General features: G+C 36.2%; 1 protein-coding gene across 1 annotated transcript; it reads left to right on the top strand.

Annotated features, from left to right (window-relative positions):
• Positions 1–61,129: 61,129 nt before the first annotated feature.
• Positions 61,130–106,751, top strand: LOC134671343 (B-cell lymphoma/leukemia 11A). Its single transcript, XM_063529169.1, has 5 exons — positions 61,130–61,860; positions 88,501–88,674; positions 88,944–89,147; positions 89,323–89,508; positions 103,240–106,751. The coding sequence occupies exons 1-5, from the start codon at positions 61,824–61,826 to the stop codon at positions 105,234–105,236; spliced, it is 2,598 nt and encodes an 865-aa protein (XP_063385239.1). The 5' UTR covers positions 61,130–61,823; the 3' UTR covers positions 105,237–106,751.
• Positions 106,752–144,179: the final 37,428 nt, after the last annotated feature.

Genomic DNA, 144,179 nt, shown 5'->3' with positions numbered 1-144,179 from the left:
CGTGATCGCCCGTCATGTCATAGACAAGTAAGCGCCGGAAGCTCCGGCCCGGACACGGCCCGGTCTAACGTGAATCATCCCTAATTATCACCCAAAATGATCTAAGATACTCCCGGTGACGCTATATTAAGATAGTCAAGTCCAAGTAAATGGGACAGTGGTAGAAAGAAGAAGAAAATCAACGTAAATGGAGTGTAAGCTGTTGTAACATGTCACATTATTTACAACTGAATTTTTGCACGTATTATTTTGAAAGTAACCTCCTATAATTATGTAGCCATTGATGCTCTATCCTCGTAAAGCCCACGTTCCTACCCCTAGTACTAATTCTTTCAAAGAAATTTAACCCATTTTCAATCGGAACAGAGTTGCATTTTTGTTTAGTTTGATTTCATAAAAAAAAATGAACCATAATTACTTCCCTATGAATTAAAAAAAATTCTATGGTGCACCTTAGTGCTTTATAAAGCGAAATCTGTCGGAGGTTAGTCTACGACCTGGCTCATTTCGCGTTGGGTCACCAGTGTGGTCAAACTCGGCTGATGATACTCTTTGCTTTGACTGATGATTGCGAATTTGTAGCACGATGTTATCACCCTAAACGTTCAATTTTAATACGATAATTTCTCATTAGACTTTTTTTCAAGAAAGGATAAAGGATGACTCACGTTAGACCGGGCCGTGTCCGGGCCGGAGCTTCCGGCGCATCGTTTTCTATGGAAAGCATTGCGTGTTCGCCTGTCATGACATAGAAAAGTAAGCGCCGGAAACTCCGGCCCGGCCATGACCCGGTCTAACGTGAGTCATCCTTAACTCAGGCGAGAGTTGTCCGTGTCCGGCGCGATGCGCCCGGCACTTCAGTTTACTATAAAAAGCATTATGTGATCACCGATCTCAAATCAAATCATAAACCAAATCAAATCATGGGATTAGTTGTCAAGCGGACCCCAGGCTCTCATGGGCCGTGGCGAAATGCCGGGATAACGCGAGGAAGAAGATGTGATCACCGATCTCCCGTCAGAGAAAATGAAGTGTCGAAAGTCTCGGCTCGGACCTGAACCGTTCTATCGTGACTTATCCTTTATCAAATAAATGGTTTATAGGTTAAGTAACGTTAATGGGAGTAATAATTTAATTTCACCTAGGTTTCCTGTAAGAAAATTTTCCTCTGTGAAATTGTAAATAAATAAGTTATCCAATATTTTCTTCACAATTTCTCCTTCTTGTCCAATATTTTCTGTCAATGATTACTGGATACAGGCAATATCAGTTGCCACAATTGCCTGCCTGCTTACAGAATAATTAATATTTTTATGACAATAAATGTAATCATATAAGTTGCTTAGCAATTTGTTTACCTGCGTTTATGTATTTTGAATTATATTTGTTTTTACACACAGTCGCACATGCCAATATCCTAATCATATTTTAATTTAATAGTATGTATTTACATGTAATACAAATGACCATCTTAGCTTTAAATCAATAAACATTATAAACATATCAAACTCGTACGAAAATACGACTATGATTTCTATTAGGCATTTCCTCATTACAGCCGTGATACATGGCAGTGGGACAATGGCGCAGCGGCCCGTGAACCAACGCGTATTGATGATCCAACGACGATTAGTTTCCATCTGTTGTCGTCCCCCAGGAAATTTAATCAAATCTGACTGTGCTAACTTAATATTTTTCACATTTGATAGAAGTTTTTATTTTATTTGAACGAGACTAAATGACGGGAAAGGTTCTCTTAACAGTGGCGCAGCAATGGTGGTGGCGCTGGTAGTAGCTCTTTCTGATTATACGAGTAAATATAGGGAAAAAAAGTAAAGCATTTGACCACAATATCTTGTAATGATAATTGATGACGAGATCGAAGATAGAGCATCCTTACTAGACATAACTATTTACTAAAAGGCGCCTACTTACATTCCAATTTTTTAAATCCATATTGCAATGTAGTGTCGGGAAATAATTTTCAGGAAGTAAATTTTACACCTTGACTGTCATTTGCCATGAACATAAAATGACATTAAATATATTATTGTAATACAAAGAAACCCTCTCGCGCATGAGAGGAGGCCTGTGCTCAGCAGTGGGACGTATATAGGCTGAAATGATGATGATGATGAATACCTTTGTATGCGAGTAGAACTTTTGCGAGTGTAAACTCTAGTTACTCTTTCAACTTAGCAGACTAGTATCTCCAGAGTTCACTCCATCATAAAAAGTTGTTAAAATAATGTGTAGAAATAAGAAAAGTTTCATATATTATTTTTCATTCATAGTTATTTAAAAATCATCACACTACAGTTACGCTTACAAAAGAAACATGCAGCTGATGCAGCAATTCATCATCATCATCATCTCAGCCATAAGACGTCCACTGCTGAACATAGGCCTCCCCCTTATGGGGGGTGAATGCCATAATCGCCACGCTTGGCAAGCGGGTTGGCGATCGCAGTCGAGTACACCAAATTTGAGGGACGCTGCAGCAATTAGGTAGGTATATTTAGGTACCTAGTTAAAGCTGTAAACTATTAAAGCCGGACGTAAGTAGACTGTAAAGTAAACAAAGAACTGCAGATTTATCGTATTTTTTATTAATACATACTTATTGGTTTTTATGTTTTTTGCCCTACCTCGCCCGCATCACATACTTTCGGGTCAGACTCAAAAGAAAGGTAAACCGCCCACAAATAATTCGGCTACCGTACAGCGTTTAACGTGATTAATATTTTTTATCTACTTTAATTTATTATTCCTCCTATTAAAAATTACTCCCTAATCTTTAAGGATATGGTAATAAAGTCGAAAATCGAAGGACAGCGATTGTCCGACCCGCAAAAGTAAAATTTGTTTAGATTTCAAAAGTCCTTTCAATGCGGTAAACGAACCGCGAAGAATTCTTAATTCTTGTAACAACAAAGTCGTATGTGCCTTAAGTCTCCGAAACCACGTGTGACTTTATGCTCCTCAAATTCTAGAGGTCCAAACCTAGCACCCGTGTTTGTCTAGCGGACACAGCCGCGAAATAAAATTCTTTAGCGAATCTCGGGCAAATAATGGCATTAAATTTTGGCTACCTCCGAATAACAGTGTTAAATTTCGTGCAACCATCTCGAAAATGATGGATCTGCTGGCGGTTTCTTTGTATTTTTTTGACGCTGTCAAAAAAATCCAGTAGCTCTTATAATATTTGGCTATATCAAATTTATGCAAATATTAGTTTTGTTCAATTTCAAAAATTACGCTAAGCATTGGTTCAAAGCACGTTTCCTTTTGTCCACAAACGATGCCGCACCCATCATGCCACGAGGTTTGGTGCGGTAATGGTGGACAAAAACTTTCATTTTTCGCAGACACTTCTATTTTATTAGTCTATTTTACTCTGCAAATGAGACGATGTGTTCAGTGTGGTACCTGCTGGAAGTGTTACATTTTTCTGCTACCTATCGCATTATTTAACCTTACAATGTAGATTGCAATTCATTTAAGACATCCGGTACAGTTTTTATCAAGAAAGACTGCATGTTTTTCTAAATAAGACATTTTAACGCATTGTTATCAATTATCATTTCATCTATTTGGTTTTCCCGCTACAGTATTTTTAACTTTTGTTTGTAATAGCTAGCCTATAGATAGCAAAATACATATACATACTATAAATATTAAAGTGTTCCATTCAATCCATCCCCTCTAATAGCCACTGTTATTCAAAGTATCATCCTATTTTAGTTTTTCTCATAATCTTTAACAATCCCATTTCTTATATTGGTTTTTCAATTACCATATTTATGAACAACTTTTGGATCATTACACCAGATTGTTGCTTGAAGTATGGACTCTTGATTTTTCTCACAATATTCACGCCGCAATATCGTAAGGTTATCGTAAAATATCGTTAGACCAAAAATCGGCTTAGTAGCATTTCAGAAATATTGAAATAGTGGCGTAATTGAAAATCTGGTGGAATAATTTCGTACTTAGCCTGTAATATCCAGCTAGCTACAGCTGTAAGCATTCGGCCCACTCCCCGCTAAAAAGCGACTGTTATTCAAATCGTCAGGGTCAGTGGGGTCCCGGGTAATGACGCTCGTGCACACGACGTTGGCCGTTCGATATATTATGACACATTAGCGGCCTGCGTTGTCAGCGCAATTTACAATTAGCCACGGGACCAGGTAGGGGTGGGAGTGTCGATACTTGTGAGTCGATCTAAATAGAAAAACACTCCTTACCTTCAGTAGAACAACAATTATTTATTGGTCGACGAACGCTGTAATTTATTCGAGAACAAGATTGACAATTTGAAACAAGCACAACTGGCAAAAGAAATAATCCTTGCATATTAAAACGAAGAATTTGTTTTCCAAAATGGACCAAAATAGAATAAAGTCATCGAATAGTTGAGCATAATAGTTAAAAGACCTCTCTTGGAATGGTGAAAAGTTAAGATTGTAGGTATGTAGCACTGTTAGCATCGCTATTGATAATGCGGCAAAAATAATTTTTTATTGTTCAGTTGAACAAGTTTCAGTTAGGATGCAGTTGATCTCTGTGTCAGCCCTTATAAGGTGTAGGTATATTCAAAACAGAACTGTGATATCGATGGTATCTAAGCCATATTTCCGACTAATTTTCATACATAGCCCCATAACAGCGCATCTCTATCCCGCGTGTGGCATCCAAAGGGATCATTATGTAATCTCAACTCCGCGACCGTTCTGGGAACCGCTGTACGGCGCAGATCGTGGTCTTTTTACGGAATTAACAAGGTAAATGTAGGAAATCGATATGGTGATCCACAGGAAGGTGAAATACGTACGGAATATGGGGGCAGAAGGTGATAACATCGATGAGTTAGACTGCTTCGTGAACCAAGTTTGATCACGACCACTAAAAATGTACACAATAATAAAAACTTATGAGGTGTTTTTGAATTTGACCAGACATAAGCATATAGGTACAGTAACATATTTTTTTATTTGGTTGCAATAAATCTACTTATAATGTACATAGAAATATTAATAATTATAATATTATTTTACCCTTAACCAACACTAAGTCAGACAGTTAGAAGTGAACTAATGGCGCCCATCTTACTTATTTCTCATTCAGTCCAAGGACAGAAGGAAGTCCAAGGAAGATAGTTAATAATAATATCTTAGATTTCAGATGAAGATAATATACGAGTATGTGACATTCAGATAACAACCGCAGTGGTACTGCTGCGGCGGCGCTGACGTAGGCGCAGTCACTGTCATTTTCGTTATAAAATCAGTGGTGGTTGTAGCTAATTTACTGCCGCGATTAGATCGTTCAATCTTAGTCAGTATAGTCACTAGCCGAACTGCACGCTTGTTTGCCGCCATCGTGCAAATCCACATTTCAGTTGACTGAACTGTCGCAGGACCGGTATTTTTATCAGTAAATTAATTACCGGTCGCACATCGGTTACCGGTTGCGGTATCTGTATCATTAGCTCACATTGGTGTCGCCTTTTCATTCCGCTGGCCTTTATCTTATCTAAAGAGGACGTGCGGGCGGTATATAGGGTGCTTTATTGTTAGCAACTGTAACAAAAAGCTACAAGCTAATTTCGACTTTATTGCAAGCACTTAAAATTCATTTAGTTAAATGTAGGGCGATAACTTCTTCAACTGTTTTCTTTAGTTATGCGTTAGATTTTAAATCGTAAAGTGTAAACATTAAGGTTGCTTTTAGGTTGTCAGCTATAGGTTTTTCCTGTAGTTTTTCTACGTGAACGGTGTTGAACGACAATGGGACACTTGTTCGTTGATAGGTATGTAAATAAGTAGATGGATGACTGGTCACCGAACACTCTGTTTGCAGTCAAAGATAACGAAAATGTTGCGTTTTTAATAGGACCTTTTTAAAGGACTCACCTCAATAATTCTCAGTCTTTCTATTTTTTTACTGCTTACATTAGTAGACTTTTTTTTACTTTGTTTTCATTTTACTCAATTATGAGTTATGTGTTATTTTTTTTAAATCATTTATTTACATACAATATATATACAGTGGTACTACTAAACGAAATTAATAACTAGCTTAAATCTAAAATAGGCCCCTGAGGCATTGTACCAAGGATGCTGGCAGCATTTCCCCGCTGTATCGCAATGTTGATACGTTGTGCGAGGTAGCCGCCAGCTCTTCGGTCACCAGTTACGTCGACCAGATGCTTCGCGATTTCTGCGAACAACTTATGCGCGCTGGAACTCCATGGACCTAGAGTTTCAACTCCAAGTTATGTGTTATTTTATATTGCCGAATGCGACATTGCTTCTTTGCTAATGAAATCAAGTAGGTATATGTAAATGTATCAAGTTTTATTCATATGTATTTATAAGCTACTTTTACATAAGTATTTACCGTTTGTACAGGAGATAACCGTTAAGTTTGACATTTGGCATAAATTGTAATTATGTTGATCAAAATTTCATCAAACCGAAAGCATAGCAAGTAAATAAAATAACTTGGAAACTTCAGGTCAATCAGAAGTATTCAGAAGTGTCAAAATGAATTGAGAGATTGCATTAAGAGTTAACCAAATCCAAAATAAATTGATTCACGGCCGAAGTCAAAAACTTCGAAGTGTGATGGACAGTCCTTGTTTAACCCAGAAAATTTTGGTGTCACTACGGTTTTATATTACAATTGTTTACATTTACAATATGAATTTAAAATATATGAAAATAAAACACATCTTCCTTAAACGGCAGATGATGACATCTCACCTTTTACCACTGAACCGCAGAATTATGCGTATTCTGATTCAATTGAACAAGTTGGTGTATTTGTCGAAAATAATCGACTTTCCAATATAAGGTAGGTACGTAATTTATAAATTTTATAATGTTTCGTAGTAATACAAGAATCTCTAAACTATTTGTATCGGTACTATTCGTCTTGGTTAAAACGTCTGCGTCCAAATACAATAATTTATCCAGAAATTCTGCAAATACAAGTTTTTATATTTCTTATCTTCACAAAATATCTTTCATGCATAGAGTCTTGAGAGGTACCTAGCTTAGTTCAGTTTCGTTAAATAACTACCTTTTTATAATAACGCGACTTGGATGATTATTTTTTTCGTTAAATAACTGCCTTTTTATTTAATAACGTATTTTGTATGATTATTTTACTTCTAACAACCATTACTAGCAAAATAAAACGATGATCGAATCGCCGCTACGCGTTCGTCGCTAAGCGATCACAAATAAACGTTCGGGGTGGATACCGTGGGTCCCGTCGGTACCATGCGCTGACCGTCGTGTGCCCTAGCGACCTTTCACCCTATTGGGACGAGGCCACCATGGAGTCGACCTGCTTCTGTTATTCTACTATTATTTAATGCTCTTGTCACTTACTGTCATTATAGCAGAACGTCTAGACGACGAAGTATGTCTTATTACTTCTTTTGCTGTGCCACATTTAGAACAGATGGAGATGGAACGACTACGAATTTTATTCTTCTTCTTTGTCGTCACACTCTTGTCAGAGTGGTTGTGGTCATCTTATCAGGGCCGACGACTTTTATTATACGACGAAATATCAGTTAGGTACACATTACGCATTTCTAAGATTTATATAAGTAAGTATTTTGTATCAAAGATTTAGTACCTATGAGGTAAAAACATTAGAGCGCGTTTGTTCTAGCAAATATTAACTGCTAAGGAAAATGATTAGTACAGGTTTGGAAATGTCAAAAAAAACATTGTACATCTTTAAAAGTAAGTACTAATGATATTGGCCTCAAAGTAATAAACAAGGAAACAGATTTCTAACATCAAACAAACCTAAATTATGAATCATTTGGCTGACAATAATAATCAAAAAGACGACAAGATCCACTCCACAGCTTTTCCGACGACAATCGCCGTTCAATATGAACTGTCGCAGATTACCATTGATAGATGGTTCCAGGAGCAAAAAATCATGAATAATAATTACTCAGTTTTATGGCAAAATCACGGTTGACTGCTAATGGTCCACCTCTGCCTTCTTTATACAGAAGAGCGTATCTGCCTTGCCTCGCTTAGTAAATAGGGGCCCTTTTGTGCAATAAGGGCAGTACTGACCGTGGGGGTTTTATTGCATTTTTTCGATAAACGATTAACATTCTGGCCTACGATTTCCGACAGACAAAGGGACACATAAATTACGTATGATAAATACAATTTTTCCGCTGCCCGTGCCGAATTAATGTTGATATTGTTTTGGGAAAGTTTTTCTGTTGTATGGTGCAATATCGAGCATAGCTAATCGTTGTAGCAGTAAAGTGATACTACTAGTATCGTGATAAGATTGATTTTACATTTAAATACAGAAGCAAATAGCTGACTAGCCAGTAAGTATAAGTACTTCTGTTTGGTTAAAACTAAACTCATTTTCATGCTCAAATTATTCTTTATTCAGAATGTATAGTAAGAATGTTCTTATTTTAACGCCGAATTACATCATAATTTAACCAGACTTCGGTAAACATCGTCACATTAAGATCATTTCAATGAGAAACGTTAAATCGTACACACATTGCGCAATCAAAGTTTATTACTACAAAAGACTTTGCAATCGCAACAATTCAATACAAAACAGGCGTAAGTCCTTTTATTGTAATTTTTATTTTTTAAATATAAAATAAGACTCATTTTGTGTGTACAAACAAGTAATAAAAATATCTTATGTTTTATTTATGGTCGCTTAAGATGTTTCGGTTTCAAAATGTGGAAATAAACATAAAGGCAGTATAAATGCCGTGATATGGTGACAAACACGAGAATGGCTCAAGATAAATACGTTATCTGTGCTGTAATCAGAACGGACACAGGTCTTCGGGTTTATACTGTATTTGAATAAACATAATTAATGTTTCTCGGCGTAATGGGGTAAGTCGAAATTTAAAATTTTAGAGAAGATTAGGTTTTTAATATCGTTACCATTAGTAGGTGATATATATGCTTCAGTTTTAGGAACAGTCCTCCTTTAGTAGTGTTAATAAATTTAGGTAGATATACTTGGGCGTTGACGCTTGTTTAATGTACTTGTAAATACTATGTACATCCTCGTATAAAAGGGTCGAAAGTGCGTAGTGGAGGAGTTTCAAACAACGTAAAGGTGACTGACGAGCCTTCCAACAGTCCAAATAGCGTGGCTGCAATCCAAAATCGGTCCGTGAATGCCAAAAACGTACAATGTTTAATATTAGGATGCCGTTCATTTGGATGAATCCATTGTAACGGCATCCATTTGGAAGGCTCGTCAGTCGCCTGCTTAAGACTTCAACAAGGAGCAGCATTCGCTTGATTGTCACCATCGAATATAAAACTGCATGTTCCGATACAATGTAGACATTTTCAAGCCGACCTTCTCTCAGAACTTTTTGCTCCAAAAAACCGTTACAGCAAAATCCCACAATTCCTACTTACCACCTTTTCCCCCTAACTTTCTAATGCCCAAGCAAACTGTGGCGTTTACCTGCTTGATAACAGTGACAATCGTCGACTGTCTCATCTCGCGAGATAACGAATAAGGCTCCATTAACATGGTCAAAGGAAACGCCGGTGTTGACACGGTGTGTTTGATTTATCCCGTTTCCTGTGTTTTGTATTTAATTAATATGTTTTTTGCATGTTTATGACGGAGTTAGAAAAACCTAGCTAAGCCGCTAGTATGTATTATGATTGGATGAATATTAATGTAGGCCATGCTCATCTCTGTCGATGAACTGAAAATGATGATGATAGCCACTGGTGGTCCAGTAGATAATCTGACACCAAGATATGTCTGCAGCGATTTTTATAGTCAGTATTTTTGATTTTGGTGCACAGTGTCAGTATTTTTTTAAACGTCAAAGTTATTTCAGAAATCAGAAATTTATTTGCTGAAAACATGGTCATTACAAAGGTATTTACAACAGAGGTATTGAGTTTCACATGCTTTGTCAGTGAAGACATGCAACTATAAACACTTATTCTAGTATAACTAAACTTTTTTTACGAAACCATAATCAATACATTTAGTTACATAAGTAGTTTTATTTCTCTTCAGGAATTCGGTAACAGGGTAGAAGCATTCTTTTAGCAACCATTGCGAAAGTTTTCTTTTCAGTTCGCTTATAGACAAGTTTTTGAGACTATCCGGAAGAGCATTAAATAATCTGATGGCCATCGGATAGCAACAACTGTTCTTAAATAATTTCGTTTATATGACGAATATATGACGAATAAATAACACTTGCATTGTGTGAGCTATCAAAATCGCTGCAGACTTTTCTTGGTCTAATTCTACAGACTTTTTGATAAAGGAGTTCAATCATCCCTTTCTTTCCAATCAGTCTGTTGCAGTGTTAATGTTTAAGCTAACGGCCCAATTCGAACTTTAAAATACAATACATCAGTTAATAGATCTAGAAACGATATGGATTAGATATGTCAGTGTCAAATGTGACGATTCTTCAAACAGTAACGTCACATTTGACACTGACCTATCTAATCCACATCGTTTCTTGATCTATTAATTGATGTATCTTAAAGTTCAAATCGGGCACTAAGATTTAGGACTTGTTATATATATTGAGTCATTTTGTGTGAAAAATAATAGTTATTTGTTTTACAAGGGGGCAAAGTTGTTGTTTAACTGCACGTGCTAATATTGATACCCGAGCAAGCGAAAGATTCCAAAATTGAACCACAAGCGTAGCGAGTGGCTCGAAAAATGGAATCTTGAACGTTGCGAGGGTTTCAAAGCACGAGGGTTAAACAAAATTTGCCCCCGAGTGAAACACAAAATTTTTCACCACACCAACCCGAAGCAAATATTAAATGTAAAATATCAAACAAAATCAAACCAAATAAAATCCAAATGAATGTTATTAAATATTTATCATCTAAAATCATCATTTAAAAGTCAATTCTACGAGCAAACATAAGAAAAAAACTCAATATTCGCATTTTATTACTTTGCCTCACATGTGAACAAAATGCAACTTTGCTATCAGTTTTCGAAGTGCAAAGTAAGTCTTTCCGAGCTGGTGTGGTGAAAATGTCTTTTCTTTTCTATCTCCGCACGCCAAGCAAGCTCAACATTGAAATAAAACTGAGATCTTTACCTATTAACTACCGTAACAATAAGAAAATTACGCGGAAGTGTTGGACATAGTGCACCGTAAGCCTGTCATGTGCCACGGCGCACCGGGGCATTGGTCTTGTAATTTGAGGGGCAGCAAAGCGTTAAGATCATTACGCATGATGATTGTCATTTGGACTTGTGTCAACTTTATCGGTCATCTTGGGATAATGTTGTAGAACACTGTTATAGTTCGTTTTTTTAGCATTAGAAAAAGACTGCGTGATCTTGATGTGTCTTTCAATTGAAAAACGCTTTTTAAAATCAGTAACTATTACTTATGAAAGCAAAATAATGTAAATAATCGTAAGTATATGATTCATAATCGTTACATATTTGCCGTGACTTATTTTTCAAAAGTCTATTTCTATAAAAAGATACGTCAAGATTGTCACCTTTTTTCTAACGCTAAAAAAACGAACTATAGTGGAGACGACGGGATTGAATGACTTCGTACGCTATAATCAGTCGAAATATTGGTTTAGTTACTTACTAATTTGCAGTTTGGGGTACAACTTTAAATGTAGGTAAACTCCCATTAATGTGAAAGGGGACGACCACCTAGAAAATGGTTTTCCATGCAAACGTATTCCCCATTTTCCTCTCTGGATATTAAAATTGTTGAAAATATTTTTAAACAATTTGATTTATTTTTATCATAGCTATGCCCGACCGTTTGATTTTTTAATTATTATAAGAGTTAGGAGCGAAAAACAGGTTTCATAGAAATGTTTAAAAGCAAAGTAGAAATCGAAAATCAAATTACGTCACGTCACGTTGAAATTACGTCAAATTGTCTAACATTATTTTGCATATCCGGGGAGGAAAGTGAGGACTACGTTTGTATGGAGAATTACAAATTCAAAGCAAATACAAAATTCTTGATTTCATAAAATACATAATTATAATTTGAGGGATGGTGTCTCCCACTAAGCTATATATTTGCCTGTGTCGAATCGATCGTCCCCTATACTCTTAATACTAGAACTAACCCCTTTTACTCTATAAGATAATTCCACCGCACTGCACAAATCGATGCAATGTATTGCAGTCACGACAGCCATTCATTGTCGTCACATAAGTGAGCAGACATGTGACGAACACTCGTGCTTACACAAGGAGTGGCTATTAGTAGGTCCGCCATGAACCTTTTATGACTATGTTTTAGTCACTGATATTTTGACTGCTATTTGACCTTAACTAGCCGTTTTCAAACAAAAAGCGTTGAGAAAAATTTACGGACTGATCAGGGAGACCGTCGGCACCTACCGCTAATTAATTAACCAAGAACCAGATGCATTCATGAGGCAAAGACCATAGTCTTGTTCTTTAAGGATATGGACGGGCTACCTAGATAAGAGATAACCAGATTCAAGGGCTACTGAAGTAATAACTGAATCGACACCCAAACAAAGGTGTTGGAGCGTTGTAGCAGCGGGAAGTTACCGATGTCACAGTAAATTTTCTTGATAAATTGGATGACGGATTGAGCCGTTCTAATCGCATCGCCGTCCAAATACCTGTTTATGTGCTTGATAGCAGATAGTTCGTCATAGTTTGGTTGGTGACCAACTAGCCAATCATCGGTTTATTATGGATGGTTTTGTCTACGGGATAAAATCTCTCTTTCTTCAATCGGTCCCTCATTGCTGAGGATCGTGACTCCGTTTGATTCGGTCAACTAGTTGTCTCCATCGGTCCCGTTCTGTAGCTTGGTGGAGTGCGTCGCTGAAAGGTATTTTTAGTTCCTACACTATTTGTGATAAGCGCTACGTGTTAAGATACCTGTCGCTTCTTAACACCGCGGGATAGCCTACCACCGTACAGAGAGCGCGGAACATAGACGTAACAAATTGGTCTTGAAAATCACATGAACCGCGGTACAGTACCGCAGATTATGAGAGAAAGGTGCTTGCACGGCATTCAGCTGTCACCTCTGGCTCATTTTCTTGTCAGTTTGGAGACCAAAAAGTAGTGCGAAAACTGATAGGACAGACATTGTATGTACTAATAGGTATAATATAATATGTAGGTTACTTATGAGACGATACGTACCTACTTTCGTAGTTTTTTTAGACTGCGTGTGTTATTTTAAACTTCGTTGAGCATATCAAAATAATCAAAGTAAAAACTAAGTAAGCGTAAGTTTGATCGGAATTTAATACCTACAGGCAAAACACAATAAAAGACGCATTCAATAAACGCATAGAATACTTACAACAACAACATAATACCTCATATGTTACTAAAATTTATTTTATTTAGGTAGATATGATACAAATTAAAATCCACATTCACACCACGCTTTCTCTTCCTTGTCAGGTGAGCTTAATCTTTAACTTATAAAATAAATAAAAAATGTTTGAAAAACACTTCGTAAGCGGCACGTGGTTATTTTTTACCGTTTACAAAGTAAAAGGGTTAAATTATAGATCGGAAGTACGGTTTACGAAAATCGGTCAACGAGTCAAAATAGGGTTAGAATTCATATACTTATGCTTCAGTAAAAAAAAACCAAGGAGTATTTTTTGTGAGAATGTACAGTTGGTTACCATCAATCTTTTTGTTGTACCTACACATTATATTTTAACCTCTTTTGGTTTGGTGTAGCACGAGGTAAGACATATTTTAAATTAAACTACCATAATGTCCGCATACTTTTATCGTTCGTTGTGTGTAGTTGTCATAATTATGCTTGACAAGATGGACCAAGAAGAAAACCGAGAAGTAACTAGTCACCATAGCGGATGGCGCTGGAGCTTTTATACGGCGTTGCATGAACAAGAGATTTCCTTTGGCAGGATTGGTCCTTAGGACCCAGGGATGGATTCAAGAAGTGGAGCCACCGAGATTTTTGATGTAAATTTTTAGGGGGGGGGGGGGGGGCTCTCAACTTGATCTTGATATCTGTATCATTTAAGCTACTAGGTCAAGTTTGGTATCGTTTCCGTATAAATCGGGGGTGCCGAATTCATTTCTGATATCATAATGACACCATTCCGAAGTAAAAACACATAAAATATGAAAAAAGTACTTTTTTTTAAATTCCTCTTCACGCTTAAACTGCTGAACCAATTTAGTTAAAATTAATTGGTACAGAGATAGTTTGAGTCCCAGGGAATAACATAGCATACTTTTAATCTCAATAATCATCCCTTAAGGGTGTGAAAAGGGAGGAGGAAATTTGTATGGGGATTCAATAACCGCTGAACCGATTTAGATAAAATTTGGTATAGAGATCGTTTGAGTCCCAGGGAAGAACATAGGATAGTTTTTATTCCAAAAAAAACCTTAAAAATAAAAATGAAAGGTAAGGTGTAGGATTGTATGGGAAATCAATAAACGCTGAACCGATTTCGATGAAATCTATGTCTACATCTTTGATTTAGATGAAAATGATACTAAACTTGACTCATAACCTAACCTTAAAGAATTATTAACCTCAAACGTCGCAGACGCTTAAATACAAATACAAAACCGCCTGGATCTGTCACTGAACGAACTGACTTTAACCTACATTATTTGATAGTGTAATGTTTCCATCTACTCTCAACTGGCTTATGGAGCCATTTGATTTTGTTTACTTTTACTTAAATACCTAAAGATACAGACTATAGCTACAGTAGTGGTGCTTATCATATTTACCTTCACCTCTGGGCGAAGGGCGGCCAGGGGCCGCAGCGGCGCTGTCTCCGCCCTGCGCGGACAGGGGGGCGATGGGAAAAATGGAACTCAACCGCAAATGTAACACGGTAGGTATTGTTTTTAGGGTTCCATGGTGGGGTTTTTGGTTGGTCAACTTCGTCTTCAAGCAACTAAGTATTAAATAAGTTTTTTAAAACTGTTTGTGCAATATGAACTGTAATAATTATAATTGCAACTTGTTTCCGCAATACAGTAACATCATAGATCGTTACGAGATTAGTATTTGTGTAGTACGTATTTCAAACCCTTACGTAGGTACATATCGGCCCGATTTGAACTTTAAGATACGTCAATTAATAGAAAAACGATATGGATTTGATATATCAGTGTCAAATGTGACGTATCTTCAAACAAAAACGTAACTTTTGACACTGACACATCTAATCCATATCGTTTTCAGACCTATTATTGATTAACGTATCTTAAAGTTCGGCAATCAGTGTTTTAAGGAAATTAATTAGAAAATAATTATACCTACAGTAAAATAGGTACCTGGGTACTATTTACCGCTTACCTACTTATTACAGCTTAAAAACCATCTAGTAAAATATAAATAAAATCAATACAACCGAATGCAAAAGTTTATGGGAATTAACTGAGGGTCAACCAAGTATAAATTATAAAACAACATGGCTCTACGTTGAAGTGGATATATTATAGTTCTAAAAACGCTACAGTATATTTAGGTCGTCGTTGCTAGTATATTACGTTATTGCGTGGTAAATAAAGCAAGAATGACTCAGTACCTGCCCTCATTTGCATCAAACGGTCTTCAAAAAACACAACAAAGAAGAAACTTAAAAGTCATAAGTCAGCATCGAACTGAGGTAGCCACCGGACCAGGGCGGGGCGGCGATGGCCGTACCAAGACGCGTGGCCCGTGGTCCCCTGCCCACGGTAAAATTCATACCCACGGAAAGAGTGCGACTAGTTCCATTTGATAGAAAATTTGTCAGGATAGGGCAGCATCGAGTTGACCAAGGTAGATATTGAACTAGGGCGAGACGTGGTATGCCCACGGTGAGACTCATTACCGTAGCAAGAGTGCGACGCGGATAAAACTCCTGCAGTCAGACCATGATTTGGACCGGGTTATTGATTGAAAGAGCCCTGTATCACTTGGCCGTCCTCACTTTATCCTTGACAAAAACTTTGCAAAGGTACCCCAACCTTTCATAGAATGCTAGCTAGAATATTCGTCACACAATTTTTTCCTTACGTCACATTTCATGATCGGGAAGGAGTTTAGCCAATGGTGTGACAAAAAGTGTGATGAATTATTGGGACAAATGTTCTGTCCAAAATGGTTATGACAATTGGATCTTCGGCCAATATGTGCCAAGCCATCCCGTGATCAAGAAGTTCAAGAAGACCGCCTACATGCTGAAAGTGTTCCAGCTGCATAGGTACTTAGGTTTGCACCGCAAAAAATGGAAAACATCCCACGCGCTAGCTTTTGTTTCAGCGATTCGAGCACATGCTCGAACAATAAAACTGAGGGCCTACCGTAAACCACGTTTAAGGTATTGCCTCTCTGTCGCACTTGTAAAATCGCTCATATCTTTGTCGTACGTTGTTTAACGACGATCGCAGCGTGTCGCACGGCACGTCCCGATAAATACAGCGGTGAAATGGCCCAGTCAGTCACGAAGGCCGGCCCGGCATGCAACCACACTATAGCCTTTGCTACTTAGGCCTAGTTCAGCAAAAGTTTGGTATGGGTAAAGGATGACTCACGCTAGACCGGGCCGCGGCGTCCGACATTTAAATTGGCAATTGAAGCCAAATTGCTAAGAAGAGCTTTCGACCGCAGTAGGTAGGTTTGTTTCGATTTTGTTTAAATCTAAACCCTCAATATCATGGATGATGATATTTTTGATTATCCCAATTATATTTTTACATTTAGGTATGTTGTTTGTCACTAACAATTTTTAACAAGCGGTTTTATATTTCTTGGAAAAAATATTCATAAAAGAAATTAGATCACGTCATTTTCCAAATTTCACAATATTTTGCTAAATACCGAAATTTGACTCCGTGTCAAACTTAATACCCATGCAACGCATAAAATTCCATTTTTAAATTTCATTGAACTGCATTCGTCTGCATTCCATTACTCAACCCCCGCACTGCATTCAACACCCATTGTCAATGCATTTAATAAAATAAACACAGAGATCCGCGTCGCGATAATTCATTCATTCATTCCGGCATTCATTTTTTTAATTCACAAGGACTTCGATTGGCTCTACGTCGGCGTGCTTTTGAAAATCGAACGACAAATTCGATTATACTTTTAAAATCTCCGATCTAAATCAACTGTTCTGTTGAAATTACAGTTTTATTCCTGATACAAAAAGGTCGTATTTGCAATATTTCCATTTCGTATGATATAAGGGGTTGTAAACTATGCAGTCGAAATTCCGCGGTCGATTGAGACAGATTGCATACTCTTGAAAGAAGTATGATGCATTATAAAACCAATCTTTTGATGAAAAAATGCGTAAGTTTATCGAAACGCAGGTGCACATAATTGCATGAAGTAATCAGAAATTGTTGAAAAAATCAATAATTGTCGAATTACGGTAGACAAAAAAGCTTTGTATACAAAACCGTTAAGATGCAATCCGTTAGTCGGTTCAATCAAAAATTTCATCAGGCCTTTTGAGTCGACTAATACGCTAATTCGACATATTGTGGGGGTCTGCTTGGGGTTGAAAAAACCGGGGCCAGCACAAAGGCAAGAAAGGGTCAGGCGTCTGTGTTTTGTACAAAAAATCGTAACCAGATGGCCGTAGCGTTTAGAAAAAACGGGTGCGTGCCCAAGTTTTGTGCAAGTAGAGTTAGCAGGGTTAAATTGGGCAGTTAGGGCCATTATAAAACGAACGGAAATTTCATATAAATTTATACCTTTGTGTCCTTCATTACATATTACTTCTTAGACTTTCTTCATACTATTAATGTCTTGGATTTAATTAGGTAGCATTTAATTAACCGTATTTAGTACACAATGCGGCTAATACGATTACAATAGTGTGCAAACTATTAGCTTAGCACTTTTGCATACATGTTTGTATGCAGGGGTGCTAAAGCTAATCGTTTTGCTGACTGTACATACCAATTCGTTTTGCGTAAACGTAGCTAATGGCTCCTCTACATGATGGGCCAACGCCGCCACTCCAAGGGACGCATTTATGCGTTAGAGGGAGCAAGTGATATTGCTATCTCATTCTACCGCATGGCTGCGTCCCTTGGAGTGGCCGGCGTTGGCCCATCGTGTAGAGGAGCCATAAGATGTTAGTATGGACAATCTGTATACTCGTACTAGTCGTACTGTATGAAATACTACGCCTCGGCTAGTCTGTGGCCATGAGTAAGCCCATTCATAATTAAAAACAAAAAAAAAATACCTATGGTTTACCTGAAACTAAAAATATATTTATTCTGTTTTATTTATTTTTTCTGTTGTAATTTGTATTTTTCTGCCAACCCTCCACCAAGATCCACGACGATTTATCCATGCACGTCTATAAATTTCTCTTTAATTAATGGCCCAAACGCGATATTCTGATATAACAGGATAAGCAACAGGTGGCCATTTAGCCGCATCACGGTCGCTTATGGACACAATGTCCATCAAACATTTGGCGTGTTTTGGTTCCAAATGAACCATTAGATGCATTTAACCTTGAAAATTTTTATTTATACCGGGTGTGGCCTGTAACATGAGCAAATAATTAAAACATAGATTGTACTCCTCAAACGGTGACACTTTTGTTCAACAACTTTTAAAAATTATGAAGTATTTAGACTCCCTATTTTTCATACAAAATAAATATAATCTTCAATGGACGCCATCGCGACGCCATTATCAATACCATGGTGTTTGACGTCGCTTGTCACGCCTTAAACATAACAAAATTCGCAATACATTGCGTCTTAGAATAAACTTTAAAGTGTATTAAAAATCAAACCACAAGTAATTTTTAAAAGTCGCTGAACAGATGCTGGTCAATATGAGGAGTACAGCCTACGGTTTAATTTTTTGCTCATATAACTGGCCACACCCGGTATATGAAAATTGTCCAAGATTATTTTAAGTATGTATTTGTACGGAGTGATTTTATCACAAGCTTTTATAATAAGATAAAATAAATTAATATTAGCTGACTGTGGTGAATACCCAACAGAAGTATGTGAATTTTTAGCTCATTCAAATAATGGGAATTGACCGAAGTGGGTCTACGTAATTTGGCTTGCAAGAATTAACCCAAACATGTTGTACTTACAAACATTGCAACTTTTTTATTATTTTTTTATTATGAATAGGCTTACTCATGGCCACAGACTAGCCGAGGCGTAGACGTGGCCTACGATGACCACGTCATAAATGATGATGATGATGATGATGGTGATGGTGGGGTGATGATGGAGGGACTTAAATAAACGCTTGTAAAAATAAGATTATTCTATGTTATCCTTTTCTGGTACCACCTGCAGCACTGTAACTTCTACCTAGCTTTACTTAGATTTAAGCCTATTTTAATGTTGTGTATATGTTTCGAATAAAAGCATCATTCATTCGTTCATAACTATCTATCCATCTTCCTCGCGTTATCCTGGCATTCTTCTGCCACGGCTGATAGGAGTCTGGGGTCCGGTTGGCTTGGTCGTTCATAACTATCGCACCAACCAAATTTCAATTTTTAACAAGCAGAAACGTCTGCTAACGATGCTACTGAGCTTAGAATAAATTTAAAAGTGGAAAAATTACAGAGGCCATGAGTTCAAGTCTCACCCAAAACAGTAATTTTTCCATTTTTAAATTTATTCTAAGCTTAGCCAAATTTCCCCAAACCTCAGAGACACAGGCGCTTTCTACGCCACAACCCTGCGCGAGCGCACGCAATAAATACACCACACTTTACGAGCCGCCGGGACGTGCGCTACGTGATACTGTAGCAATGCAGTCTAGAGGAAAGGCGGTTGTTGCTCTGTCTCTGTTTCTTCCTTGATAATGTTTTTCTGGTGTGAATAATATAAATATTAGTGTCAGATAAAAAATAAGTACTTAACGATTGCCCGATTACAATTTACTGTAGGCCTAATTAATAGCACATGATTGGCGTGATAGTATCTCGCCCGCGAGATAGACTTTTCGCCTTATTCTAACTGTATTAATTAAAGAGAAGCGGGTAGTCCATCTCGCGGCGATATAATGTCACGCCAATCATGTGCTAGGCCCGGCGGGTAAAATTCTCGCGACAGGATTTTAAAATCAGAAGTGTAATTTTATAACGAACGCCAAGAAAACCAAATGCATCAAGTTTACGCTACCTAACGTCAAGCAGGTAAATAACGGCAAGATTAAAATAAAAGGTGATACGCTGGAATTTGAGGACCGAACTGTTTTCCTGGGAGTCACTTTAGACTCCAAACTGCAATGGCATGCACATATAGGCACTCTAGCCGGAAAACTTAGTTCAGCAGCCTATGCAGTGAGGAGAATCAAACAGCTGACAAACGTAGAGACGGCCAGGCTGGTATACTATAGTTACTTCCATAGTGTTATGTCTTATGGAATTCTGTTGTGGGGAAAAGCGGCAGATATTCAGACAATATTTGTGCTGCAAAAACGAGCTGTACGTTCCATCTATGGACTGGGCGCTCGAGTATCCCTAAGAGAGAAATTCAAAAAAGTTAACATTCTTACCGTTGCATCTCAATACATACTAGAGAATATTATGTATGTTCGGAAAAACATCCACGAATTCAAGGTTAACAGTGATATCCATAACTATAACACTAGAAACAAACATAAACTTGCCGTGCCCGCCCACCGCCTCCGTAAGGTTAGTACGTCTTTCGTCGGGAACTGTACACGTTTTTATAACAAAGTCCCCACTGATGTAGTGAATTTACCACTTCACAAATTTAAGTCGCACATTAAGCACTCCTTGTTATGTAAGGCGTACTACACTGTAAATGATTTTATAAACGATAGAGATGCTTTTAAGCCGGTAGCTTGATTGGTTTCATTAGTATAATAAGAATTAAATAAATATTGTTTTTTTTTTACACTGAATTAAATATGCTAGTGTCCAGTAGAATTGACACATGAGACAATGATGTTCTCGCTTGATTATATTGTTTAATTTAATTTTAGTTTTGGACACTTGGAGACCTTATACATCTCTAAGTACATATTTATTTATTTGATTTTTATTTTTGATTGTACATACTTACCTATATTTTTAATGTTTCTGACACTTAGAGACCTTTACATCTCTAAGTCAACTTAGGCTAGTAATTATGTGAAGCTATATTACTGTCTTTTTATGTAACATATGAGCACAAAATGCCGTGTCTTACAGCTACATGTTATTACTATTTTAATATTAATATAGGCCGGTAGCTTGAACATGTCATGCTCGCTTAAAAGTCTTTGCTTACGGTGGCGTTGTTGATCGGGTCGCCACTTTCCCGAATGAAGGTTGAGGGAGGCGATGGCTGAGATACGCGTCATACTCGTGAACGGGTGCTGTTTGTGGAGACTGGTCTGTTAAGCTAACACGAGCTATTATACTTAGTAACTTTTATTAATTAATTACAGTGAGACGCCTCATTCTGTTCTCGTATGTTTCTTTTCTTTTAATGAATGTATTAATTATACAGGATATTGACTCTTGGAGACCCTATACATCTCTAAGGATAACTTGATAAACTATATAATCTTATAGTTCTGACACCTAGAGACATTTACACCTCTAAATATTATAGATTTTTTGTGTGTGTTTTTTTATCTGTATTTTGTATGTAATTCGACATTAAGAGACCATATACATCTCTTAGTAATTGTAATACGTTAGATTGAATTGTTAGTTTTAATTTATAAAATTGTTGATGTTATTATTTTTGCTTTTATGTAAATTCAATGTTGACGTGTAAAAGTGCCCTTGTGGCCTATTTGCTGAATAAATGTTGATATTTGATATTTGATATTTGATATAGCATTGAACCCTAAAACTACAGATCCACTGATTGTCACGTAATCAGGTCCAGGCGGTTCCTGTCTTAAGGCGTGTTTGCAGTGACGCGATCAATCTCCATCAGACGTCTTTATCAGTCGGTATCCGCTTGAGGAAGTTAGGTAGTGTCAGAGGTGGCTTCAAACAGTATTTTTTGGAAGTAAAATTATGTTTTGACAAAAATTTAATTTTTGATACAAGTTTTTTATCAAGTTAACCCAAACCCAATTAGGTTGCGTTGTTTTATCACAGAATTCATATTGCCACCTCCTGTGTCCATCATCAAATCAGCTCGACAGTGCCATAATATTAGGTATATTGTCGACCAAATTACATATGTAGGTATGTAAAGTTTCAGCTCAATCGAATAATGTGGGAAGTGGGTCTAATTTAGCTTGCAAGATTTGACCCAAACATACAGACATTACAAGTTAAATAAAAGCTCGTAAAATTGAATTAAGGCGAAGGTACCAATGGGTCAAGAAGTTGCTTCTAGTTTATGCAAAAATAATGTATCTATGCTTATACGAGTAGATACACCAGTTACCGTTTTGCAATTAAATTTTGTTGTGCTATTTAATTAAGACAAGTATTTTAAATTCTAATAGGGTTGTTTAATTCGCCATCAGATGGTGAAAAAATGAGTAGGAATTTTTAAATATGTGATCTGCTACATGTATATATGTATATATAACTTTTTATGGTTGTCATCGTGGCTGATCCATTTTGAAAAGTATTTAAGTAGTGGGGCCAATCGAAACTTAAATAATACATAAATATTATGGAAATTGTCACAAGAAATTTCTTAGCATCTTGATGGGTACAATTTTTCTATTCGGTGGCGAATGACGATGCACGGTGCCCCCTGGCCCAGGATAGCTATAGCTATAAATACCTACAATCTTATGTAACCTGCACGATACGTGAAGTATAAATGTTACCGCCACTTCTCGTCGCTCTCTCGTCAACCGTGAGAATATCTGCTCAATCGTCCATCATGCGTTATCACGCTTATCTGACGAAAGCCGAGAATTATTGTTTTCGGTAGCGAGACGTGACGAAAATTATTGCACTTTACAATTCGAGAAAAAAATGGAAAGCTGCACTTGCGGTACTGTATGTGAAACGTGATGAGAGTATTAAATATTGATGATATCAAATTTTTTTAAAACTGTATACGGTTGAACTCTTTCTTCTTCCTAGAGTTCTTGCCACAGATAACTTGGAGAAAAAACCGGGCAAGTGCGAGTCGGACTCGCGCACGAAGGGTTCCGTACCATAATGCAAAAAAAAAACAAAAAAAAGCAAAAAAAAACGGTCACCCATCCCACCACTCCCGACGTTGCTTAACTTTGGTCAAAAATCACGTTTGTTGTATGGGAGCCCCATTTAAATCTTTATTTTATTTTGTTTTTAGTATTTGTTGTTATAGCGGCAACAGAAATACATCATCTGTGAAAATTTCAACTGTCTAGCTATCACGGTTCGTGAGATACAGCCTGGTGACAGACAGACGGACGGACGGACGGACGGACGGACGGACGGACAGCGAAGTCTTAGTAATAGGGTCCCGTTTTACCCTTTGGGTACGGAACCCTAAAAATGGGCCCAAGCACTAGTTTTGCTACAATCTGACCAACCCAGAGGGGAAACTAGGCCTTATTGGTATTAGTCCGGTTTTCGCTCGATATTTTCCTTCAGCAAAAATATTTTAATATCTAAATATCAACTCAAGGCTGGTTTCCATAAGAAATGTGCGAGGATGCGTAGCGAGGGCCGTGTGACTCGAGCTGCGCTGAATGAAGATAGAAAGTGCAAAGTTAGGTTAGACGGACTCTAGCTGTACTGAAAGATGAGAGGATGCTTTCAAAGAGGAGTCTTAAGCGGTTTTAAGGCCAACCAGGGACATAAATATATTTTATTTGCTAGCTTTACATGTAACTACAGAGCATTGAGCTAGAGAAAGTTCAAATGGTTATGATTTCGTGTGTTAACCACAACGTTGACCCATAATAGTTTCATGAACTTACCCTGCTAGATGTGACAATGTAATTTAGATAATTAATGGATTATTATTATAAAGTTGTAAAGGAATACAAGCTTAACAACCAATACCTAGGTCGACAGGAAGGCTACTAAGAAAATCGAATTTCGTAGAAAGTCCATATTATCTATTGCTGAGTTTTGTTGGTTCCGATAGCCTCTAAGCGCCACTCGCACCATCCCACTAACCCGGGGTTAACCGATAAATCGTTAACCCAGTGTCAAATTGTACTAGTAACCATGGTAACTTCAGGTTTAACCGCCCCGTGGTAGTGAATGGTGCAAGTGGCCTTAAGATGACAAGGCTGACTTACCTACAGATTTATCAGTTTGAGAAAGAAAGGAAGTAGGAAAGAAGGAAGTAAAGAAAGGAAGGCAAATTGTTTCTTGCAGTCAAAATAGACTGTAGACAACGTGTGCTTCTCTTATTTAAAAAGCCGGATCAAAATATTTAAAAAAAACTTTTTGATACCTATTTCCCCGAAATTTGAGAAATCTTCTAATTTGTAAAACAATTGGAGGTCCTTTTATAATAAAATGACTTGTAAGGGGATTTCTGTTGGTGGTTACCAGCTTTCGTGAAATGGGTTCCTGCCGGCCTAGCCAAGGTGACAATCGCTATTATATCGCTTCGACAACGAAACGCTTAGTGTCGCTCTATCACTCTTCCATATGAGTGCGACAGTGACAGTTGCGTTTCGATCGCTACGGAGCGTAGGTAAGCGATTGGTAGTTTGGCTACGTGGCCTGGACTATTGGAAATAGAGGCTGGAATTAAGTCGTCCAACTTTTTGCACTGTGTAGTGTGATTCTGATCCAACATTTTTGTTAATCACGTGATATACAGTTCGCATCCAGCTCCACTACATCCCAGTATCTTAAAGCTCTCATATGAATCTCCGTATTTGCCATTCAACGCGCTGTCAACTATATATAGTAATAACTCTTTTTAATGCCCTATTTGATCGGAGACGTGTTCTCGACGCCTCACAAAAGGCTAACAGTACCACGAAGGCTATTCACAAGGCTATTTAGCTATGATTTATCCTTTGTTTAATTTAAATTTCGTGCTTAGAAGACTTGTCTTATGGTTCTGTGCGTTGTTGTTTATAATTACGTAATTTTTAATACAAATGTGAGAAAACGGTTTAGCGTATTTTTTCAATTTAACCTTGTTAAAGTTTTAGTTTTTAGGCTCCTAAAAGTTCGTACTTATTGGTAAAAAGTAAAAAACATTATTAAAGTTTTCGGTCTGGATTTATTTAAATGAGTTAGTTCTCTTTTTTAGCGCTGAATATTTTACAAACTATCAATAGTCCCGATATAATTTAACACTTGTTAATTGATTTGTCAAATTTAATGCAGGATATTCAATGAATTTCCCCCAAAAATATGTTTACCTATTTGTTAAAACTTTGGACATTTCTAAGAAAAAATGTGCTTAGAATTAACATTTAGGCTCAATATTGACTTAATTTACTTCAAATTTATGACCGCAACCTTCACACAGGGCCGCAAACACGCAGCTTTCAAAAACAAAAGCTTCCTTTATCACCGATCCGTTATGTCAAATAACGTTCCGTTTATTTTGGCACCAAGTGTTCCGTTACTGTGCACCTTGCGTCAACTAACCTGCGACCTACTATCCGGGGATGAAAAAACCTAGTTTAAAAAACCACCTCATCTTTGCAGTTACCAAATTAAATAAACGGTACAATTTCGAACTTTATATGAAAGATATAGAGGTGTTAAGGTTTTTGGTGGTAGGTAAATGTAGTGGTTACATAGTTTGCGGTGTAAACCACATGTGGGAAAGATTGTGGTGGCTTTTTGTGGCCGATTGGATCCTGGGGTCGCGGCGGATGTTTGAACGCTTTTTGCTATTAATTAAGATTATTTTTGTAATTCTCAAGTGCCTGGCGAAGTTTGGAGTGAAAATATGGTCACTAAAAAGATATGTAATAAAAAAAATTACAATATCTAGTTCGGTTCACGCAAGATTTACTGCCAGCGGCACGGCAAAAATTGCAGAGTGAGCTCGAGTCGATTTACTAGAGCCAGATTTTAAGAAGTGCGTTCTAGAGAAATATCAAATCTCTAACAATTTATTATCTGACCTTATATATATTTATTTATTTTTAGTAGAATAACATTATCTAAGTATAAAACTAGTCTACGTCCAAATATTTACAAATAAATAACTTTAATCTTTTATTAAAGTCAGCCCCATATTTACGATTCTCACCAAAGCCCACTGGTGCGACAGCGTCTCCCAGTGGACAAAAAAAAACCGTGGACCGCCCCAGCGACACAAGGCAGTAAAACGATATGAGTATGGGTCGTAGATACTTCGTTCTTTCTCAGCAGGGCAGAATACCGCTAGCCGCATCTGGATGTCGTTGCGCTCTCACCGTTACCCGTGACCTGGCGCAAAAAAAAACTTACGCGTAGGCGTGCTCCAGCTTTGTGTGGTAAATTAATATGCGATACTAGCTATTACGATCGCGTGTGCAAATGCTACGATTGCGGTAAACTACGGAGAACGTGTGAATTGTATGTTTTTTTCGATGGAAAGATATGTGTCGGATACGATCTGTTACTGTAAAAATATGTGTCACGTATAAAAACAAAGACGTTATTTATAGAACTTTATGTAGGTATATAAATTCGTCTGTTGAAATGTGTATTGTTTCCAGAATATAATTTTTTGAAATAAAGGAGTCTGTACATACGTCTATATATAATTTTCATCAAAACTCAAGATGTAGATTTTTTTTAAACGTCATATTAACAAATGAATAGATATAATTATAATAATATTGTGAAGCAATACCTTAAAATTCAACGCATAGTTATACTTCAAAACACACCCTGTAGGACGCACATTCGATAAAACAAATATCCGTTGGTTACAAGGGTCAAAACCCATATTGCGCAAAGTCGTCCATGTGAGCGTCTCAGGCGATATTTTTTGTCCACCTTCGTAGTTATTTTTAACCACTGTTTGGTCTGCGCAGGATGGAGCGACGCAGTGGGTCAAATGTTAGTAAACAGATTTCAACTGAAATATTTGTCATACTTTTATATTTTATAATTATAAAAACAGGACCGTTTCCTTTAGGTTTTACTAATTTGAAAACAAGTTTTCAACATAAATATGTGTATGAGGGTGTGTGTATTTGTGTGTAATAGGTCTGGAATGGTTTTATTTGGCTCCTCATTAGAACTGCGTAGGTAATAATAGATACTCTTGTGTAGTTCCAAAGAAGAGGCTGATATAATAACATAGAAAGATATAGGTATATGATATTAAGCGTTTTGATATAAAATTACCTACAGTTACTTACAAGTAGGTAAATAAATTTTTAATAAAATGAATAAATAAGTTTAAATTCACGAATATTTTTCAATACCTTGACTATACCTCCAAGGAAGTAAAAAATTATATTCATACTTCTTTCGGATATTCTACACATATTACAACATAGTCCATACTGCGCCTAACCTGTTAGTTTATTTTGAATCCAACCTTGACAAAATAATTGTTTTTGCTTATGACATTTTCAACATATCAAAACACTAAGCGTACTCGCTTACAATAATAATTTGACAACATATCGGGCCCCTAAACGTTCTACAAACCTTCACGCAACATATGTAGATACAAGTGAAACATAAATAACTGGCGATGCCCATCGGACAGCGTTCTGGCGGCCACGTGTGGATTGTTCGTTAATTCTTATTCTTACTAATGAATATAATATTCATTATAAGCGCTGGTGGCCTAGCGGTGAGAGCGTGCGACTTGCAATCTGGAGGTCGCGGGTTCAAACCCCGGCTCGTACCAATGAGTTTTTCGGAACTTATGTACGAAATATCATTTGATATTTACCAGTCGCTTTTCGGTGAAGGAAAACATCGTCAGGAAACCGGACTAATTCCATTAAGGCCTAGTTTACCCTCTGGGTTGGAAGGTCAGATGGCAGTCGCTTTCGTAAAAACTAGTGCCATCGTCAAATCTTGGGATTAGTTGTCAAGCGGACCCCAGGCTCTCATGAGCCGTGGCGAAATGCCAGGATAACGCGAGGAAAAAGAAGAAGACTAATGCATATAATATTAATATTAAGATTCTCGACGTAATTGATTCATTAAGTCACTGTCATTTTAGAAAAGTATCCGTGGAAGTTTTCAAACCTTAGAAATACTTGTGTTTTCAGGTCATACAGGTACAATTTGACTTTATGTAGGCAGGTATAAGTATAAGTTAATTTTAATTATTTTTTAAATTAATGTTGGAGCACGTGTCTACTTAATATGGTACCAAGAATTTTTCAAATTACGCCATAGACAAAATGTTTCTCTTGTATGTAGGTACCACTCTAAATATCTCGTCTGCAATTATGATCGTGCGTTTTATAACGCAGTTTTTTCATCATCATCTGCTCGATCAAATTAAATACGCCTTTTATACCTACAGGACGAATAAAAACTAATGTATGTCCATTTGACTAAGCCGGGCGTGATGTCACGTCCCATACAAAACTCTCAGAACAAACAGGTTGCAACATAAATCTCCAATATTACACGTGAGAATGACATTTTTTGTCAAAAACTGACCTACGTTTGGGACAGTGGCAAAAACTAAAGACACGATAAGAATCTGTTTAGACCCTTGACGGTGCTCGAGAGTTTTGTGAAATAACACAGATCTGTTGTTTAGAACTCTTGAAACGTCTTGTATTTTCTTAAAATGTACTTAATAAACATTTATGTTGTTAGTTAAGTTTGCTTGATAGAAAAACAAATCGAAATTACTACAATTTGCCAGTGGAACTATGGCAGTGTGCACATACTTAACTGGGCACCGTTTCTATGTAAAACTACATATTGCATACGGCCCGCCTGATGGTAAGCAGTCTCCGTAGCCTATGGATGGATTCATCGGACCGATTTAAAGTGTCTTGGGGTACATACCGCAATCGAAATTACTTCAATGCCCTAAAGAAATTATTCCGTACTCTTTCAGGATATCGTTATTAATATCAAATACCTACATATTGTATAAGGTGTAGGTAATACATTAGTATAAAATCAGATGAACAGAAAAAAAACATGATTTTAATTATCGAGTTCAATCACGAAAATTAATATTGACTCCTAACTCATCCATAAACCTTGGAAATTGAAAATTACCCCGATGCACCTTACTTAGGTATTTACTTGCATAAAAGCTATATTTGTGGATATTATAATAAGCTAACGCAGCTAACTACCATACATAATAAACAAAAAAAAAACTATGAAACTGCCGTTGCAGAAATAACATAGAAACCAATTTGTAATATTTCATACAAGAATCAAGATAACCAGAGACAAACACCAATTCAAGGCGGTCAGCGTCACGGGGATTTTTTGCGTTGGACTATAAACTTTGTTTTTAATATCATCTGTGCTCTATGGTTGATGGTATCGCGACACATGTTGGGCACACTAATGATTTTTAAGGTTACGGCGTGACAAAAAGTTTCGGCTATTTGTCTTTGGTATAATATGACCGCATCTAGTGTTCTTGTGTGTCGGTAATAATGGCATCAGTCAATAGGTAAATATAAAATTGTCTTAATTTGTAAATTATCTGATGATTTGATTTGTATTCTCACTTTGACATTGAAATATAAAATTGCTAATAATTTTGGTTAAAAATATTAGGTTTATAGAACTTTATTTTTTTCTCAAAGAAATTATACATTTCACTTAAGAGAAACTTAACTACAACAGAACTAAATATAAATAATCAGTAAGTATAGCGAGTGCATGCGTACTCACTTACAAAGCTCTTAACTACACTTAAAAATAAATAACAATTAAAAACAAAATGTTATTAAATTTACATTCCATTTTTCTTGCGCACAATGCGAAAGAAACTTAGTGTAATAAAATTTTACTACTTATAGATCTAACTATGAATAAGTTAACTAACCTATGTTTAATTAAACTCAGTTCTAAACAAAGACGATAAACCAGTAAACAGTGGGTAGAGAAGAATCTACAAATTGTTACCACAAAATATATCAGTTACTGTATATTGTATTTTAAGTATATTGTATTAAGGTCTACAATAGTTTATTAATATTAATTATTACTTACAAGAATTTACATTTCACATTTGAGATAAGTTAACAAACAATTCAGTTTTGCTTTTAATATTCGTCTATAAGTTATAACACACACCACACACACATACTCTCGCACTCTCATACTCTTGCTAATTGGAGTGACATAGGTAGTATTGATATAAATAATTAATATAAAGCATCTCTTTATAATGTGATCATCAAGTATTGTAGAGTAGCTTATTCTAGTTAGTTGTGTTGATTCCATATAAACGCTATTAAAAAATATAAATGTGCTAAAAATGAGAAAATATTCACCACAGTCTGACTTAAAATTAACCACATACGTGATACAAAACTTAAACGTTATCTCACAAAAACCGTTTCCGAAAAGGGACCAATAAGTCTGCAGCATGGAGTTGATTTATGCAAAACGCGTTGGTGTCCTAACGGTAAAGGTTTTTTTCTTAAAACTGTGGTTTTGTGACAAACTTATGATATGTAATCGGATAAAGCTGAAACGCAGTACATCTCTATAGTCTTTAAGTTTGAGAGACGGTGTTTAAAACTGCCTGTTTAAGTTGGTTGAAAGTTTTCAGTTTCGTATGCGTGACACTTATCGGGTCGTAAGGGTAGAATTGCGTTATTTTTTTGGATGCGATTCCGAAGAAATCATTTTGCAGGTATCTCTTGTAAGATTTTGGTTGAAAGTTTTTTGATGACAGAAATATTACAGGGTTTGACTTAGGTACATGCATCTATCGTGAAAATAATCTTTTAGGATCAAAGGGTAGAAACGGGACCCTATTATTATGACTCCACTATAAGTCTGTCTGTATCTCATGAACCAGAACTAGGCTGTATCTCATGAACCGTGATATCATATCATATTATCATATCTGTTGCCGTTATAACAACAAATACTAAAAAGTACGGAACCCTCGGTTGACGGATGCGACGCGCACTTGTCCGTTTTCTTTCGGTATGGTTTGGTTGTATTACACCAATCATTCAGATACCACCTAATTTTATTTTTTATTTTTAGGGTTCCGTACCCAAAGGGTAAAACGGGACCGGGGGAAGGGTAAGACTTCGCTGTCCGTCCGTCCGTCCGTCCGTCCGTCCGTCTGTCACCAGGCTGTATCTCACGAACCGTGATAGCTAGACAGTTGAAATTTTCACAGATGATGTATTTCTGTTGCCGCTATAACAACAAATACTAAAAACAGAATAAAATAAAGATTTAAATGGGGCTCCCATACAACAAACGTGATTTTTGACCAAAGTTAAGCAACGTCGGGAGTGGTCAGTACTTGGATGGGTGACCGTTTTCTTTTTGCTTTTTTTTGTTTTTTTTTTTGGTTTATGGTACGGAACCCTTCGTGCGCGAGTCCGACTCACACTTGCCCGGTTTTTTTAGATTGTTGTTTTCTTTAACTACCTACAAAATTTGATAAAACCTGTTACCTATTAACGATCTTAATATCTGGACAAAATCAAGACGTCGATCAAAATTGCGTAAAGGACCATAAATTACCAATCGCATCCAAAATCCATCCATCAACTCTTTCCCAGCCTTAAATTGAATGTTCCTAACGTACCTCAAAAACTAGTGGACAATGGGGGTCCATCGAGCTAAGGAGGTCTATCAAAAGGAGATTAGATCGATAGAGGCCAACAATGCCGGAGGCGTAGGAATAGACCGTAAAAAAAACTCAAAGAAACATGAAACGTGGAATCATTCGCATCGTTTCCTTTGAGATCATATAAAACCGTTTTTTCCTTGCAAAAAAGCATAAAAGGTGAAAAAAGTTTGGACAAAGGCCGCACAATGAGGTTTTTTAATGAGTTTTTATGGACGGACCTACACACATGGCCGCTACCTGTGCAATCCCGCGTCTTGTGAGATTTAAACTCCATCACTTTTATATTTTCGTACTTCCACTTATTACAAAAACGAAGAGATACATAATCAACTAGTTAAGCTTATTCTCAAAGCAGGAAGGATTATTATTAATGGTGTTTTGGTTGGTACATTTACGCATAACACAACATAGTCTCCTCTTCTCTCTCTCTCTCTTTCTAATATCTGGATATTAACTCTATATACATATTTTTTTAGCCTAAATGATATTTTGGAACATATTAATTTTACATCTATAGGTGATGTGAAAAAGTATGTGTCACACGGTATGAAAATTATTTCGTCGTGGGCGTTAACACCCTCATTTTGCTCAGGATTTAATTTTAATGTACGCCTTTAACAGAAATATATCATTTTGATCCCTTGTAACACAAACTACTATTCTATAATATCAAAATCCAGAGAGTAACAATAAAGCTACGTTTGTAATGATTCTTATAGGATGTCTAAATAGGCATAATACGGTAGAATAATGAATAACTAAGAAATAAGAAAGAGAACTAAACCTCATCTAGTAAGTAAATAGGAACCATTTCTTCATTGAAATCACAAATAACGCTCAACCTAAAATCCAAATAAAACACAATGACCGTTTGGTCACCGGATGTATACTTACAACAAAACTAAATCAAAATCAAATCTTGTCTATGACTTAAACATGAATAAGGTCCGTGAATGACCCATTGAAAATTTGGGGGCAGGGTGTGGCCGTAGAACTGTACAGTCATCAACGCAATGTTATGACATTTCATGTCCCTATTAGCATACTGGCCAGGACGGACCTTATGCTAATGCTGTTTTGTATGCAACCTTTCACTGCATGTGTTTTGTTTTATAATGATGATGCGATTCACGTTGTGGATGTTGTGATGATTGGGAAATTTGCAACGAGATTTGGGTTTAATGGAAAAAGATTGGACAGGGGCCTCTTCTGTAGGTTTTAATAGTAGTTGCAGTAAGCGTACCTGAGTAAAAAAATTGTACATTACTTATATGAGGTTGAATTACGCAGAGGTTTGTATGATTTTGATTACGAGTACCTACCCCAAATTTTTCCATATGCCGCCCTGTTGTAAGTACGGTTGCGATCGTGGCTCACAACTGGTCTCGCGGGAAGATCAGCGTCAGCTTTAGAGGGTTAGCATTATTCTGAGGAGGGACCATTTCGTGGTAAACTAAAAACGATTATAATTATGTACTTCATGTTTTAATATTTTTTGTAATAGTTTGTATGAAATTTAGTTTTCCATGAATAAATGAAATTATTATTATATGGTTAAATTCCTTTCACATATGCCTACATATTAATATGATGATATTACTATCAATGGGTAGACCTCGTACACGCTTACTTATTTATTTATTTAAAATTTGAATTAGGCAACAAGGCCCATGTTACAAAAGCCTTATTGACATAATAACATCTTATAAACTTAATACTAAACGTTATTAATTATTCGGTTAAGTTGTGTTCTAATGTATGGGGTAGATAAACAACTTATAGCCAGCACTCAATGAATGAAATATGTCCCGGTTGACAGTTCATATCATAAAGCGATACTATACTTAACACGTTCGCGGACGCTCAGTCACACCAGTTGGACACCTAAATTTTGTATGGAAATATTGGGACTGTTATAGCATTCCTGTCACTACAAATATATCTTTTAGGTTTGTATATGACGCGTAATGCTATGCAAGGCGAATGCTATGCAATCCGCGTCAATATGAAGTATATTTTTTATACGCTATGTGACAACAAATGCTATACAATTCGGATGCATAAGCATGTCTGTCACATGACGTAGTCAAGATGGGATTTTATATGACATCGCATGTTATAGCATTCATACATCGTGCTCGATGGACTTGATGGCTGAGACTTCTGACTTCCTAAGGGCGCGATTTTTGCTCTAAAGACTCATTTGCTGACCTCTTCAAACAATTTTCTTCTTCTGTTTTGTTCCCTCTTTGCTTATCATTGTAATATTGAGTCCATCTCATACATGCCCCATGCCAAGCACGTTCGCTCTTCATTCGACCTCAAATTATGTGATACTACCTACAAATTATGCGTTGGAGACCGGCTCTAATCTAAAGGCCCAGTCATGGGTCTCATAGCATGTTGTAGAGAGCCGAGTTGCAATGTTGAGCTCTCTTAAAATGAGAGGTTTGTTCTTCTAGCTGTCCAAGGTATACGCAGCATTTTACGCCAACACTACTTCTCAAAAGTGTCAATATGTACCGCATTACACATTTTCAGTTCCCTGTAACGCACCGCCGCGTTAAGTTCTGGACGTAAAGCGTCCACCACTTTTCCTGCCAAGCGATGATTCACCCAACTTTATATTCTTTTTCGGATGCATCTGCACCAAATACAAGGCATGAAATATACACAGAATGATACCACAAATGCGTGTCATAAGGTGCTTACCTTGTGGGAGGTGATCATCGAGCGCCAACAGGCTATAATTCACAATTATATGACCAAAACTATGACTAGTAACGTAATTATTTCAATAATAGGTATACACATTCATGCCTCACTTTTTCACATTAATCGTTATCAAAATTTTACTGTAGTGTAATTAACAGCAAGTAAACACGTTTGTTTATTAAAACACAATGAAAAACTTAAAGAAATTGTAAGAAAAACATTAATTACGATTTTATAAAAATACGTCAAAATCGCTATCGCGCACGAAATTGACCCAAATTACATGTGTCCACTCCCAGACGCACCTGCCGGGCTACTAAGGGAGCTGCCATACAAAGACGAATGCTATAGCATCCGCGTCACAGAAAGGGGGGCCAATTTGGAGATGTCACAGGATAATTTTTAACTTCGATAAAACTATGTAATATGGCAGTACGCATTATTTGACTCTGGTGACTGGTAGAGGAAAAGTTGATGAATAATATTATACTGTGGTTAAGCGGATTGATAAGCATTTCAACGAAGAAATTTAAAAAGAATAACGGATGCAATAGCAGGCGCGTCACCAGGAGGAGTACAAAAACGGATGCTATGCAATCCGCGTCCGCGAACGTGTTAACTACTTATTATGTACTTTGTGCGATGCATAGATTTAAATTTATTTAAAGAGCTTAATAGAAAAAATATATTTATAATTTGTCTATAAGACAATAATAGTGTTCGCTCAAATAGGCTGATATGAAAGCGAGCATCGCAACCGGCACGATGAAACAAACCTGCCCACTCACGAACGATAACGGGCACTGGTCAAGCGTGAGCGATGAATAAAACAGCCGATCGTCCAGTTTTACTGACTTCATCAGACATTACGATAAAGCTTATAACTTACTGTCAGTCATAGAATAACGGTTGACTGAAAAAAAATACGTATTATGGTATAAAAAAAAATTGTCTGTTATTTATAATTAAGAGGTCGAACTAAGTACCTAAATGTTTACATGAATTTATTACTCAATAATACCTAAACAGTATAATGAGTAACATCAAAAAGGTGACGTTTTCGTTTGATGAAACGTCACATTTGACACTGACATATCTAATCCATATCGTATCTAGAAGTAATTTTTGACGTATCCAAAGTTCGAATCGGGCCGAAATAACTAGTTTTGTATTAGATTGGTTTAATGACGGTATAGATTGTTCTATTGTGCCTAAATATGGTTCTCAGAAAACTGCGACGGAACCCTAAAGCCAGTATGAATGGCGTGATAGGTGTGATCTGAGCGCGTGCGTGGGCCGGCCTGTCATCAGTGACCGCGCAGAGCTGCGCACTGACAGAGGCGGAGGTTAAATGTAGCCGTGCTTGGGGTCATCAGTTAACTTGTGTTAAATAACAATTTGTTTATTGTTCAAGCTTTTTGACCTTATCTGACACCTTATTTGTTTGTTTAATCGGAAAAACATCTCGCATTCAACGGGAATATATTATATTGAGTTTTTATTTTTTATTGCCTGGTACTAGTTGAGTAGCGAGTAGCTAGTTGAGTAGTGATATAACAAATGATTTGCAAGAAGTGATTCCATGAGAGCTACGTTAACAAAGATTTCTACGGAGCATTAAAATGAAATAAAATCTTTACCACCAAAAAACAAATACTACCACCACCAAAAAAAGACCCACCAGAAAAATTACTACCTACCAGCCGCAAAATTGCATGGCCACTCGCAATGTGTTAATGCAAATTTGCAGCTCGCTACCTATCGAATTGATCTCACTAGGTCAGATTTTCGGACTAATAAGTCTTGTTAATTTATAAACAAGTTTTATATTTTCCGATGAATCTATAGAGGCTTCATATCAAATTATGAAAATAATAAGCTTTATTTTAAGAATATATTTATATGAAGTGCCTTATGATACCGCAGTAGACTAAAGGTCAACAGTATTACAAAATAACTTGCATCATATTTGTTCTCAATGCCGTGTCTGCGCCCTCTGTACGCCCGGCCGTATTTGCATTGAATGGTCGCGAGTGGACAAGCGGCCCGCGGCCTGTCATTACCGGACGCACAATCTGTCGCCCCTCCCCCGACACAAATTATTGTGTTCCACGCGCCGTATGAATCTTGAACATGTTCGGTGATGCGTGAGCGTGTTTGGCTTTTGTTTTTTAGTCGTTTTACTCGTAAATTGACAGTCTTAAAGAGTGAACAGACCATTTGACACTTAACTTCAAATCCTCTTCTTACAGATAGTGTCAGACCAAGAATAGACTGCAGCGGATTTGATAGCCCACGCAGTTAAAGTGTTATTTTTAACGTCAAACTTCTATGAAATTATGCCGTATAAATGACACTTACACTGCGTAGGCTATCAAATCCGCTGCAGACATTTTTTGGTCCGACTTTAGAATTGAAACGTATTGACCCAGATTTTCTCGGAAACGTTCGTATTATTATATGCTACTTCATTCAACCTCAGTACTTTTTGTACTGTCTATGTCTGACCGAAATAGCATAGGTAACACGTTCACTACCATCTGTTACATCTTACCGGGGTATGTTTTCAGTTGTTCAAGGTTATGCCCTTTTCCGTGGCAAAACCATCGAAGAACTTAATTTCGCAAAAAAGATGGTTGATAATGTTAACCTGGTCTTAATTTAGTCGAAAAAAATACTGCAGGACATCCAACATCACAAATCACTATATCTCCAAAGCACTATTTACTTAATGGTTGTCTTCTGTTTTTTTTTAATTCAACATACGATATATTTTAGTATTACATACCATGACAGCTGTATATCTACAGTTAAAATATTCTTCCCCACTAATTATCCTAAAAGAAAATGAATACGTACCTGATAACTTTATAAAAGTACGAATTCAATTGAATGTCTCTATTTTGGCGTACAATGGAAAGTGGTCACGATAAATTATTTCAACAACAAAATAAAAATCAATAATGACATGATTACGTGTGGTGGTTTGTATGTCAAACAATGCCGACCACTTTCGCGGTTCCGCCAAATGTTGCCAACTCTGTGACTAAGCCTGGTGGAGAAGATTGCAGGTTTTCTTATGGACATATGTTTTACTGTAATATTCTGGTAACTGCGTATTGTAAAACTTTAGTACTTAAAACTTGCACTACGTTTGATGTACCATCAGCCGCAAAAGTGCATAGCGAATTTACGAATGATTTCATTCATAATTTCTCCATGCAATTTCAGAGCTCACTGTAGAGCAAGCTAAAAAATTGTACGGATATTGTACAAGTACCTATGTCATTGTATGGAAATCTTTCATAAGTTTCCATGCACCTTTGCAGCTGGGTGTACCTATGGGGCAATAAAGAATAAATAAATAAAATGTTACATATAAAAAACATAAAAATTACAAATAAATAAAAAAGTAGGTAAAGTAAACCTTATTGTAAAAAAAGCTTAAGATTTAATTGACAACACTGCTAACATTAATGAAACATATTTCAGTAAGTACTTAAGAATAGTATGTCTTATTACACATTGATTGGTCATCTATGTGTTTGTGTATAGTGACTTCATACCCACATCGCAATGTGTTTTTTTAAATCTACTCCATAGATTTTCTCGTCTTGTATGCAAATTATGGCCGTATCGGACAAGTTTACGTTTGGTATTGTAGATACAGTGAGTGATTACTCGGGTCCTTGTATTGGCAGCCGGCCAACGCCTACCAGCTTGTGTCTACACGCGGTTTTTGACAGCTTCTGGGGGCATTTTTTTAATGATATACGAGGAAAATAAGCGGCCAAATCGCCTGATGGTAAGAAATTACCGTTGACTCCTACCTGGAACACAGGGGTAAGTACAACGCTCTTTTCTTGAAGATTTGAAGGTCGTATCTGTCCGCGGGACACAGTTCTTTCCACAGCAGCTGTGCGAGGCAGGAAGTTTCTGGGTTTGATAATATTTTATAGCACCAAAGGCCAGATTAGGTATTTCTAAATGAAAGAAACATTTAAAATTAACTGATTCTTATTATATGTATACCCAGCGTAATAATGTTATGGAGTACCGTCAAATTTAGAATATTGGCGGAAAAAAATTACCGCTTTAAGTTTCTCTAAAACTCGAATAAGTCATTATACATGACCACCAACGTCTTGAGTTTGGTTTGCTCCATCAACCATATGTGACGCGTCTGTCCTTTTAATAAAAACGATGTATAAGGTCTCCATTAGTGAGACAGTTATGTCCTTTTAACGTTGTGGTGAGAATAGCCGCTTGCGCTTTGCGGTGACGCGTGCTCAAAACTGATGTTCAAAGGTAAAGGATTATGTTGTTTGTTCGAATGGACAACAGTTGTTTGGGCAAGCTGTAGTGTGACGTTTGTTTTGACCAATTATTATTTATATGGTCTGAGAATTTCTTTTGTATGTATGCATTGATGATTAAAGAGTTTACTTTGTAATGTTGACGTGGAGTATATATTTCTGAATGAGCGGATCTCCTCGTGAGGTGATTTTTATTAATTTATCGGATTTTTACTAAAAGAAGTAAAAAGGTAATGTTTATAACACACTTTATGAGATTGACTTCACGTTGTCGAGCTAGGTGTATATTAAAAATTATCATAACAACCTTTCAAACTACAATAAAACCTAAAGTAACCCGATGTAAGTACCTAAGACATACCCGTATTGTCCCGTTAAATAACTAAGATTTGCGTCTGGGCAACAAAGAACTAGCGAGGAATATGTGTTTCAAATACAATATTAAAAACGGGTCACTCATGTATTTTAAGTCGAAAAATAATATGTTTAATATGTCTGTGTCTCACGGAAGTTTTGTTATTAAAATATGTGTTTCATTAAATAAATTACATAATCCACTTCAATGCAGTTAAAGTTTGTTACGAACTACTTTTCAACCAAAAATAAAGCAACGTTATATTATAATTCATCATTGCAACATTGCTAAACGGCTGTAAGTGCGCGTCATCAGAACAAAAAAGTGACATAAATCATGGTTGTGTTCGACGGAGTTGTGAAACGGTATAATTGGTTTTGTCTATTTATAATGAGCGGTAAGTGAGCGTAATTAATGTGAGCCTATGATTTTCGTAAGGGAAAAGTTACAGTGGGTTATATTTTTGTGGAGCTTTATTTAACTCAAATGGATAGTATTCAACGAGAGTGAAGTCAAATCGCATTTTAGTAATCAGTTATTTTTATGACCAATATACTCTAGATATTATTTGGCATATTATTTTATTAATGTATGTATGTAACAAATATACAATGAATTGACTGAATGATTGAATAGTGCGTAACTATTTTATTAACTGTCATTGTTTGTGTTATTTTTTTTACTTAATAGTACAAAGTTTAATTTTAATATTTGTAAATACATATTTGTCATTAGATGTTTTTTTGTTGATCATTTTAACGTTGTTTTAAGGATAAATAAAAAAATAATTTCTAGTTATAGGTTACTGTGCGTTTGAAACCGAAGGAATAAAATAAAGTAAAATTAATTAATCCCCAAAAAACAATTTCCATATAAAAGTAAAATGAATGATGTAACAAAATAAAGTAATTCAGACTTTAAATAAGAAACAAAAACTATCACAAAATGTACGTGGTCCCATTTTTATTCATAAACAAGTTCGGTAGCCTACTGTATTGTATCCACTATTCAGATGAAGAGAGATTACGCGTTGCTAAACGGACTGCCCACTGGCGGTCCTATTGTTGTCCGGCCTACAGTCCATTTGAGAAACACGAAACAATAAAACGTTTAAAAAAGTTATTGTTGAATGCTGGGCGTATTTAATTGTTATCCGCTAGAAAACAAGCCTAGAAAATATTGAATATGATTTAAAAGTTTTAAAACATAGGTTTCTAATGTAGTTTAAAGTGTTAGAAAACGTAACATTAGCATGGTAAAAGATGACTCACTCTAGACCGGGCCGGAGCTTCCGCGGCTTCGTATTCTATGGAAAGCACCACGTGATTACCGATCAGTCGGCCCGGTCTAGCGTAAGCCATCCTTATGACCTTAAAACTGATGATCTGTTCAAGCTTTAACGGCGCGATTCGGGAAATGAATTAGACATTCACTAGATATGAAATAGTAACGATATGTGACGTTCCACGGCAAAAGGTACCTTATGGCCGCAATAATATTGGAGCGGCTTTAATAATAGCGTTTAAGCGCCGAACGTCATAGGGTACCGTAAACCGGGGTTACTTTGATCAATTTTAAAGTTTGACACCATTTTTTGACGATCCTAATATACGTAAAAATATGAAATAAAAATATAATAATCGGTTTTTTCTCTTCTATCCGCCTGCCAAATAAAAAAAAATTGGACTTATAATTTTTTCAGAAAAAAATAAAAACACCGCGATCAAAGTTATATTGAGAATGGGGTTACTTTGATACCACTTATTTTTTTGCTGACAATCTAAAGTAGACCCGCTAAAAAGCCCGTAAAAAATTAAAAAATAAAAATCGGTTAAGTAATTTTTAAGTTATTTATATTTTTAAGGTGTGGGGTTACTTTGATATCATACAAATTAGAAAAATTAAGCGCTTATTTACTAAAAATTTAACTTATCATCGCACTTAGCAACAGATTTTTGAATTGCAATCTTTTCCGTTTCAGTGAATTTGGTCTGTGCACCCGGGTTTTTGATATGTTACCTTTATACTTATTGTATAAAGTTCTATAAAAAATATTGTGTTGTGTGCTTTCGATGCGGTACGAATAGATTTTGTACCAATGTTTGCGAATGCATCATTAAGTTGTTCTTCTTGGTATTTTTTGTAGTCGCGTTACCCGATATTTTTTTTTGTAATCTATGGCATTCTTTCTATAAAAAACAATGCATATTTATTTATTGTAAAATTAATGCCCTGGTGGGCTGGTGGCCTTACGCACGTATACTAAAACACCTAAAGCAAAGCCGCAGGATAAAAAATAGCCAAATTCCACCCAGAAACTTAATTCCATACGACAACGGTATGGAAGAAACGGGTAAAAGAATATTTATAATCAGATAAGCAGTTCCAGAGATCAACTCCTAGATACAAATTTATAATTCTACAACCTCTAACTCTTCCACTGACTCAAACAATGCCTATTTATTATATTACTATTGAAAAAAATACATAAAAACATCGTAAGCTGCCAAAATAATTCTTTAATCTTTTGATCAATTTCACCACGTATAAGTGATCAAAGACACCCCGACCCATGGATTCCCCGGCTACGTGCGCATGTGGAGGTTGTCGAATTCAGGTATTTTTTTATAAACTCGCGAATCAACACTGATTAACGTAAGACACTATAAAATTACATGTATTAATTATTGACACAAATACAGTCAAAGTTTTTCAACAAATAAAAGCAAGAAGAAAAGTGTACTCGCCATTAATAATTTTTTTCTAGACGAAATAATAATATTACACTCGCATCCGCTTACTACGCGGTGAAACAACTATCAGTGTTGCCAATAAAGAAAAAAATACTGCGAAATTTTTGTTAAACTCGTTAAAACAAGGACTTTAGTAGCGGAGAGAAGTTGCTATCAAAGTCGACCCGCAAATCAAAGTAACCCCGGTTTACGGTACCTTTTTTATTGGAACGTCACATATCGTTACTATTTCATATCTAATTTCCCGAATCGCGCTGTAAGTTGTTGTGGAGTTCGATTATGGATGGTTTTTTTCAGCAGTGATCGATTCGGTTAGTATTAAATAAATATTAAATATTTCTTTAGAAAAAATGTAGGTAAGTAGGTACCTAGCGGGAATAACACACTTTTCATTCTTCAAATTTCGCTCAACGTGCTCATTAAACATATTTTTTTCTGACTGTACTTATAATAATCCATCGCCCACATTAAGCTCTTCGTGCGATATGCTTACAAAACTCCCTACGCTGCTATCACAATCTAGACTAAACCTTACTAGTTGGTGTTAAGATTTAAAGGGCATTCCTTAATAACGTTGTAGACCTTTAAGAATTAAAACAAATGAATGAAAAGGTAGCAAGACGTAATAATCCATCAACAGTTTAGTAAAGATCTGACGAAAGTGTTGCTATTCAACAAAAATATGAATAATGTCAGTAGTTTCACTCTTTGATTCAATCTAATTAAAGTCTTATCTGTTAGAAACAATAAAAACCGGACAAGTGCGAGTCGGACTCGCCCACCGAGGGTTCCGTGCTTTTTAGTACCTATTTGTCGTTATAGCTGCAACAGAAATACATCATCTGTGAAAATTTGAGCTATCACGGTTCATGAGATACAGCCTGGAGACGGACGGACAGACAGACAGTGGAGTCTTAGTAATATTATAGTCCCGTTTTTACCCATTGGGTATTGAACCATAAAAATTGTAAAAGAAACCATACCAAGTACTTTCAAAATGTAGTTAAAAGAGCAATATTAAATTTCTTTATAAATCGTTGTTACTTTGAAATGTTGATATGATTTTACTATTTATTTATGCCACGTTCGCACAATTAAATGCGGGCGATATGCACTGATCGGTGACATAGTAGGGTTTGACTGAGCTTATTTATTTCGTGCAATTACGTGTCATAAAACCTACTACTTGACTGGCCAAATATAAATTCAAAAGTAAAATCAATACCTATTTTGAATTTAGAATGTCCTTCAGCCCACATGGCGGCCCACGGCCGTTACTTGCCATTCAGGCCGCGTGGCCGCTGGCTCACTTTTATTCCAAATTCGAATCTACCATTTCGACAGTCTGACGTTCACAGCTAAAGTAACCAATAGACCTTGGTTATTTTCCAAACATTGTATGTAAGGAAGAAGTACTAGTGCTCAACGCTGCACTAATATTCGACATGGTCACTTTATGTCAAAGTGACAAGGATTAAATTAGAATACAGAAAAATCTTCGCCGTTCAAATTGAACCTTATATTACTTTGTCATAAAGTGCCCATGGCGAATACCTACTAGTGCAGCGTCGAGCACTGGTACTTCTACCTTAGATGTCATAAATACACTTAAGAAAAAGTGACCGGTGGCGGAGGCCGGATAATATTTGTAAAAATAATTTGGTTTGTTTTCTAGTTGCTTTGTTTATTTGCTTGTCTGAGGTAACTTTTTAGGGTTCCGTAGCCAAATGGCAAAAAACGGAACCCTTATAGATTCGTCATGTCTGTCTGTCTGTCTGTCCGTCCGTATGTCACAGCCACTTTTTTCCGAAACTATAAGAACTATACTGTTGTAGATGTATTCTGTGAACAGCATTAAGATTTTCACACAAAAATAGAAAAAAAAACTATAAATTTTGGGGGTCCCCCATGCTTAGAACTGAAACTTAAAAATTTTTTTTTTCAATAAACCCATACGTGTGGGGTACTTATCTATGGATAAGTCTTCAAAAATTATACTTATTGAGGTTTCTATATAATATCATTTTTTTCTAAACTGAATAGTTTGCGCGAGAGACACTTCCAAAGTGGTAAAATGTGTGTCCCCCCCCCCCCCCTGTAACTTCTAAAATAAGAGAATGTTAAAACTAAAAAAAATATATGATGTACATTACCATGCAAACTTCCACCGAAAATTGGTTTGAACGAGATATAGTAAGTAGTTTTTTTTATCGTCATAAATCGTAAACCGCAATTTTACTATGTTACTTGCTGCTACGGAACCCTTCATGGGCGAGTCTGACTCGCACTTGGCTGCTTTTTTTTACTTGGTTGGTTCGTTGTTCAATTCACAATAAGTCTGATTCGATCTTCGTTAATTTGTAGTGTAAGTATCAGTAGTATGTAAAATTATTCTCACCGGTACCTACTCATTCATACTTCTTGACACGGAGATATAATATGTACTTATTGTTATTTCTAGACATTTACCTAATACTCCTTTATTACTACAACATTAGTAATCGTTTAAGCATCATATTAATAATTGGTACTTACTATTTATAGCGGTAGAATATCAAAAGCGTTAACTCTACTATACTATAAAACAGTGTTATAATTTCTAGCTACCTACTAGTTATAGTTTAAATAATAATATAATAATAAAGCCCATTTATTTCCAATCAACAATTTTTACATGTATTTTAAGTTAAAAAGTACCTACATATTTTTATCAATTTTTTTTTAACAAAGAATTTTTTTTAATTTTTTTTTATCCGTTACCAGTTAGTTATAGTTTATCCCACCAAAAACATAAATGTAAAAAAGGAGAGCCAAGTTCAATACAAAAATTATGCTTGGCTGTGGGGCTCGCCGCAAAAAGAATGGAGATCTAAATGAGTGCCACTGCCAAGTTCTATGCAAAATCCAAATATGTATTTATAGGAACAAAATAACATTATAAACAAGTATTAAACTCTATTTCTTTGCTTTATTGGATACCTATAACAAATGCTGTTATTTAAAAAAATGTGAGATCTTAAAGTAGGTTAGATTTGACTTGGCCAGTTTTCATTATATCAATCATTTTATATATATTGTAATTCTGATAAAACCTGGCCAAGCCAAATGTAACCTACTTTAAGATCTCACATTTTTTTAAATAACAGCATTTGTTATAGGTATCCAATAAAACAAAGAAATAGAGTTTAATACTTGTTTATAATGTTATTTTGTTCCTATAAATACATATTTGGATTTTGCATAGAACTTGGCAGTGGCACTCATTTAGATCTCCATTCTTTTTGCGGCGAGCCCCACAGCCAAGCATAATTTTTGTATTGAACTTGGCTCTCCTTTTTTACATTTATGTTTTTGGTGGGATATCAATACTTTTTGTAAAGAAAACTAGGCAGGTATTGAGATTTAATGTTTTTTCTTGTGTTTCCGCTGTATGGTTTTTACTTCTGTTCTTTGTATAATTATGTGGTGCCGCGCGCCGCCGACGACACACCGTTGGCCGGTTGTTTAGAGCGTATTACAAGTTTTTTGTATGGGGACACCACTTATTTTTTGACTAAACTTTATTTTAATATAGCAAATATAATAATACATATATTGGGGTAGTTTCAAATATCTGCTTGTAACGGTTCCAACGCTACAATAAAAAAATATTTTTTTGTATGTGGACCCCCCCTATTTTTTAACTTTTTTTTATTTTTAGATTTTTTCCTACGCTTACACACAATAACCGAGCTGGATTCCAAATTTCATCCTTCTAGGTCATCTGGAAGTAGGTTAGGTTTAGGTACTTATATGTCAGTCCCAATAAAAAATGGTTATTTTGTATGGGGACCCCCCCTATTTTTAAACTTTATTTTATTTTTAGATTTTTTCCTACGGTTACACACAATAACCGAGCTGGATTCCAAATTTCATCCTTCTAGGTCATCTGGAAGTAGGTTAGGTTTAGGTACTTATATGTCAGTCCCAATAAAAAGTGGTTTTTTTGTATGGGGACCCCCCCTATTTTTTAACTTTATTTTATTTTTAGATTTTTTCCTACGGTTACACACAATAACCAAGCTGGATTCCAAATTTCATCCTTCTAGGTCATCTGGAAGTAGGTTAGGTTTAGGTACTATAAGTCATAAGTCAGTCTTAAAATTTACGACTTTTTGACCTTCATACCTTTATAACCGTTTGAGCTAGCTTCATGAAATTTGGGTCGTTCTAGATATCCTTATGGATATAATTAAACACACGTAGTTTTATGTGTTTACGTCAAAGATGTTTTGAGTTATAGAAGGGTCAAAAGTGGCACCAAGTGGTTCGTGTAATATTACACTCGGCGCTGGCTAGCCAGTTCCTTTGCTTGAACTTGGCTTGACACGCTGCCGCGTGTCTAGATAAAACATTATATTATCAAGCAAGTCTTCATCATCAAATTGTTGTTAGTCATTGTGGTCAGTGAAAATGAGTGTGTACTTTCCCCTCTGTTTGCAAAATATGTGGTGTGGTGTGACAATATTGATGTTTTGGCAAGCGATCAAGTTTATTTTAAGAAAATTGGGGACAAAACTTTCACTCTTTTCCTATATTATGACGAAGGCCTTGCATTTAGTTAATTAATTAGGATTTGCCTACTGATTATAAATGCAATGTAAAAAAAATATTGTTACAATAGTAACTAACTTGGTTACACTCAAGATCATAAACAACCTACGTAAAAATAAGCGATAAACAGGTAAGTAAGTGTAGTGTTCAATAGAAACAGGTTTTTTTGCCGAGGCCGAAAACTAATGTTAGGTTTTGACTTAGTTTCGACCGAAACTTTGCAAGACGTGTTAAAATAGTTGAATAAAATGTCAAAGGATAATAGCTTATCTTCAAGCGATTCAACTGCTCGTTTTGAAAAAAGACTCTGGGGTGTCTCTTTGTCTCGCGAATAACGTGTTAAATATTCATTGCCTATATAATTTGATATTCATGTCAGTTATCATGCATAATTAGTATTAAAGTAGCCTTCATAAAACGTACACGTGTATACGATAAAAAACCTGTACATGCCATTTTTTTACCTGTTTAGATATTTTCAGCGTAGAAACTGTCCGCTAGAAAAACTTCGACATTCCGTCTCATTTTAATTCCGTTTTTTTTGTAGCCATTCATACGCCAATTGTCCTCTTAGTAACTTAATATGGCGCAACGGACTTTTGTCAAAATATTTACTTAGCCGTCGATTTTGCACAAAAGACCTCTTAAGGGTAATAATGCTCGGCCCATTCTGCCGGAGGCATTGGATTGTGATTTTAATTTCCAGTGTTCTATTTGACAATACGTGTCATTCGAGCAACGGCTCTATCTGGAGATAGATCTTGAGATAACAAGATCGAATTGCGACAAATGCGACATTATTCCCAAATTCCCAATCACTTCAGAATTTTGTTAACGTCACATTTCACAGCTGTATAAAAGTCTCAAGTGTAAATTCAAAATCAGAAATAGTTAGAGACAGACTGACTCAGTGTCCATTTGTTACGAGCGAAACCTTCACACCGATATCTTAACGCACAATACATTCTAACTAGGCTGAAAAAGTCATCATACATAATAGAGTGATAATCCTTAAACAGAGAGACCGAAAAAGTCTGGAAGCTTTCGAAATGTGGTGTTGGAGACGTATGGAAGGTATAAAATGGACGGAGAAGATAACGAGTGAAGAGGTATTACGAAGAGTGAAAGGGAAGAGGATGATATTGAACACCATCAATAACAGACGGAGAAAAATGATTGTTTACACATTTATCACGGCACGACAACTTCTTTAAATCCATAATAGAAGGCAAGATCGAAGAAAAGAGAGGCAGGGGCAGACCAAGACGTAGTTATGTAGACCAAATAAAAGAAAAAGCTGGTGTCGTGTCGTATTAAGAGGTCAAAGCTATGGCTTATAAGAGGAAGAAATGTAAAATACTCCGATAAGAGGATACCTCTTTAATTGAAGGAGAGAAGATCCTTAATAAACATGTCACACAGACACCTAGATACGCAAAGGGAGGGAATCAAGATACAAGAGGCTATGTTAATTATTTAGTCACGTGCAAATAAAACATAATATTAACGAAAAGACGTAAAAAAAATGCAAACACTTATAATTTATGTAAATGATGGTAACTTTTCACATTCATAGTTCTTACTTGCGTACCAACTAGTATTAATACTAAACATGTTCTAAGCCAATATATTTAAATTAGCAACATAGGCCTCGTAAGGTGAAGAGAGATTGTGAATAGTATACCTAGTTACGCCAGAGAAAAATAACGTCATTTAATTTTATACTTTGACATTATGCCAATAAAGTCCAGTTTGACGTGTCACAATTTGACACCAGTAGATCTATATTGCATTTAGACATAAATTATGTATTTGCAACGCTTTAAAGGGGCCCACAGATTATTCGCCGGACGATATCAGCCTGTCAGTTGTTCGGAGCTGTCAAATTTTGCTTTTAACTGACAAGCCAATATCGTCCGGCGAACTGGTAATCAGTGGTCCCCTTAAAGTATTCATGACCCATACTACCCATAGTCATAATCATAAAACTACATACAAGATAAGTATAGTCTTCGTATAAGCACAGACAAAATAATCAAATATCAAACAAACTCTTATGGGTACAATTACATAAGAATTTTTTTTGTTTCTTTCTTATCAGGTACAAACAGCAACACTCCTAACTGTACCTTATGCCTTTTGTAATAAGGTCCACCGATGTACAGTTGACAGTGTGGACGATGGTACCCAACACAAAACTATTCTTTAATAAAATCTGCATAAAGATCAATAGTCAAATCCTTGATCTTGACTGCAACGAAAAATAAAATATTCAACAAATTCTGCATGAACAATAATTAAATGACGTTCGAATCCAAAGTTCAGCCGCAGTCTACATAAAGGATGACTCACGCTAGACCGGGCCGGGCCCGGGCCGAGGCGACCCACATGTAATTTTCTATGACGACTGATCGGTGATCACATAGTGCTTTCCATAGAAAACGAAGCGCCGGAAGCTCCAGCCAGGCCGCGGACTGGTCTAGCGTGAGTCATCCTTAAAGTTTTAAAACTTAAAACGTAATTTTTCTAAGGATATTTCCATTGTTTAAACGAGTGACGGCCACCAAAAGTGACAAAAACAGTGACCCCACTGTGCGGTGGACATGGAGATTTTTCTTGTCTTTTTGTATGTAAATTCAAGGCTGTTGTTTTGACCCTGGCCTCCACGTCATCAGGAATAATTAGGAGCGAACTTGACCAAGGGGCCAAGGGTCAGCGGGGTCAGAAATGATTGACAAACTACCGACGGTAACGATAATATATTTTTTCTCAATACGTTGCTCTTTTTACCTGAACACAGCAAAGCCAAACTGTTTGCACTGTTTTTATTTTAGGAAATTATCAATCTCTACCGACATCTTTGCACTGTAGATTTTCTGGATAATATCTATGTATATTCACAATGGTTTCGTGTTTTTGTAATAAAGTAAGGTGCTTTAGTAATGGCTCATTTAGACGATGCGTCATTACATTGCGGGTTTGATTGGTCGGTTTAATTGGACATAGCCAACAGTCCGCTTCTTCTTCCTGGCGTTATCCCGGCATTTTTGCCACGGCTCATGGGAGCCTGGGGTCCGCTTGACAACTAATCCCAAGATTTGACGTAGTTTTTAGCACTAGTTTTTACGAAAGCGACTGCCATCTGACCTTCCAACCCAGAGGGGAAACTAGGTCTTATTGGGATTAGTCCGGTTTCCTCACCATGTTTTCCTTCACCGAAAAGCGACTGGCAAATATCCAATGATATTTCGTACATAAGTTCCGAAAAACTCATTGGTACGAGCCGGGGTTTGAACCCGCGACCTCCGGATTGAAAGTCGCACGCTCTTACCGCTAGGCCATCAGCGCTATAGCCAACAGTCCGCAATGTAACTAAAATCGCATGCGAGTAGGCGCGCCATCTAAATCAGCCCTGAGTATTCAAGTTTAAAGTAGGTAATAGAGAAGTGGTAAAGATGAGTCCCATTTCAATTTAAGTATGTAATAGAATGGGTGCTGTTTTCTGTAAGTGTTTGTTTATATGGAATTATGTTTTTATTCAACCCTTTACCTATCTGAACCGAATTTTAATAAACTTAAAAGGGCCTATGCAACAAACATTCTAAAGTAAGTTAAGCTGCTTTAGCTTAGCAGAGAAGCAAGCTCATGGCTGTCGGCTAAGCTACCCCAAAAAATAACGTGTCAGGTGTATGGCACTGCCAGGCACCGCATATTGGCCGAAGTCGTTTCGATTTTTTTACAAATTTGTTATACAACGACGATCTTGTATGAAACAATACGTAAAAACTCCTTGTTTCTTTAAACATTTTGTTAATGTAATTTTGTCATTTAGGTACAATATGTGTCATGTAAATATAAAAGTTTATTCTGTGTATAACATAATAATGTTATCTTACAGATTAATTATTAGGTTTAGTATTTATACAGTGATATAATTAAGACGTTAATATTATATCATTTTCAATAAATAATACTTTTTTGTCGCAGTTTTAACCCAGCGTATTTAACTATCCTGTAGGTACACCTAGGTACTCAAAAACCTCACCAAACCTACACCTGATGACCTGCACAGTAAATTATTATAGTCAAACTTATTTCTTAGGACTGAAGGCGTAAGTTCTTATGTAAGAAGATTTTCGACAGTTTTCTGCATTGAATAATAAATAAAAATAAAAAACAAACCAACTAGCTATCTAAGTAAAATAAACCGCCAAAGCATTTAAAAACAAAAGCACGCTTTGCCCAAATACCTGACCAAACAGCCATTCTTATTTCAAAAAGCCCCAAATTCAAAGGCTTGTGGAACACCTGAGTGACCCGGCATTGTCGGACGGGTCAATAGCTCGTGCCTGCCAGTACCACGCGTGTGGGGGCACGGCTGATTACCAGATTAGATTAAAAATAAACGGGACGGTTCGAAAAGATTGTGATGTGGGAATTTGCACGTGTTTCAGTTAACAGTGGCTATTAATTTTATGTTTTGGAGCTTTCCAATTAACCTTAGTCGATGTTATGATTGTTGACGTATTAGAAGTCCAATCACGCTATCTTTGCATGGTGTTGGCAATGACAAAGTATGAACATGTCATCAATCATCATTAATGTAATTTTCTGTGAATGACGTTTATAATGACACTTCTTCTTTGCCTAGCCTTTTCCCATATCATTTGGGGTCGGCTCTCCTTGTCATTCTTCGCCAGGCGTATCTGATCTGGGTCGTCGAGACATCTATTTGGGCTTTCTTAAGGTCTTTGTTTATGACGGACATCCAGGTCGTCTACCTCTGCCCGATCTTTTGGGACCGATGTTGATGTTAAGGACTTGTCTAGTCATATGATCTTCTGGCCTCCTCATAACATGGCCATACCACTTTAAGCGCGATTCGGACGTTTATAATGACACTCTCCTACTTTATTTCCAACCAAATCAGTGCAAAGTTAGCTTAGACGGGCTCTACATTTGCATAATTTTAGTCAAATACAAAGCATGACTTTTTCCTGGACAACCATAGAAATAAAATGGAGATACGTCTTTGATATAATATAGTTATGTAGGTATTTTCGAAAAAAGTATGTGTATTTCCATGAAAAAAAAATGTTTCTAGCTTGACTGATTTAAGACCAGGAAAAATCGATAGTAATTTTAAATGTCACGCAAACAAGCTATAAAATTCAAAGACGCCTCAAGTGATTGACTAATTATAATGATGATTGGTAATAAATCTCTAGGAATTCTTTATTGTGTTTATCGTTGACACAATTCAGTGGCTATTTCGTAAATTATGCAAAAACATTTTAAGCAACTTTAATTCGGTGACCAGGAACGCATACATAAGTACTATTATATTTTGCAAAGGGTAAGCGGAGATGTTATCTGAATTCGCATAATGTACCGGCACGCGCCAAACTTGGAAAAAATCGGACCCAGCCTCTTTGTCTAATTCTGCTTTTGTTCAAAAGTAGCCCTTGGTTAAATAAAAAAAGCCTGGGCACTTGACAATAATTGAATTCTATTTAATTTTACCGAAGGAAAAAACCGCAGTTTCAGCTTAAGTATTTTGTTATGCTTTATGAACTTAAACATACGACTTTACCTATAAGAATATTTTTTTTATCTAATATCTCTGCAATCTCAGTGTTAGGTTGTGATGTGGTCATTAATCATAAACGTAGCTAGCTACCGTCCACTTTTGTCTAAAATTACAAAATATTCTGTCACATCAATGAGACCATAAAGATTTTAGTTTATTATTTGTATGTGTAAGTAATAGTTTTTTTTATTATGATCGTATTCATTAGCTAAGCTACTCAACATGCAAGCCTCCTCTGATTTATTAACAAAAATCCCATCATTCTCTAAAAATATGAATGTTAACTTAGTGATCTATGTTTGCCACACAATGTTTTATTCAGACGATCTATGCCTAAAATGCAAATTTACTTAGTGTAAATTACGGTTTGCCTTTCGAATAAAAATTATGAATAAAAATAGGTAAGTAACCTACTCAATTATCTCTAAATTAATGCCTTAATTTGGACTAAATATCATCGTTTTCTTCTGGGCCTTTCATAATATTTTCTTATTATAACCTTAAAACTTTCATAACCAGAAGAAGCTATGCGCGCAACACAGTATTGTTCATTATGCGCGTTGCGCCCATAACTCGCGCGTGCGCGGTAGTACACTGCGCACAATGTTGATTGTGCAAAGCGCGCATAAATCTGCGAGGAGCTAGTTAACTTGTGCCTACGGATTCGTTTATGATTCTTAACTAGCTAAAGTCTAAAATTAACAGTAGGTAATACAGCTTCAAAGTTTCTGATTGCAATTTCTCAACTTCGGTAAAATGGAGTACATGGTACTTATGTCACAAAATAAAGTATGTACTAGATACGGAAGGATCACTCTCTAACAAAACGCGACTATTACAAGAGAAGCGCAAGCAGGCGTCCGTTCCGTAGCGGTGAGCGGCAATTAATACTGCTAGACACCAAAATTGTTGCGGGCCGCATGTAAGTACTTTACTTGCAGCAACGCGACAAAATCGTGGAGTGAGTCACGCCTGCCTATATATAACTGAACAACAAAAAAACCATATAAGTATATCTAGGTAGAACCTGCTCATAAAATTTTACCAAAATCGGTTAATAAATGCCCTTAGGAATTGGCTTAAGCCTATGATGCATGTTATCTCATAAGTTAGTGTTAAGTATATTGCTATACCCTTACAGGGTTCATGTGGAACCGTACTAGTAGTTTTTAAGAACTGTATATTAATAGGAGTGCAATAAACAATTCTGATTCTGATTCTGATCCTACATACATGAGAAAAGCCGGACAGACGTACGAAAGCATTTTTCTCCCAGCGAAATGGACAAATTTCGCTCGCGCTCCATGGTCGCTCGGTTAAAATTTACTATATAGGTAGCTAGTATAAAGTAAATAAATAATTATTGTATAAATTAAACCGCCCACCGTGTACGAAAAGACAGACTAGCGCGTAAAGTGTGCGCTCGTTAATTTATACAAGTGATCGGTGTGGCAATGATGAGTCAGCCTGGGAATATCGATCGTGTGGGCGCGGGATGCATTGCGCAGAGCTGCGCCCGAGTCTAACGCCGGGGCATACTAGGCCCTGGGCTATGGTCGCGGTGTGTTTTACGTAATTTGTCTATCCATTGTCTAACTCTCGTATCCTTAGCTACTTCGGTCACGTTACGCGCAGGGAAGACGACGCCATGGAGAGGCTTGTTGATCAGGGCAGAGTGGATGGCGCAAGACCAAGATTGTGGCCTTCAATGCGATGGACCGACCAAGTTAAAGCTCTCACCGGGTCACCTTTAAATCTGTGCGTGCGGAATGCAATAAATAGAGAAGCATGGCGGGAAACAATAAAAAAGGCCGTACAACGACCTCAATGACCACGATTGCTCTGACAAGAGTATCCGACTAAGAAGAAGAAGAAGATTGTCTAATGATCGGCCACAGATGGAGATAGAAGAACTAATTGTAAGAATAAAGAGACCGGAACTATGACGGGTCACCGAAAATTCATTAAAAAGGTGTTATGCGGATGGCAACTGCTGCGGCATTGACATGAGCGCTATTACTGTCAATTTCCTTGATCAAATAAGTGACAAGTTGATAATTATCTTTACTGCCTTTTTATTTTTTATTTTGCGCCCATTTGATTTAACAAATAAAAACAAAATACAACTGTTTAATATTAATACACCTCCAGGTGCGTCCTTATCTTTACTCATGTGCAAATAAATAATTGACTACAAAATGCAGTTAAATGTTAGCTTCAAGATTGTGTGGTGATTGATCTGTCACATTCTATTTAACACGATATAATGCCACTGTCTTGAATATTTATGAATTATGCAGCAAAGTTCAGAACCACCTAGTTTTGACTAATTTAGGGCCTGGTATATTGGTATGTAGAAGTATAGAAAGCAATAATTTTAGTATCTGATGGGAAAGTGTTTGTTAATGATACTAGTATATTTGCCTGTTACATACTAGTAATCACTAGTTACAAGAGTTACACACTTATTGAAAGAACATTTATATAATATTTCTTTTCCCAACAGGAAGTATGTAAATAACTTTTAGAAAATATTTTTTTGTTCTAATTATGATGCCCATGAACGGACCAATTTAAAGACAACTTGCGCTGGAACGGTCCGCTGTCGAACTCTTATGCGTTTTCTATGATGGGTGATCAGACATGTCTATAGAAAATGGTGTATCGGACGACTCTGCTTGGACCCGTACCGTTTTAGCGTGAGTAACCTTTAGGTACGTATGGAGGTCCAAGGGGGAGACCTCTATGTTCAGCAGTGGACGTCTTATGGCTGAGATGATGATGATGTATCTTTAGGTGGGAGTTGCAGTCTTGATGTATTATTGCACGTGGGTGGTTTTAAATAAATAAAATAAAATAAAATTGTCATTACATACGTTGGTAAGTACCTACTTAATACGAAGTTACAGTTTATACCGAGCACATACCGATAGATTACAAACAACTAGTAATACTATCATACTCTCTTTCACAAATATATATCCAATCTCTCGCTTAATTAATTTCTAATCTTGCCACATCAAAGTCGCCTATGCTTATCTCCTAGTACCTAAAATAGGTCCTGAGTCATAGTGCGGCGTCGCCATGTTTTTCCTTAATTATTAGGCAGTTGCAGAAATTAATGTTCCTCGGATTTATCTACACGTTGGCGGACGCTAAAGATCGAGCTTCCTACCAAGGATTGCTGGCTCTGGCCACAGAATAAATAATAGTACTAGGTATAGAAGACTCACTCTCTAACAAAACGCGTCTGTTGTGATCAGGACAGATAATTATGGCCGCTAGGTGGCGACAGCGCCACGCGCGGTTTATGGCTAGTCAGAGTCACCAAAATTGGTGTGGAACGGATGTACATTTAGCTACCTGTAGCAAAGCGACGAAATCGCGGAGTGAGCCACGCCTGCTCTGACATGAAATGTCGTAAAAGTGTTCTGGCTTCTATATACTTAAGTCCTTTTGCATCGGGACATGTATTTTAAACACACATGAAACGTCGTATTTGAATAAACTTTTGAATCCTTCTGGAGCTCTTTTTGGACTTATGTATTCAGTGACAATAAAGTTTTTACTTGCGTAGTTTTGTCGCTCAGGGTTTAAGTCCTATTAAAATGGAATGTTATGTGATAATATAAGTCTGAAGTACGGCTACTATCAGTTTGGCATTGACATAAACGCTATTTATTTTCTATATATCTCTTTCGGCACTAGTATGTCAGTACGAGCCAGATGCATAGAAAGTAAATTACGTTCACGATAGCGTTTATGGCCAAACTAATGGTAGCCGTAAAGTTCTAATTCTAATTGTAGTTTTTGTGACAAGAATTTATCCTACAAAGTGAGTCAAATTTGAAATACTTAAGTCACAAAAAAACACAATACCTGAAGAATCTTGCATATGTGCGAATAATTTAAAACTAAGTACCTACGCAGAAGGGGGTGGCCTATGTTCAGCAGTGGACGTCTTATGGCGGAGATGATTCATAATTCAAATCAGAAAGCCATTTAGTTTACTTAATACGTTGGTTTTATTTAGATACGACTCTGAAGATCGCTCGCGCTTATTGGTGCATGCGTAAGTGAAAGACGTGCGTAATTTGATATGGGTCGTATCAAAACCAGTTAAATATTAAAGGTAAGATTCAATCACGTTGTAATGAAGTGATCAATAACATTTACGCTTTAAGACTACATTCAATTATTTACCATACATTTAGCTGCTTTCAATGTCACAAACAAAAACAAGAAGCAATTTCAAAAATACTTGACAATATCATAAATATGTAACTATAGATATTGTTGACATTGTGAAAGCATAGATATTTCAGTGTTACACACGTGTGCCCGAAACGCCCTTGAACAGAGTCTTAGGTAAGTAAGTGTTGATTTATTTTCAGACGAGGGGAAAGGGTGTCCATGGCAATTAAACATATAATTTATGACCAAACATCGGCTGAAATAACTGTGGAGATGTATTTTTTTCTGGGGGAGTTATATTCTATGTTGTCCTGCTTGTTTTCATGAAGGTGTGATAGTTATAAGAATGTAGTAAATGACAAAAGGCATTAAGTCTGCCATTCGTACAATTTTATATCCGAACATTAAATAACACACATCAAATATAAACCTTGCTCTGTAATAGTATTTTATGCAACCGTTGTTTAAGAGAGGTCAAAAAAGGCGAGTGGCGTGAGTAATAATTTGAGGCGAAGCCGAAAATTGTTAATAAACACGCCACGAGTATTTTTTGACTCAGTTAAACAACGTTGCATACAATACTTTTTCTATGACCAAGCACTTACTTTGAAATACAATTGTTAATTTAACTAATATTTTTAAATCAAGAAGTAACAAAAACGGAGGGTACGGGCGGCAAAAGAATGAATGAATGAATAAAATTAAAAAAAAAATGTCTATGGTTCACTTATTTGTTAGAGATGATATTTAAAATAAGGTTGGCAACACTGTATTTCATTCAATATTTTTTAAGTGTTCATTACACGAAGTATCGTAAAATCGTCAAAAAGATAAGAATGTATGCACAAATTCTTTTTTGGGGAAAAGACTAAAGACTTGTCTTGACAACTTTAAGGTAGGGTTTTAAAGGTGTATGCACGACCCTTTAAATGACAAATAAAGTACGGCATTTAAAAAAGTACATGGGGTTTACTCGGGTAATTCCGAATGTCGAAAACTGTCGGATAATTCCGAAAAGAGACTTTAATTATGATGGAATTAAGGCTGATTTTCATCTGAATTTCGGAATTATCCGACATTCGGTATCACCCGAATACACCTTACTTTATTTACCTACTGGGCTCAACGAACTATTTAATTTACAACAACTTTAGAACTCTTAGCAGAGCTCAAAAATGACCCCACGGGAATTATGCCGCAAGCAATTCAACTGCATTGCGCATGTTGACATCGTCAAATATTATAAGTCCGCGAGGCATGGGATACTTATAATTAATTTATTTGAACTAAAAGGTCCATACATTTATGGAGAAGCAATAGCTTTCAATGATATGTCTTTCGAAGTCAAAAATGTACCAAGAGCTTCGTCTATCCTCGTAAGATCCACCATATAACGTTATCAAATTTTTAATATGAACCTTATACAATAAGTAAATTCGCTGGCAAAGATTGGCCATAGCAATCCAGCGCGGGAACGCTGCCTGCATGATGGGCACCTTACCAAGGGCGCAAAATTTTGATAGGTATTTTCAAATTCTTAGCTTTAGTTTTTAGTTGTAGTTAATTTTAGTTTTGTATTCATTTTATAACACTTATTATACAATAAATGAGTTTTCATCGTTTATAAGTAAATTAGAATCAAAAGAAAAACGCTGCCTGCGTGATGGGCACCTTATCAAGGGCGCAAAATTTTGATAGGTATTTTCAATTTTTTAGCTTTAGTTTTTAGTTGTAGTTAATTTTAGTTTTGTATTCATTTTATAACACTTATTACACAATAAATGAGTTTTCATCGTTTATAAGTAAATTAGAAAAACGCTGCCGAGCGTTTTCAGAAATAAATATTGAAAACCTGATTCTTTCACATCTGGACGTTCTTGGGCTCATTCTACTCAGAATCGACAGCATTCTCCATCGAACCATTAAAAAAAGATGTCCCAAAATGTCCATTCCATTACGTCACGTTTTAGTATGAAAAAAAATTTCACTTGTATGTGCGTGACGTAGTGGAATGTACTATTTTCATACAAATTTTTGGGACATTTTATTTTATCATCAGAATTGAATATGCTAGTGATTCTGAGTTGAAAGAACCCAAAAACACCGGGATCTGTGAGAATCGGGTTTTTGGTATTTATTTCTGAAAACGCCCGCCTGCGTGATGGACAACCAAGGGCGCAAAATATTAATAGGTACGAGTATTTTAATTTTTTTAGCTTTAGTTTTTAGTTGTAGTTAATTTTAGTTTTGTATTCATTTAACACTTATTATACAATAAATGAGTTTTCATCGTTTATAAGTAAATTGGAACGAATTTAATTTGTTTTAAAAAGCAATGAATCAAAAGAAATGCTACTTTATTTGGTTCATGAAAGGTCATTTTAGATTGCACGAATATGTACATTTAGCCTCAGGACTCAGGAGGCTATACAAACTGCCGTATTCGGACTTCAAGATATTCACAAGAACGACACGTACCAGATCCATTCTAGATACGTTATAGTTTAGATATCAACTAGTTCTCTTTTGCAGCGCAATTCGGGCAACCAATGTCACCTTTACGTTAGATAGAGTAAGATATCTATTAGATGTGAATTGGATCTCTAAGTCATATCCTGTGAAAATCGTTCAAGAGTATCTCCAGAATCCGAATCGGGCCCAAAGTTGAAACAACATATCGCAACGCACATCATGTCGACACATTGAAAATGTCGCGCGAACAAAAAACCTTGTGAATGCGTCTTCGAATCCGATACTTTCGTGGCTATAGCGTTACAAGTCTCAAATTAAGCAATCCGCGTATCCTGTCACACACATGTCACGAGAGGAAGATAAAAAATATGAAACGTACAATTATGCAACTACCGGTTGACAGAAAAAGTAACGTTGCTTAGTTGTAAGCGTTATAAAAAATTTAATACATAGGTATAGACACATGTTTATATTTTACTATATTACAGTATGGCTTTGGTTTTGAAACCATAAGTAACAGTTAAAAAAAGATTGACTTAATAACCGTGTAAGTTTAGAGCTATAGCTTAACTGCACCTGCTAATTCACATACCTACATATTTATGGAAATATAGAGACGGTAAAAATACTTATTGACGAAGAAAATTTTAGACCGGTATCGTTATTTTAATTTAAAATATCTGGGAGACCGAGCTTTGCTCCGAAAACATATAACCCCCCCCCCTATAAATATAAACAAGAATTGATCGTTTAAACTGTTTAAAGGTATTAGATAAATGCATTAAATTTAATGACAAACATATCAAAAGATTAAAACAGTGGAAATAGAGAGAACGAATTAACACGCAATAATATTTTAGCGTCAAAACAAAATCTTTCTTCTCTTTACACTTTGATCCGAACCTCTACTAAGGTTCATTTCTAAGCGAAACGCGACATAGTTTTCCACGCGCCCCCTATCGGCGAGTAGCGGCACCGGACACACATGCGTGCTACACATCACCATCCCTTTCACCACCCCCTCGCAACCCTACTCCCGACCGAGATAGACATACATCGGTCATTATGTCCCACGCTTTTCACTTCGGAAAACGGACCAGCCTATTTGTCTCTATCTTTTCCTAATGTATGTGAAGATTAGAGAGGAATGGGGATATTTTCAAGGTTGGATCATACACTGGACATTGGATGACCACGGGTTTTCAGCCTATCATAGCGTGTTTGGTCAAGCGACGGTGGAATTCAAAGGAATCGTATAAAACATGTATAAGTTCGTATCCAAACAATGTAGCTAAAAAGGTATTCAAGCTTTCATTTGCCTTTTTCTTAATTTAAATAACGTCGTATAACAGAAACAGTTGCCAAAATTTTCGTCAATCAATCAAAATTGCTAAAACAATTCGCGAATTTAAAAGTCGAACGTAAAGTTCTCAGAGTTCGTTCAGAAACAATTATGAAAAAGTTCTTTTTCGCCGGCGTTCTCGCGGCAGTTAAGTCGCGACTGACACTCATAAAACTTATTAAAGTCAAGGACCGACCGAGATAAGTTCCTCGTGGCGTCTTAAGTAAAATAACGCCGGGAAAAATGTGCTCTAAAACTTGGAGGGGTGAAAGTGAAAAATGTAGTGGGGCAGCCTAGCTTCGTGCGTATTTGAGAGTTGCATTATTTAGTACATTTTATCGATAACATTTTTTACCCTTTAACATTTCAGACTACAACATTCTAGCCTATATTTTTCCGTAAACTTTTTCTTTCACTAGTCTAGTCGAAGTAATATTTTTACATGCAATTCATGCGACGTCTACGAACACGTGTTGCTACGAGCGTAGCATTCGTAGCGCTACGGGGAGCGATTTGATTCGTAATAGAAAAGTATTGTAAAATTTTCGTTTCCATCGAGTTAGCCATACTCGTACATATCTTCAAAGTAAAAGGTACAAACTCTGCTAATTTTAAACCTCAAGTTCTTTTTGTATATTAAGTATGAAATACAGTGCATATTGGAGAATGGATGAGTCTAATAAATCATTTGTTACCATCTCATTAACGAACTTTTTAATATCTAAGCGGAGACTGACCGCACTTCACAGGTCCGTTCAATTAAAAATTCCATCTCCTAATCGAGTCATGAAATATGCAAGCAAATATTATCCCTTTTCTTTTGTACGCGTTGCATCTTCGCCCCACCCGCGCACGCACACCAACGCACGGCACTTATGATCGCTGGCCGTCTCTGTCGCGCGCGGGCGTTCGCCGCGCGGGAGGGACGCTCGGTCTCGCTCGTTCAGCCGAGGCGGCTGCGACCGCGAGTAACCCCTGGCTATCCGTACGGACTCGCACGCGCCCTCGTCGGCCGGCCGAGCGAGATGGCGCGAGTCGTGGACATGCGGAGGCCGCGGAGCCCTCGCGCGAAGGGACACAGGACAGACGCTCTCGGACATCGGGCGAGAGCGGGCGGCCGGCCGCGCACCTGCTACACCGCTCCGCACACGCGGTACTCGAGCGCGACCAATATATCGTAAACTGAAAATACAACTCCTGAAAATTATTACGTTTTACTCTCTTATCGTTGATTTTAATCTTCTTGAATAAACAGTATAAATCCGTCTCATTTGAACATTTTAGTGAACTTTGCGAAAGACAGTGCAAACAAATATTTTCGAACTGAAAAGTGAAGAAGTTTTATCAAGATATAAAATCTGAAGTGTGACCAACAGCCACGTTCGCCAAATAACGAAATCGCCACTAGGTGTGGATTGATTAGATTACACTGAGACGCTCATTCAAGTGTTGATAAGAACGTATGACCAAATTTTGGCGAATAAACATCAGAAGGGCCAACCGGTGCGCAGCAACATGAAAAGAAAAAAGTAAGCAAGTTGATAAGTGCAAAATAATTTGCTAAACATGAAAAAGTTACGAAGATGACTAGAAATTTTACGCAAGTTTTCTGCCGTCGGACTTTCGAGTATCCAGTGACATCTCGACCCCTTTATCAAAAACTTTTTAAAACACCGAACGATAAGCCGTCGGGGCTGTGAATGTGAAGTGACGAACTGTCGCCAGATACCGAAGATATTTAGATAAAATTTTCGTTGATAAAGAAGTTGTTGAAGATCTAAAAATAGGTGACCAAATCAAGATGAGAATCAAGATGCCAGCTGTACGCATCGCGCAAGGTAAGTCGCAGAACATTTCACAAATAGATAATCTATCAACACTATAATCAATGATAGCCATTGATAATCAATCTTAAACAAACCGCTGGCCAGAAATTAACCCTATAAACACAAAACAAAAAATAAAACGCAAAACCAAATTAAGATTTGGCATATAAATATTTGCAGTAAGATTCTTATTAAATCTCTAATAAGACAATCGCCGTCAAAGGCACGAAATTTAGCGAAACACCGCACACAGCCGACACAAACACTGTACCTCGGAGACTCCATTCAGCCCGACGAGCTACTTAATACCCGGGCCCTGTGTCAATATTGACGCAAGACGATTGTGGTCATCGTTGTCCGAGCTGAAAGGGCTTTCATCAGCTGACTGGCTCGCTATAAGAGATAAGGGTGCGCGGTCAATGTGTGGAAAGTTTGCGGGAACTTTTTTGATGGAAATTTTGAAAGCTATAAATAAAAGCAAAATACAAACTAAATTATATGGGAAAAGACCTGTTCAAAAGAAAAATACATTTTTGCTATATCTATGCGAAAATATAAATAACAAAGATAATAAAAGTGCTTTAATGTTAGTTATTAGGTACTATGGAATTTACCTAATGCAAAAATTTGCAGGGTCTCCTAAGTATTCGAAATAAAGACATTGAGAGAAAAAATGTTTTAAAAACAAGTATTGATAAATTTAAGAGGGGAGACATTTTGAGATATAGTAAGAAAAATAAATAATATTTAATGCACTATTAATAGCAATATTTAATATGTAAGTACATGCCAATATTGAAACAATTGAATTTAATCTTTTGAAAAAATAAGAAAAACAATGACAAAATATTATATTTGTCAAATATAATTTTTATTTCATTTATATTTACTCATCAGGTAATTAAACAAGAGATAAATAAATTATACAAAACAAAGAAGGCTTATTCAAAAAATGCAATAAACTAAAAAATAATAGTAAAATAGGTAATTCAGTAACCATTGACCACTACAAACACGAGATACTGTTTTACTTCGTTACCTTGTATTTACCATTGTCGCGCGTTCCCACTGCCCAACAGTTATATATTTTAATTGCACATTGTTGCACTGAAGATTTCTCATGCTTTACTTTAGCTTAAATTAAACGGACGGTATATCTACGTTCTCTTACGGAAATTGTAACTGTCCGTGTTTGTGTGTACTGTTTGTAGTGCAAACCTGTGTTTAAGATGCTTTGTGTTATTGTTGGTTTGATGCTTAATTTTAATTTGTGACATGAGAAAAGAAAGTTTGTTATTTGTTATCGAATTGATAAATACAGCAAAATTTTCTTTAAAGTTTAGGCTCCTAAAGTGTTCAAAATATATATGGATATATATAGATTTGTACATAGTGATGTCAAAAATTTTACTTTTATTGGATAAAAAAATGGTCCTATGAAAATTTTGTAATAGATTATGTTTTGATCAACTTAAAGTCCGTAGTATACGTTAGTATTTTCAATATTGTCTATCAAATAATTTATTCACTCAAAGACCATATCCATATCAATAACCAGGAATATGATCTTCTTTAATTAGCAAACGAATTAGAGAAATAAAAAATAAAGTGCAAAAATAATTTTGCAATACAACCAGTTAGTTAATCTAGAAGGTTGACATCATAAAATTAAATATTCCATGATTTCTGCGTGCAATACTCATTGAGAGCGGAGCGGTGTGCACGCGCACGGCATCTCAAAGCTGTTATCGCACACATGGGCAATTAGTCCAAGTTGACCGGAGGCGACGGACCACTCTCATTGGTCGCTGCCACCATGACGTCACCGACATCTGCGGCCGTCGCGCCCGATTGGTCGACACGCGTCATTTCGTCGATGACACGTTTGTTCTTATTTTGAACGTAAGAAGTTCGAGGTACTCAGTTTTTGCCGTTCCCAACAATGGAATCTCGAACCCCATTCGTATACTTGAACTAGCCTTTTGTGTCGATATACATAGTTATAGAACACAAAAACGTTGTAATTGCAGGGTACATTTTTTTTAAATTCAAGGATACATTATCATTAACTCTAATTAGGGATGTTGCACTAAATGACACCGTGTCATGGGGCATTAAAAATTTAAACGATCCAGGGACAGGTTTTAACGTAATCCCAATTAGGCCTAAGGGTAGACAGCGAAACCTTTCGGCTTTTTAAAACCCTCCTCAAAAGTGTGAATTCAGTAATCGTAAAATCACTTTATCAGGTACAAGGCTAGACGGGAGACACCGCGGTAACTTTTCAACAAACTTTTAAAAATCAAAGTTAACTTTTGAAAGGCGAGCGCGACCCGGCTAAATAAAATATTAAACGCGGGTACAACCTTTTTGCAACGGGCCTTTCGCTAATTGATGTGGTTTTTTGTTTGGATATCTGGCTTTTAATTGGTATCGTTTGTTACATGCTGTGACCGTATTCTCCACATCTGCCTTAAGACAGTTTTTTTTTAGTTATGTTTTTCTGTTAGATTACCTATTCATTCGCTAAACGGAGTCAGAAAGTGATAAATCCACCAACACTGATTGCGAAAGTATACCCGAGATAGACTTATATCGATCGGGATATGAACCGTGATTACCTTTTGTAATTACATACTTTCGAGCTCCCGATATTTCGAACCTCGTAAACAAGATGCATGTAACTGCGTCAAGTAATAGAAAAGGTAATCACACTTCATATGCCGGTCGATATAAGTCTTAGTGAAACTAATTGTGAATCATTCAAACTGTTATACCCAACATTTTTCTTCATAGAGAAATACCTATTTAAAACAATTAAAGATGTAGAAGTATTACGGTTGTGTTTTGTTTCGATGCCATTGAATCCGATACAAAATTGAATGAATGCTACATAAAAGAGCCGCACGTCAATTTAAACATTGCTTATATCTTGTCCATTCCCGCTTGGCGATTCAATATGTCTTCATTAAGGATATCGCAGAATCGCATTACAACCGGATTTATCGATCACGATGCCATGTTACTTATAGCTCTATCACTGACCTTACCGTAATTATAGTAATTATCATAATAATTACATTGAATACTGGAGAAACATTTGTATTGACAATTGCAATTGAAATGTATAGGCTAAAGAAAATTAATCAGCCGAGGTCGATGGAAAATTCTTTGTATTGTGTCCTGTTAATTAAGACGGATGGTAAATAAAAAAAATGGACATACTTTTAATCGACTCAACTAAAAAGTTTATGGAACTATCTTTTAAAATATTTAATATGTCCAGAAACGGCTTATTCGAAAATACAGGAAAAAATCTCTTTAAAAAGTCGCTGAAGCTGATCAGCTATTATAAATTGCATGTAGTTATGCAGCTACATACAGCAATCGTGGGAAAGAATCAAGAGTCCCATCTCTTACAAATGCAAGTCGAAGAAGAGCACCAATAAATTGAATTCGTCAAGAGAACATATAAATTTAGCAATCGACATCTTTACATTAGAGCGGAACAGGGACAGGAGAAAGGAGACAACCCGGGAACTGGCAGTTGATATTTAAATTATGGGAATCAAGTTAATTTTCGAATTTAGAATAATGATTCAGCGGACGGCGGCCACCCGTTTTGAATTTCGATCGAAGTGGACCGGCTACATATTTTTTTTTATTTTAAATGTCCGCAGCGATCGGCATTTTGCATTTGTGATTCTTAAGATAAAGACGTATGGATTTACATATGTTATGTCAATGGAGGTCCTGGTAACATTTAAATTGGATTTATTAGTCCGGTCCCATTAAGCAGTACAAAACGACGTTGGGGGCATTATTAAAAAGATATGTAGTATTTCGATCGATCGACATTTATATCATTCATCACGGGAAATAAAGGAAATCGGATGACCAAAAAGGTTACGTTGTACGTTTGGGATTAACAAACAATCCATTGACAGAGAAAAGGATTAACATTAACAATACAAATCGTGTTGCAAACAATAAAAACAGTAGCTAAACATCTTTGTGAACTGTTTAGACTTAATCTTGGGATGTAGATGCAACGGATGATAATACACCTTCAGTAACTTATCGCGTATAAGAAATCGGTGCGCATTGTGACCACTTTTTTGTTGAAGTTATTCGAAGTATTGATTTTGATCATCAAATTAGAAAGTATAAGCTGATTTGTCTCGACAAATAAATATAAACCTCCCCTGGTTTTATTTAAAACCAGTATGACGTTATATTTATACTACATTTATAGTACCTAATCCTAATAATCATTCTTAAATTCTAACAGACTCATTTAACAAATTATCGTAATGCGTTGCTTTAAAAGAAGCCATTGTATTTCATCCCGGGGCAAATCTTTGACCAATGTCCGCCCATTAGGCTCAATTACGGGGCCTACGAAAATAAATACTCGGCCAAAATACAATGGGATAAAAAATGTTCATAACAAGAATTAATTTATTGTTAGTCCGCGATCAATAGCCGGGAGTGGGTGGACAGTCTCTCAAGTCCATCTTTGTCAGGCTTTAATACCAATTTGTTATTGTCGGCCTTTCAATGTTAGAGCCGATTTAAAGTTTGGTAGGTGTTATTAGGTTGAGACGTGTCGACAGATTGAAGGTGTCAGCTTTTGGAGCACTGCCTTGCAACACACTTGAAAGGCTGATCAATGAAAAGGTCATTCGAAACGATGCTTATAGTTGAGCTGTTAGAAAAAAGTCAGTGGACACATTTTAAAACGCATCAAATAGCCAAAGAAAGGATGCAAAGATTCATCAAAATCATACAGGTTGACAATGGGCCCGAGACCGACTCGGATAGAGGCACCTGAAGCTCCAATATTTTCCCATGGTCAAACTCCTATAAACACCTCGACAAAAAATACACAGTGGTCCTTTGACAAACAATTGGTCAAAAGATTTTTTTTGGGCAAAACAGGCTCACACACCCACATACTGCCCGATAACGTTTCTACAATGCCGAATGGGGTTTGGTTTCCGAAGCATAGGCAAAATAACTATTGTGTGTCATTATGCGTTCCTTTCATCAATTTTACTAGAAAAGGGTTTAAAAGTGTCACTTTCTACATTTTTTTGCTATTGTGTTTTAATCGAAGGCTGCTGTATTGTACGGTTCAGGTTTATTCTGTTCGTTGATTGTGATCGTTCTGATTCAAATCTGTACTTTATCTGTATCGATAAAAATATGGATTAAGTAAATTTAATATTTTGTAGTCTTATCCTAAACTTAACTGTATTAACACCTACTTGTTTATAATTATAGGAGGTATTTTGTACAGTTACATAAATATCACTTGCTCACATAACTTTTACTTTGGAATCACTAATTTCTTTCTGATTCTACGGTTTTATCCAAGTATTATTCGACGAAATCAGATTTTTTTCTTTATTCTACCTGATCTTTACATCGCCCGTGATCTTCGGATTCCTGACCCTTGTCCAAAGCCTTTTGATACCACGTCGGATCGTGTTCTGTGCGATATTCACCACACGTCACGGACGTATTTAATAGAGCGCGCTATTGAATTACATCCATTTTCGATTCGCAAAAGGATGTTTTTTCAGTTTGCGCGCGTAAACAAACGAACGCTAACCATTTTTTGTCTTCTGCCGCATTCCTTTGGAGTTCACTTAGTTTATATATGTAAAAGTTCTTAATACGTATTACCAGGGCTAATAAAAAAACTATTTAAAAATATACCCACCCACAACACAAGCCTTCTTGAGCTTAATGTGGGACTTAGTCAATCTGTGTAAGAACGTCCTATAATATTTATTTATTAATTTTATTTATTTAAAAATATACTAAAGCAAATTACCAAATTCAAATTCAAAGAGAGGCACCACAGTAATCTTATAAAATTTGTTAAATTTGAACTAGATATCGAACGTGAAACCGCCACTAATTAAGTTTAATTTAGACAAATAGATCAACATTATAGCACGACAAAGCAATTAAATCCACATCATTCATTCGAATATCAAGTCGCTAAAACATTAATCGTATTTAGTCAAAGCATAGGGCAAAGTATTATAAATCTAGCAACCGCCCACGACACCAGAACAATACCAACACACGAAACAACACAACATAAATCATAAGCGAACATCGACTATCGTCTTTCACTGGGCCCCGTGTTGATGATTTTTAACACCCACTTTATCTTAAACGAAACAATAACTTGTGATAATGTGATAGAATTGAATCTAGAAGGCGTGATGAAGGATATATTACCATTGTTTCATAAATCAGATCTCCATTTTAGGAACCTAAATAATCACAAAAATAATTTAAGAAACGAGGATAGAAACTAATCCCTCTAAGATTTACTCAACACATATTAAAGTAATATTCCATTTCTGACAGCAAGCAGCAACTGCATGATCCGTTGAAATTTAATTTGGACCATAATAGCAAGGTATACAGTTCAAATTGAAGTTCACATCGGAAGCGTCGTCGTACGGTCTTGTCTCTTATATTTAAAATGGAGCCTTTTACTTATATTTTACAAGCTTTTATTTAGTTTCACCTGACCGTTGTCTGTCTGTGTGTAATCAAATTTTGCAAGTTAAATTTGATCCACTTCCCGGTTTCCGATTGAGCTGAAATTTTGTATGCATGTATAAATCGGATGACAATGCAATATTATGGTACCATCGAGCTGATCTGATGATGGAGACAGGAGGTGGCCATAGGAACTGTGATGAAACAACATAACCTAATTGTGTTAGGGGTTTTTAGAATTGTCTCGATGAGTATTAGTTGTCTGTCGTAAGAAGAGTACAGTCAGCGATAAAAGCTTGTACCAAAAATGAAATTTTTGCCAAAAACTTATTTATGGTAAGTATTAGTATGATCTGATCTGATGGCATTGCCTGCAGTCTAAAATGGAATAACACTTTTCAAATCAAAGTTGTTATAATAATATAGAACAGTATAGTAGTACCACTAGTGTAAATTTCATTCGATAGCGTGACGTACGTACTTTGCGTTAAGTGTCATTTTGTATGGGATTTTGAGTTTCCAAAACGTCCCGCTTGGCGCGCAGTTCAAAATGGCATACAAAATGAGACTTAACGCAAACGCGTACATCTGTCGCACTAGGGGTTCAGAAGGTATACAAGGCATACAAAAACAAAAACCTAAGCGAAGTAAATGTACTTAAATTTGACCCCAAAAGTTCAATTCAAAATACACAATAACAATAATCGCAAACAATAACTCGGCTCAAAGGATATTGAATCCCAATCGTAGGTGTTGCATTTCCGACTATACTGTACGCTAGTCGCAACACTCGCAACATTGTAGAAACGGTCGTCCATTTTCCTCTAGTACTCAAGAGGATAGTGGGCAACCGTTTCTCCATACAAACGTAGTCCTTTTATTCCTCACAGAATATTAACATTATAGAGAATATTTTTACACATTTTGATTTAATTATATTATACTTACACGGCTATGCTCGTTCGTATGATTTAACTTCGTTTAAATAATTATTTAATATAACATTTAGGACCTTCCGAAAATTTGTATTCATTTGTTTTTTTCTCAATAATTAAAAACCGAAAATTATTCAATCAAAGGAGCATAGCTATGGCTAATTGTGTAAAAACAATATCCATGATATCAAAATCCAAAGAGGAAAATGAGGAGTACGTTTGTATTGAGAAGCGGTCGTCCACTTTCCTTTTAGCATAAGCATAGGATAGTTAGAGGGTCAGAGTTAGTGGTGTTTCTAACATTATTTGAGGTCATTTGGGTTAAGTAGGAGTCTAGGTGAAAAATTTTGCAATCTGTTTGATGCGCTGAAGTAATGTTGAACTGAGAGATAATATACATCGCCGCTTAGGATCGCATAATATCTTAAGACTAGGTTCACACGGCGCAAATTTTTCCCGTATAGGTACCGTTTACGGGATTTTCGGGATTCGCACAGAAACTCGCCACTCCTCCGCGCGTTATCGCTGCTCAACGCACTCCTGACATCAGCATCAGAGTGTGACTTGTTTGCGTGGAGATGGGCGAATGTGTGCCGGGAGTGTCTGAGGTTTTGTGAGATGATGGATGATAGGCTTTCCAGCACTTGCATTTGAGTTTTAATGTTTAAGTACGTAATTAGTTTATTATGCGGTGTATTGGCATACGCTGTGATGCCGTGTAAATGTATTTAAATAATAAATATAAATAAATAAATTTTATCGAATACCGTAGTGACAGCAAAATTTGTACATATAGAAACGTTAAAAATCGTTCACACAGCTAGAAGGCTTTCCCGCATAATGTGAACGACTTTGAACGTTTCCTTTCCTAATAGTGTAAAGGTGCATTTCTGACTACAGTGTAAGCAAGTCACAATATTGTAGTTAGCATGGGCAGAGGTTAGTTAGAGGGCACAGTTGCAGGCATATCTATCTTTTTTGAAGACATCTGTGTTTAAAATGTACAAACTGTTTATACGCTTTTAAAATACCCTTTCAATGGGTTAATTAGCAATAACCTACGGTAAAAATCACCCAGAATCTATGCTCCATCACACGCTTACGCTCCAGCGGCATACGGTCGTAACTGCATTTGTATGCTGGGAGCTTTCCCATACCGGGCACTCGTGACCGCTCGCCTTGTTACCGATGACCTGCGCCGAGATTATGCACTTACATCCGTCTGTGCGATGACTGTTTAATTGAGGCCATGTGAGTACGAAACAAAGGTTTCGCGCGTTTATGGCGAGTGGAGATTAACTTTCTTGCTTTATGACCGGTTTAGTAAAAATGGCGTAAAGATATGAAATTTTGTGAAGAGTAGGCTTTATTTAATTTGAGAAGATACTCATCATCTTCCTCGCATTGTCCCAGCATTTAGAAGATACTATTAGCCAAAAACGCAAAGAACTGAGTGTGACGACAAGCATTTTATTGTTTAAGATTGCCATGATGTCTAGAGGTTATATTCAGAAATTTTTGATAATACATATTTTCAGATTTATCTCTAACGTATTTACACTAAAAGTACCTATAAAAATTATAAAAAGTGATCTTAACACCATACTTAGTACCACAGTATATATCTTTTATGTAAATAAATGGATTTTTATACCATAACGAATTACCAGTCAACCTAAAGGTCAATCAAATTTAAAATTATTTTTAGTTCGGTTCACATTCGCACTGTATAAAATATATCTTTTGGCAAATTATTTATATTTTGGGTTTCTTTTTTAGCATTTACCTACAGGTCATTCGACAGGCATTGTGGATGTGACCGCTCTTTGTTTCCGATGACCTGAGATTTTGCACTTACATCTTCGTGCACGGTGTCCGTTTAATTGAGGTCACACTAAAACAAAGCTTTCGCACCTTTATGACCCATAACTTTCTTATGGTTTATGTATTTAAAGAAAAAGTTATAAACAATAAAAAAAATAACCGTTGTTATGTAAGTACTTAAATAAAGGTTAAAAGTACCTAAATGTGTTTAAAAAATACAACAAGTTTTATTATAAGATGTAACAGTTATATATTTCTTAAAACCCCAAAATCAAAATATACATACGTAAGTACTTATAACTTATATTAAAAAATATATTTCGAGTTAAAATGTTAACTGTAGTGGAATTAGGTATATTTCCTTTAATATAAGTACCTATTGCTACTTTGCTCTGACATCTTACAATTCGTAGATCTAATTGCCACGAAGCTACAAATACCTAACAGAGTGGGCAACTCAAGCGTTATACAATATGTTATATGCAAAATAATTTAATTATTGCTACTAAATACCTACCTACTACTACTCTGCGAGTCTAAGTAGTACTTACCAACAATAATCAAGTAAATATGTAGGTAGTAATAGCGAATCAAACAAATTAAGTAAATAAAGTGCAAAAATAAAGGTAGGTCTTATATCGATAAACTCAATTATCGATGCTTTACTGATCCTCGTATGGTTTATTTGAAAAATATCTTTTTTTTCTAAAAAAATATATTTTTATTTGTAAAAATTTCATTGGAGATAATTTGTAATAGGTTTAGGACATATGTTGCACCCCAAGAGGATAGTAATAATAAATATATACCTACCTAATTATAAAAATATAGGTACACTTACAATCAAAGCTGGGGACAGTCAGCATAGGAGAGAAGCATTATGATAATTGAATTTATCATAATCTGTAATCAAATTTTGTCCCCGAAACTCCTATGTCTGGACTATCTCTTTGACTTACGAATACGAAGTAGTATAAGTATAAGATTAGCACGCAGACGTATCATTCCTATCTCTCTCCTAGCGGGCTAGTTCGTCACTTGATCAACTAGTATAAGAGTGACCTCTAATTAAGTATGTTTGTCATGGACTTACAGATCACGTTACACTGGTGAACGCAATAGCTCGGTTCTACACTCTCGCGCAACTAAAACGGCGCGGGCGGCGATAAATTTGACGCGATGCGCGATCGCCTGATAACCGCCGACTGACCCGCCATTGTTTGTTGGGAACGGATTGAAACTTTTGATTTAAATGGAAGCATTTTTAAATGCGGTATCCGTTGGGGTCATTGTTGTTACCGGGGTGTTAGATGAAGAAGCTTTCGTTTTTTAAAAAATAACCAAATACTTAATTTAGTAATATTTTCAACAAAATATCATAATTTTCATATACTAACTTCATTTATTAACTATTAACACACACCATTTAACATAATAAAAATAATTATAATTTTTATATGAATTTGTATTTTCCAATTGAAAAGTGTATAGTAGAACTAGAAATTTGAACTATATATGTAGTTTTACACTAAAGTTTATATAGTTTTACTCTAAACCTTTTATGTGCATTGAAATGTTACATAGCTAAATATATCAACATCTTTTTTTAGGTCAAATCAGTCATGCTGTATTATGTTACATTTGTATTACGTTGCCTTCTCCATCTATTCCTAACTCCGTGATGCGAACTGCAAGGCATTAAGCGACTTAATTCACGCCACGGTAATTGGTTTCATCAACGTACCTCACCCATACCGACCAGCGTAATCTGACCCCTCTCTAACCGTCAACATTAGTACCGACAGCGCTTAGTTTAATATCGATACATTTAGGGGTCTCCTTATGCTGGGCGTGAAAGATTAATCGAGATGTAGGAAATGATCGATGAGAACGATGCGACCTCAGGTTTTTTATGAGTGTATAGAAAATCTTTGTAAAAGTTTGTATGGATAGCATTTTCTTATACTTAAGCATTACTTTATAAAATACTCACGACGGCATAAAACATCAAATTGTAATTTTGGTGTCTATTATTTAAGAAGTATACTGTTTTAACAAAGTACAGGAACTTTATAATATTTTAAACTTTCGCGTTTTGAACACATATTAACTCACATTATATCAATCAAGGTAATTGAATAAAATTCGCGTTAGACCCGTCTATAATGTGAGTTAATACAGGAACTTTAGAATCAAATATGCTTTGGAACCGTTACCGACTGAACATATTATGTGCAATTATAAAAATATAGGTAACAAATTAAAACTTTAATTCTTAATGACCTTAAAAATAACATACACATTATTGTAAAATATACATATCTTAAAACTAAAAACACGCAATTATGACTGCGATGCAGTTCGCAACCCCGCAGTGTCAGGGAGCCGGCCGCGGAACCGCCGGAACTTGGCAGTCTTGACACTCTTCGGCCAAACCTCCTCCTTGGTGAAGGTCGCTAGATATTCAATCAGAACGCTCAGCACAAAAGAATTAAAATTTACACTGTGTCGAGATACAAAATAATATAATATGTATTTACAAAGCCCGTATGTTGTTCTAATAAGACATATCGAAAAAATGCAGATGTAAAATAACACCGCAATATCAGCAAACGTCCCACGCTGTCTTGCGAAGATACCGCAACCCTTTTAGAATCCTACACAATACCAACAAAAGATTCCTTGACCAGAATCAGAGCATTTGGGAAAGTTTTTTTTGCAAACATGATAAATTGATTCCACGGTCCTTCCGCTTTTAAATGCGTGAGATGGGAAACCATTAGAACGAGTCTGTTGCTGATGAAGCTAATTAAATTAATTTTGCTGTTTACTATTTTCGTTCTATAATTTTATAAATATTTAAAAATTGCGAACTTAAATCATACAATAACACAAATCATATTGATAGGTATATAATAAATAATAATGGTACGGTATTATCATAAACACCAAAAATTTAAAAATATTAAGCCGTCTCTATCTCAATATTAAAGAATATCATTAACGATATTATTGAACCACAATCAAGTAAAGTACAAAATATGCACTACTTTTTCGAAATTAACTTTTGAAAAAGGCATTATATACAAAAACCACAACATTCCATTTGGAATTCTATAACAATGCCACAGAATACAAAATGGCAGTAGTTTTCTTTGGATCTTGGTTCTTTTCGGTTTACAAGTGGATTCACACAAGAGAAACCGCGACTGGATCGACTCCCGCGCGTCACGCGTCGCATTGTCCGGCGTAATTGCCGGGTCGGAAGCCACCTGTTCCGTTTTCACACGGTGCAGGTAGCCCAATCTGACCGGCTGAATAGCGGGACGAGTGGCAAAAACTTTGTTCTACCCTCAATTCTGTCAACATTTTTTGTGAGTAATACTTGCCGGATAGGATAGTCAAATTTCTTGGTCGATCCTGATATTTTAAAGCAAAGTTTTTCAAATGCTACTAACAAATTACATAACTTATATCAGCATTCAAAACTAGTATTTGTACGCTATTTTATTTCTCTCGAATAAAAAGTTTTATAAGCTAAATGTCATAAGATTGTAAAATAATTATCTAGTAAAACTGACCTGGCAAATACGTAAATAAAAGTTTAATGCTTAAAAATATATAGAATTTCATATTATTTTATGATACCTTTAATGGTAGCAGTTGACACAAAACTGAGAGTTAAATATCTAATGCCATTATACTGGGTGTGGCCTGTAATAGGACCAATCAATTAAGCTGTAGGCTGTACCTACTCCTCAAACTGACCGATATTTTATGTGCCGTTATAAAACAAAAAGTTACACGTAACATAAACCTGACTAACGCCTAAATAAGTTAGTCACTTAATAGTTTGGCGCGATGACCCAAAATGAGTCTTGCACGCGTATTCGGGAAACGAGATAATCACAAGATCTAGAAACGATATAGAGATCAACTAGATTTACATTAGATATCGACTAGATGTGACTTGGATATCTAAGTCATAACTTGTCGAAATCGTTCAAGAGGGCCTCCAGAATCGCGGAAACGTCAAATTTGACATATCTATCTTACAAAAAATATCTTTAAATTATCCATATCGTAACTTGTTGAGGTCTAGTAGAGATCTAATACATTTTCAGAATCGAGCCGTTGGCCTCCAACACAAGAGCACGCCATTTTACTCGGTCCTGCGCGGAAAATAGTAGATTGTTAACCAAGGGTTGAAAGGCACCCATTTCTGTCGAGGTAGTTTGGCGCTCGAACGCAGTGAGAGCGCCATTAGTCCGAGACAGAAATGGTGCCTTTCACCCGAGTTAAACACTCTACTTTTCATATCGAATGCGAGGAAACCAAATAAGACAAACAATTTCGCAAAATCAGTAATGGAAAGTGGAAGTACCTAATAGATCTACGGCTATGATTTATTTTCCTTAGGACTTACCTGCAATCGGAGACTTTACATGTGTGAAGATTAATAACACCTAGCGAAAATCATTTAGATTGCAATATTTACGAAAACATACATTTTTTAACAAACTGCAGTAATTTTAAAATGATTTGTTCATTAGAGTATGAAAATCATGAAAATCAGCGGGTTGCCTCTTACTTTTTAATTTTATACTTTTTCGTTCTAAAAGCCGCAACCGACTATCGGACCGCACCGCGATATTGTTATTTAATATTTAAAAGTATTTTAAATATTAAATAACAATTTAATTACTAATATAAGTAATTTTTATCTTATATTTTATTTTATTTTCATGAATATAGTGCTAAATAACTTTAAAAATCAATTTAAGATCGTACAAACGTTTAACTGTGGCTGTATAAGATTCTGCCTTTGCTCATTTACGCAAGTGTAAGGTTTAAAAAATATTTTTGGTGTATTCCTTTTAGTTCCCGCCTTATGAAATCGAGTAAATAGAATTCATATTCAACGAAAGAAATCAAGAATAATTTGTTTTTAACAATTCACTTACATATTTTTTTATAAAAAAGGATCAACGTAGGATTAGTAAAATTAAACAATTACCAATTGTTCCAGGCGAGGAAATAAAGACACTATTTTTCCATTTTGTTTCCACCCAGTTGTTCGTGGGACGGGGACGAAGAGGAGTACACCACTTTTCTGCACTAGAGCATAAACGTATCATTTTCTGCGCACCTTTTAGAACAACAACGACCCACTTTCAGAGCATGAGATATGAAAAAAAATTTGTACAAGTTAAATTGAAAATGCATTCAAACATCAACATTGTGGACATACGTTTATTTACATTTCGTGGTCAAATGAATAGATTCAAATTCCCTTTACAAGCTTACGCGTTAGCCCCAAAAATCACAAGCGTTTTCACATTTCCTGCTAAATACCACACGCAATTTGTCCCACCCGTCCGTAGGAAAATCAAATTATATTGTTTATCGCATCCCCCATTATTTGCGTCAGTATACCAGATGTACACTGGATGTCAATCTTCCATGTTTGTTTACCTAGAAACAGCAAACAATGTAGGGTCACTCATTTTGCTCGCCAATATGACTGTCGTAATTTCATTACAGAAGAGTTTCATAACTTTTGGAGCCGATGTCGTAACTTTGTTTCCAGTTTTCAAAGAAGTCTTTTGTTCAGTCATAAACAGAAGTATTTGGCTTTAGATATGAAAGGTGGATTCGCACTTATTGGCAGCTTAATTGTGTCATTTCATTCATTATGTTTTTGTTTCATGATGATTATTGTACGGATTCGTATTAATCGCAACTTTTCTGTTTGAAGACAGTTTTTGTTTTTGTTACACAAGTTTTATGTCATAAAGAAAGGATTTTTTGATGATTTCATCTGACGTTTTAATGTTTAATCATAAACCCAAATTTACGAAATTACATCGCATTATGGATGTCCTGGCTAAGCTATTCGATCACAAAAACCACGTCAAACCAATAATTCATGCTAAATATAACGCGGCACAATTATAAGTCATCCATCCATTCAGATCTGTGCAAAATCATATTCATCCGTTAATGCCATTTCGTAGTGACATGCACTTTTTGCCATTCAAATGGAGGGACAGTTGTGTTTTTCTGTATGGAACTTTCGCGGGTCCCCTATTTCATAGGCACTGGAGACGATTACGCATATTTTTGCTCACACATTATTAGGGGTGCCGTGTGTGAAAAAAATGTACTATTATAAATAAAAGGAGCCTAACAAAGGGATGGGAGTGCGATCGGGGTCACTAGGAAATGGCGGTTTTGATACGGGATTTTTTTACCTGGGACTCTTGGGGGTTCTTTTTTCATTGAAATTTCGGGACTCGAAGTTTATAGAGGTAGCCAGTCAGTCTGTGTTCATCTGCGAAGATGATCACATGCTTTATGACTTCAAGGAGTCTACCCACAGTGCCCAGTGGTCGTTCGGACTTGCGAATTCTTGAGTTTAGTTTTAAGTTTATTTTATTAGTACTCTATTCGGATAAGGAACTTATATACTAGCTCTTCTTAAGTTATAGTGGTAATATTGTGGATATTTATGAAGAATGGATCTTTCAACGAGGAGTAAGTCAAGATTTTTCGACTCTGGAATCGACTTAAGGCGAAAAGGTAATTTAGTGGGTTTCAAAATCAGCTTTCGACCCATTATGACTGCTACTTATTTCGGACTGATTTTTGGAGCTCACTTATTTTTGATTTTGAATATTTTCGTGTAATGCTAAAGTATCGAAGTTAATAGATCGGGGGTGGGTCCGCAATAAACGAGGCAATAACCAGTCCTGGAGACAAATTGGAAAATAATAAGGCAGTGAAAATGATATCTACCCCCGAAAGCTATCTCTGTACGAATCTAAAGAAATCGGATGCTATTCGCATTAACATATAAATGGCAATGTAAGTGGACGTTATGTTATATTTATATGTATTCTTATAGATCGGTCCGAACCACAAATTAAGTTTATTTATCTACTTTATCGAGATTGGATATTTTATAAGTTGTATCGGTTTGCCATAAACGTTATACCTACTCTTTCCGTACCGACAGTCATAAACGGAGCTTTGCTTAAGGCAATGGGCATGCATAGAAAGTCATACGGGTCGTATGCCAAGAAACCTCGCCACTATATCAAGGCGCTGTACAAATACATATACAACTGCAGATAAAATTGTGTGCAAACTCTGCAGTGACCACAAATTTCTTGCCACGGAGGCTGTTTGTCAAAATAATGACCGCGAACTAATAGGAAAGGCCAGACTAGAAACGCATACTGGATAATAAATTCAAAATACTCTCGAGTCAATATAGCGGTATACGAATTCAAACTGTAAACTTACGAATTAGAGTTGTATTTCCAAAGGAATATGGTAGTTAAATATGAGCTTTTGGAAGAAATATAGGACATCCTATTTTATTTTCGCAGTGCTCCGTTTTCGTTTCGTGAATTATTGTGCTTGTGTTTTTAATATTCGTTCAAGTTTACTGAATCTTACAATCTTCAAGTTCATTTTGGTTTTAGTAAATAAATCGTACCCATAACATGATAGTACATAATTCTTACACAATCTTATAAGACTTGTAAAACATCCGTGATAGTAAAATAACAAATATTGATGTTACTTGAAAAACGACATTAATCTTTGTAAGTGACTGATAAAGAAAAGTTACCAAAAAATAAAATAATGTATAAATTTTCATAATTCGTATTTGTATCTGTTCTTTTCATTATAAATTGCTCTATCCTATCTTCTTCCTCGCGTTATCCCGGCATTTGTCCACGGCTCACATAGAAGCCTGGGGTCCGCTTGACAACTAATTCCATGATTTGACGTAGGCATTAGTTTTTACGAAAGCGACTGCCATCTGACCTTCCAACCCAGAGGGAAAACTAGGCCTTATTGGGATTAGTCCGGTTTCCTCACGATGTTTTCCTTCACCGAAAAGCGACTAGTAAATATCTAATGATGTTTCGTACATAAGGTCCGAAAAACTCATTGGTACGAGCCGGAGTTTGAACCCGCGACCTCCGGATTGCAAGTCGCACGCTCTTACCGCTAGGCCACCAGCGCTTGAAATGGCTCTATCCTATAAAAGCTAAAATCTAAGACTGCAGCAAAGGGTGGGTGCTGGCAGGCCTCCATGCCGGACGCGGTTCCTCTTTTATTACCCCGGAAAAGTGCCGATATTTCGCGCGAACCGTACCATGGACTGTTATGTTACGCGAAACTTTTTAAAATACTAAAGGAAATTTGTAAAATAAATTATATGGCATATAAATTATGACATTTTAAATTTTCGTTTCCTTTAAAAATAAGTTTCTACGTAATTATATTATGTAGGTACATATATAATGTTAAGACCAAAATTTAATTAAAAATATGTTAGGTGGGTTTCGATAAAAGTTTTTAATAATATTTATAGTTAAAACCTTAAACAAAATATGGTCACTAACTAATTCATTTTTTTTCTTGCCACAATATATATCCTAACAGTATCACTCGCAACACGTCAACTCGCAATTTCGTAAAAAAATAGGTGGCTACATGTAAAACAATGCAAATCTCGCAACCCACATGTTCTATACTGTACCTAGATACTGCAAAAAAATTGAGATGTGGCCCCAAAGTCAGTTAATTTACTTATAAATCGTACCTATACTGTATGGCCGTACCTGTGTACTGTATAGTCTTATCTATCGGTCCATAGAACTCAACTGCCTTAAATCGTTACCTAATAATGATCAGTTAACTATTTACCTGTTATACCGGGTGTGCCCTGTAACACGAGCAAATAATTAAAACATAGATTGTTTTTCATACAAAATAAATATTTTCTTCAATGGACGCCATGGCCACGCCATATCATTGTGATTGACGTTGCTTGTCACGCCTTAAACATAACAAAATTCGCAATACATTGCGTCTTAGAATAAACTTTAAAGTGTTTTAAAAATTAAACCACAAGTTATTGTTAAAAGTCGCTGAACAAATGTTGGTCAGTATGAGGAGTACAGCCTACAGTTTAATTTTTTGCTCATATTACAGGCCACACCCGGTATAGTAACCGCATCAATCTTAGATATTTTTATAAGAAAAATAATTATATATCTACTTAACAATCATACCTACTTACCTATATCAGATTAAAAACTCAACTTTGCTATGTCGTATCAATTTTTCTCACAAAACATAAAAACAGCAAAGCATACACTACACATATGTATCGTATACATACACTCGTAATAGGTGTCTGGCAATAATTACTATCGGGCAGTTAAGGACAGAGGCGGAATTAAGATTTTTGCCGTAAATGCCCGGGAACTGCTGGATTAGGGGTTAAGTGTCCGCTTTAACGGTATTGCGCTAGGGAGGGGGAGGGGCGAAATATCGATAAGCTTTAGATGGATTTTATCACGACCTGAGTGTAATTACAATTTGTATAAAAGTGTTCCAGGCTACTAATCCTACTTTGTACTTTGTTTATATGGTCATAAAAATGTTCCTAGATATGTATTATATTTCAACTTCTAATCCAAAGTAGTAACTGGTTTTTATGGTGTATTGGGATCTTTGACACATTCATAGTTTATTTAAGGACAGATAAGCCATCACAATTAAATAATAAGCTCTATAGCTCCATTATATATATCCAAATTTTCCCTTGTCTGAATAATATTCTGATGACCACCGAGCCACCGACCTTTACTGCTGCATAACACGTATTAAATAAATAACTAATATTTCACTGCACAATAATTAACGGCTAAGCTTAGAAAGCTAGATAAATATATGACTATACTCTCCATTTGTGTGGTACATAAAATTATCAATAACTCTATCTTATGTAATCAACTGATTCCTATTATATAGTTAGACCGTAAAAAGTCTGCAGCGATTTTGATAGCCCACGCAGTGCAAGTGTCATTTTAAACGTCAAACTTCTATGAAATTATGACGTATAAATAACACTTACACTGCGTGGGCTATCAAATCCGCTGCAGACTTTTATTGGTGCGACTATACATTCTTTATCGATAATTCGTTACATTTTTTCACCACTTCCCCTCACTAGCACGCCTCGTAGAGCTCAAGACAGTCCGGTGTGGCGTTTTTATTGACACTTGTACGGTGACAAATATCTCCAGAAAGAATACTCTCGCACAAGGGTTGCTATTTATAAGCACATTTTGTGGCTGCTTGCATTCGACTTGTAGATTTTACTACCACTTATTTAGGACTTCATTTGCTAAGATGATTAAGGCCTTCTCAGCTGGATTTTGGGTTGTAAGAATAGACACAGTAGATTTAACAAATTCTAATTCAAGCATGCTATATTTTTACCAAATATTAAGGTTACGGTAAGGCCTCCAACACGGAGGCGTCAGATTAAAAATGAAATATTTTATATTGGAACAAGAAGTACTTATTTCAATTGAATGGCTAACATCATATTTTTTAAAGCTAAATATCTACATCTCATGGTGTAGCTATTTCGGATTAATATCGTTATAAGCTAATTATCAAGGGAATAGTTTCTCCATAAAACCGGACACCGTCCAAAATTAATAAATTTTCATCAAATTTTCACTTGACGTTTTTCTATTAAGGGGCCAGCCCCCGCCGCATCACGTTACACGCTTAAAACGAAAAAACCGTGAAAAAAATGAAATCCCTCTAACGAAGGACAATACACTGGAGGGCCCTGTTTTCCTTCAGTTATCTGGAACATTCGAGCCGATATTAGATATCGGTAACAGGATTACTGACCCGGTCTAATGTAATCAGTGGCCGATGTTTTTTCGTGTTTCCCTCAGGAGCTTGACAACCTTTGCGGTAGGTATTACGAATTTGCTATATGGGATTGAGAAGATACATACTTTTCAAGTTTTCACCACTGCCACAGAAACTTTTTTTCTTCAAAATATTTAACATTGATAATTTAATTTTTACGTTTACAAAATAAGTTATATAGGAATTAAATAAGAGCAGGGGTAACCGGTATTTACAATTTTTGGATTATCTTTCTTAAATATATTTGTATTTTTATTTTAAAATGGGTGTTTATTAGCCTCAATCTATTAAATTATTGATTTAAAGAACAAAAAAACGGTACGGTTTACGACTAACGAAATCATTAACCGGTTACTTGTAGGTATGAAGGTAATACCGGTATCCAATCCCTGAATAAGAGTTAGCGGGTGCTATGTAAATCTAACATGTATTTTTTTCTAAAACTGTTAACTTTTCTTCGGATGAAATATTAAGTCTGAATGATACTCCATTCTATCACCTCTGTGTCTATCGCTTTTAATAACGACATCATAGAAATAAAAAAAAAAGTTTGCCGTTTTAACACTCATTAGCTTTAATACTCTAAACGACGAGAAATTACCCTGTCAAAGGGCAAATTTAATAAGTTAAACACCTTGTAACAATTTGGCATCTGGCAGTGATCTCCTTTGCTCTCTGGGGTAAAAAATATGGATATAATCAACCGTTTTTGTCTCTTCGCATTACGTCGAGTAATTTGATTAGCCACGGTGGGCGAGAATCGACCCCTTAAGTAATCCCATTTTATTTATAGGTATACTTTATTTAGTGGTATGTTATTAGATGTGATCTTGGTCTCATGGCAAGAATATTCGCAGTTATTTAATATTTTTTTTAGTTTGTGCTTTGTGCAGGTTTTTAGTTATCGTCCCGTTAAAATTAATTATTAATACATTCAGGTTTTATGAATTTATTAAGCATGATACAAAACCTATTCTGACTAACATAACGTTACGACTGTTACAAGAAAATTAGTTTTTTTTTAATATAAAAAAATAGCATATATACGTCCCACTGCTGGGCACAGGCCTCCTCTCAAGCACGAGAGGGTTTGGGCTATAGTCCCCACGCTGGCCCAATGCGGGTTGGGGACTTCACATACACCTTTGAATTTCTTCGCTTCTGTATGCAGGTTTCCTCACAATGTTTTCCTTCACCGAAAAGCTAGTGGTAAATATCAAATGATATTCCGTACATAAGTTCCGAAAAACTCTTCGGACGAGCGTTTTTTGAATAAAAAGAAAGTTTACACACCCAAATCCAACAATGAAAAGTACTAGTAACGCTTGGGCTAGATTTCAGCGAGACTTTCTTCGCTGAAGTGTTTCTTTAAGGCAATGTTGAATAATTAAATCACTTTTGTCTCCATGATACCGAAGAAGGCCATTACGTAAGTTAGAAAATCTTAGACAATATTTTAACATGAAAGAAAGAAAAGCCGGACTACGTAATATAAAATATGGCTTCCCAATCAAAGGTCCACACTTTAGCCTGTACTTGAGCCACATCTTAAAGCGTACCCTCTATATACTTGGCACATAACCGTTTATTAGCTAAGTAATTATAAAAAGCAAAGGGTAGAAAGTGGCCATATTGAGCCGTGTGACGTCATTAGTTGGTGTTGACACAGCCCGCCTCCTATGAATGGCCAAGTGGAGGCCTAGATGGGCGTGGTATGCTGGCTATTTACGGTTCTAGGCTGGAAAATAAATTTATTAAAACTATAATTATGAATTCGCATATGGGACACTTTAGGCGCCCGCTTTATTTAGACCTTTTATTGAAATGTCAAAGTACTTTTTACGAGCGAATCGCCCGTATACAAGCAATTAAATACGTATATCATCAATTTAAAATGTTTTTAGTATAGTTAGTCTTCAATTCTGTTATTCCTTGGCATTGGTTCCGATATCATTTTATGAGTACATATACCTACTTACAAAAAAAAATACCACTGTGCACACTTGCAGACTTTTTAACGGAATAAACTTATCAGACAAACTGAAATTTATCAAGACCTTAAGACCAATTCTATTAAAACCTTGCTTATTAAAGCGCAATACCGACAGTCTTTGTTCCCGTCCATTTCCGACCTCAGGCCAACTCAAGCGCTGAATAAAGTCGTCAAAGACGCCGAAACCGCCATTCAAGATGCACAAAAGACAAAACATAAACAGAACGGAGGACTTCGGAGTCACATGATGTCTGCGGAATTTTAATTTAAGATAATATAGTTAGGCATAATAATAAATACATTAGATACAAAGAAGGCATAATTAAGTAGGTAGGTATACATAGTTGTAGTAATAAAATCAAGAGCATTCGATAAGCCACTTAGGGCCACTTGCACCATTAACTAACCCGGGGTTAACCTGTTAAACCTGGAGCTACCCCATGGTACCAGTACAATTTGACACTGGGTTAACGGTTTAACCGGTTAACCTCAGGTTAGTGGGATGGTGCAAGTGGCGCTTAAATTTACAAAAAAAATTGCTTAATTTCTCTGAATGAAAAAATTACTTTACGAAGTATTAATCTAAACAAATACATAAATATTATAAATGTAAACTATCGTTAACGACAAAATCAATTTAAGTATCAAGACCTTGAGACCAAGAGAATTTCTTGGACGTATTTTAATTTAATTTTATTTAGTATTCGTTTGTAGTTTTAATTTAGTTTTATTTTATACATAAGTTCGTTTATTTTTATTTTTAATATTTGTATCTAGACTATCTACCTTATAAATAAATAACATTAATTTATACTAAATTAAAAAAAAGTATCAAGGCTTATTTCAATATCATATTTTTGCATTCCAAAATCCAATTAGCAATAATGACTATTTTCGGAATGAAACTTTCGCTCCAGTTTCAATTGCTGCTACATATACTTATAATTATTCCAAATTTCACTATTATTACCAAAAATCAACCCACAATCGGAATACAACACAATACACCCCCGCAACATTCGATAGCTATTCTTATTATTTTTATTCGACCTATTGTGGCTCAAGCTCCATGCACAATAGACTGTCCCTTGCCAATTAATATTGGACACGGTGGTCACCGAAATGTCAGAGTTGGATGCATTTTTTGTTAGACATATTATGGATAGAACGGCTATCAATCATTTAATATAATAGAAATTATAGATTCCAAAGTTTCATCTATGACGCAAAAGGCTGTCAAAAGATATTCCAAAATAACTGACGAATTTTAGATAAATTTTCTAAAATGTGCTTACAAAACAAATTGTAACATCTACAATTCCTACAAGCAAATTAACACGGGGGTACGAATCGCGGCACGTCGGGACAAAACTTAATTAATTATTAATGCGACGTCCAAGTCGAAAGTTAGTTTTAACACACAAGTTACTCGGCGGTGACCTTTTCTGTAGCGAAAAAACAAAACTCAGATAAAACTGGCGTGTTACGCCGTGTGTGGTAACGAGCTAATTTAAACTTTTCGGTCTCCAGCCCTTTTGGAGGGTGGCTCTCCCTACACCGTCACCTGAGGCGTTAGACTATCCTTGCGGCTAGACAGTGCCTTTCAATAAACCAGAGCCACACAATATCCAATACAAACTTACAAGTACCTACATTCAATTACAACTGTAGTCCTTTGTTACAAAATACTAACAAACGGTACGATAACATAAAGCGAAAAGTTTCCACTTAAATGTATTGTCATAAAAGGTTATATAGACTATTTATTAGGTACACAAAGTGGTCGTAAACTGTAACTACCCGCCCACACAATTAAAGCTTAAAGTATTTAACACCCTCATTTCAATAGTTTCGATAAATCACCGGTCGGAAATGTGGAGTTAGTTCGAGTGTAAAGTTTTGTTCAGGGCGCATGTGTTTGACCACTGTCCAGTCGCGTGCGGTGGGTGTGGCTTGGATGCCCAGTGGGCATTTGATCACGGATTTACGTGAACGTAAACGGTTTCATAGGTAATCTAATGCCGTAGATATTGGGTTCATATTGACTCGATACTGTGTAGGTGATGGTTGTATGTTGTGGTAGGTACTTTAGTAGAGTTATGATTAGAGCATAATATATGTTAATAGTATTTTAGGACTAAAAAAATACTAAATACTTAGGCTTTTCTAAGATCAAGTGGGCCATAGTAAATCTATGCAAACTTGATCTTAGAAATCGGACAGGCTATACTTATTTGTTTGTTTTTAAATATATGTTCATATCAGTTAATTAATATCGTTTTTTGTCTTGAAATATAGATTTACTTCCGTTTTCTCTATTAAATGTAAAACGAAGCGTGCCTATATGTAAATAAATCCAAAAGGTAGATTAAAAAACAAAACCCATTTGCCACGAGCCATACCGTTGAGCAAACGTGAAAAAAATCCCATTAATAATGACACATTTACATAATAAACCCCCTGTACAAACCCAGGTACAACGGTAAACAAAACAGTCGAATCACGTTTTTTCCCTATATTAATTTAGTACTCAGATTTCACCCCTGTACATTAAGGAACGGCCTACATTTCTTTTATGGCGAAGGATATAATAATAAGGGAATGTTATAGACGGTACTTGTGTGAAATTAGCCAAAGAGCGCCTTTGATCCGAACAACACGGACCAATCGTGTGTGAAAAAGCCCTTGGTAATTGTTAAAATCCTGTGCAATAAAATCAGGCACATATGTACCTATATATTTTAGCGGTATTGTTTGACTATTTTGTGGTTAATTATTGCTTAATGTGCCTACTTCAATTACGCTATAAATGTTCACAAAAAACACACAAGCAACAACACAACAACACAAATCTTTTTTTTGGACACTTTCCTGGTAATTCTTATCTACATTATTATTTAATTTCAAATGCATAATTCTCATAACTATTTCAATGTAACGGTTCAAAGTTTTCCATCTTGCCCTTTGGTCTGATTAGTTACCATTATAATTGTTTTTTTTGTTATGCATCCCCCTAATTAGGTACCCAATTTACATAAAAGACATCAAGTTGACACCGTTGAGCAACATCTTATTAAAAATTCAAAAGACGTGAAAGCGGTTGGTACAAAAGAGTCAAAAAACCCTTCCATGACCGCAAGCCGCTGCCATCATCCTTTGCTCAGAGATAAGTGGTCAAACCACCTGACACCTTAAAGAAACACCGTGACTTACAACTCATAATTAAATGTAATTTCACACTCAAAGGGATGAAAGTTTCATTGTCCATATGTCGCGGACCACTTTTTTGTGTTTTGGGGACATGTTACTTGGACCGCAATGTGTAAACAATACGTGCAATTATGCAATTGACGCTTTGTGTACGTAATATTCAGGTTATATTTCAACATTTTTGACCAAACAAATGGCATCTTTAAAAATATGACCAAACTGTAGTTAATACAATAGCATCTTTAAAAATATGACCAAACTGTAGTTAATTATACTGTCGTACTTTAATAGGGATCCATCGCAAGTAAATAATCTCCCAATAATGTTCATTTCCCATTTCTACGGCTACCACCAGCTTGATACTGACATATTCGCTAGCGTGTGTGGAACTTAGTTTCTATGCAGGTTGCAGGCTGCAGCGTACTCGCATATTAGTGCGAGCGAGATGTATAGAAAGTAGGTAAGTTACGCAGATGTTAGAGATACGATATCCTGTTACGGATATGATGGTCGTTCTTGTCAACGTGACAGCGTGATGAAACGGTGTCCGTCACTTTAGCGTGGGATACCGTGGGATAGCCACGGTGTTAAAAAGCGACAGTTATTTTATCACGTGGATAAAGATGGATAAAGCAAATACGCCAGCAAGGCTACTCATAAATCTCATCATTGATATTTTCAGTATTTGCTAAATATTATTTGCTCTTTGATTGACATTTCGTATTCATTAAATACTAAGATTTAATTTTAAGACTGTAATTAGTTGAAATACCTGAAATTTTACAAGGGTAGATGATGTTATGATACTTATGATGTACACCAAGCAACTGTTTAAATATTGAACCAGTGAGTAATGATCGGACCATGCATCAGTACACACTTACACAGTTACACGATGGCATTGGCCAATTCAGAATAATTTAAAAATATTTTACATATGAAAACACCGTTTCATCTTTGGAAAAATAAGTAAGAAACCGTTCAATCGCAAGCGAAAATAAATTTCAAGAATCTCATGTGCAAAAATTACTTAGAATCTGAAATATTGACGATTTTTATACATCTTGTCAAAATATTATCATAAGGTTTTTTAAATATTTTCTTCCTACATATACATTTTCAATCAATAGCCTTTCCGCTTCAAGCTGTATCCTTATCCACATGGAAACGCCTAACTTATACGTTTGAATTAAGTCTGTCAGTTTTAAATGCCGGTAGTCAGCTTATTGGTACATACTTTAATGAAGAGTGTAAGTAACAATGATAAAAATACAAACTTAAAGGCAATCGGCCGCCCGTACTCCTAGCGAAGACCGATTGACCCTCACCAAACAGCAATATGAAAAAAAAAACAATGATAAAGATATCATCTATGTTTTTTTAATTTTCCTTTTCTTTCAGCGGATGCGGACAGCGCGGCCGAAGGCGGCGGCTCGCCAACGCCGGGCATGTCCGACACGCTGACCTGCGGCGCGTGTCGGCGCGCCTTCGCGCTCGCCGACATCGTGCGGTTCATCCAGCACAAGATCTCGTCTTGCGACAAGGATCTCACGTCCTACCACTGTTACACTGCTGGTAAGTTCATGTCACACTAGTTGCAGTGATGTTGACGAAGTTGACGCATTTAACCTTTCGTGTTTTGTAACTTATCATTTTGAAGGCGGAGTGAATTTACAGCTGGTAACATCAGCGAGATTAATATCTCTAAGGATTTGATATTATTATCTGATGATGCATCCTTTTACACTTAGCTTGTGAGGTTTTTATATTATTTGCAGCCAAACTAATTTGATTTTAATATAAAGGTCCTCAATTCCTTTTTCAAATATCTGTCTTCATCGTAGGTCCTAACTCTGACCCTGAAGATGGGTCCCGACCCGGCCAGGTGTCAAGCGCGAACGCGAGCGGACGGCGGCCATCGTTGCTAACAGCCAGAAGACCGCCCAGTAGCAGAGTCCATACACCGCCGCTGGCTAGCCCTTCCATCGCCCCTCCTGATCTCATTGAGGATGGAGGTGCTTCTAGCACGCCAAAGCGGTTATTAGACGGTAAGTCGTCTCCTAATCTATAAGGTCGACTGAAGACTCTCACATAAATCAATCTACATGATTCATGAATCTATTGGTAAACCTCAATCACTATTCTATCTTGACATGTTTTGGACCATGTGCCTTCTGTATGTTTTATGATTTTAATAAGCATAAACAATATTGTTACCAACAGAAGCTGACGCTGGTGTATCAACACCAAAGCGGAGGGCATCAACATCGCCAATGCCATCAAGTTCCCCCGATGAAGACATCAAACCCAAGATCAAACAAGAGCACATGGATACTTCAGCGTCGCCAGATGATCAAAAGAAATCTAGGACGGAAGTTGCTGACGCTGAATCTAATACCATGCACAGTGGTAAGTACGAACAATTGTCCTTCTAACAGTTCTAACTACATATCTAATCTTGGTAAAATGGGTTTTTTTATAGGTAATTACTGTCGAAAATCAAGGATGAGAAACAAAATAACTGAGTCATCTAGGGAATAATTGTTCTTCCTTTTAAAAAGGTATTACGATTTCGTTGTTCTCATACTTTTCTACAGATTATTTCATATGAAATAATACCCTATACGGAGATGACGCATATCTTCCAGCCAAATATATCTCCAAATAGACACGTGCGACTGACAAATTCCCTATTATTTAGAAGCTTCACGTCATCGCCGTTTGGTCATGTTTAGTTTATAAATGATTCTTAGGTAATCGCTTTGTGTCAAAGGATTCGGCCGCTGAAGACAATTTTATCGTGCCCTTTGTCGTCTGCGAGATGTTGCACAATAACAATGTTGGTCCGTGGAATGCTGACGTCATCGTGTGTCCATATATTTCTTTCCGTAGTATATCTCGTCACTTTAGCTGCTTATTGATGCAAGGGGTGCTTTCATTCTGGCCGAACGTGTACCTGAATTTCTTTTTTCATAGTTAATACGGCATGGCAAAGAATTAGCAATTGTAAAAAAATCGTTTTAGATATACTTTTGTCCAAGAGTCGTCAAGATCTTTATCGAAAGAAAACAATATATGCATTACCTACATAAAAACATAATGTGTAATCATTTTAGCTCTGCCAAACCTTCTTCTAGAATGAAATTGCACTCAACTTTTTAGTCGATGAAACGAAACTGGTTTAAAAGTTTTACTACCTATTATGTTCAAAATTTGTCTAAAAAATCAACGATCCTTTAAGCTATAGTTAATAGAAATAAACGTCTAAAATCACGAACATCTGTATAAGCGAGCAATCTTGCGGGGGTGGTTCGGAAAATAATCTAAAAGCCGAGCGTAACCCTTTGTGGGAGCAGATGTGCCGTCATTTGACACTTTTGTATTAAACCGTTGCACAACAAAAGCTTTCTTAAACCCGAATTTGTGCAACGTACAGCATTCTCTACCCGCATTACCTCGCTTTGTAGATTTAGAAGTTTAACGCTAACCGAAACCAGACAATTCACATTTTGAGACCAGGAAACGTGAAAGAGTTATTAAAATTCCGTCATAAAAACTCGGGAAAAATAGTGCTGCAACGTAATACGATTGCGCTATCATCGAAATGTCAATTGCAGGTTTGACTCAACACCAGTTGTTTCGGCTTATTGCGTTTATCCTAAACCTTAATATTAACCCCTTCGAGTGAGCTGTCACACCAGCCGTGCTCAATAAAGCATGAGGGCTCCGTTATAATAAAATATCACATTAAATTGATAACCAGAAACAAAAGACTTCAATCCATAAATCTACAGAACATTAAAACCGCATTCATATGGAAGCGTATTGTCAAAACAACGACATAATTCTAATGGTGACAGTAAGTCGTGACCTCGCGCCAACTTAAAAAAGTGAATATAAATTTAATTGTATTATATTGTACATATTAATTAACCCCATCGCTGTATGAACAGATAAGGGGAAGGTTTCGGAAGAAAAAAATATTTGCATGAGCACACGATTGACGTGCGTTCATTGTTATCTTGTGCCTTTTGTGATGACCCTTATGTTAACCATGACGACGAGCTGAATACTCAAAACCAGTTCTGGCATTTTAAACTCCTGTTGTCATTTGTTTAGAGCTTAATATCGATTGACAACAAGACGGCCTTAATGACATTTCATAAACGGTCGACTGATATTATAATTGTCAAAGATGCTACTGAGGTCTATTGTTAGGCGGCCTTTTATAATTTTTTCAAAGATAAAAAATGTTTGGCGTGTTCCTGACACGCGGTACATGCTCATGCGCTGCCGTGACCTATGGAACTTCTTTGAGCGTGACACAATGGTCGGGGATATTTTTAGTTTTTGTACAGACGGGAAGGTGGCTAAGTGGCGGGTTTAAAATAAGTGGGTTTTAATTTTAGAAGTGACGTCGCCATGTAAAGGTGAGGGGAAGATTGTCTCGTGCCTATCGCGTGTCCTTTGAATAAGCTCCTAGTTAAATTTAGAACAAACCGATATTCGATTTCGTGTCAATGACTATTTCTCTAAGAATTTAATGTATAAAGATTCCCATGTTTATATATCATTTGAATTTTTAACAAAGAATACGACATATGGATACTGTGTCCACAAGGTCTGCCATAGTCATTACCATCACAAAACCGAGAACCGATGGCCGTCACTTTATTTGTATCAAAACAAATATTGGCTCAAGTGTACGGTGGGTCCAGTATTTGGTATCCTTTGTTTGGCTTACAAATTAATGAAGGATTGTCGAGCTATATAGGTGTTTCGTATTCAAATTACTCGTTACGTCGTTACAATTTGATGAAGGGTTTAAATTGTTAGTTCGGACGTCATGTTTTTACGCGGTGGTGTTGTTTTTTTTTCAACTGGTTGCATGTCGAGTCCATCGCCTGCGGGGTCATTCTTATTGCAGTGCAATGACAATTATGCGGTCTGGACAGTTGTAGCCGCGTCGGTTCCGCGGCGCCCCTGCCGCAGATGAAATTATCCTTTTAAACGTGAGCATGCACGCTCTACCGCATCGCAATGCTCGGTCCGATATGACTTAACAATGATACGCTTTTTACTTCTCCGCTCATGCAAAATAAACGTCGTCATCCCAAACCCGGGGGTTAAAAGTTTGACCAATTATCTACGCATTCATAGATTCTGATAATTTCTTCCGACAAGCGATCGCCCCCGTAAATGATTCCTCGATTACGTCCCGTTCAAGATATTTCCATATCAAGACATGTTTTCTTAAGGGTCGGCCACAAAAGGGCCATCTTTGCGCCCAATCTTTAATCCTATCTTGGGACTCGGGACCTTTGCGGGTGAATTTAAATTTCTTTAGAAATATCGTCCTTATTATGTAAGTACGTGCGGGCTCCATTCCTCGTGGCGTTCGTGGGCGAGATAACGTAAGTTAAGTCCGAGAGGAGATTGTTGTGAAAAAACTACCGCTAACTTTGGCGAGATCCGATCTACGGACCTGTGTACATTGGAATTTGATCTTTAAGATCTGCTTCTCTAAACGTCATTTGGCTTGAGATGGTTAGGATTAGTATAGCCTTATTTTGTATATGAGGTGATAAGTCTTTATGAGGGGTCAACCTTTTCTATAGTGGAGCTCACCCTTTTAGTGAAAAGAGTCCGTTGATAGCTGATTTAGGAATGGCGATAATGCATTCAGTGTGTGTAAATATATCATAGATTTTCTGTGATAGATTGCCCCGGGCACGCAACGGGTAGAGATGGGCTATCTATATTTTCTGACAAGCTTTTTATAGAATAGTACGGCTTAATTTATCTGCGGTCCCCTAGGTCAGGAATCTAAAGGATTGTTGTGTCGGTTGCATTGGACGGGTCGCGGCGAATAGCTCCCATGGTTGCTTTGTGTACTGCAGAGTGACCGGTGGGGAATTTGTTAATTAAAAGCGAATTTGATTGGCAAAGCGATTGATGTTTTTCAAACTTATAGGTATGATCTGTTGTAAATTTATACATATTGTTGTATATTAACATGCTTCATGGGGTGTTATTATGGTAGTAACATTTTGGTACGTAGCTGTTTTATTACGAAATCGTAGCATACGTAGTTAAATTATTTCCACTACAAGTTCAATATTAAGTAATAATTTCTTACTATGTGCTGATTTCAATACTTCACGTCCTCTTCTCTTCTTAAAATCAATTTTACAACGTCCACTTATCCCCCGATTTTATTGTTTCCCTCGCATTTTTTGTAATATGTGGTAATGGGTGTGTCACACGTGTGGCGTTATTACGAGTTTAAAATAGCCGCCACATGTGTTAAGTTAGGGCCAATTTTGGGCGATAACGTTTTGTACTGTGATGTCCACAGGAGCAATAAGGTTTCTATGTTTATAGTTAAGTTATGTAGTTTACTTTGGGACAAAAACATGTCATCATGATATTTCATGTCTAAAATCTAAAAATTCGTTTATTTAAGATTTTACGGTAATATTTACCTCTAGTTTAAAAGTACTTATACGGTTTTAAGTTTATCTAACGTACCTACAGCAGAATATAAAAACATAAAAGGTGACATCTATACACTTACACCACTAATGGCTTTTTTATATCGCCGTCTAGAGGTCAGTTTGACAACTGACACCTGACATATTGTTTTCAAATCTTACGTTTTCTACTGTTCAAAGTCACATTAGCTGTCATTGCTTTACATAGGCAGATATTTGATTGTCTTAAAGGCAGGAAAATAAATTATTAAAAAAGATGGCGTCGCCCGCTTGGCCCATTTTGCCTTGATTTCTGTAAACTATCGCATTTCACAAATTGTACGCACCCTCCACGATTGGTTACGCCTGTGTGCCGAGCCGTGATATTGGTGTCAGTTTTAATAATTTTCCCCAACATTTTGTCTTGGTTTAAATTATAATGGTTGTTAAGGAAGGCTCGTAGAATATACTCGTACAGTCGCCATCAGATATATCGGAGCGGCCAAAATGTTCACAATATCTGAACACGCACTCTAGTGCCTTGACCGCTCATGTAGGTAACATGCATTCTTTGGGATTTGTTAACGATACGTCGAGTAAATTTTGTAAGACCCTAACATGTTTAATCCTAAGAACGATTTCTACTTCAGAATTTTCAACAGTATGCTTTTGCCTCTTAATTTTCGAAATCCCACGAATTTATCTGCTTCTGTTTTACATACATACATATAATCACATCTATTTCCCGGAACCACGGATTTATCTATTAGAATAACATAATAATTATATGTATGAATGCTAGGTAGGTATTCAAACCAATATGTAGATAATCATTTTGACTCTCGTTTCTTCACCAACACTTTTTGTACACTCTGAAAACAACTGAACCGTGTTTTCAAAGTCTAGGGGTCACTTTTTGTATCCACATCGCAAAACACTTGTATTCATATACCTACTGGCGACGGTCAAATCGGTCATTCCTTGTAAATTCAATTACAGTTGCGTACCTACTTACGACCCAGACGCTTGTTAAACATTGGCGAGTTTATGAGTCAGTAAAATAATATGTCAGGTATCATATTAATTTTACCAAAAACATTTGTTGGGATAATTTATGTGGATGTTTGTTTTTATATTATGGAACAAAAAATTGGCGAACATAATCTGATGTCTAATCTAAAGAAAAAATTGGTGAAATATATTTTTGATCTAGATTAACATAAGGCTCAATTAATTCCGGTAATCATCAGGTTGAAAATGAGTTAAACTTTAGTAATAGGTAACATACTAACAGAGTAACAGGCATTTCCAATAAAAGCGTAGAAGTACTGATGTGCCAACGAACATTTTCCAAACTTACTCTTACTTACTATAAACTTACTAGCTAGCTAGCTATTAATAGCTATAGATTTCTTACGTCTATTATTTGAGAATTGAAAAAAAAACTCACTTTCAAAATAATTGGTTAACCTTCCCAATATTTGGTCATGTTTTCACATTTCTACGTAAAAGTCACACGGATGAAGCCGCGTGAGGAGTGTAGTTCAAATTATTGTTATTAACTAGCAACCCGCCCCGGCTTCGCACGGGTTATATCTTAACAAATTATACACCTAAACCTTCCTCAAGAATCACTCTATTGACAAGTGGAAACCGCATGAAAATCCGTTCAGTAGACTTGAGTTTATCGCGAACCTACATACACACAGACAGACGCGGCGGGCGACTTTGTTTTATAAGGTGTAGTAATATCAGGTAATTGTCATCTAAAATTAGATAACAGATCACTTACTGAACAAAGAATTGCTCAAAGACAGTCAACTGTTATTTGATTTGTCTTTATAAAGACCGGTTCGGATTTTGAAATAGACATCTAATTAGATATCTTTTAGACATCACCAAGATACGATAACGATATGTTTAAGATCTAACCTGTCAAATTTGACATTTGCGCGATTCTGGAGATACTCTTGAACGATTTCCACAGGATATGACTTAGAGATCCAATTCACATCTAATAGATATCTTACTCTATCTAACGTAAAAGTGACATTGGTTGCCCGAATTGCGCTGCAAAAGAGAACTAGTTGATATCTAAACTATAACGTATCTAGAATGGATCTAGTACGTGTCGTCTCTTGTGAATATCTTGAAGTTCGAATACGGCTTTGACAATAGTTTAACCTTTACATTGAATCACGTGGCATAAGTACATATCGTACAAACGAGATTTATTTAGCTACCGAATATGACTTATGTTATGTAATTGAAGGTATTGCCGCGCGTTATTTCTATGTTACCTTTAAAACATTCATATGTATTTACATCTCTTTCGACTGTGTAGTACCGAACCGAAGTAAGTGATATGCTGTGTTGCTTGAATTTTGGAACATTTTTAAATATTTAATAGAAGAGCTATTTGCAATCATTTTTCATAAATGAACAAGATTTTTTTACAAAACTACCGTCGATAAGCACGCTCTATTGGCTACATACAAAACTAAAACAAAAATTAAGCACAAGCTTCGATTTCAAAAGGCAATCGCTGATTACAGCATTGTAAGGCTGAAGGCAGTGGGGGTGAAATTTTTAAACACCACCCGTCTGGACCCCCTGCCCCCTAAGGGGGGTCCACCGTATCCTCTATTTGCTCCGTGGACAGTAGGTTTTATAGACGCGGTCTAGGTTGAGTACTTATAGATTCGGGTGTATAACTGGAGAGACGCTCAGTCGCGAAGTACGCTAGCGAGTGATAATCACAGCACTATGTGCAGTGTAGTTAAGACACTACAGTGCATGGTCTGAGTGAATTATTTTATAACATGAACTATTCAGTCTCAAATAGTTCAGTTGCATACCGAAATTGCTAATAGATTTAAACCGATTTTACGTAGTGCAAATAAAAGGTATAACTTAAAGGTAATTTAAAGTGTTCTAGTTCGATTTAAAATTTGTTCGTATTGATTGTGAAAATTTTCCATCGGTACTTTGTTGTTCCTTAGCGCTGTTCAGTAAAAGTTTTGTACATTTTAACCAGTTTGAAATACGTGGCAGACTTAATTCCTTACCGCATTCTCTACCAGCATTTAACCATGAAATTGAAAATAAATTCATAGAGTCCTTACAAATATGACTCGTAGTTACCGCTGAATGACTAAATATAAATTTAAAACTTCCTTCTTCCTCGCGTTATCCCGGCATTTTGCCACGGCTCACATAGGAGCCTGGGGTCCGCTTGACAACTAATTTGACGTAGGCACTAGTTTTGACGAAAGCGACTGCCATCTGACCTTCCAACCCAGAGGGGAAACTAGGTCTTATTGGGATTAGTCCGGTTTCCTCACGATGTTTTCCTTCACCTAAAAGCGACTAGTAAATATCAAATGAATATTAGTTTTAAAAATAAATTTGAAACTAAAGTTTAAAAAATCCAATGACACATCATAAACAGTTTCGGTTAGGAATATGTAAAATTTGAAAAGTCGAGCCTAAAACGCTGTACCCTCGGCCGGAAGCCGGCGCGCAGCATCCGGCGCCGCCGACAGTTGTTCGCACCCCAGTCCTTCCATTCCCTTTCATTATGAGTACGAGGCGACTCGAACTGTCATGCCAACTATTATAACGTGAACTCTGACCCGTAACAATCGTGTAACACCAGAGATTGTAATTATAATGGATCGTCGAAACGATCGACTCAGCAAGCGATTGTAATAACACTCCAGCGCCTTGCGCGGACACCGCGAGGAACTACAAACTGCTAAACTCTTGAGATAGTGATGTGCAGCTAATGTGTCACTTTGAAATGAGTTTTTATCTGAAAATCTTAGTTATTTACGGATACAAAACAAAGGACGTGAGAAAAAATATTTAAAGCATTAAAATATTTATTGAATTGTATTCAAAATTATTATGTATTTAACTGCATATATTATGTTCTATGTATTAAATCGTTATGCAGCTCAGTCAAAACCGCGGGAAAAAAGTACGTGTAGCATACCCACATATTATTTTTATTTCTGTAACTTTATGCAATAAATTGTTAAAATAGAGTATTTGATTGTATTTAAAATAAATTCTTTTACACCATGCAAAAAATAGGTAAAGCCCCAGAAATATATCAGAGAAAATTTAAAAAATTAAAATTTAAAATCTAAATTGTATCTAAAAATAACTGCTGTCTACGTTTCTCTGTTAATTTCCTTATAAAACTATAAAGAGTAGGCAATTTGATCGTGACGTCACATGCTAGTATTTCATATAAACTCCATAGTAGCAAATCGTTTTGACAGTTCGAAAAAAGTTACGGATTTGACTAGTAGTCAAATACCTCATACCGTCATCATAACAATTTAAAAAAGGAACAACCAATCACGCAGCATTAAAAACCGCAAATTCACATTTCGTATCTTTCGAAATAAGAACGCGACCATCGACTTGTTATGCGGCGGATGTCCGTCGCGCCGCTGCGCTGAATGACCGTCCCCCCTCCACCCACCCGGTTATAACCCGAATGGTGCAAATTGTGACCCATAACAGTAGCTGGCTGGTTGGGAAATTTGAATTTTGAATTTCGAATGTCGCACATACTTTGTGTCGTTTTTATGATATGTTTAGAGTTGTTAATTTTGTGTCTACATCGATTTACATCATTTTTATCACTTTAAAATTAAGTGGCTCATGATAGATAGAAGAGATAGTGTCATTATGAAATGCATAAATAAAATAAGTAGTTAGTTCTCAAGGAAATGCAAACAGAGTCCAACATTTTAAGAAATATTATTCGTAACTTTCGAAAATAAATTATATATGTGGTAGAGTCGAAACAAGCTAACTTTGCATGGCATTTGCAATGACGAAATGTGCTAATATCGTCATTAATGTCAAATTTGTATGAAAATATGACGATTATAACCTCACTTTAGTGAAAGTGACAGAGTGTCATCCACTTCAAGTCGGTGCAAAGTTAACTTAGACGGACTCTTAACTCCCATATTCATAAACGTTTACTAAAATGACAAGCCGATAATAATCGTTTGTCCCTTTCCGACGTATTGGTATTATGGAAAGGGACAAACGATTATTATCGGCTTGTCAATTTCAGTAAACGTTTATGAATAAGGGGGTAAATCTTTTACACTGACTCTTGGAGTAGCTGCCTGCCTAAATAATTAATACTACACCTTTAGATATACACGTACAAAGTAGCCATACTAATCCTTTATCAGTCCATGACTTGCAAATAATCATCATAGATTAATAATATTGATACATACACTACCAAACACTTGGAGGATATAACCAAACGAAGACGCCTTGTCTGTAATTTTCTGTACAAAATATTCTGCCGATTTTTCCGTCAAACGTATACATAACGTAAAAATAGCCATGTCATATAAACGTCAGTCCATACAATGTGTATGACCATTGGCCGCCTATTTTCGACAGAGGGGAACGCCTGTTAACGGTTACTCCGTTTGGTAATATCCTCTAAGACCAAAACGCTTTAAGCCGTAATCAGTGGAATATATTCATATTCAATCTAAATTAAATAATATGACAGCTAATACCCGTGATTGACCACCCACACTAGTCCATAATATTATCATGATTCAATCGTATCAATTATCTATACCTATCACTATAATCGTTTTATACAGGCCGTGCTCAAAACTTATTTAGATACTGTGATATATTTTCCACATCTGTTTAGTTTTGTTCCAAAATACGTACCTAACTGAATAAAAAAAGAAAAAAAAGTAATCCTTAAAGTAATCACAACAAAATTTCTAGAGTCGGACCACGATAACTCTGCAACGACAAAGTGTGTCAATGCCACCATTAATGTAAAATGTCTATATTATAATGACACTCTCTCACTTTGTTTTAATCAAATGTGTGCAAAGTTAGCTTAGACGGAGTTTAATTTATTCAAAGTGTAAAATATACAATAATATGCAATAATCCTATTCAAAACAAATCAGAAGCAAATTACAAGACAACTTTAAAAAACTAAACCGCCCTATAAAAGTACGGTCAGGCGAAAAGATCTTATCGAACAATCGATTTAAATTACGGCTCGGTCTGTAATCGGTGTAATCCGACTTCGATCGCTGTAAGCCGGGACCGCTACTAAGTTCGTTGTTGACCGTACTTACGACACACGTCTAAAGTGACAAGTACTGGTAGAAGACACATATTGACGTTTAATAATAAGAATCTGTAACTGTATTTTACTTATTTATTTTTACTAGCTTGTCTATAACATTTAGTGTATAATAAATAAATACCGGGTGTGACCTGTAACATGAGCAAATGATGAAAACATCGATTGTACTCCTCAAACGATGATACTTTTGTTCTACAACTTTTAAAAATGATGAAGTATTTAGACTCCCTATTTTTCATACAAATACCCAGTATAATATTCTTAAATGCTAATATATTTCCTTCTTTATTGTGAGACGTACCACATTCCAATCTATGAATTGTATAAACAGATGTCAATCACAATTAAAAAATCAACAATGATCAACTTTGGTCAACGGACTCACAACTTTGGATTGCCGATCCAACTAGTTACCAATTCTTATATTAATTAAAATTAGGATTCCATAACAATCTTTATTGCTTACGTGCAATATTGTCAGCTTAGTTAAAATCTTCATCATATTTTACACGAAGTATAAATAATATAAATAAAACAGTGTAATGTGTTATAAAAAAAAATTGAGGTATGCTAACGCTATAGGTAGAAGTAAGAAAATTGATTTATACATTATTCAAAAGAAAAATGCAATCGAATTGACGGGAAATGGAAAGTCACGGAAATGAGAATTTATTCTACTTTTTCTGCAGTCTCTACCTTGATGACCAGACACAATGAACAATGCTATTAAAGGTCATAATATTTATGAGTTGTATTTCTATGAACGGTAAAATTTTAATAAATACCTATAGGTAGATTTTTCTACGATGTATTTTCAGCACTTGTTACAATTATTAATAACACTGAATCAATAAATAATGTAAGTGGCGATAATACGCAGGCTGGCCAAAAAATAACTGCATTCCCGTTGCTAGGGAGGTTTTGGGACTGTACTTCACGTTTTCGGGGTTGGTCCCATGTCCTATAGTAAAAGTTGCTCAGTATAATCCCAAAACCTCCCTGGCAACAGTAATGCAGTTATTTTTTGGCCACTCTGTAGGTATATACTAACAACTACTGATATTGATACCAAAGACATATGTAACTTCGTATAAGATGAATAAAGTCTAAGAAAAAAACGTGCCTCGGAAATCAAGAAAAAGTCATTCTCGGATAGATGGCGCACACACCTTTAGCCTATGCTCGGCTAGATGGCGTGACGACACCGTTTTATACTCGTAGATATCAGTGAATGAACATGGGTCAAAATGATATAAAAATAATAAAATCATTTATCCATATATATTCACTTTTTTGATAATTTTATACGTATTTATTTTGAGTTATAGACGTGTGTCGATAGATGGCAGTAAATTTACAATGACTACAACATTTACTATGACAGGGCTATTCTTTTTGCTGATACTATTCGATGTTCACTTTTTTCATGCGGATTAGATAAATAAAAACCTAATTGTTTAACATCAATAAACATCATAATAGGTATTCGGTATGAAGGTTGCCTTAAAAACAATATTTTTCTCTCTAAAGCGAAACATAGATACATAAAGCCTAGTCTAACGTATTTAACAAAATTAAATTCGAAGCATTAATTCAATGGTACAAGAAAATCTGGCCGGCACCAATTTGACCGTTACAATTCAATAAGCATCTTAACAGTGCGATGTTATCGCCGCGCCCACTAGTGCTGTTATCGTTGGGAACTGGCACATCGATACAAAATTACGTTTATTAGGTATCACGTATTAGTCATCTTAGTGCTGAAACCGGCTTCTTTGATAAGATTTTTTAAGTGAGGAGTAAGATTTTTGAGCCCATTGCCTCAATAAATTCGTACAAATACTTGACTTCTATTGTACTTATTTTATTTACTTACTACTTACTCCTCTGGCGCAGCGACCCAAAGTGTGTCTTGGCCTCCAACACGACTGCTCGCCACTGATCTGGCGAGAAACGGCACAGGACCGGGATCAGTGGATCAGTACTTATTTTATTGTGCAAAAAAGTTATATTAAATAAATTAGTATCGTAAAAATTAAAGAGCAGGAAAACTAGTGTATATAAAAACGGTATCTTGAAAATACTAGTGGTAGGTATTCTATCGCAACGAATAAGTACATAACTCAATTTTGTATCGACAGAAGTGTAATGTGTAGTGATTCTGCAAACGGACATAATTTTAATTATTACGTATATTTGAATTTGAGGGTATTGGTAAATCCATATTGACAATAAGAAAATTAGGTAACAACTTATCTTTAATACACATTACCTTTATTTGGTTACTAACTACTCATATTAATCTAAACTGTATCTCAATTGGTTTTTGATACTTAGGTACCATAAAGGTAAACACCTTTAAAAACCTAATTTTAACTACCATAGAAAATGTAATTTTAATAACAAAACTTCCGTGAGACACAGTCATAGTAAATATCTTAAGAACGTGAGTGACCCTCACGTATTTTTTACTTAAAATTCGTGAGTGACCCGTTCTTAAGATATTTAATGTACTATAGAAAATGTGTTATACAAATAGGTTAATGTCCCAACACTAGTCGAGAACGTTATTGTCTCCACAATAAAATGTGGCCCGCGCTCACAATGAGCAATCAAATTACTGTCAAAACTCCGCCTTGACGGCCGGTGCTTGACCAAGCGTCCACTGCGTAACTCCTGAGCTTGAACATTAGGAAACAATAGTTTATTTTTTTATTGTTTTGACTAGACGATACTAGCTGGATGAAATTAATCAATTATATCATTTTTTAATCCGTAACTATATTAATCATAAGTGATATTGATATATTACATGTCTCGTAGTCTCACTTGTTGCGAATTTTTTTGTCTGTAGGTGTACCTTTTATTTTACTGAATTGAATCCAAAGCAAATATACAAACTGTTAGAAAATCAGTACCTACAAGTAAAAAAGGACTACTTAGTAAGGAATAATACACAGTAGGTAATTGATCTTTTTAGTCCTATTCAGCATGTCATATGTACCTAATATAGATGTGTTATTGATGATTTGACTACTTACTCGTACTTATATTTCTCTCGTAAACCTAAATAAAATAAAATTCCTAAACTTATCACTGGTAATCCAAACTGCATATGTTACAATCTCCAGACACATATGAAATATGAAAATTAAACACTCAGGCGTTTTTTTTTCTCATCCGGGATAATGTTACATAGATTTCAATATCAACAGTGGGCCGGTACGTGATCCCGGCCCCGTATATTTCATAAGATTTTAGAGGTGCATGAATCTTGCGGGACACGGAGGAGCGATCATTCACGGCCGCCGACGTACCCGGCCCTCGGACCTTCTGATTAGCATGCGCGCCACGCACACTCCCTAGGCCCAACACTACGATATGTGAGAGCTATTACTAGACACTTTGCCCGTGTTAATATTGCTGTAAATCTTCTATTGGAAACCTTTCCCCTAAGAGATTAGTTTTCACATTTTTAAAGTTTGTTTTCTTTGCCCGCAGAGCCGAGCAACTACGTGTGCTCCACTTGCAAGGCGCGCGTGCATTCGGCGTGGAGGCTGCTGCAGCACGTGCAGCACGTCCATGGAGTCAAGATATACGTGGATAACGCTCCACAGCAACATCTTAATAAGCAGAACCATTCCTCGTCGAGCACGTCTTCTTCGAGCTCGGGGTGCTCGTCAACTGGCGCGCCGCTCCCGCCACCGTCGCTTCGCCACCACCCGTTACTGCCTCCTCCGGATATGCATTCGCCTTTCGGAGTCGGTGGTCTCTTAAGAATGCCACTCCCGGGCAGCTTACCACCGCTGGCTCATCCCTCAGTTCCTCCCGCGCCACTTTTCGCGCGACCAAACCATCACGACCATAGGTTCAGGATGGAGCAACTGGTATCAGAGCAATTTCGCCACCATGGGATCAATTTGGCTGCGGCCGCGGCAGCAGTAGCGGCCAACTCCCTCCCACCTCACCAACCGTTCCCGTCACCGGCAGACCGGCCACCCGTCATACCGACGTCGGTCTCCTCTCGGGACAGAGTACCTCCAGTATCACAACCACTATCACTTGAACCCCAGCTGGATTTTTACTCGCAGCGCTTGCGGCAACTGGCCGGTACGACCAGTCCAGGGGCGGCCACAGGCAATTCGAGCTCTCCTAGCCCCAGGAAGCATTCGCCGCCGTTCGCTTCCCCGTCGCCCTCCCGAGTCGGCCAGACTCCACCGGTGGGCGCCGGACCCGGGACGGTGGACGCGCCCCGCGACGCTTCGAGGCCTCATAGCTCAACGTCGCCGGAGCGCCGCGCGGAGCCGCCGATCGCGGACGCGCCTCCCGATCGCCCGTCTTCGACTCCGCCTGCAAAACGCAATAATGACGAGGCTGTACATTCCTGTGAGTTCTGCGGAAAGAAGTTCCGCTTCGAGAATAATTTAATGGTGCATCGCCGCACACATACCGGCGAAAAACCGTACAAATGTAGTGAATGCGACGAAGCGTTTGAGAAAGTTTCCAAATTAAAAAGGCACATGAAAGTGCATAGGGGAACTGATGCCAATACGGAAGATGGAGAGTCTGGTGGTGACACCGGTGAGGATGACTCAGATGAAGATCTAGAAGACGAGGAGTTAGATGGTGAGGAAGACGAGGAGAATGAGGATGGCGAGGACGTTGAGGAAGCTGAGGACTTAACTGTATCAAATAGCAGTGCTCCTTCCGCGCCACCCCGAAAACAATCTCTTCCTCTACCCGCTCATCCCCCATCCGCTTCCGTTGTTGGTGAACTAATGGATAAATTCGGTTTATCAAACATTGCTCAATACAGCGAAGCTTTTAAACAGGCATTACAGGAATCGGGAAACTCGCTTAAATGGCAACTGGCGAAGGACCGTGACAATAACAATGGTCCTTCCAGCGATAAGCCAAACGGCATGCCTCCCACTGCTGCGTTACGGCTTAAAGAAGAATTCGCAAAAATGCCGCCGCAACCACACCCTTTGTTTAATCCTTTTGAAAATCCGTTTGAAGCTTCCAAGCGGATGAAGTTAGATATGGACCGAGGTGAGGGTTGGTGGCTGCCAACGTTACACGCGCAACGACCACCTGAAAATATTTTCGATGGCCTCAAAAACACCAGCAACGGTCTCTTACAAAACCCTCTCTTGAAGTCAAAAGAAGGACGTCGAAATGACACTTGCGAATACTGTGGGAAGGTATTTAAGAACTGCTCAAATCTGACAGTCCACAGGCGATCTCATACCGGCGAAAAACCCTATAAGTGTGAGTTATGTTCGTATGCGTGCGCTCAGAGCTCCAAGTTGACCAGGCACATGAAGACGCACGGTCGTTTGGGAAAGGACGTGTACCGCTGCCGGTTTTGTGAGATGCCCTTCTCAGTACCGTCAACACTCGAGAAGCACATGCGTAAGTGCGTCGTGAATCAGAGTAACGGTGCACCGTTAGCTTTGTCCGACGACTCGAACGCGTGTCGAGAAGAGGCCTCGTGACTCTACCCGTGGGGCGGTCTCCGCCTACCGCCGCCTGCGCCGCCCAGCCAGATCTTTTAGGCCTAAAATCGTTGCGTTTCTTACCGCTTGAATCACACTAACGTTCTAGTCTTAAGAATTGAATTGGTTGGCGAATGATTGCAATATTAGCCCGAGAGCTTCCGCACCGAAGGGCATTAATTTTATTTATATCTTAAGTGACATATCGTATAGGCCTGAGCTGAACCAGTGTTGAGCAGTTCCCGTTGCATTGTTAATGTTAGTTTGCGAATTATGTTTTTATTTTGAGGCTGTACTGTTCATTTTCAATGATCTTTAAATGTTACATTCGATTGATCTTTGTTTGACATGTTTTAATTTATAGAAAATGTGGAAACCAATGCCAAAGTTAAGCTATGTTGATTTAATGTATGGTTTAGTTGTAAGCTGTATAGTGTCAATTATGAATAGATTTTTCCAGTATTTTCTTAGGATCTTCATAGTTCGGTGTAGCAATGTACGTGTTTGGAAGTAAGTTGTTTGGTATTTTTCGGGTTTACTGTACAATAATAAGCAAATGTTTCCTATCTTAGTTAAGACCTTGTAAATATTAAATATAAGTATGATATGTAAATCGAGTACCTATTGATGTTCATATTTATAGAAGACAAGATGTTTCGGAAATTATAGAAAATAAATAAACGAAATTTGGAAAATACGGTGAGTTTCCTGTAATCGATATTTTAAGTATTGTAGAAAGCAAAATTGGAATCGATTTTAAGTGTACCTACGTGTTATTAGTAATTGCGTATTTCTAAATTTAATTAGTGTTTAAATTAATCAAAATGAATCTATGGGAGAAGCATTAGACCTTAGTTTCATGTTCGAGTCGAGCCGACGAGAGCTAGTTTCTTTGTTAAGACTGAAAAAATAATTCCAGTTTTGTTTTAAAAGATGTTTTCGTGATTTATGGAACCTTTCACTCGTACCTAAATTAGTCCAAGTGTGAAATCTTTCAGTATACGTACTTAATGTAAATTATGATAGAATTTATATTAGATAAATATGTAAGGAAATTATAGAAGTGTTTTGTCTCCAGTCGTGATGTCTATGGTATTCAAAGTGCTTAAGGCCTCTTCAGTCTACTTGGTTTGATGTTTATGATCTTATTTGTTAAGATTTGAAGCAAACCTTGTCTGGACAGGTCTTAGGCATTTTATTCTGTTTTATCTTAAACTCAGTCAAATTGTCATTGCTATCACTTAGGTACACTGTTAGAATAACTTTGCATTTCCCGATGTTAATCTTTATAAAAAATTATTTAATAAGTCAGTCAATAAAACTTTTATGTAGCGAAATCAATATGTTTTCAAATAAAGCTTTATTTACTGACTGTCGTAATTTCATACACCACTTGCTAAATATTTTAGTTATCACATAGGTAGTTGGAGCTTATATTATTACCTTTTTTGAAACCGACAAATTTTCAAACATGAAATTAAAAGCACACTCAAACTCTAACGATAAAACCCTGAAAAATTGACGGTCTCAAAAAAACAATTATAAATCGATAACATGTATTGATAATTTAAAAAAATACCACTATACATTGAATTTCCTTGATATGAACGACATACGGAGACAAAATAGTAAAACAAAAAAAACACTAAGACAAATTTTATTGTGTAACGACGTGAAATATGAACTGTTTTTATTATATTTCATTTTTATTATTTTTATTTCAATAAATATCCACGATTTGTTAATCAAATTCTCTGTTTTCATTTAACCCCTTTAGCTTGTAACGAGACCAAGCAAAATTAGCTTCATTCTATCTCAAAATCGAGATCTATCCAATCAAATTTTATATCTTTTGTATCAAACCGATATTAATATGAAAATATTGGAATCAGTACCGTCTTTACCATAAGGGCACACGGGGCCCGTGCCCAGGGCCCCCATCTTCGGGGGGCCCCGAAGGACAGACAGTTAACAGAATATTTGATTACCCATAATAAATAGAAGATCATAGTAGAAAAATGTTAGTTTAATTCGCTTTCTTTACTTTCCAAAAGGGCCCCAAATTCTTATGTGCCCCGGGGCCCCAGCATAGTTTAAGACGGCCCTGATTGGAATCACAGCTGTCATTAGCGCGTTCATTTCGCTCAGACTTTTCCGCACAAGTATAAGGGCGAGCGAGACGCCCGCGCGAATGACGGCTTCCTGGTATGATTTCAATATCATTTTAATATCGGTTTGAAGTCAGTGCACCAAACAATATACAATACCTACTCACTCGGAGCAATGCACGTTCGGATTGGCCTGTTAGGAAAAATCTCTCAAATGTAACTTTCTACTCGGTTCTTTATGGTCTGAATTAAAGTAGTTTTTTAGGGTTCCGTACCCAAAGGGTAAAACGGGACCCTATTACTAAGACTTCGCTGTCCGTCCGTCCGTCTGTCACCAGGCTGTATCTCACGAACCGTGATAGCTAGACAGTTGAAATTTTCACAGATGATGTATTTCTGTTGCCGCTATAACAACAAATACTAAAAACAGAATAAAATAAAGATTTAAATGGGGCACCCATACAACAAACGTGAATTTTGACCAAAGTTAAGCAACGTCGGGAGTGGTCAGTACTTGGATGGGTGACCGTTTTTTTTTGCTTTGTTTTTTGTTTTTTTTTTTGCATTATAGTACGGAACCCTTCGTGCGCGAGTCCGACTCGCACTTGCCCGGTTTATTTCATCGGGTTCGAATCCTGGTATGGGCATTTATTTGTACTTATAATGACGAATAAGGTAATCGTACTGGTGCTCGACGCGGTCCCAGTACATGTCATCTTGAAACTGAAGTCATTGTCACTAGAGGTGACAGCAGGGGTGTCATCTATTGGGCATTAGCATGTCGAGCACTAGTACCACCTTACAATGTTAATGCCCGTCCCAGCCCTTAATGCCGTTCCGTTGTTGTTGTTTTATACCTGCCCCTCCCCCCCTGTACCTTCAGTATCCATCATCAGAATCAGCTCGATGTCATCATAACCTCTAGCCCAGATATCAAAACCTGCCAATACGAATGAGGTTTAGATTTGACAAAATAAAGATTCAAATTAGAATGGAACGGGGGAGATTTTTATAGGCATCTGGGCGGCTGATAATAGGTACTTTAACCGCCCAGATTCCTGAGATGATGCAGTCATCATCACCAGCCTTTTGTGAGTATTTATGCCTGAGCCCGATCGACGACCTGGAATATGCTCTAATTTAAGTATCTAACGTAGTACAGATTTTAGAATTTTAAACGAGTCAATTAGATTAGAGGCAGTATTATTCTTTATTCAGAGAAACACTAAGTAGGTATAAGTTTACAGCTATTATACTGGATGCCAAGACACTTGTACTGTTAATACATAAGATTAGAGGTTCTATTTCGCTCGTAGATTCGAAAATCAAATTAAAAATATTGTGCAGTACAGTGCTGTCATATGACTAATTAAATAAAGGAATTAGGACTTATTTTAACAATATACAGGGTAATTCGTAAGACGTAAACAGGACCAACTCTCGATAAAGGCCAAACCACACCGGATGCGTGTGCGTGACGTGCGCGTGCACTTACGCGTCCCGCTGCGTTGTAGAATATGAAAACTCATAAGAGAGGACACACCGCTTGCGTGACGTGTGCGTGACGTGCGCGTACGCGTGACTTGCACGCAACGCAGCTCCGACGAGACAAACCGGCTGCGTGCTGCGTGCATGCGTCCACGCAGCGGAGCGGCAACGTCGCTTCGTTGCGTGCAGTGATGACGTTGTGTTTAACTGCGTTCCCTATGAGAGGGCGAACCGAGCAGGTTCGGACACGCACAGCTCGGTGCTGCATAGGTGCTGTGCGTGTACACGCGCAGCCACTTGTATTTATTTACAACTCGGCCGGTGCGCGTGCTGGTTTTTAATACGGATTCAGTGATAAAAGAAAAACTAATTAAAATCTTTCGTTAATATGAATGTATATTTACAATATAGCACAAAGATTACCACAAATACGTCTTAAAAAAAAATGATTTGGCCTGTGGGAAAGAATCGATTTTAGGTATTAACGATACTATTGGAAAACAAGGTTGTTGTATTGTGAACTATTTGGCGTCGGTGAACAATATTATGTACTCTCAACTATCTCGATTCAAATATGAGACATTTTTTTTTCTTCTAATTGCAATGGCGGCATTAGGTGAGCAGCTTCCATTTGCAACGGGAGTTATAATAACATGATGTAGGTACTGTCGCAGGAGTATTTTATTTTACTGCACGCATGACTGAGCTGCAGCGTGCGCCTGCGTGGCGTGTGCAGCACGTTGCGTGGCGTGCGCTGCGTGACGTGCGCGTCACCCGGTGTGACAGGGGTGCTGCGCACGTCACGCAGCGCACGCCACGCAACGTGCTGCACACGCAGCCGGTGTGGCTCGGCCTTAAATGTGAATAAACCGTTCTCCAACGTGTTTAAGTGATACCACACTTTATTCCTTTTTTTTTTACTTTTTTTGAACTAAATGTTTAATTCTCTAATCATAATTAATAGAGATGCGTAGGCTTGATTCTGCTCACGTCTTCTAAATCACCCTGTATTAAAACATTTTCAGAAATCAGGCCCTACCTTCTTAAATTACCTACTAAAAAGAAACCCCAGAAGCTTGCAATTTTAAAATAAACAAAAATCCAATCAAATATGTAAAAAACCGGACAAGTGCGAGTCGGACTCGCCTATCGAGGGTTCCGTACTTTTTAATATTTGTTGTTATAGCGGCAACAGAAAATTTCAACTGTCTAACTATCACGGTTCGTGAGATACAGCCTGGTGACAAATGGACAGACGGACATCGGAGTCTTAGTAATAGGGTTCCGTTTTACTCTTTGGGTACGGAACCCTAAAAAACTATCGATTGTTAATAAAATCAAGTTACAAGCTCTCATAAAATGGGACCTGGATTTTCTGTTTTCATAGAACTATTGAACAGGGCTGGCAACACGCATGTACCTAACCATTAGCTACGGTGACACCTTACCACCAGTACGGCCGTGTGCTTGTTTTCCACCGACGTAGTATACAAAAAATACAATTTTCAAAATGAAGGTGACCAATTTAAACAAATTCTGATATCAAAATAAGAGGTAAGTACTAACAGTCGCCCGGGCGTCTCGCTCGCGCCGTAACGTAAATATACGGCAAGTAAGCGAATAAGAAAACTATTACATATTAAGTTTATTGTAATTATGTTGTATGATGTCACTTGCCTTTAGTGTTGTCAGAATTAAATAATTCAGGTGACATTAAATATTATTTTCATTTTATAAAAATGGTATTTTAAATAATTAGTAGTGTGATTGATATTTCAAGTGACATCATTCAATCATTCATTCAAACCAGTTATTCATTCTGTAAAGTTATAAAAGCAGCGGTCACTTGGGATCACGCTCAATTGCTGTTTACTTGTCGAAGAATATTTACAACTAGTCGTACTTGGAGTATCATTTAAAACTATACCCAATTAATACTAGGTACCAATAAAAAATATGAATAGCCTCATTCAGCAGTTTGAAAATAAGACATTCAACGGAGCTTGCAACTTGGTGTTACTAGCGCCATCTACCGTCGAGTAGCGAAAACTAGCGGAGGGTTGAAACTTGTTGGAAAAGTTTTGGCGCGTGGTCCAAAGTAAAACGCGACTTGCCTAAGATAAGATAATACAATAACTTATTCATTCGTTTGGTACAAGTAGTTTATACATAGTTTGCTTTTATAATTCTTTCGTTAACTTTTTATAGCCATTGTATGTAGGTAAGTACCTATTCAGTGTATCTCTGTTGGGCCCTATGTAATGGTTGACCGATAGAGAATGCCGTTTGGCATTAAGTCTGTTATTTGCACATTGTTGTATTTTTTCTAACAAAGTTTACATAAAGAAATAAATATATTATTACAAAAATATTAAGAACATTTAAACTGTTTTTTAATTCATGATAGTTTATTAATATGTCATTATTTCGTTATATTTCTATATTTTCATTAAAAAAATAAGTTATATTTATATTATATATCAGATATTTATGTAATTTATATAGGAACATGCATATTTAATAGAATTAATGTGACAATTTAAGCTACGATTCATAGTAAAATTAACAACATATTTAATGTATATACTTACCTACAATTATTTAGTATGTTATATTATAATTATTACCTGTGTTTTATTATTTCCCGCTTTTCCTTCGTCCAGTTCAAAAAACAATAAAATAATTACCCTTTTCTTTCAAATATTAAAATGGAATAAGTAGGTATCAACTTTTAGCAAATGTTTCTAAGTCGATAGTTTTAGTGGTAAACATTTTTTCAAACTTTTAATTTGTTTTACTAGAATTAAGTCTTATAAGATTTTTATGGTTCAAACTTTAAATCACATCGATTGGTGACCAATTAGTACTATCAGATTCCAGTAGATGGCGGAATTAATACACTGTCTATTGCATACTAGATGTCGCTAGTATGGAAGATGAAGTCTCAGAAAATAAGATTGCAATAAAACAGCAATAAGATTATTTTCAAGGAAACTGATATAAATTATAGATAAAATAAATAATAAATAGATATGATTATCTGCATTAATTTTTAGCAAAACTAAAAGGAAGGGTATTACAATACTTAAATGATTTTAGCAAGTGCTTGTTTGTGACCTATCCTTACCTTTTACGAATTTATATTATTGTCTATTGTAACACCCCTGGAGTTGCAGGTGTAGGCTGCGATGACCGCTTGCCATCAGACGGACTGTATGCTTGAATACCTAAATGTTTTATAATTTTTAGGGTTCCGTACCCAAAGGGTAAAACGGGACCCTATTACTAAGACTTCGCTGTCCGTCCGTCCGTCTGTCCGTCTGTCTGTCACCAGGCTGTATCTCACGAACCGTGATAGCTAGACAGTTGAAATATTCACAGATGATGTATTTCTGTTGCCGCTATAACAACAAATACTAAAAACAGAATAAAATAAAGATTTAAGTGGGGCTCCCATACAGCAAACGTGATTTTTGACCAAAGTTAAGCAACGTCGGGCGTGGTCAGTACTTGGATGGGTAACCGTTTTCTTTTTGCACTTTTTTCCGTTTTTTTTTTTGCTTTATGGTACGGAACCCTTCGTGCGTGAGTCCGACTCGCACTTGCCCGGTTTTTATATTTAATACAGGCATCAGATCAAATAGAAAATCAGATTATATTTATTTAAAACTGTGGTAAAACTGTGTGGCCAAAATACAACTGGGTAGGAGATTTATTCCCTTACTGAATCCACTCTACCTCAGACAGGCCAGTTTAGTTTTATTATTAGAGTGATCTCCAATCATCCATACTTAAAATAATCTATTACCTTTATTTTTTTAGACGATAGAAACTTTCCATTTCCAAACAGGAAAATTTTCAAAGCACTTCATTGGAAACATTTTGATTCTAAACAAATGATTTCAACTCTTATACCTCATACACCTAGTGAGGTGCAGAATTTTATTGCAGGTACAGTACCTAAGGCATATTCAACTTCAAATAGGAACGGTATGCAACTAAATATTTGTAATATTGATTGACATAAATCAAAATTGTTATAATTGGTTTAACTTACCTTTTAATTTTTTACCGCTCAGAGATCTTCAAATCAACTTACAAATTAAAACCTACTTAAGCATGAGAATATTATTATGTAGTAACGAGCTAATACGACAGATAACAATACATTTCATTTGACGACCGGTCTGGCCTAGAGGGTAGTGACCCTGCCTATGAAGCCGATGGTCCCGGGTTCGAATCCTGGTAAGGGCATTTATTTGTATTATGATACAGATATTTGTTCCTGAGTCATGGTTGTTTTCTATGTATTTAAGTATTTATATATTATATATATCGTTGTCTGAGTACCCACAACACAAGTCTTCTTGAGCTTACCGTTGGGCTTAGTCAATTTGTGTAAAAATGTCCTATAATATTTAATATTTTCTAACATCAAAGTAAACATAATCTCATTATAAACACCCCGCCACCCTTTAACTCATCATACAACAAAAATCCAACAAGAATATTAACCCTTCAAAAGCCCGAGGGAAATTCTAGTTGGACATAAACACCCAATCGTCCGATAAGACCCGATATCCCGTGTGCGAGTGACCAATGGGCTTGGGGCTTTGGACAGTGAGAGCCACGCCCCGCTGGACAACGGGCAGTGGGGGTCATTTGGGGTTGAATTAATTTCTAATATTTGGAGTGTATCAGTGAATGTTCTATTGATTTTTGTGTTTAGTTCAGAAGGTTTTAATCGATAGGTAAGGATGAAGTGCAGTAAAAGGTGTTTAATAAAACACAATTAAAGGTGTGTTTATTATAGGTTAACTTACCTTTTAATTTTATATAAATATTACATTGTTAGATTGTCACCAAATATATCTTAAAACAATATTTTTAAGTTATAAATAAATATACCTACTACAATATATAATACACTTGTTTGCGTCATATAGGTACAATGAGCCATATATAGATTTTAGGAAATAGTTATTAATAATATATTACAATATGTAGGTACCTACCTATAATGTAACTGTATAATTATCTTGATCAAACTCGCGATATAAAAATAAAAACTTACTTGAAACCTTTATGGAAGAATATATCTACAGATTTCTACCCGAAACTTTATTAACAAGCTTTAAAAAAATTTGCAAAATTATTATTATAATTTTATGGTAAATTCTATTCCATCCGTGCATTATAAATATTATAATAAATGTTGACCATCTGCTATTTTTAACAATGCAGCTTTTGCGAATGGTTTTTGCAACATTACAAGGGTTGTTACTAAAAAACCAGTTTTATATTTGCATTCATAACTTTTACATTGGCACCGGTTTTCAAATAAATCCGAGAACTCATTCAAATATTATAGATTGGTTTATAACATTCTGACTCTCATATTTCACCAACTGAACAAACATTTTCTGTAGGTGTGCAAAACCAAATGGTTATTTATGAATGCTTATTATTAAATTTAAATTAAATTAAAGTGCAGACTACAAAAATACTAAGCATAGTTCTTAAGTTTTGCCGTAATAATTTAAATAAAACGGATATAAGTAAATAAGGAAATTCAGAATAAAGATTTCTTTAAACTGAAATATGTAGGTACAACAATTTACATTGAGCTAATTTTTTTTTTGCCATCAAACTGTATACGAGCACGTACCTACTGAATATGATCTTAAAATAATTAGGTTACTACATTACCTACTGTTATGGTAGCTTCTTAATTATTCTCCTAACGACGTACAGTATCAAATACAACAAATAAAACAAATTTTAAGACTAATTTAATTACGTATTTGTCTAACAAATCAGTACCTTACCCTACTTACAAAATACTCAACATTTATGACACATCATTCCAAACAAATAACTTATCGACACATCAACACTAACCATAAAAATAACACGAGACACATGTTTCACAAATACAGTATTATTATGAGAAAATACCGTTTTAGGGCACGCGTTTACCGAAAACGGGAATGGGTCGCTGGGGTCAGCAAGGGCGCAGGGAAAGGGTTGAGCCCCAACTGGCCATGTGGCAGCGCGTGGGTTGAGCGGGTATCTACTTTGGTACTTATTTAATAATGTTGCTTTTTTGTAGAATCGTAATATAGGTAGGTATGGGTGAGAGTGGTGTATTATGCTGCATATAGTAGGTAGGTAGATGACAATCTGGTCACGTTCAATGCCTCCAAAACGCAGACGTGTCTATTTTCCGCAAAACGGAGTCCATTTGACCTGACTCCTTTCCGGGGTGCATCTGTACCTATTGCCGACAGCCTGGAACTCCTCGGCATGGAGCTGAGTTCAGTCCTCAGCTTCGGCAGCTTCATTGAGTCTAAAGCACAAACTGCGGCCAGAAAGCTGGGCGTCCTAAATAAGGTGAAGCGATACTTCACACCTGGACAGCTTCTAACACTTTACAAAGCTCAAGTCCGGTCGTGTATGGAGTATTGCAGCCACCTGTGGGATGGCTCAGCTAAATACCAACTCGCCGCTTTGGACTCAGTGGAGCGCAGAGCCAGGAGGATGATTGGCGACAAGAAGCTAACGGCTAAGCTTCAGTCTTTGGCCCATCGGCGGAAAGTCGCCAGCCTGTCGGTATTCTACAGGTTGCACTTCGGGGAGTGTGCCCAAGAGCTACACGAGCTTATTCCACCGTCCCCATTCTACCATCGGACTTTTAGACGCACGGCCGGTTTCCATCCTTACTTGGTAGATATTCCACCAATTCGCACGAAGCGCTTTGCTTCTACTTTCCTTATGCGCACTGCCAAGGAATGGAATTCCTTGCCGGCGTCTATATTTCCGTGTTCTTATAACCCGGCAACCTTCAAATCAAGAGTGAACAGGCACCTTCTGGGCGAGCTCGCTCCATCGTAGGCCACGTCTACGCCTCGGCTAGTCTGTGGCCATGAGTAAGCCCATTCATAATAAAAAAAAAAAAGGTATATTCCTAACGTACCTACCTATAAGCATTATTGTTTCTTTTATTGTAGGTAGGTATCTAAATTATTTTTCTTTTTTTTCCGCTTTTGTAGTATTGCCACATAGTTTTGTTTATCTCTTTTGTTTTTCCTACAATTTTTAACAACTATCGAGATGACCAGTATTTCGATAACCATTTTAATACACGAGCTATTTTTTGCCCGCAACGAATATGTATAATAACAGAACTATATAGTTCGTTTTTTTTAGCATTAGAAAGAACTTGAAAGAAGGTAAGCGATCTTGGCATGTCTTTTAATTTAAAAACGCTTTTTAAAAATCAATAACTATTACTTATGAAAGCAGAAGAATATAAATGATCGTATTAGATTCATAATTGTTACATATTTGCCGTAACTTATTTTTAAAATGTGTTTACCAATTAAAAGTCACATCAAGATTGTTTACCTAATTTCTAATGCTAAAAAAAACGAAGTATAAGAACGTAATATTTTACATGTAACAGGCAGTAGCATTTTGTCCTGTAAGGTCAGATGATTCAGGTCTAATTTGCCTAAGTCAGTAAAAGTATGCAAATTCCATACAAAATTTTCCTCTTACCCCTGGTGTTGTTCTTGCCTCATATGACTATACATTTATGTACCAGATATATTTTTCAAAAAAAATTAACAGATAGGTGACAGTTTACAAATTGTTAAAAAGCCAGCCAGTTACTGGCGAATTACCCTAAGCTTTAAAGTGACAATGTGGATACATATAAACTTTTTATAAAAGGCTCAACAATTAAAAAAGCACGGTTTTTAATTCGTAGCCACTGGTTAGAGCGAAGAAGCAACAATGGCAAGCGCTTATTTTGTCAGTTTATGTAGAGTTACTTGTGTGGTCTAACCTAGCCTTAAAGAAATATCACTATTCTGAATTTTGCTTGAATTTTCTTACCTTGTAAGTACTAGGGTCAAACAGTATTTGAGCTCAGTCTGAGCGTTAGTTCAGACATTCGCTCCACGCCGCAGTAATTGCCGGTGCAAATGAGACGCGTCACGCAGCCACCGCGCCTGGACCGCCGCACCTTACACTGACAAGCGTCCTTTACGAAACTGTTGGCCTATCTGTCAGTTACGATTCCATATAGGCCAGTAACTGGCCACTTTTAGTAACTGGCCGCCAGTAACTGGCCACTTTTAGTAACTGGCCGCCCGAAACTAAAAATGAATTCTATACATAGAATTCGTTTTAGTATAAGGTGACCAGTTATTGAAACCTTATTCTAAAATGAATTCTGTTTATAGATGAAGAGTATAAGGTGGCCAGTTATTGAAAGCTGGCCAGTTATTGAAACATTATTCTAAAAAATAGAATTCATATTTAGTTTAGGGCGGCCAGTTACTAAATCCGGCCAGTTACTGGCGAATTATCCTATCGCATAAATGCTGTTAAAATAATAACCTTTGTGTGAATTTGACAATTTACGTCCAAAGCGGACGAAGAGGATTAGATTATTAGATATTAAGTTACCGATTGTCGATAAATCAAAAGTATGTCTATGTGTCAGGTCACCGACTTCATCGATGTTTTTCTAGCTTAAGGCATCTAATACAAAATGTGATTTTTACGAGCAGAAACATATTGTATGCGGAGACGGGGATTATAACGCGCGTTTTTCCTACAGAATTTAGCCGACTTATAAGATTCAGCATATATCATCGTTAGCAGTAAAAAATATATTATGAATCCATTCTATACAAACTATAAAGTCAAACAACCGCCTTCGACAAATAGGAAATTTTACTATTGAGTTAAGTAAATACCTAAACCAGCTCAATTTTAATGATAATGAATAGTCCTTACCACCTCAACTGTGCGCCGCACTTTGCAACAAAATGTCTCCCTTTCACCTTCTGCTTTCGCTTGGGTAATCTTATTTCCGTGCCGTTCAAAGGATCATAATCTCATTAGCCATAGAGCCAAGGTCCAAACTCCTGAGGCAGATTTGGGGGACTTAAAATGTATTACCTTTTATTGTGATCCTCAACACGGATTAAGAGAGAGCGCGGTTTTGAATTTTGATTCGGATTGTAGCACTGATCTTGACCAGTTGAGAAGGAGCTCTCACGTCTTATTGGTCACCTTGTTTCTAATATGCTTGTCCAAGTTTTGGCAAGACTAGAGAGGTCAAATTACGTAGGTGTATCTGTAACTATGCGCACCTATCTTGCCTATTGCTTTGATTACATTCTACAGAATGGTTTTTAATGAAGATTTTGAATGTTTGAGGCGTGGTTAAGAACACTTTGGAGCCTTTGTGGTGAATCTCTTGAATAAAATTGAGTCCAGTTTTGTGAAATACTTTAGTACCTAAGTAATTAGTTTTCTGTGTATTATTTACCTAAGTATAAGAACTGTATTAACTGTTACAATTTTTTCAGCTTACTTGTTGCTAAGCGTATTAATAACTGAATTATTAATTAGAGGTACGACCTACTAAAATTCTGGATACTTATAAGAACTGAAATAAAGGTGCAAACCTGCATATACACCTGGGTGTTTATAATTCTGCCTTTTTGTTTTTTTTCTGTGGCTAGATTAACTATTGACGCGGACTGTAACTATTAAATATATGTATGTATTTAGAATCAACAATCATATGTCAGTGAATAACATACGTAAAAGCGTGACGTACAAAAAAATCTGAATCAAACTAAATTCTTACTTTCCATCAACATACAGTTAATCTTAACTTCCTAAACCGCTACCTACTTCGGTCCTATACATTAGTATTTCATCCACCCATACAAAGGTAGACACCCCCGGGGTAAATAACAAAGAAATATATAGCACAAAAGGTTCCGGGAGGGAATGTGGACAATTTTACACGAGTATTTAGAACCCCACTGTCCAACGGTCTCGGAAAATTGCTGAGTTAGGGCTGCCCTTATTTTATCGATGGATTTCCTTTGTGTTTAGGTTTTATTTAAGCTTGCATATTTTTTGTGTAACTTTGTATTACAAATTGAAATCTATTTTTGTAAATAAAACAGAAAGCTACAATAATAAAAAAGTACATATTATGTATATTTATTTTTGAAACGACGTCAAGGAAGAAACTGGATTACTAAAAATACCCTTGACCAAGAGCGCAGCGGTAGTTAGGTTTTACTGATCTGAATATCGATATTTTTTAAAGTTATTACTATGTTTCTAATTTAATAAACAAGCACGGATAGTTCAAAACTCACATAGATGTGTAATTGTGTTTACCTCCTTGGTCTAAGAGCGATCGGATAGGTATCCCAAAAATTTCGATTCTTGTCCGAAGCGGTGACTTTTTCCATTTGTTCTTCAATATAAAATTAACAATGGGATTTTACTTTGTTTGGTGCAATGAAACACAAGTGGGTAAAAGCATTATAAAACACTGAAATTAAAAACTTACAAATAATAAAAATTGCCTTGGTAAGATGCCTAGAAGGCTAATATGTATTTGCTTATGAAAAGGAAACTTTCAAATATCTTTTGGGGATGTTTTTTCTTTGTAATATAAAGGTAGCTATATTCCTATTTTTTTTTGTAGAATTCTACTGTCTCGCTGTCACGGGATTATCGGAGTAGTTCAAGCTGCCTGAATGCAATATAGAATATTGTTTCTCAACAAACATTCTTCAGTTACAATTTTCTATTATTTAAGGGCCAATTTTAATATTTTCTATAACCTGCTTGTAATTCGCTAATCAAAGTAATTTAAGAGCCACCCTACCCTCACCCGAATATTGAACAGCGAACAAGTTTTATCGACACCAAAACAATCGATAAACTTCCAACTCGAGACACCATCATCAACACCGCATTCGGAAAATCTACACTTAACCGAAGAGCCAGCCCACCCATTAATCCTTACACTCGTCCTGGGGGGAGGGGGGCTGACTAATTCGGGGGGCAAAGGGCAACGCAAGCTAAGCGATGTAGCTCTTATTGCCCCTTTGTGAGATTTTTGTACGATTTACACATTTGTTTTGAACTTTGATTACGGAAGTGTTATAATTAAAAGAAGAGTTTGTTTTCGTGGTAATATCATAATAAGGTATCCAAGATCTTTGCAGGTAGATAATTTCGATGGCTAAAATAATTATAATGATAGGTAGGTGCGTAATTAAATATTTCAATTGGCATTTTATAGTTTAATATTTGAATATTTTCTATGAAACTAAATAAATCTAACCTTACCTGACTAAAGGTCATATAATAACAACAGAATTCTAACGAGAAAGATTGACGTCAAATCAATAAATGCCAGTTTGTCTTTCCAATTTATTGACCTCAGTAATTTATGATTATATTTTTTACAGGCTATTAATTCTCACAACTTACCTTTCTTTATACAATAATTTTAATAGACGAACCAAAGTTAATCTAACACCCTCTGTTTTTAACCGCCAAAGGTCCACGGCTCTCTCAAAGTAAGGTTCGAAATAAATTACAATCAGCCTTCATACATACCCCCCTCCCCCCAGCAGGGGGGGTTCCGGGCCATCAGTTTGGCCACGGCAATTCAGATGATGAATTAATCCACCAAATGTGACGGTATCACTTAGCCCTAATGTACGGGTATAATGTTACCCGAAAATTTCGCCCAACCGGGCCTTTAAAATCCCGGTTTAATGTTGTCTTTTGTTTTCTTTATGTGGCACGTTATACATTGTTCTTACCTAGTTTAAGTTTTTCTTTATGTGGCACGTTATGCATTGTTCTGATTTAATTTTAGCCGTAGTTTTTCAGGGCGATTAAGTAAGGTGCTTTGGATTTCTACTGACCAATGTACAATACTTTGAAATTACTTTCTAAAATACATAATTTCAAATTAAACATAATATTAGATGGAAATTCTGTTTCTGGTATATTACTCAAAATGAATTGTTTTATAGTTATAGGATACAAATTCTAGATTTACGTTAATAAAAACCATGTTTTAATCTTCCTTGCTTCTCATATGGACAAATACATACCTATAAAAACTCACACAAATTACAGAAAAAAAAATCTATGAATTTATTTATTAGTGATATTATAGCACAGTACAACAAAATTATCAATGTTAGTAACATACACATATATAGATAACTTATAAGTTACTTATACAGATCACATGTCTATATAATTCTACTAAAAAAAATATGGTTGTCTGTAAAGTCGGTTTACTGACGATATTTTTGCGTGATAACGTCATAGGTAAACGTGGCCGTAACGTTACTATGGAGATCTGTCCACAACGTTACCATGGAGATCTGTCCACAACGTGACACTTTTTTGTGCATGCTACCGGTGTTCATCGATTTATAAGACGTTATTACGTTAATAATTATATTTCCCTAACAAAGGTCAAAAATCGCTAAAACAGAGCATCTCAATCGCGGCACAGTAACAGAGAAGTGTTCAGAATAAAGGTGTTGTTTTAATTACATTATCAGCGCGGCACACGCGCTCGCGTGGGGGTGGACCCTACTCACGGGCTGAAAGACATTCAAATAATAGTCTTTGGAGAAAAGTGGGACGTGAGGGCGGTGGCGGTGGGAACTGGTATTTTGGGAAGTTTTTAGTTAGGTTATTAGTATGTGTACTGCAAAAAACTTTCTGAAGAAAGTGTATCTGTAACTACTTTTAAGTTATTTCGCTTTTACTGAACTGTGACGCGGTGGGCAAAGTTATGTTAAAGGGCATATTTTATACTTTTGCTAAGGTTTTAAATAAATTTTAAATGTTTATTTTTTTAGTCATTATTAAATAACAATATATAAAACTATTTTTGTATAATTACAAAAAATACAGTTTAATTATTAGCATAAAATAACATACATATTTGCAACTTAAAATTTTATTATCAATAACTATTACTGCATTGCTCCGTTCGTAGCGTGCCGTGGTTCGTAGCAAGTAGTAGTTGCTACGACGGCTACAGACAATTGAACTCCATAATTTTTTTTACATCTTGATACTTTTTTTAAAGTAAAATTATTTAAAAGTGAAATGCCAACTACGAGTATCATTATAAAATAATTTATTAGACCTACCTACAAATAAGCCATTATTTTTATTAGTTAACAGAAATCCCAAGTACAACAACGGCCCAATTCGAACTTTAAGATAAGTCAAATATTAGGTCTAGATACCTACTATATGTGTAGTATGAAAAGTGACGTTTTTGTTTGAAGAAACGTCACTTTTGACACTGACATATCCGAGCCATATCGTATCTAGAAAAAAATACAATACAAAAGAAAATTCTTACACGCGTATTCGGGAAACGAGATCATCACAAGATCTAGAAACGATATAGAGATCAACTAGATTTACATTAGATTTCGACTAGATGTGACTTGGATATCTAAGTCATAACTTGTCGAAATCGTGCAAGAGGGTCTCCAGAATCGCGGAAACGTCAAATTTGACATATCTATCTTACAAATATCTTTAAATTATCCATATCGTAACTTGTTGAGGTCTAGTAGAGATCTAAAACATTTTCAGAATCGAGCCGTTACTATATTTCTCTATGTCTAGACTTTATTTGACGTTTCTTAAAGTTCGAATCGGGCCGCAATTATTTTATTACACCAAAATACTTGGCCTAACCAGTATTCCGTACCGAAAGGCCACCCAACGAGTATTTCATACGCTCAACCCTTCCACACAAATGTCGGGTACGCAAAGGAAGTTTTGATTGCGCGGACTGTCACGGTTGACGTGCCCGATGAATTGGTACCTTCGCGAGTTCTGGACACTTTTAATAATGTACCCGACTGTACGTACCCACTTAGTGTCGGGGTATTGATGGGCGCACAATGTTTTGCTAATGGTTATTATTAATTATTACATAACTGCGTGTTACACGGTTTTTTAAAAATCCTACATTTTTATATTAAAAATTGTACCTTTTACAGCGAAAGGACGAATTTTTAAAACACTTAACAAACTACTTTTCATTTCAAACTTCACAAAAAAAATGCAAGAAGATATGAGGAATTTCCATGAGAAAAAAGTGTACTTTTGAGTTTTTATTTTAAAAAGTTTTTTTTTAAACAGAGCAACATGTTATTGATTACAGTCATGTGATACTTAATATTTAAATCGTGTATTCACAATACAGCACACCAAAAGTATTCCAATATCATGAGTAGCGATTCGGTCAAGTCAAAGTCAGTAATAATCAACAGAATAAGGAAATTAAAAAAATATAATATTCCACAGAATCACTTACAAAAGCACTTCATCAACGTTCACGCACACAAGCTCACTCACACACCCGCAAAAGTAGGGGTCGCGTTGACCAATAGCACGCATTTAACCCTTTTATGAGGATTAGGCGAGCATTGTTTCAAATCTCCGAGTTTCCCAACGTCTGAATTCGGAGCGGCCGCCATTTTGTTCATTTAAAATGGACGCTGGAACAATGAGTCGCCATTGTGCCCGGATTGAACGAATGTAACCATTGTTTTAGTTTTCTAATGCCTGCATTTTTTATTTCGCAGTATCTTTCATTCGTGTTCGCATTAATCTGTTAATTATTTTATGATGAAGTGTTTAATTTAAAGGTAAGTGGAGGTGTTCCGTTTTCCTTTAACGAGTTAACTGCTTTTTGTCAGCTGGAAATTGGAAAATAGCCGTAGAAGCGTATACATATTTTCATTTAAAATTGTAGTAAACTCTAGACACCATTTCTAAAAAAATTCAAAGATTTAATGAGGCAAAAAACATTACATCAAAACAAATTGACAGTGGTCCCCAAACTAGGCCGAGCCTGTATCTTAGGAACCATAGAGAGTTCCTAAGTATTTAATTTTTTGATACACTTCTGTCTTATATTATGTCTATGGTTTATATGAGTTCACCTAGTACTTAAGGAATTGTAATTGTAATACTAAATACACACACAAATAATTTTTAACGGTTTAATTTAGGTGGCAATGATGGTGACTATTTTTTAATAAGGTACCTTTATAAAAGTCGCCGCCGAAGTAGCAAAAGTGCTCAAAAATATTTTTTAAACACAATTATATTGATGAGGCGTTAGTAGAGCATGCTTTGCCCAGATATCCTTTGGGTATATTGGCCACTCCCAATATAATATATCGGATGGCTATGATGTAGGTATCCACTATTAATTGTAATCAAGATCACAATGATGATATCTGATGAGGAACAATAATAGATAATTATATTGTTTCTGTAAAGAAATGATGTGATGAAGATTTACTTTTTTTATATCTTTAATCAAAAACTTTCTAAAAATACTGGATTTACTTAGTTCACTATTGTAATCAAATTACTTACCTTTCACCATTTAATTTCATTCTATTACATTATTATAAAACCCTAAATACAAACCAGAAATTCTAGTTCTCATTGTCACCTTTCAAAGCGGCCTGGGGTCACAGAACTAGATCATTCCATTGAATCGAGCGGCCAACTGCGCGGTGGGCCAACAAAAAAAATATTACCCGATTTGGGCCAATATTGTCTAATTTTCGGTAATAAAGTTTTGTCAACATGAGGCGCGATGGGTCGCGAGCTGTGGAGGGTTAAATTTGACAAATTATTACTGGCCAGTGTTGATGTTTGGGTTTTTGAATAATCGATCATTATTTTATTTATGGCATCAGTAAATTTTTGTCATGTACCTATTAAATGTGATGTTTTGAAATCGCCTACTGTGTCTTTTTTATTAATTCGTATTGCCGTTGTTTGATTTTTTTCACTACATTTTTTGTTCACGTAGAAATACATAATTATAATATAAATAAATTTATGTTTTACATTGTGTGTTTTATTTCTTAATCGGTAATTTATACGTGTATTTTAATTTAATGACTGAAATTTACGGATATGCTTTGTTTATTTCCAGCATACTAAAAAAAAACTTAGCCCAATCAAAAATAAAACTACTATGTGTTCAGAAATTTTGCAATTCCATCTTATATATTTTTATTCGTATTTAATCATCGCAAAACAGCATCGCAAATTGCGGACGTAAACCATGCTAAATTGGCTAATAATTTCTTATATCAGACATAAACTTATCGTTTACAATAAAATAAATAGAATTACCCATCCTTACTGAAGCGATGACCCATCCCCGAAGACATCTGTGGCCAAAGCATTCGTGTAATGGTCATATTAGTATGGAGATTGGGCTCAGGTGCGGCAATCTCGGCTCAAAGCAACTATATGACTAGAAAATTACGTCATTCGGGTAGATACTTAGAAAAACTCCTCATTAGGTACATACTCGTATAAAATCGCACGTAAATATATTTTGGGTCGACAATTTTTTTTTTAATTTAAAAGGGTGAAATATGTTTTATTTATATAACAAATATAAAGTAGTATTTGACATATTTTAGAATGACTTACAATACTTAGATAGGTACATGTAATTATTTAGAAATATTTTTTTTTATTTAACTTTATGAATTCGTGATAGGCAGAGGCGTAGCGTGAACTAATGTGGGCGAAATAGCATCTGCGAGGCCCTTTTCTTTTACTGTGCCCGAAGGGGCCTTGCGCGAGGCCCCCCTTGGGGCGCAAGGCCGTAGGCGAAATGGGCCGTCGCCGTCGAAACAATTACTTCTACGAAATTATGACGTATAAATAACAGTTGTACTGTCAAAATCGCTGCAGACTTTTCTCGGTCTAACTTGGTCTAACTCTATTTATGCGAGTATTTTATAAAGTTATACCTAAACAATTTTTCCACGTATACACAACATTGTAATTGAGAACATTTACCTACAAGCTCCAGGCTCGGAAGCTGCATTGAAGCCTCCCTTTGAATTTTTATCCCGTGTGCCTTTCATCTCACGTGATGAGAGATGACGTTGATTAGAAATGCGCTCTCATGCGTACCGATAGCTGTTATGCACGGATAAAATATTGTGCAAATAATGACAAGTATAGGCCCCGTGTATGAACTATAGGGGGCAGCAAAGGAGCCGTCATATATTTGGCGCGAGGCGTAAATGTGCCGTTTATGCTTCCGATATAGCCCACAAGATGACAAAACCCACTATGCATAAGGAAACGTACCGACAAGAACAGTAGATGGTAGCATTGGTAGCACTTGCTTTGGCAATGTATATGTGCACATATGTTTCCGATTCAGGCCACAAGATGGCAGACCCTCCAACCCGCGCACGGTCCCTATAGGTTTTCAGCATGGAAGGTAATACATTATCCATGTATCAAAAAGTGTCCGTCGAAAAACGTAAGGTGGCATTACAATACCTAGTATGTGGCAATACTGACAATTATCGCAGTGGAAGAGTTCATGGAACTGACTAATTTTACTTCAAATATTATGGCGTTTAAACATTTTATTTATCATTTAAAAATTCCTTAACTTACACTTTATAATTAAAAAAATAAATTCTACGCCACATAATAGTTTCAGCGGAACCCCAAACAACTATCATTAGCTAGACCCACTAGTTGTGAGGGCTTAATTAGCGCCAAGAGCAGCCCTAGATTGCCACTTCGCGTCACGTGTTGCCGATGCCAATTACGATCGCTATTGTAGCCTTTTGAAAAAGTGACGCGAGTGACGCCGTGACGCAAATGACGATGTGACGCGGCGTAGCACTTGGCCCTGTAGCGTAATTGAAATGTTTTGAGTGGGTGGTAGTATTCATCGGGGTTTGTATATACTTGTATAGGTATTAGCTAATATGTTTTATATAATTTCCTTATGTTAATACTAGTATCTAGCTCCTTTACTGCAGACCATTCATGTCAGTTTAACAAGTGGGGCAATTAATATATTATGTTAAAAACATATATGCAAACGATTGCCATTAAAAATAATAAGCATTTAAGCTCATGGTCCCAATGAAGGGTTTCTATAGACCTGTATATTGATGTTGCAATAGTAGGTAAGTACTTACTTAAAACTCAGTAACAATAAAAAAAATATAATTATTATAACCCAACGAAAAAACACATACAGTTTGAATTAATTATTGTTATTGCAATACTTTTCATAAATATGTAATTTAATTTAGTCTGCAACCTATGTACTCTATAAATAATGTCGAATGAGTTGCCACAAAACAACAATTATAGACTACAGCGTCTACAGCTGGTATCTTAGGGTGTGTACTTTTTTTGTAAATATTAGTATGTATTTTCATCCCCTGGTAACTAAAAAAACAACCAATCTGACAAAAAACATCATCTTGTCATATTACCAAAGCATTATAAAATCAATAAGTATGCTAAAAAGTCCACTAGGTATTCTTAAAAGAACGGAGATTTGCTTGGCATTTGATTTGCAGAAAGCGTCTGAATATAACATGAGAGCAATCATCGGGAACATTGATCGAAGTATTGTTCCGGCGGTCGTCGATAAAACCACCTATGGTTTTAAGAAGCGAAGCACTTACTGGGACGGTGTTATGCGAGAATTGACTCTGTGAAAAATACTGATTTAAACTTTCAGGATTTTTAAACATTATTAAATTTAATAATGTGTTTAATAATACAATTGCACAACGGGACTTAATCGCGTATTTAAGTTTTAAGATTTACCTCCGACGTTTTGAGGAGTAGGAGGAGGAGGGAGTTTGTTAAGGTGGTTGTGGTAAGGTGGCCCTTGAAGATTTCTGTGAAAAATGTTGACTTACTTTCTAATATATAATAATGTAGTTTACTGAAAACATAGTAACATTTGCTTAATTATACATAAATTTCACTATTTTAAATTAACATTTTCGTACTAAAAATCGAAAATATCCTTGGACAAACTTCGTGCGTGAATATTGTTGTAAAATATTTATATATAAGGCCTGTGCAAAGTACATTTTAAAAGGTATTGTTTATGTTATTATATAGCATGATATTTTATTTACTTAAATTGGTGCTTATAAAATCTAAAGAACTAAAATTGGAAGAACGATGCTTTTGGATAAGACAGGTTACAGAGAAAAGTGCTACTCTTTATTTTTTATAAATATAAGTATTGAATTTAAGAAAAATAATGACAGGCCTCGATAAACATTGTTTTAGTTTATCTAGATACATTTTTGTTTCATATGAGAAAGAGCAAATAAACATACATTCAATTCAAAAACTCGATGACAGGTTAAGATGCCACTATTTTGAGAATCACTCTGAAGTGTCTAGAGATTAAAATATTTTTAATATGTATAACCCTTTTGTGATAATCCATAAGAAAACTAAATATATTTTATGAATATACTAGGTACATCTTAGTACCAAACTTAATTAAAAAATGGGAAATCCTTTCGTTGCACCCTGTCAAAATGAAAAACAACTTCATTATTCTAAATAGCCAAAAAAAAAACAAAAAAATACAATTTCGGAGAATTAAAGTACATTATTATCTTTTTGATTCATCCTCTTCTAAAGATTCCTATTGTTCTTAATTCGTAACTTAATAAATTTAAATTTATTAAAATAAAAATGGTATTGTTGAGTCCGTATTGCAGACAGCAGTCACCGCCGGAGGCAGGCGGTCGTCATTAAAAGGCTTTTAATTTTTGATGCAGCCCCAACCCATCTGGAATCTGGAACAAATACAAAATACATATTACAATGGCTACATACACACTAGTCGAACATGTCGATTATCGAACCTGTAAATTATTGATTTGTGTGATCGGATAAAAAAAAGCTCGTATACTCAGTTTATAAAATACCTTCCGCTTAAAGTTAAGTTTAAGATTTTGAGTCCAAATTTATTTCATTACCAGTATAGCAGTAGCACAGAATAAATAATAGTACTAAGTACAGAAGACTCACTCTCTAACAAAACGCGTCTGTTACGGTCAGCACAGATATGGCCGCTAACCCCAAAATTGGGGCCGAACGGATGTACTTTTAGCTACCTGTAGCAAAGCGACGATATTGCGGAGTGAGACACGCCTGGCAGTAGTATTTGCGTGATTAGAGAAATCATCCAACTCATTGAGGGTAGTAGTTGTAACTAAAAATATACAATAGCTTGAGCCCGGAAATCGAAGAGGCAACTTCTTATGAGTTGTTTGTCCATTAACTGAAAAAGTATTTGATTGATAAAGCCTTTCATATTATTGATGAATTTTATGGGTATTAATTAATTTTAATTATTTTAAATATATTAAGAACGGGTCACTCACGTATTTTAAGTCGAAAAACGCTCGACATGTTTCACTCCGTACCGAGGAGGAGTTCTTAATATATTTCTGTGTCTCACGGAAGTTTTGTTATTAAAATTTAATTATTTTGCCATTATTATTAATATCACCGTTTTAAAGCTCTCGGGTCCTTCTTTAAAATTATTATTGTGTAATTGCTTTTTATATTTTATTATTTAATTAATTGACGTGTGTATATGTATAGTTTTAGGTGTGTGTGTGCGTGTGTGAGTGTGTGTGTGTGTGTATGATTTAAGTGTTATGTTTTTGACATGTACGTTTATACCGTATTAATTTCTCTGAATCTGAATCTGTATCCATTTGGCAAACAGTGTAGACAAAATTGAGAGAATATACAATAATCATATTTTAAAAAGCAACCCTTATTCTTGATAATAGGCCTAGTCTTTTCAAATCCAATGAGACGCTTATCACATTAGAGATGCGAGTATATTTTCTCTTTGAAAACCAAGTACGTAAAGGCTTTTGTTGGATTGCAACAGTGACATGCATTCACTCAGGAATCAGCTCATTACGCTAGGGGCTTCCTTTGGACCATATTTCAATCCTTGATCTAGCGTTTTGTTAAGAAATGCCTCGTTATGTTGTTGAATAAACTAAAAGGGAATGGTTGGGAGTATTCTTGTAGCTAATTATATTTTTTGTAAGAATAAATGAACATTGAGAACACAAATGTATGCAAAACATTAACAGTACGCACGCAAGTACGTGGGTAAGTTTTTTATCGTGTTTGCGTAAAATATGTTTTAAAATACAATATTATAATTATAAAGAAATACATATTTACATATTTTATTCACGATCGAGATGAAGGAACAGACAAACAGACTAAATTATATATTTGACAAAATAATCTGAATCCTTCACGATTGTTTATTATATATTTAATTTTAACAAATAGATCCCAGTGGCTCATGTCGGGTACCTATCTTCCTTATAATATTATAGTCTGTCAAACAACTTCGTCGGTAGAAAAAGGCGCAAAATTCAAATAATCTATGGTACGATAATTTTTTAATTTGCCGCTTTTTTCTACTGACGGAAATAGCTTGACAGACTATAATATTGCTAGGTTCGGTTATTTTATGCGGGTAGTTTATGTTACAAAGGTACCAATCTACCTTAATCGTGTAAGTAGGTACTTAAATGAATTAATTTCTATATGTATAAATACGTCATAAAATTCATATATTATTATTAAAGGGCTTTTTCAATTACTTTAATGCCCGTTTAAAAAGCTGCAGCTACGACTCATATCCTTTTATTTTCCAAACAGCTTGAAACTTGAAAGTTAACCAACATAACCTCAAAAGTAAAAAGCGCGGGAAAGCAACCCTAACCACAGATACGACAACAAACAGTCGCTCCCGTTCCGTTAGACGACACTTTGTACCTCGCTTTTTAATTAGCACATTTTTCTTTGTGCGGCTTCGCGCAAATTAGCCTGTGATGTGAGCGCCAAAGACACGAGCCGTGCGGTATTGTGCCAGGTTTTTGTACCTGCTTTTTCGTGCATTTGCCGATTACGGTTTTTTAGGGAAAAAGCCAATTGGCGTTCGTGCGTATAACGCTCATGACTGTAAGTTTTTCTCTCTGTAAACAGGGAAAAACACTCAGGATTAATTTCGAAATAAAAATGGTTAGACTGGCCAGTCATAATTTACATTAAGAGTTTTTTTATGAGTTACTTTATAATTGTGGGTAATTTCATAATGTTTCATTAAACTACCACAGTTTATAAATTCATCGATATAAATCATTATTTGCAATTGCATTGCATTAACTGTGATTTTATATACATTTATTTTATTATTTAATGTGAAATAAGCAATTTATCCTTATTACACTGCGAGTCTTTAAATGAAAATACGTGCATATAATTTTGATGTTTATTTCACTCGTATTTTTTCACACCTTGCCACACTGTCTGTGGCAAGGTGTGTCAATATTACGAATTAGTACTTGGCAAATACTGGCGAATTAAATTCTAGAGTTCTTTCTCTACAATTATTTCATATGTCGGCTACTATCGCTTATTTCGATTTCATAAAGCTCCTTACCTTATGTGTATTAATTTATACATTTTCACGTAATATCATAATTTTCCCATAATTTATGACAGTCAAAATTCAAGCCAAAGTGGCACAACTGTAACTAACACAAATTAACGAACACTACCCAAAGGAATTCCACATACACAATTTTAAGTTTCATGCGAAGATTAACAAAATCCTAATCACGGGAGATTTGCATTCTCATACCAAAGTTTGCCACCCCTGGCGAGCAGGACGAAATATGTACCCAGCTGTATGTTAGAGTGGGATGGGTGTGAAGTGTGAGGGTTGGCAGTACATGGGTCTGACATAATGATGTATTAATTTCTGTCGCGTACTTCCATTGTTTTGGTAGGTATTTTGCTTGACGTATGGTCATTATGTTTTCATAGTTGTATAAAGGCTGAGTTTGTATGGTGCTGCTGATGGCAAGGTTTGCGTTTAATGGCGGAATAACATCATCTTGATAAATTGAGCTGTGGGAGGGAAGTCATACTGAGATGGATTGTTTCGGTCACCATTGTACCCTATAGCCGGATACAAGTACATATATTCGAACAATACATTGTTTTATATACGAGTAGGGTAGTACTTACGGGTTTTTACAAATATGGATCACTTTTTGTGCAAAATAACCAAGGTTCTATTATCTAAGTATCTAATTGAGGTAATATCGCTGAGTATAATGTTTTCTGACTTCAACACTTCAACAGTGAGTAACAATTGTAGAGGGGCCAGCGAAAAAAAAGTCTTCCAGAATAGATTTTCGCTCATGTAGTCTTGGATATGGATATTCATCATTTTTACTGTAGCAATATGGGTACCAAATGAAAGCTAGTGAAAAGACCAAGTTCAAAAATATATGTAATCAGTCGGGTTTTTTGTTTGTTTTAATAGATCAAACTAGTATATTTATGCACACAAAAATAAAAATATACATATATATCAGTTCATTGATTGCATGTGATGCAACCCTAAGTAGGTACCTACAAAATAAGACTTGTTTAATGTGTCCGAATATAACCAAAAGCTTTTCCTACCATGTGGATTCTTTAATAAAATATTTCAGTGCCTAAAGGGCATTTTATGGTCATCCCTTTTCTTACATTCATTGAGCCATATCATTACATAAAAATAATAATTCCTGTATGGAAAGTGTGCCATTACGGCTAAATAATAAAGATACCTATGCTCCATCATTAATTATACGACGTTGAATAATTAAGGACAGCGGTATCGCTATCAAAGCCGATGCCTCGTTAGCGCAACACATTAGCACATTATGTATACATTACATATTATACTAAAATATTATATATTTAATGCTTTTATCGTGGTATACAGGTTTGCCTCATTTCAAATAGCTAGGTCGGATGTCCAGAATAATTGACACCATTTTTATTTTTATTTTTTTAAACCAGCGTTATACTGATTTTCAGTGTTTAGATAAGTTTTTTTTAAATTCGGTAGGCAATCGTAATGTGACTTAAAGGGACATATTAAAATATCGATCAAATTTTTACTAAATTCCAAGCATCTAATCGTTTCATATTCTTCACTCCTTCTAGTACCTACTTTTAAAAATCCCAGGTACCTATTGCTGAAAATTTTATAGTTTAGGAAACACCCAGTACCTACTAGAATCCGTCAATGACAGAAGAAGGTGTGATTCAGATATTCTTAAAAAAATATACAATGACAATTTCTGCGGAGGTTGAGGCATTTTCTGCTAACCAACCGGACAAAATAATTATGCGCATATACCTATATAAGGTGCTACTTTATTAGTTGCAGATAGGTATTTACACAGCTGATAGTACTCGGTTCCTGGAGTACATTTAAGTATTAAACATTATAGCTTTTACGATGTTTTTTTGGAGAAAACTGAAAAACAGATTTACGTAAAAACACCCTGTTAATGTGATTATTAAATGTGAACTTATTGAACAGATTCTAGTATCTATAGTCCGTTTTTTTTAGCATTAGAAAGAACTTCGCAGAAGTAAGCTTGTGGTTCCAAATCCAGCACTTTTAGCGGTTATAATTTTAAGTAAATTATATGTATTGACCATGCTACATTAGATAATTCAATAATTATTAACAATTAAAGAGCCTGACAAAAACTGCACGCTTGCTTCTGTGGAGTTCTTTCTAATGCTAAAAAAAACGAACTATACTCAAAAAGCTATATCTTCCTTAGTATAGTTCCATTACTAAGGAACACTACGACACAGTAGAACTATCCATAAAACTGTTTTCCGACCCATCCCAACCCTTTTAACAACAGTTTCAAATTTCCAACCAATCAAGGGAACCCGTTAGTAAAACTCATCAGGGCTCTCATTCCAATCGATTCCACCGATAGTATATATCATCCAGACTAAATATGACCCCTCATTACTTATAGTAACTATGGATATCGAAGTTGGAGTTATATTGGTTTTGCAGAAGTGCGATGGGCTTATGGACACAGGGACGGTAGGCCCGAACTATGATGATTAGCGAGTCTAATCCATCCCTTGCCATATGGCGGTCTTACATCAAAAATAATGATCGTTTTTGGCATGTTTAGGCTTTGAGGAATCGGGTTAAATCATTATTTTTAATGATTACTTATTGTAATTTTTTTTACACCTAGTATTAAATGAGAGGAGGACTGTGCCCAGTAGTGGGACGTATACCGGGTGTGGCCTGTAACATGAGCAAAAAATTAAACTGTAGGCTGTACTCCTCATACTGACCAACATTTGTTCAGCGACTTTTTAAAATAACTTGTGGTTTGATTTTTAATACACTTAAAAGTTTATTCTAAGACGCAATGTATTACGAATTTTGTTACGTTTAAGGGGTGACAAGCAACGTCAATCACAATGATATGGCGTGGCGATGGCGTCCATTGAAGATAATATTTATTTTGTATGAAAAATAGGGAGTCTAAATACTTCATCATTTTTAAAAGTTGTTGAACTAAAGTGTCACGGTTTGAGGAGTACAATCTATGTTTTAATTATTTGCTTATGTTACAGGCCACACCCGGTATAGGCTGAAAGTATTATAGGTACATACCTAGTAAGGAAGTTTAGTATGGCGATTGATATTTGACCATAATAATTGATTAAGGCTGTATTGTAATATTTGTTTAATTGTTAAAACTGCATCCTTAAGGATTACTCACGGTATACCGGGCCGGACCCGGGCCGAGGCATCCGACATGTCATTTTCTATGACGGCTTATGGGTGATCACGTGGTGCAACAAAACGCCGGAAGCACCGGCCCGGCCCCGGCCCGGTCTAGCGTGAGTCATCCTTTATTCATTATATACGTTTGTGTCTTATTTGTGACTTAGGAGGGTGACCATGTTTTATTAGGTAGGTAGGTTAATTATTTTTTTAGGGTTCCGTACCTCAAAAGGAAAAAACGGAACCCTTATAGGATCACTCGTGCGTCTGTCTGTCTGTCCGTCTGTCACAGCCTATTTTCTCGGATACTATATACTAGACCAATAAAGTTGAAATTTGGTACACATACGAGTATGTACAGATGACAGGAAAACCTATTAGAAATGTGCAGTCAAGTGTGAGTCGGACTTATGTACGGAACCCTAGAAATGCGAGTCCGACTCGCACTTGGCCGGTTTTTTTAGTAATAAAACCGACAGTGTTTGTCGGACCACGTATCAAGGTTGGTTCATATGAAAAAAAAACACACACACACACTTTGTTTACCAAAAAAAATTTCGACTTTTAGTCATAAGTATAAATTAGTATGTATACCTGTGGATGAGTATGAGTCGAACTACCAATCGAAACTAAGTAGCGGTTCACAAAAAACAACTTTATCACAATTTTTTATTTATTTATTTAAACTTTATTTCTTAAAAATACAAAAAAAAATACAAATGGCGGACTTAATGCCTAAAGGCATTCTCTACCAGTCAACCATAGGGCCATAATTTTTTAACTATTGTTTTTTTTGTTGTGTCTTCCAGTTACATACTATAATTATATGTTCAATTGTTCCAGAATTTCAGTCCCATCTAATGCTACATAAAGATCACTGCGAAATTGCGGACCTCCGCATACCTCGGCCCTAATGACTCCAGACACGCGCTTGGACCTCGAGGGGTGACCAGCAAGGGACGAAATTTTCCTAAAGGGTTGCCCTAAAACTGGGGGCTGAAGGCGTAATTAATGCTCTAAAACGACTGTGTAACAACCTTTAAAAACAAGCCAATCTAAGCTTTATTTTGATGTGGTTTGAGTTGGTTTTCGATGGGTGAGGAAGGATGGGTTTAGTCCAATTTTATAGTGCAGGGTGGCAAATAATAAGAGGTCCCGTACATACAAAGTTGGAGCGAGTTCTTGATGAATGACACTCTAAGGGCCCATTGCCCTTCGGTTGTTTAAAGTGGATGGGATAAGAAATGTCGAATATCCAGTGAGTAATTCCGCCATATTGTTTACTTATTGTAATTAATATGTTAAGTTTGTGTTTGTTCGCGTTGATGGGAGGCTGGAGATCGTTTTTGAATAATCAGGTTTAATTGAAGTTCTGAAGTAGATTGGTGTTATGTATTATGGGCCCTATTCGGATTTTGAAATAGACATCTATTAGATATGTTTAGACATCACCAAGATACGATAACGATATGTTTAAGATCTAACCTGTCAAATTTGACATTTGAGCGATTCTGGAGATACTCTTAAACGATTTCCACAGGATATGACTTAGAGATCTATTTCTATCTAATAGATCTCTTACTCTATCTAACGTAAAAGTGACATTGGTTGCCCGAATTGCGCTGCAAAAGAGAACTAGTTGATATCTAAACTATAACGTATCTAGAATGGATCTAGTACGTGTCCTCTCTTGTGAATATCTTGAAGTTCGAATACGGCAGTATGTGTGTGTTATGTTGGTGTAATGTTAATCTTTTAATAGAAATATATTGGGTGCTTTCACATGCCTAATATGTATATTTGTGTGCATTAAGTGACAGCAGGGCGTTGTCCTAACTATGGTATTTTTACCTGGATGCCGAACCTACAGACGGAATTAGTTACATATAATGATTCGTCTTCATATGAAGTGTCATTAAATTCTTCTCAGTTAAAGACGCAATTTCCAAAAGTGACATAGGCTAACTATAGAAAAAATTAAAATATAAAATGATGGACGTAGCGCCAAATCTTCAGAACAATTTTTGTATTTTGTAAATTCTACATGTTTGATATTGTACTTTACTGTTTTCCTAGTCTTAATGCAATAAAATCTGGTTCAAATTATTAATATAATTAATATTTAAAACTTACGCGTTTTGAACACATATTAACTCATATGTATAGACGGGTCTATTGCGATTTTTTTTTAAATTGAAAATAACATGGAACTATAAAATATGCGTACCACAATATAAAGATTCGCCAAACTGCGGGACAGTTTGTTGGCGATGAGCTCGCTCTTTTTATAAGTACATCAAAGCAGGCACATATTTTTTCACTGTCCTATACCGTCCCAGCGTGCCTTTTCTTATTGTGTATCTATAGGTATATAATACAAGTGAACATAGGATGACTTCACTGGTGGCGCGGGCGCGGGACAGGGGGCCGATTTTTGAAATTCGACCATTCGATTTCGTGTATTTCGTTAAATAATATCTCCACGACTAGGCGTTTAAATTCTACTAATAGAATTGAAATCGAGTGGTCAATACCACTAGATTCCAAACTTCGATCGCTCGTATTTCAAAAATTAGCATTTCGCCGTTTTCCACCGATTTTCGAGTGACGAAATCGAGCGATCGAAATTCAAAAATCGGCCCCCTGGAGTACAGCGGCGCTTAAAAACTACATTAACTCTAATAAAAATGTTTGTTTTTATAACGACTTGTACAAATACAATTTATCACCTTTATTTACCGATGTTTCGACACTTGTTTCGACGTCTATAAATGTGAGTTAATTGTTAATTTTATTTTAATGTGTCACAGTCACATGCTAATAGAGCAAGCACGCGTACATGCATCTATTTTTTATGCAATTTTGATATGTTAAAATACACAAGGCCAAATACAAATACCTATATACGCAAATTCAATTTATTTAGCCATCAAAATGAGAACAATAGCTTTAATCGCATCTATGTAAGCATATCGGCACAATTCATAACAACAATTGGCAACATTACCTCCATACATCGCACCTCGCTTCCTGCCTAAAATGAATCATCACTTCCTCACAGACAGACACATAATATGTAGATACGTATTAATAAACATTAGGCCGTTACACACGAGTGTATTTATGCAAAATTAGTTTTCCGATACGAGTCCCCTCGGCGGGGATTGGCTTATCTTTACACTTGGCACGCTGTAAATTGGTCAGATCTTGTTGGCTTCTCACGTATACTTAATTGTAGTGTTGCCATGAGTTGGGATTTTTGAGAATAAAGTCCAATAAATGTCAATATGACTGTTACGAAAAATTTGCTCTTAGTAGAGCAATTCTCCATTTTTTCTAAAAATGTTCATGTCATTCGATATATATTGAGTTTTTTTGTTAAGTAGAGCTGTCTACTTATGCTTGGAGTTTTATTTATCGTCTCAGAGTAATAGAAAATAAAATATTTAATGTTTATTCGCATAGCCGCTGTGTAATAGTAGTAGATAATAAGGAAGAATGTCGAGTCGAGTGCTACTGTTCGCCAGCAAACTGTCATGCAGTTTGGCGAAAATTGTGTATTTTAAATAATACTGTGTAACTTTTTTGTACATAAATGAATTTAAGCCGCTCACTAAGCCGGTATAAAATTTGAATGGATTCCAATAAATACAAATTACCTACAACATGATTAATTTTACGAGTGCAAAGAAAAAACTAGTTACCATAAGATCCCACCCTAACGAAAATACGATTTTTCGACCGGATTCTTACAAATTATCTTGTAAGACATGTCCACATTGCATTGGTAACATGGCCACCCCACCACCAAAGCTAAGAGTGGTATCAGCATTTGCCTACGCCCGGCTAGAAAGATACCATCTCGGGAGCACAACTAACAATATGCTCCATTATCGACTCCGCTTAGATTAGTTATGTGCTTCACTGTACATTATTTATCGTCGAGTGTACTTGGGGTTAGACAAAATAGGAGTATGGGGTGTTGAATCAGTTTATTGGTTAAGGGCATAAGGTACCGATTTAACTTTTACGGACGGCATATGCCGTCCTCGAAACGTTGGAGGTAATTTTAAAACGGGGTACGCGTGAGCTACGCGATAAGGTCCAGTTTTGGTAAAAAATAATGTAATGAAGCTGTTCACTTCTGTTACTTTTTGATACTGTTACCATCTCATCAAAAACATGGCTTACCTAGGCATTTACATAATGATTACAGTACAAATCTCACAAAAAATAAATCACGCTTAAAACTAATTACTTACTGCTACTTAAACCTAACCTAAAAACTACCTTACTGGCTTACCTATGATATTATCTAAACATGCCCTAGTATACAGTCAGCATTTATTAGTAGGTAGCGTATGAAACAACACACACAAAGTATCTCCTCTAATACTTTTCAGAAAAAAAATTGCGACAGTTCGCGTTCAAAAGTGTGTCTGCAATAGTTTAATGTTTTATATAATTACATACGAGTATATAGGTATAGAGATTTTTTGAGCCCACAGAGATTGGTCCCAAAATATTTTTGCCACACAGTCTGAAACAAAAGAATTTAGTAATTATAGAGGCGTATCGTCGAAGTAAACGCTACTTTTACGCTGAGTGTACGTGTCAAAAAGTAAAGCTCGTGTTTCAAAAATCATCAAATTTCAATCACATCCAAAACCCATCTGACCTCACACGCTAATGAGTTTTAAATTTATTACAAGCAAGAACTAAGACAAAACTTTAAGATAAGGCCACCTCCCTCCATACAAAGTAATCTTTACTTGCGCTGAGCCCCTAAACTCCGGAGTGATATTCTGATTGTGGCTAAGTTATAATGGGGTCGGCGTTTGATTTTGACACCTTCGGTGTGAATCTGGCGAGTATTAAGTCAGTGGTATTAGTTTTTTTGTAGAAGGGATTACTGTCATTCAATATTTTATAAATTTGTTCTCATTATATAGATATGGAATAATTGTAGGTATATTCAAGGACGATTAATTAAGGTAACGCAAACTCTATTACAGTTCAATGTTATTTTGTCAGATTAGATGTAGGTATATAGAGTACCGTGAAATAAAAACCTATCTATTTAAGTACCTATCGAATTACCACAAGAAAAACAAATTCCATACAATTTTTTAAAAGCTCCTAACAGTCGAAACTCTTACAGAACTACTAAGTAATCAAGAAATCGAACCAAAAAACAAATAAAGGAGCACAGCTGTGGTAATTATCATCAAATTGCGTAAAAATATTTTCTCTAATGTTATCACCCTGTGCGGAAAATGGGTACCACGTTTGGGGATACTAAACTAGTTAAGACGAAACAGGAGCTGCAATTTAAATATTTTAGGTAAGTATACCCGTCTCGCTAACAGAAGCGGCTCCTAAAACTATTGCGATAAGGACAAGGCGAAAAATCCTGTGTAAAAATCTCAAAAATCGAAGTTTCGTACTCGACTATTTCCTCCTCCAAAACTTAACCAATCGTAACCAAATTTGGAAAAGTAAATGATTATAAAATTATCTGTGTCGAACCGTTTTGCTTTTTTGGCTAATTGATATCAGTTTTGAATACCACGCCTCTCATTGCGGCATAGTCAATTAGGCCATTTTTGAAGGGCTCTAGCGCCTTAAAAAACAAAAATATCAAAAAAAGCAAAACGGTCCGACACAGATATTGACAATATTAATGTGTGTTGAAAAACTCATTGCTCTAGCATCAAAACCCACGGAGGAAACAGTCAAGTACGTGTGTATGGAGAAATGACCACTCCTGTTGGCTCTTAATAATTTCTCAAAACAATCGCAAATAAACACATTTTTGTAGATTCACACCGCCAAATCTCCAGAATAGGCCCGCCCAAGTTGGAATAACTTTAGAAGACCAAAGGCTGTTTAGAAAGGACCCCAACTTGTACCCGGGCCCTGAAATATTAATGTAGTTTCACAGAATCATATATGACTGGTGTATATGCTTTTGCGATATTTGCCCACAGTTTTGGTCGATGGGTATGTCTAGAATTAGTAATCAGTTGGCTATTTCTAGTTAGTTATACGTGATTATACAGTCTAGAAACTTGGTCGTATCATACCTTTGATTTCAAGACGAGAACTTTAATAAATAGGTATAGTTATTTCACCATGACAAAAGGCAACTTTTGAAAGAACGTAAAGGCAGATATTAAAATGGTCCATTTCAATTTAGAATTTTATTTTCTATATCTATTCTGTGTTTACTTGTGTGCATGGTTTCACCTACTTATTTAATTAGCAAAAAATATTTTACACCCCTTTTTAAAATACGATAGCGACAGGTTTTGTGTAGCTATACTCCTCTAACAAACACTTTTGTAAGAAAGTCACCAATGCTGTCAAAAGATAGTTGAAGATGCCAATCATTTGGGAAAACAATAGTGCGGTTCACCTAATCTACCAATAAGCATGATAACAATGAAATCCTATAACCAACTTTTATTTAATCTTCAAACATACAATGAAAATTATTTAAAATTAAATAAATTAAATCACTAATAACAAATCAGACACCAAAATTAATCACCAAAAACGCACTTCGCAATTTCCATATCCACGAAATCGCGCACGTTAACAAAATGGACGCTCACCGACACACACGAACGCACTCACACAAACACAGTCGTCGGGCAAATTTTCAGCATGGCAAAGTTAGGGTTGGACTACACTCGTGTCCTTCTCTTTTGATTGCAATTAATTCGGGACTAAGGGGAGGGTTCGGCCAATGCGCAGGACCAAACTTAGAAATGAAATGTTGGCAAAGTTGTACAAGTGTTCGGTTTGGTTAGCCGTTAGTGTTGTGGCTTTGTTTGTTGTTTAGGATTAAATATTACAGACAATTTACGCTATTCTTTTGTTTCCATTCTCTATGTACCTACAGCTATAATTATGAATATACTCGTATATCTATGCATACCTATTAGTTAAAATTGTAAATTATATTGTCTAAAAATAATATTGATATCTTACCGTCTTATAATTACGTAAGAGTAAATATATTGAAATATGTATACCTACTTGTAATACTGGATAGTGACCAATGATACGTCTATACACTCATAAGGTTTTGAGATTACAAGTAGGTACATTAATGTACCTACATATGTAAGTATAATAATTTCTCGTAGGTACGTTTTGTTCATAAAATGTATTTGAAATCACCGGTTGTAATAAAAAACCTCAGTCCGTCTCTGCCCGGGCACCGACTCTATAAAATGGCCAGACATTTTAGTACCACGACCTGTAGACTGCAATTTTCTTTTTTGTAATTAGTGCCTGGTCTGCTTAGCGTGCTGAATTGGATGACCTGATGATAAAAGTCCGGTCGTTTAGTAGCAAGTTAAGTTAAAATAGAGAAGCTTAAGCTGTCTTAACCTCTCTATTCTAACTTAACTTGCTACTATGTATCTAAATAGATACATACTTAAAAATGTATCTTCCGAAGCTTGTTAGTTTATAACATCCTTACAATAAGTATAAGTTACTCTTTCATATATATAGGAAAACATATGTAATTATTTATTATATTTTTGATGGCCTTAGCGATCTGGCTACCAATATTTTGTCTTTATATCTCTCTAGGTACCTACTAATAATAATAAGTAAAGCAGAGCAAAGAAAATCTGGACAAAGTCAGATGGAATATCACCATGGACGGCCCTGGCCAACACACAACTGCCTTTAGCGACTCCACGAAATATAAATGATACTTTTAATTACTTTTTTGGGTGTCCATTTTAAAAATATAATTACGTAGGAAAGGGCAGTTTGACCAAGACTTACTACATAAAGTTTTTAGTAAAATAATGAATGAATGGAATAGTATATTCTATAGTATTTTGTGGAATGCAGTTCTTTGTCACATTTTATAAAGTTTATTACCTACCAAATAAGTTGCATTTTGAAGAGAAACACACAAGTTGCGAACAAGTTGAAGCGAAGAGTTCGCAACTAGCGTCGAATGAAGTCCGTATACGCAATTAGGAAGTTTCTTACAATGTTCAGTTGGCGTCAAAGATATGTATACATTATTCGCCTTATTACGATGGAGTAAGATATCAAAGCGTTTAGATATATTTGACGTCTTATGTTCAATGCGCATCAAGGCGTACATTGGTTGCACTATATCAGATCTAATAGTGGCTAAATGTTACTAAGGCAAGTTTCTGGTGTGTTTGATATTGGAAAGAGCTATCTACGAGTATATTAAAAGTGACTTAGCAAAGTTAGCGTTTATTGACTGTTAAAAAATAGTAGGTAAGTACATTTAGGCATCATCTTCCTCGCATTTGTCCCGGCCTTTCGCCACGGTTCACGGGAGTCTGCTTGGCAACTAATCCCAGGAATTGGAGTAGGCAGTTTTTACGAAAGCGATTGCCATCTGACCTTCCAACCTCTAGGAGAAACTAGGCCTTCTTAGGTAGGTAAACTTAGTATTTAGCAGCGCATTAATACATTGATGTTTTATTTAATGCGTTGCGTTTTTGCCAGTTCATTTAGCTTCGTAAACGTTGCTTAAATATATTTAACCATGCGTTAGAGACCCCTAACATATGTCTTAAATTCCAAAAAACACAATAGCTGATTATTTATTTTTGCCACTAACCAAACTGCACTGTATAAGTTTCTATATTTACCCTTTCACCCAGCGCTATTCAATCTTAAAATTCATTTGACCTTAACCTACCCAATCAATGATGTCACAGCATCCCTAACTGACCCTACTGACCAGATCGACCTTGACATTACATTACCTGTATGATCTCTTGAAAAGGCGCCCTTTGACAGGTCACACTATGGTCCAGAGATCACGGGGAGCAGGAAGCTGGTCTTAGACCGGTTTTATCTCGTGAAAGGGGTGTATAAACGTGATTTGTTTAAAATTTGGATTATCTGAATATTAACGAAATAAAAATGCTATTTAGGATTTTTTGTAGGTACCTTAATTTTTTTGGTGTTTTACCCATTATAAACTTACTTGTAAAAAAAATACTTATACATCTGAAGGGAACTATGTGGAGGCAATTAAATACACTAATGTATTGACAATGAAATAGTTATTCGGACCCATCCTGAATATTCGTCAATTTTACAAATGATACCCTGGTATTGTTAGTCCAACGTGCCATTTTGCGAGCATAGCTAAAGTAATAATATGTTTTAAAGACAATATCTGAATACCTAGGTCCTATATTTATTGTTGTAAGTCGTCGGACGTGACGCGTTGAGCTTTGTTCCTAGGAACATTAATTGGTCTATGTCTGTAAAGTTATTAGTTATGATCTTTTGTTCCTCGTAATTTATATACATATATATATATATATATGTACATATACAGTTTTCTGTGTAAAAATATATAACTTGTAATTGTAAATTAAATTGAGTTTAATTGTCGCTCAGCAATACATCAGAATATAACGGGAAGGTATGGACATATTTGTCGACACATTTAATACAAAAACATTGTTTTACTCTGTTTTTCTTGCAGATTTGGTCCATTTAAAACATTAAAAGGTTAATTAAAAATTAACAACACGCCCGTAAAGATAAAATAGGCCGGTTTATCGCTAAAGAGTGATTGACAACATTTTATAAGTAAGTATAGGTAGGTATACTTGGTCAAGCAGATCTTGTCAGTAGAAAAAGGCGACAAATTTGAAAAATGTAGGCGCGACGGGATATCGTCCCATAGAAAATTTGAATTTCGCGCCTTTTTCTACTGGCAAGATTTGCTTGACCATGTATAGGTATACCTATAAAAATATAATAACATGAAAAAATACGACTACGACAGACTATAATAGCCAGAAGCTCAAAGCAAAAGCACATAATGTGCAAAACTATACTTCCATCTCTTTTCACCTCTCAAAATACATAAGCGCAGTGAAGTGCTCGTGCGACAATGCCATTGTCCGGCCCAGACTAGCC

This window comes from Cydia fagiglandana, chromosome 15 (genome assembly GCF_963556715.1).
Source record: "Cydia fagiglandana chromosome 15, ilCydFagi1.1, whole genome shotgun sequence".
NCBI lineage: Eukaryota > Metazoa > Arthropoda > Insecta > Lepidoptera > Tortricidae > Cydia > Cydia fagiglandana.
This window is presented reverse-complemented; position numbering and strand designations above follow the sequence as displayed.

Coding starts and splice junctions, on each gene's coding strand:
- LOC134671343 (XM_063529169.1), top strand. CDS start 61,824: ATGAGAATCAAGATGCCAGCTGTACGCATCGCGCAAG. Junction 88,675..88,943: donor CTACCACTGTTACACTGCTG/GTAAGTTCATGT, acceptor TCTTCATCGTAG/GTCCTAACTCTGACCCTGAA. Junction 89,148..89,322: donor GCCAAAGCGGTTATTAGACG/GTAAGTCGTCTC, acceptor TGTTACCAACAG/AAGCTGACGCTGGTGTATCA.